At 44.0% G+C, this 144,179-nt stretch overlaps 1 protein-coding gene and 1 pseudogene across 2 annotated transcripts; one reads left to right on the plus strand and one right to left on the minus strand.

Moving 5' to 3' along the window:
- Positions 1-17,427: 17,427 nt before the first annotated feature.
- Positions 17,428-102,578, plus strand: olfm3a (olfactomedin 3a; the record flags this gene model as incomplete). Its single annotated transcript, XM_083653611.1, has 6 exons — positions 17,428-17,496; positions 93,537-93,680; positions 98,532-98,687; positions 99,208-99,427; positions 100,998-101,104; positions 101,901-102,578. 6 exons carry the CDS (start codon positions 17,428-17,430, stop codon positions 102,576-102,578), a joined length of 1,374 nt encoding a protein of 457 aa, XP_083509737.1.
- On the minus strand, positions 70,972-72,282 carry LOC310792461 (phosphatidylinositol glycan anchor biosynthesis class U protein pseudogene; annotated as a pseudogene). Its single transcript has one exon. The product of its transcript is annotated as a phosphatidylinositol glycan anchor biosynthesis class U protein pseudogene (transcript).
- Positions 102,579-144,179: the final 41,601 nt, after the last annotated feature.

Here is a 144,179-nt window from a genome sequence, read left to right on the forward strand (position 1 = left end):
TATTGAAACTGCAGTTAGATTGGTTTGAGAAGCATAATAATATGGAATAATAGCCTATAATGCAGACAGACAGACTGGATGAAGGGAGGGGGGGGGGGCAGAGCGTTTGGCTTTCGTCTGGTTTTGCGGGACCACTGGAATTGGAGCTAAAAAGGCAAGCGTGCGATTCGTTTATTGCAGTTATCCAATGAGCATGACGGTGCATAATTTTACGCTTAAAAGGCGTGGTTGTAATGCTTTAGGCTGCGTGTAGCGCCAGCACGACGATATCAAGTGCGCTGGTCCACACCCACTGATTTGCGCTGCGCCAGGCGCTCGGCCTAGAAACAGCGCCGATGCAACGATAGGGACCAAGGTGTATTGAAAAACAACTAACTGAACTGAAACCTGATATGAATAGATGGAGAAATAAGTTGAAAAAACAACTAACTGAACTAAACTGAAACCTGATATGATTCAGAATAGATAGAGAAATAAGTTGTACTGAAAAACAACTAACTGAACTAAACTGAAAGCTGATATGATTCAGAATAGATTGAGAAAGAAGTTGTATTGAAAAACGAACTAACTGAACTAAACTGAAACCTGATGTGAATAGCTGAAGAAATAAGTTGTACTGGGAAAAAAACAACTAACTGAACTATACTAAACCCTGATATGAATAGATTGAGAAATAAGTTGTACTGAAAAAAGAACCTAACTGAACTAAACTGAAACCTGATTTGAATAGGAGAAATTAGTTGTACTGAAAAACAACTAACTGTCATAAACCTGATTTGAATAGATGGAGAAATTAGTTAAACTGAAAAACTATAACTGAACACCAAAGTACCCTAATGAAAATCAAAAATGTCTTTCTGTTGCTACAAGGATGTCTGAGCTTCACTGTGCATAATGATGGCTGTGCAGATTTTGACACTAGAATGGTGTTACCACTGCTGATACTGGAAAGTTGTATTCAGTGAGTGATTGTTCTTTCGTAATTATGTTCTAGATAGCCAGGTTGTTTTGGATTTTGTTTATGAAGCAGAAGGAGGGGAAGTTATTTTAAGGATGTAAGGATTTGAACAAGAGTCCAATTTCATGGAAGGCCTTTTTTGTTTGAGATGCAGTTTCTCATCGTTCCTCTCACCGATTCACAATTTCACAACCTTAGACAGGGGGCCCTATTCTCCCACAAGCCTTCGGCGCTAAAACGGGCCTTAAACGAAAAAAAACGTGCCTTGCGCCTGTTTTGGGACGATATCAATATGGCTTTACGCTGCCAAATGCGCTTTAGGCCGAATGGGCGTGGCGCAGTCCCAGAATGGGCCAAAGTGGGCGTGTCGGCGCTAAATACCGGCGTACTGCTATCTTCCGACCTGCCATTAATTTAGCGCCTTGCGCCTTTGAAAAGCAGGCCTATTCAGTGGGCCAGTTGCGCGGAGCGCTCCCCTCTGGCTCTCTCCCTCCCCTCTGGCTCTCTCCTCTGTCGCCCTTCTCTGTGTCACTCTCTCCCTCTCTCCTCACAGTCTGACAGGCACAATACCGACTGTCTCTGACTCCCTCGCTCAGAGTCCCATAGAAAAAATAAGCTGTAACTTCACTGCAATGTGAATGTCCCAACATGCATTGTGTTTCTCCATTTCGCTACTAAATAGCAACCAAATGAGCCGAAAACCTATATTAAGGGAGGATCTAAATAATGTGTAATGGTAAGACAACCTCCAATTGTAGAACATTTCAATATTGGACCAAATAAAACATCGAAATGAAAACACCACCCTATTTGAAACATATATGTCCTACTGGGGCTATAAATATCCCTTGTCGATTTAACGTGATTTACCGGTAGATAAGGGACAGCGGAACGCGCTTCGGAAGCTTCTACTGTCATCTGCTATACTGTGATGTCCGCTCCAATAACTTGGCCCTACTCCACATTTAGTTTTACAATAAAAACACATTTATGCAATGACTTTACATAATGTAGGCTATATTTATGTGCATCATCCTTCCTGCAGCAGGCGAGAGAAAATGATATCTTTCTGGACAAACTTTCACCAATCTAATAGGCTATATTTTTCTAGCTGATGCGTTTAGAACATTATTTTCACTTTGATCTTGCTATAGTGTAGCGTTTTTACATGCTTGCAGTATTTCAACTGCAGTTATATTGGTTTGAGAAGCATCATAATATGGAATAATAGCCGATATATGGAGACAGACGGGATGAAGGGAGGTGGGGGGGGGGGGGGGGATCAGAGGCTTGGGTTTCGTCTGGTTTTGCTGGACCACTGGAATGGAGCTTAAAAGGCAAGCATGCGATTCGTTTATTGCACTTATCCAATGAACTGACGGTGCATAATTTTACGCTTAAAAGGCGTGGTTGTAATGGTTGAGGCTGCGTCTAGCGCCAAGACCAAGATATCAAGTGCGCTGGTCCACGCCCACTGATTTGCGCTGCGCCAGGCGCTCGGCCTAGAAACAGCGCCGATGCAACGATAGGGACCAGGATGTGCATCAGGGCATTCAATTCCTGAAATGTAACCTTTTCTAGTTGTATAAATATGTTTGCACGTTAAATAAATACTGTGACGACAAGTTACTGACATGGTGGTGAATGTGAAGTTGTTTAAAGGGGACCTACTATGCCTTTTACCTATTTCAGTTATTTATATATTGTGTTATGATGTCAGATATCTATGGCTAAACATAGTCAAAGTTCCAAAACTTGAGGTTAACATGCAGAAATGCTGCCTTTAAGTCAAAAGCCCTCACAGAAGGTGATTAACAGCTGAGCTGAAGGAGAAATTAGTTATACTGAAAAACAACTAAAACTAAAATTGAAGAACTGCAGTGTGTTAGGGAGTACACATACTGTGACAGAGGACTAAAGAGAGGATTTACTGTCTAAGGAAACCAGAAAATTTCACTTTTGAATAGCTGAAATCAGAGAATTAGGACATTTTCCTTAAAGAAATGTCTCTAAATGATTAATAGATCATCAAAATAGGCAATTCATTTAATATTTGGCAATTCATCTATGAATTGACTAATCGTTGCAGCTCTTTATAAGTTTTTATAAAATGTATTTTCATGTATTTTCAAAATACAAAATACGTATTTGTATCTCAAATACATTTTCAGACAGGTATTTTGTATTTGTATTGTGATACATTTTTTGAGCAAGTATTTGTAATTTGTATCAAAATACTTTATGATGTATTTTCGCCCATCTCTGCCTGTTCTGATGATGTAAAGATCACACTCTTTAGGGCTTACTGTACCCCTATCTATACTGCCCCCTTGTGGGCAAAGTTTAAGAAGGCAAGCATGCATAAACTTCAGGTTGCCTATAATGATTGCATGCGCATCTTGCTGAAAAAGCCCAGGTGGAGCAGTGCTAGTGACCTGTTCTGTAAGGCGGGGGTGGCCACTTTCCAGGCGCTCCTGAGAAATCTGAGGTACAGGTTCATCTGTAGATTGAACGTGTCTCAGAATGTTATTAAGTTGCTCACTGATCCTGGGCTAAGCACTGTGAGATACCAGTCACATATGTGGAAACTCTGGTATGACTCTCTTTTATAATGTACTTTTGTTCTTTTATTGTGCCCTTATGTGCTTTTTGTAATTGTGTATGTGTCATCTATGGACCAAGCGTCTGCCAATAAAGGTTTGATTGAATAGAACAGGCGCACTCAATTAAAATTCATAGAGGTCCAGTTAGAGAAAATGTCCTCAAGCAAAGGTCCGGAACATTGTAACATAGCTTGCGTTATGATTCATTGAACTTAGGCTACTTCAATGATAACAGTAGCTTAATTGTACAATGTCTGTATGTAGTCATTACGACTGACTGTTAAATCAAAATAAACAACAATGTTTATTTACAGTTTTCCTATTTAACTGGATTAATTATAAATAACTAGCCAAATGTGCATCTTAAAAGTGCTTTAATTTGTGGGAAAAAATCCCCTTTTCTTCCCTTTACTCCCTTTACTTACCTTTTCTATTGAGAGAAGTGAGCTCCCTATCTATCTATCTATCTGTCTGTATGTATGTATCTGTCTGTCTGTCTGTCTGTCTGTCTGTCTGTCTGTCTGTCTGTCTGTCTGTCTGTCTGTCTGTTTATCGATCGTTTGCAATGCAAACGTCACATGCCGTTGGGCAGTGAATGTGTGAGTGAGCCCTCAGTTTGGATTTGAGTGTGTTTGCTCATGTGGGGCTTTCATAGACAGGTCAGGATCGCATCGCACTTCACATGAGACATACTGCCTGGTTTTGAACTGCCCGTGAGAACAATGAATGAACATCTAAGAGTCTGCCTGCTCCGGATTAAAACTAAATCTTTGTTTTTGCGGCACGCCATGTGAAATTACTTCTATCTCTCCATTCTCTCACATTTCTCCGAGTCTCGCGCCTCTACTCCATCCGTGTGTCACTGACACGCTCTCGCCTGCAGCACGGGAACAGGCAGAATCGAATCGGATGTTTGATTGGCTGAGTAGCATCACGTGTGATGCTTTACAGCGCATGCATTGGTCTGTGAGCTTCCTGGCAGATAAACCAGTACTGTAAAGGCTAGAAAAGCATGTGCCAGTTAAAATAGAAAAGCTCCGTGAAATGTAACAATTCTCAATGATTTGTAGGTTATAGGGCTCGGTCCGGATAGGACGGCGTCTGGGTCCGAATGCGGACCGGAGTCCGGACTTTGAGGATCGCTGCAATAGAAGACTCACGCAATAACACTGTCAATCAATTCCTCATGCCAACAACGCACAGAAAAATGGGGTCCATTGTCTCTGTATGATGTCTAGTTCAAAAGTTGCCAATTTCAGTTTTTGTTGGAAATCAAAGATGGCCGCAAATATGGCCGCCAAGCAGACCCTTGGGACAATATTTCGAGTTGGGAACACAATTTGTAGACACCTTGAGGATTACAAAAAAGTAAGTTCGAAAAATATATCAATGGGGTGCATGGGGACCCATCTTCCTACCCGACTATACAGACTTTCAAAAGTCTTGGAGAATGAATACAGTTGTGATTTGTTAACAGTGGGCTTGCTGTCGACAAAAGCATAAGGAGAGAAGAGAAAGAACCGAGGGTCAAGAGGCAGGGGAAGAGAACGGGGAAAGATCTGGCAGAACAAAAATCCAAGACAGAAAGAGGAAGATATTAAAACTGGACGATGAAACAGTTTATTTTGGAGGACACAGGACATCGCCGGTATCTTCCTCCCACCCAGAGCAATGTATCACTCTAGTAGACCAGAGATTATCTCTCTGGTCGAGTAGACTATCTACTCCTGCAGAGTAGACCAGGAGATTATCAAGACCAGAGGCCTGTACCACGAAGCAAGATTAGTGACTTAGCGAGGTAACTTCAGGTTTAACCCTAGGTTTGCCGTACCACAACGCTATTTAACTTCTTACAGAGATAGATCACCATAGCAACTTATGCTCTACGGCTAACCTGCTTTGTAGCAGGTCAGCCTGCAGGTCAGGTTTAGAGGATAAGATCAAAACCCATGAAAGACCCACCTGCTTACCAACAGCTCTCTGGAAACAGCGAGTCGCCATTCATATGGTCCCCATATGAAAAATACATTGCATTCAAATTAAAAAGAAAAAAGAAAGAAAAAAACATATGGCTCCTGTTGAATTAATCGAGGACTGAAGCCTTGCACTTGTTGCAGGCTACATTTAAATTAAGCCCTACTTACCACTTTGGAATATGTTTTTATATATTCATTTTTGTGCTCTCAAGTAGGCTAGATACGTTTGACCCTGCCAATTGATTGCAGCTGAATGGTGAGTAGAGAAATATCACTAAACCGGCGTAAAAAGGTTACATAAACGTCTCCAAAGCGCACGGTGCCGTGTGCGCAACAGAGCTGAGGCTGTTGGGTTGGACGGTCATACATGCCAGAATAGCCTACTACATCTAAGCAATTTAATATGGGATCGCCTGCTCAGAGATTATTCATATCAGGCTACTCCTGCATTTTGCAGCTGCAACTGTGTTGCTTTTGGCCTGATGATGTGATTGAACTTCAGCCTTTTAATTGTATTATCATTATTTTTTATTGATAGCCTATTAGCCTATAGGAATTATTCCATCAGTGCGACCAAACACATCATGAGATCATTATTATTCATTGAGGCTAAATGGTCTAAATACGCCTATGGATTTTGGAAATTTAGACTGAGATAGATTACACATTACTTCCACTCGCAAAAAAGACATGCCGGTTTTATTGAGTTTATTGAGAGGGTGAATTGAGCTGCTGTAGGATAATACGTGGAGGCAGAAACCGCTCTTCAAAGAAATTACTGATGTGAATAAAAGTGGTAACTTTAGACAGTCATTCGGGAACAGACTAATAATATCCAATGCGGATTTTGATTCTGACATACATACGGTAGTAAATCTTCACGATTTGCGCTTTGAAATAGCTGGAGCAGTCCACATTGCATTGTGATTGGCTAGTTGTTAAAAACCACGCCTCTTTTGCGGGCACGAGCTCCTGTGCATGGGCATTTTCATGTGCACGCGCTCTCAACTTGATTAGAAAAACCTGGATCCACTTAACGAGTGGAGAACTACATTCGTAGTCTCGAGTTAGCATATGGCAATGATCTGGTTTAGCCAAACCAGATCAAGGGACAGATCCTGGATCTGCTTACCCAACATTTGTGGTACAGCCCTCAGGGCTGCTTCTCGTGGCATTTCCAGAGGAAGAATCGTCACACCCTGCGCTGGCATCTCATCTTCCCCCACTGCTGCTCCACTGATGTATAGTTTCATGAATATCTCAGGCGGGGGGATGTGAAGGTATGGTGGCAGATGCATGAGGCATCCACCCGTCGACCTTGTAAATAAAAACCTCTCAGCTTTAGCTCCGAATGAGAGTCGTAAAAAAAGAACCGGACAGCTTGGATTGCCTCTCTCTCTCTTTCTCTCTCCTCCGGGTTGGTTTTTGCTACTGTTGTTAAGCCTGTTTCATAACTGCAACAGCTACAACTTTTTCAGAATGACCTTCAAGACCAATACATTGGATAAAAACATCAAATGGATGAATGTCTATGGCTGAGATGTGGAGAATTTTCACATCCGGCAAGCATTCTTATTCTAGATCTCATAATCAGTGCAGCAACATGCATCATCTGCTCCCATACATCTACAATGAAATAGGTAACTGGTGGTTTACCTCAGGGATCTGTGTTATCTGTGTTTTGTTTTGCATTAGTAACAGGAGAGCAGTGTGCGTGTGTGTGTGTGTGTGTGTGTGTGTGTGTGTGTGTGTGTGTGTGTGTGTGTGTACACTGTGTGTGTGTGTGTGTGTGTGTGTGTGTGTGTGTGTGTGTGTGTGTGTGTGTGTAGGCATGTGTGTGTGTGTGTGTGTACTGTGTGTGTATGTGTGTACTGTGTGTTGAGTCATGTTGGAGAGGTGTAGTCATTATTTTCTTCTCCATTGCATTCTCACTCTCCTCATGTCCCTAGCCAACTATGAAGGTCCTCGATAATAAAGTACCGCAGGGGTGACGTATGTTTTCGGCTTACCCAGAATTCCCTGCACTTCCTGGTTTGTAGGTGTAAAAGGCAATGGGATTTTTGTCTGGCGATTTCGGTTAAATGCATGAAATAAGGTCTGTGGTTAACTCATTGAGTGCCAATGACGACTATAGTCGTCAATTTGAATAGTAATGTTGAGTGCCAATGACGACTAAAGTCGTCAATTGCGTTTTTTGACGGTGGGACGTGGATCAAAGCCAGATCCATCTCCTGTGAAAGTATGGTGGATGTTGAATGTGTAAAAGCTATTTTATGGACCCATTAGGTGGCAACAGTGCTCTCCAGATTAGAGAAAGGCGAGGAAAAAAGAGAGAAGAAGTCATGGGGAAACGGAAATCGCATCGGTATGCATCAATATGCATGAAGCATAACGTTAGCTGTGCCTGCAGCAGCCAATCTGCTGCCACAATTGAGCCCCTCCGTGTCCGCTGCGATAGCCCCATCCACATGATTAGTTGTGGAGTTGTTATTATTCTCAACTGGAAGCGCTGGAAGTCGGTGACAAATACACGCGGAACGCTGTAAAAAAGCTGGATGTAGCGCACTTTTCAGTGCAGAGCAAACTCAGCAGAGAGCCACCAGAGCCACCAGAGACACACCCACGGAGGAGGGGTTTGCAGTAGAGGGGGGTGGGGCACGCAGGGCAGCATACAACACAGACCCAGACAGCAGGCTCGATGGACAGATTGGCAAGCTAGAATATCTGATGCCCACCAGCAGTAAATCAAGACCAGCAAGGGCAGGGGCCAGCGCTGCTGGTTGCAGCTAAAAAATATTATTTTACCAAACAAAATTCCTTTGTTTTCGCTGTTTTATTGAAGGAAATAATTTTTGAGGTGTCACTATATCAGAAAATATTAGCTTCAGAGTCAGTGATGTGCTTGAAATGCTTCATTTCACAAAAGGCTGAACATCTCAGCTTCTAATTTGAAACGGCTGTTTTTGCTGAAAACAACCTATCTTCTCCGGCTGATAACTAAAGAACGGAAAATGATATCAATAAACTTTCTTTTGCTGATGATACAATAGAGTCTCACCGTTCTTTGGGCGTGTTCGGTGTTTACATAGTAATATCACACAATATTCTGTGGGCCTCGAGAAATCACTGAAAACGCTCTGAAACTCTGGCACTGGGAGCGTCCGTTCTCCAAAAGTGGCTGGCACTCAATGAGTTAACAAAAGTTTATGAAACGGTGAAGTTTGTCTTCAGCAAGTGCTACTACGACAGAGGGAGGTACTACAACTGTTAGAGCACCCCTCTGGGGCACGCAGCCAGACGGGGTCATGCTGCCTGTGTGGACTACGTGATCACCCAAGGAGCCCATAGACCTAGCTGATGACATAAACTACACACCTCTCTCCTGGACCATGGCCCACTATCACCTGGACTGCGTCCGGATGCTCCTGGAAGCTGCGGCTGAACCCACCAGAAGGGTATACCACCCATACACCCCGGTGGTCTGCCCAGGTGGGAAGGTTGGACATACTTCAGGAACTCATCAGGTTCCGTGCCGATGTTGACACTCCTCTCTACACCAGTGCCACCTCAACTGCTTCTGCCTGCTGCTCCAGGCCGCTGGTGTTCTGACCTGTCACATGGCTTCTCGCCTGCTGGATGAGGTGCTGTGGTTCAGATGCGACGCGGCCTTCGTCCAGCTGCTCCTGGACCACGGTGCCGACCCAGCCCTGGTGACCTTGGAGCAGGCACAGCTGGAAGAGAGGCTGGATCCCGAGGCCCTCCGGGTCTCTTTGGAGGCCAATATATGTTCTCGCAGTCTGTCCCACATGTGTCGGATCCACCAAGCACTTGCAGACATCGTCTGAACAAAGCCCACTCTCTACCACTAACACAAGTGATGACGGACTTCGTGCTCTACCAAAACTGGCTTGAAGGACTGTCACTTTCTGGCATTTGTGGCTTAATTTACATAAGACTGCATGGCAGACCTGGGACATTTATAATGAGGCTTCTGATGTTTTCACCAAACTCAGCCATTATCTACCAACAATAGATGATGCATTGCCAACATGAAGATCATGGAAAACTTTGTGGTCAAGATGTATGACAGGTCAGTACAGCTGCTGCTGTTGATGATACAAGGCTGGACATGTTTGCTCAGAAGCAGAGGCTATATGAAGCCATCCCTCCTAGTCAAGCTGCTCTACTCCAGCATGTTAAGTGTGCTACCTACCTGGCTGGATATGGGGTCAATCATTACTTTGTCAATCAAAAGCACAAAGTTTTTCCGATGGGTGATGGATCAAGAAAGGTGATATGTAGCAGATGTTGTGGACTGATCTTCCCCCTATTGCAGGTGAGTTGCCAACAACTGACCAAGTGTGGATGCAGATTTGAATGCCATGGCTTTGGTCTTCCTTGCACAGCACTGTGTAGCAGTGTGAAGATTAGGCTCCATTTCAACCCAGAGCATATATAGGTTAGATGATTATACATGCATATTTTCTAGAACATAGCTGTTGATTCTCGAATGGTCAGGTTATTAAGGTTACAGATGTCTTCAATGCATTGTATGCAATTTGTCCATCAGATTGCTGTGTCCCCTGCATGCCATCAGAAGATTTGGATGTGGTGGGGATGGACTACCTGCTGGTCAAACCAAGCGATTCAGATATATTTAGAATCAGGAGAGACCATATAACATTTCACTTGGGACCAAATATTAAAAACAAAATGGCAGATGTTTTAACTCATTGAGTGCCAATGACGACTATAGTCGTCAATTCAAATACTAACGTAGAGTGCCAATGACGACTAAAGTCGTCAATTGCGTTTTTTGACGGTGGGACGTGGATCAAAGCCAGATCCATCTCCTGTGAAAGTATGGTCGATGTTGAATGTGTTAAAGCTATTTTACGGACCCATTAGGTGGCGAGAGTGCTCTCCAGATTAGAGAAAGGCAAGGAAAAAAGAGAGAAGAAGTCATGGGGAAACGGAAATCGCATCGGTATGCATCGATATGCATGAAGCATAACGTTAGCTGTGCCTGCAGCAGCCAATCTGCTGCCACAATTGAGCCCCTCCGTGTCCGCTGCGATAGCCCATCCGCATGATTAGTTGTGGAGTTGTTATTATTCTCAACTGGAAGCGATGGGAGCGGGCGACAAATACACGCGGAACGCTGTAAAAAAGCTGGATGTAGCGCACTTTTCAGTGCAGAGCAAACTCAGCAGAGAGCCACCAGAGCCACCAGAGACACACCCACGGAGGAGGGGTTTGCAGTTGAGGGGTGGGGGGGTGGGGCACGCAGGGCAGCATACAACACCGACCCAGACAGACCCAGACAGCAGGCTCGATGGACAGATTGGCAAGCTAGAATATCTGATGCCCATCTGATCTCAAGACCAGCAAGAAGCTGCAACCAGCAGCGCACGCAGGGGCCAGCGCTGCTGCTTGCAGCTAAAAAATATTATTTTGCCAAACAAAATTCCTTTGTTTTCACTGTTTTATTGAAGGAAATTATTTTTGAGGTGTCACATCAGAAAATATTAGCTTCAGAGTCAGTCATGTGCTTGAAATGCTTCATTTCACAAAAGGCTAATTATCTCAGCTTCTAATTTGAAACGTCTCTTTTTGGTGAAATCAACCTATCTTCTCCGGCTCATAACTAAAGAACGGAAAATGATATGAATAAACTTTTTTTTGCTGATGATAGAAGAGAGTCTCATCGTTCTTTGGGCGTGTTCGGTGTTTACATAGTAATATCACACAATATTCTGTGGGCCTCGAGAAATCACTGAAAATGCTCTGAAACTCTGGCACTGGGAGCATCCGTTTTCCAAAAGTGGCTGGCACTCAATGAGTTAATACGCCCTCTCTTTTTTTGTTTTAGTACTTGTGAAATGTTATAATCTTTCCTGATTCTAAATATAGATGAATCGGTTGGGGTGACCAAGTAAAGCTATTTTTATCAGCATTTTATGAAACGTCTATGGAAACATGAATGGGGAATGAAATCACTTAAGTCCCATGCGGAACCCGGAAGAGGGGGTGACTTTGGCACTCTTTTAGTTGACATTCAACAATTCAACATGTTTGGCTTTCTCTGTAGATGTTTCAACAGATTATTCGTTGAGATTCAACAGATTTGTGCACTGCTTAGACTGTAACTCATATTTAATTTAAAGCCTATTTAACTTGGACTGTAAATTCATATTTTACGTTGTATTTATTGGACTGCACTTGCAATGTTGTGATTATCTTTTTGTTGTTTTCCTATTTCTTTATCTCTGAATATTGACATGACCACTATGCTGCATAATGACACTAAGACAAATTCCTCCTATGTAATCTTGCATACTGTAGCAATAAAAGTGATTGTGATTCTGTTTGCTTCCTGTTCCACACACCTGCACCTAGTGAAATATGTAGGTATGTTTATTGTCACACTCTATATAATCTGTTAAACATGGGTTAAACAGTTGAATTGTTGAATGTCAAATAATTAGTTGGGTCATCTCCAGCAATTCTGTGACCATGGAAAGCAAAGGTTCATTTCTCATTGGATTTGTCATCTATGAAGGTTAATAAAACAAATTTAGCTCCCATGCCTTTCGCGAAAATGCGGGCAACTTTTTTGAGAGCCCTAAATCCAAAATGGCTACCATCGGCCATGTTGGAAATTGCGTTTTTAATGGTTCGGCCTACAATGCTACCCAGTTTCTGGTCCAAGGAATTCCTAATTGGTGTCGTTTTGATGATTTGATCTATCTTTGACCTTCAAATCCGAGGTCTGCAACTTACAAGCCCAACACGTTAACCATCCGACCAAAGGGACAATCCCCTTTGGCCAAGGACCAACGTATTCGCTTTATCCACCCAGACCCCGGATCGCTACACTACCTCCACCTGTGGGAAGCACAGCCCCTGCCGCTTCAACGTCTCCACGCTCCCTCACGCTCCAGGGACTACGCCTCCAATGACTGCGCGGCCATCCCAACATCCCACTTCTGACACCAATAGAGAGCCCCAGGATGACGTATTTTTGTAGGCTGAATGCGGAAGTCCCGAACTTCCTGGTTCTTCACTGTTTCTGTCTATGGGATTTTTGAATGGGTTTTTGGCGCGATGCTTCAAATAATGTCTGTGGGCAACGCAAGTTTAATCAAACACGAACCAAGGTTCAGCGGGATAATCTTCACACATGAGGACCACTTTCATGAGTTTTGAAGCGTAACTGCGAGCCCTAGAGGTAAAAAGCTTGTGCTAAACTAATCCAGAACTACACACAGTGTCGCATAGGCGTCCACGCATTGATTGCGAGAGAAAGAATTTCCGCGTTCACTCGTGATGACGTATAATATCCGCGTCGACATTGTAGTCTCATTTAGCCGTTTGCTAGCTAGCCACCCTTTTAACGGTACATAAAAGCTTCAAAACTCATAAAAGTGGTCTTCATGTGTGAAGATGATGTTACTAAACACTGGTTCGCGTTTGATTAAGCCAGCGTTGCCCAGAGAGATTATTAGAAGCATCGCGCCAAAAACCCATTCAAAACTCCCATAGGCAAAAACTGTGAAGAACCAGGGCTGTTAGCATCGATGATTTCCGGACTCGTTCCTGGGGCTCTCTATGTAATGGCACAGGCGAGGCTGGTTTCGAACCCGAGGTCTCCAACTTATAAGCCCAAGACGTTAACCATCCGACCAAAGGGATGATGTAAGTACACAGAGGTAATCTCAGAGGTCAAAAAGTTCAATGTTTGTGGTTCATGAGAAACAAACCTTTGCTTTCTATGGTCACTAATGTATCTCTATGATCACTAATTTCTGAATGAAATCAATTGGATTGAATACCAATGGTGTTTATTGGAATACATTGACATACATTTGTACATCAATATCCACTTTATGACAGTAAAAGGTATTTAACAAACTATTTAACAAGGAATTTAAGAGTACATTTCTAATTAAATGAATAATTTAATTAAATAAACTAATTGTGCAACTTTACAATTAGGACATGGACTGCTACTCTTCATCTGAATCTGTTGATTCCTCACACTTACTCCTCTCATCATCGCTACTACTCTCATCTGAGCAGTCATGACCAACGGGAGAGGGACGCTCAAGCATATTGTAAATGAGCTGGCAATACGCAATATAGGTACATAGATAGGTATATAGATACAGGTCTGTAGAGGATGCTGTGTCCATGTGCCTCCACACCATCCTGCTACATCTAGAGGCCTCTGCCACTTACGCCAGAATTCTTTTTATTGATTTTAGTTCCGCGTTTAATGCGATTGTGCCTTTTAAATTATTTGAAAAACTTAAACTGCTAGGTATTGATGGCTCTCTGTGCCACCTGATCTTAGACTTTCTCTCAGACCGAGAACAGGTGGTTAAAATTGGCAACCTGCTCTCTAAGTCTCTGACCCTGAACACCGGGGCCCCCCAGGGCTGTGTTCTCTCTGCTTTCCTCTATCTTGTTTACACAAATGATTGCGTCTCCCACTCCGACTCTGTCCATTTCTTTAAATACGCTGACGACACAACAGTAGTGGGTCTAATCAAGAACGACGATGAATCAGCCTACAGAGCTGAAGTACACAGGCTTGTCGACTGGTGTAAAGAAAACGACCTGCTCCTAAACACTTTGAAAACAAAAGAAGTGATTGTAGATTTCCGGCGCGGTGAAGCAGGTCACCCTCCTCTGCTCATCAATGGCCAGCAGGTGGAGTGAGTGAACAGTTTTAAATTCCTCTGCACAACCATTTGTGAAAACTTAAAATGGGAGGCCAACACCGACCACATTATTAGCAAGGCCCACCAGAGGCTCCACTCACTGCGACAGCTCAGGAAGTTTGGAGTGTCCAAGGAGGGGAAGCTCAGCTTTTATAGAGCCACTGTTGAGAGTGTCCTCACTTTCTCAGTGTCTGTGTGGCACGGCAACACAAGCGAGCACGACAAGGCTCAGCTAGAGAGAATAGTGCGCAGTCTGCGCACGGCATCAAAGATAATCGGCTGCGACCTTCCTTCTGTGGCCTCCCTATACGCCACACCCATCAAGCGAAAGGGGGAGAAGGTGATGCGAGACCCCTCGCACCCCGCTTACTCCTTCTTCAAGCCCCTCCCCTCTGGTAGGAGGCTCCAGAGCATAAGGTGTAGGACATCTCGCTTCAAAAACAGTACATATCCTGAGGCTGTCCGACACCTCAACTCTAGCCCAAGAGCACAGGCACTTTGTGCTAGAAGGGTCAACACCAGCTAGGCTTTTTGCACTTTATGACCAAAAGCACTTTAAAAAATAGTTTAGCACTTTCTTTTTAAGTACTTTTTAAGCAGTTTTTATCAAGCATTTTTTTTAGCTCCCTGTGGCACTCTGCTTTTTTAACAGGTTCCATGAATTGTTTTTTAAAATGTTGTTATTATCCTTTTTATTACTTCCTTGTTTTTGTATGTATGGAACTCTCTGCATCTATGTCTCCTGTGATTCTATGTGATTCTATGTGAGCATTTCTGCACCAAGACAATTTCCAATCAACCATGTGTTGAAATGGCAAATAAAGTTATATTCTATTCTATTCTATTCTATTCTATTCTATTCTATTCTATTCTATAGTTTGTCTTTTCCACATGAAGATCCAACGAGTCGTCATCAGGTGGCAGACAGATTGCACTCTTTTTCTTCAGTTTGTGCCACTTGGAAGCTCTGGTCTTCTCGCAGTCTCAACACCAGAAAAGTCCAATGGCAGCACTCACAGGTAAAGTTTCAAAAATGATTTTAATCCGCACAGCAGCAGTACAAAGAACAGACGTGTTTTAGCCTGTGGCTTTCCTCAGTGTTGAAAACAGCCTGAAACGCGACTTTTCTTTGTACTGCTGCTGTGCGGATTAAAATCATTTTTGGAACTTTACCTGTGAGTGCTGCCAGTTCCACTGGACTTTTCATGTTTTGTTGGGCCGGCACCCAAAGTATTTAAGACTGAGTTGAGCGCACCAATTCTTGGACTTGAGTCTCAACACCAAACCCATGAGAGTTCTTACGCTGATACACATACGCATCCTACAGATCTGCGGAGCGCAGCGATTCAATGTAATTCGAGTCTGGGGAGAGACTATCCTGCAGCTAACAGACAAATCCACTGAGAAACGAACCTTTTGCTTTCCACAGTCATGCAATTCCTGGAGATGATCCAACTATAAAAGAGAGATAAGCTGTTGAAGTGTTACAAAATACTAGTAGACTCTGTAGGCCAGGGGTGTTAAACATGGGGTCCGCTCGCTATGCCGACCACCCACAGTGCCGACAGCCCACAATGCCGACAGCCCAACAGATTCTCACTCCCAACTCGTCAAGCGTCCGACGTTAGGTTTAGGGTTAGGTGTGGGAGAGGTTTAGGCATGGGAGGTGGGAGAGGTTAGGTTTAGGCGTGAGAGAGGTTAGGTTTAGGCGTGGGAGAGGTTAGGTTTAGGTGTGGGGTGGGAGAGCTTAGGTTTAGGCATGGGGGGTGGGATAGGTTAGGTTTAGGTGTGGGAGAGGTTAGGTTTAGGTGTGGGGGTTGGAGAGCTTAGGTTTAGGTGTGGGGGTGGGAGAGCTTAGGTTTAGGCGTGGGAGAGGTTAGGTTTAGGCATGGGGGTGGGGGAGGTTACGATTAGGCGTGGGGGGTGGGAGAGGTTAGGTGTGGGAGGTGGGAGAGGTTAGGTTTAGGCGTGGGGTGGGAGAGCTTAGGTTTAGGCATGGGAGACGTTAGGTTGAGGTATGGGGGTGGGGGAGGTTAGGTTTAGGCGTGGCAGGTGGGAGAGGTTAGGTTTAGGCGTGGGGGTTGGGAGAGGTTAGCTCCAGCTGGTCCACCGACACGCTGCACGCCGCCTCGCTCAGCTGGTTCTGCTTGTGGGCTATCAGCATTGCGGGGCTGTCTGCACTGCAGGCTGTCGGCACATAGACGCGGCACCGTTAAACATAGCCTACCGCCCGGGGGCCAGAACCAGCCCGCCAAAGGGTCAAATCAAATCCCGCCCACAGCATGACTTTGGAAACTGTGAAAATTGCACTGAGAAGTCCTTCAATCCAATGTGATGCACTTGTGAAGGCTAAGGAGCAAGTTAAATATTAAGTATAGGCTATATTCGTGTTTTCTCTATTCATCACAAATGGTATCTTGACTATAGAGAATTGCACACTTGCCATCAATTGTAATACACAGTTAGAGACAGTAATTTGATTTTGTTTGGTGGTAGCTGATAGCCCTACATGAAAATGTGTTCTTAAGATGTAGTCTACCTGTAATTATTTACACTAAAATAAACTGGAAAATGTTGAGGTTTTGTCATTTAAGCTATTGTTAATTGTCTTTGTCTGGTCCACAGACCAAATTGGGTCGCATGTGGCCTATGAACTAAAATGAGTTTGACATGACACCCCTGCTTAGGCGGACTATCCAAATTAAATAAATAAACAAACAAACAAACAAACAAACAAACAAATAAATAAATAGCCTACCTCCCAAAGCTCAGGACCCATCGAGTGATGTCACATCCTCGGCGGCGCGCCTCCCCTGCAGTGTGCGTGCGGAGCATAGGTTTCTCCACCGGCTCTAAACTTTTCCTCCCATCGGCCAGGGCACTGCCTCTCTCTCTGGAGCCTGTCCACTCGGAGCCTCCCTCCCCCCGGCCAGGGCACTGTCTCTCTGCAGCCTGTCCGCTCGGAGCCCTCCTCCCCCACGGCCAGGGCACTGCCTCTCTGCACCCTGTTCGCTCGGGGCCCCAGGGAGCGGAGCGGTGCGTCAGGTGTGATGTGCCGCCTCCGGAGCGCTCTCTCTGCGGTCACACAGCAGTGAGGACAGCGGCACAGAGGAGGTGCTGAACACGGTCTCGGACTAATTGGACTGCCTACCTCCCTTTCCAGCATGCGGGTCCTGTTGAGCGTCCTGTACCCCATACTTTCTCTCAACATCTTCGGATTATATCCCTCTATGGTGAGTTTCCTATCTTACTTTCTTTTTACGCACGGGTTTTTGTCTATATGACTGGAAAGCTATTTTGTTCCTGGCGTTCCTGGTGTTTGAGAGCAGTTTCTCTTCAGTAACCCCGATACCTGTCGTTCACTCACTGTAGCCAAATTCCGTTCAAGTTACTGTTTCATGCTGCCCCGCTTATCGGCAATGCTAGTAAATTAGGCGACGTTGTTCGGCACAGGGTCCAATATACAAAACAGCACTTTAAATATTTCAACTTTTGAGAATTGCTTCCCCGATTTCTCCTGTCAATGCTACCACTAAAATGCATAGTAAGTGGGCGGCATTAAGCAAACAATCCTAAAAATGTAGATTGTATTGGAATACAGTGCTGCAATTGGCACATGATCTATATGCCGAACGGACCAGTAGACTGTATTTAGGCTATGTGTGAAAGAATATTGGGATGTTTAACCAGGAACGTGTTTTAATCAATAAGCTGAGAAACTTTAAACTGAACTGACACATTTCTGAATGGAGTTTGTAGCTATGTTAGAGAGAACAGCACATATCTGGGCTATAATAATCCAACCAGTTTTTGTTATAATTTTTTTCACTGATAGCATTTAATTGTATAGCAAGCTGCATCAAACTAATTTATTTTCTAGTCATAATGGCTGAATCATGCTGATTCAGTGCTGATCTAATTTTCCTCAGGTACATTTTTTTTAACCAATATAAAATGTACTTTTCAGCGAAGCCACTAAATACCCACAAACTTTCATCTCCACATTCAAACCCCTTATCTGGAGTTGGGCCAGGGAGGTAGCAGATGACCCCAAACTTCCCTTTCCCTGGCAACATTAACCAACACTGACTTGGGGATCCCAAGGTGTTCCCAGGCCAGTGTGGATATAGTCACTCCACCTGGCCTCCTCCCTGCTGGATGTGCTTTGAAAACTTCCATGGGGAGGCGACCTCCCTGGTGAGGCAACCAGGGGGCATCCTTATAGATGCCCGAACCACCTGAACTGGCTCCTTACTGTAAATGTGAAGGAGCAGCGACTCTCTGAAGCCTCTTCTAAACATGAACTGTGGATCATAGCCATAGAATCAGGTCCGACTATCCCCCGCAGGTAGGCTAGACATGACTAAATAAACCACTTAATCACTTTCTAAACATATAATAATAATAATAATAATGATTGGATTTATATACTGTAGCGCCTTTCCAAGGCTCAAAGCGCTGACACAGCCAGGATCATTATTCGTTCACACCATTCGTACCGGTGGTTCAGAAGCGTGGCAGCACACATTGGCGCTCAACGGCCCCTCCGAACCACCATCATTCATGTCTACATTCATACCAATCATACCATTCATGTCTACATTCATACCAATCATACCAATCATACGAGGCAAGGAGGGTTAAGTGTCTTGCCCAAGGACACAACGACAGCAGCTGGGAGGGAGCGGGGGTCGAACCGCCAACCCTTGCGTCATTGGCCGACCCGCTCTACCTCCTGAGCTAAAGCCACCCTAAACATGGAGAGATATTGAGCGTGGTTTGGCCGAAGGGTGGCGCACAGCCGAGGAGAAGCGGCGGTGGTGTGGGGCATGGCGTATAAAGCCCTAAACGCACTGGGACCAGTCCACCCGTTGTTTTAAATGGCCAACGCACCAAGAGCCTTCTGACGTGCGTCAAACTGCCTTGACGCCCGTACTCTGAACCGGTTTCGATTTTGGAGCGTCAAATGAGGTTCCAGCAGCGACCAAAGCGCTCTGAGCTCCCCCCCTCTACCTGTAGTGTAAAGCATACAAACTTGTGATTGCCTGCATATAGATAGCGACCTTTTCCAAAAATACTGCTGGTTCTGTACTGTTGGTATTGGTATCTGATGCTCGCAGTGCGCTATAGGAGCATCAATTGACGCGCGTCAAATGAGGCGTGTCAATTGATGCTTTGTGTGCGTTTGGGGCTTAAATTGTGCTGCGGAAAGCCTGTCGCAGCCAGGAAGTGGAAAAATACAGCAAAGATGGCAGTGCCCGTGTTTCTGTTGTTTGCTGTGCTTCTGCAATATTTCCTTGCAGTACTCGGCAACGGAGACAAACTATGAAGAAACTGGAACTCTCATATGGCCCAATTCCACCGCAGCTAGTAGCGCGGTCCCGCTCCGCTCGACTCGATAAATGGTCTCATCCCACCGGTATAAACCGGCCCAGCCCGGTTTGATTTGAGGCTGAGTCGTGCTACTTTTGGTCCCTGCCTCGTCGGGGTTCTATTCTGCGAACCCGGGTTCATACGGTGACGTGAAAACATTGTAGACGACTGATTGGTCAGGCAGAATCGTGTTTACTCTCTATCCTACTGACTGTCAATGCAGCGCTGCATACCAGTTTAGTGGGGGCTTACCTTCTCTTCTATTATGTTATTTCCATTAGTCTTTTGTGTTGCTGCCTTCGGCGCTGGTGAAATAAAATCGATCTCCTTGCTCAGCTTTAACATGTGCTCCTCGGGAAGCCCTTTGTAGTTGGCTCCGCTAGGCCGCAGGCGAAGCCGCGGGTCTTGCCTGTTGAGCTGCCGCTGGGGTTCTCCTCGTAGCGCCTCTCCCGTCCCCGCGCAGTGCATGCATGTGAGTTTGAGTAACAACAAAGTGATATCCATTCTCCTAGCCGATTGTCACATTTGCCCATGTACACTGTAGGTCATTTAGAGGCACCAGTATTTCATAATCAGTTTAAAAGTTCCGTGTATTGATTTCATTTTAACGTTATACTTATAGCCTACTTCGGCAATGGGCGGAGGGCAGATATGCGGTCCCATTGACGACCAGGTGTGGGCGGAGGCAAGTAAACTTGCTATGGAAACAGAGTCTATATCAAGTAGAGCCGAGTAATACCAGATAGAGTGGAGCTGTACTGTGCTGTTATATGTGGTGGAAATGAGCCAATAGTAGCAACGTCATCAACAACATGCCCACTCGCTTAGCACGTCATCAACGCCCCCTCCCACCTGCCCCCATGGATGTATTAATTGACCTGCCCCTCCCCCCATGGTGCCCCCGGACCATAAACTGCGACTGCTAAACAAGAGCCACAGGCACAGCGATGCGGAGCTTAGACTAGGGCGTAGGTGGTTTATCCTCTGCAGTCGCGGGAGTGCGCTCAAAACAGAGACTTGGTTCTAAACATGAAGCACATTTGACTAAGGTGCGGTTATGAGTAGGAGTTCAGTGCATGTTTAGAAACAGCTTGAGTCTCTCACGGATGACCAAGCTTCTCACCCTATCCCTAAGAGACATGCCAGGCAGCCCACCCTCCTGAGGAAACCCATTTCCACAATCTCCTCCTTTTGGTCATGACCCATAGTTCTGGCTCAGCAGCTCTCTTTCTCGAACTTATGAAAGAAATAGAATTAAGATACATTTAATGTCTTTATATGTTGTAGTGTTTTTTTTATAAAATAGAGGAGCTTCTTGGATATTAGGATCACGTTTTTTTTCCCAACATTGTATTTATTATTTTCAATTAACACATTTAAACATCAATAGAAATTACAATACAAACATCCCATAGATATCCCACCTCCCTCCCCTCCCCACAATAGCACAACAGAAAATTAGGATCACGTTTTAATTTAGAAGTAATGTACAGGTGTACTACACAAGTTTACTAACAATGTACATCTTCAAGCAAAACCACGGGCAACAAAACGCAATGCGTTTCAACCTCGCTGGTCTTTGTCAGGCTGTATTACCTGGGTGTGGGCTGCCGCACCTGTATAAAAGAGCATACGTGGCACAGGTAAGGTGGCGTGTTTTTTATGGCATACTTTAAATCTTTCCTTACTGGTGCAAGTGCTACTATGGCTGTTTTTTGGTTTTCGGTGGCTTCATCCATCTCTTCACAGCAGCTGGAAAGAAGGCACAACACAAATTAATCGCCTATTCATCTTTCCAGAGCCTCTTCTGATGTTGGAGCATTTTTGGACTGTCAACGGTGGAGGCACCTCTTGTCTGCAATGTGGCCTGTTGGAAATTAAATCCCATGTAGCACCCCAGGCTAAAAGGCTATATGTCGACTTGGCTACACCAGCTCCATTTAGCTAGCAACATCAGCAGCTTACAGACTTGTGCCTCATCCTATCTATACGGGCTTTAGTCATGTCATTACAGACTTGTGCCTCATCCTATCTATACGGGCTTTAGTCATGTCATTACAGACTTGTGCCTCATCTTATCTATACAGGCTTTAGTCATGTTATCTATACGGGCTTTAGTCATGTTATCTATACAGGCTTTAGTCATGTTATCTATACGGGCTTTAGTCATCTTATCTATATGGGCTTTAGTCATGTTATCTATACGGGCTTTAGTCATGTTATCTATACGGGCTTTAGTCATGTTATCTATACGGGCTTTAGTCATGTTATCTATACGGGCTTTAGTCATCTTATCTATACGGGCTTTAGTCATGTTATCTATATGGGCTTTAGGGCTTTAGTCATGTTATCTATACGGGCTTTAGTCATGTTATCTATACGGGCTTTAGTCATGTTATCTATACGGGCTTTAGTCATGTTATCTATACGGGCTTTAGTCATGTTATCTATACGGGCTTTAGTCATCTTATCTATACGGGCTTTAGTCATGTTATCTATACGGGCTTTAGTCATCTTATCTATATGGGCTTTAGGGCTTTAGTCATGTTATCTATACGGGCTTTAGTCATCTTATCTATACGGGCTTTAGTCATGTTATCTATACGGGCTTTAGTCATCTTATCTATATGGGCTTTAGGGCTTTAGTCATGTTATCTATACGGGCTTTAGTCATGTTATCTATACGGGCTTTAGTCATGTTATCTATACGGGCTTTAGTCATGTTATCTATACGGGCTTTAGTCATGTTATCTATACGGGCTTTAGTCATGTTATCTATACGGGCTTTAGTCATGTTATCTATACGGGCTTTAGTCATGTCATATTGTGCCTCATCTTATCTATACGGGCTTTAGTCATGTCATATAGCGAACCATCCAGGTATCTCGTTAGTGAATTCAACACTTCAGTCTCTTTTTATTTCAGAAATGTGTTTTTGCAGCGCTGCCTCCAGTTATGTCTGATAACTCTTTCACTCCCTTCAGTTTTCCATATTTTTAAGAGGCTTGAAGGAATTGCCATCATAAAAAAATAATTCTGTTTATGATTAAATCAATCTGAATCCACCACATTGCTGGTGCAAGGGACAGGATGCAAATGGATACCACTGCCCCAAAGGCCTTTCTGCTTGACAGTTTTTTTTTACAATATATTTATTGATTTTTCCTTTTATACATAAAAGTGAGACAAAAATAATAATCAGACAATTAACATAAAATAACTAAATAAAGAGAATAAAAAGAAAAAATACATGAAACATTAATACCTTATACAATAATCTGATCCAGCGGTGCCTATAGGCATTTGTCTATACAATAGAGCTGTCATATGTCACATCAAAGTAGCTTTACACAGTTTATCTCCATAGATGAATACAGAATGTCGCACATCAATCGTTCCCCTCATTAGCCAATAAATCACAAACATGATTATGCCTAACAAAAAAAATCAAAAATGGCTCCCATACCTTTTCAAACAAATACAATTTCCCTTTAACTCATTGAGTGCCAAGGACGAGTATGTTTGTCAATTCAGATACTAACGTAGAGTGCCAAGGACGAGTATGTTCGTCAATTGCGCTTTTTTGACGGTGGGACATGGCTCAAAGCCTCAGGCATCTCCTGTACAAATATTGTAGCTATTGAAGGTGTATAACCTATTTTACGGACTCATTAGGTGGCGACAGTGCTCTCCAGATTAGAGAAAGGTCCGGAAAACAGCAGGAAAAAGCCCCGTGATGAAAGAGAAACCGCTCATGCTGCAGCCAGAGCCATATAGATTGCTCTGTCTGGAGCTGACGTTGGCTGCGAACAGCAGTCAATCCGCGCCCACAACTGAGCCCCTCTGCCTCTATCTGTCTGTCTGCATAGTTTCTCCACACGATTAGCCGCCAGAAAAGCAGCACCCGACGCCGAAGGGCCAAACCATTCTCAGCAGTGCGGTTTGGCTTTTCCGTGTCGCGCTGGGAGCCGGCGCACAAAAACGGAGCACTCCGAAAATAGACTGGGTGCGTGTTAGGCTGTGTGTTAGTGTGGGGAGGAGTTTGCAGTTGAGGGGGGGAGAGGGGGGTGGGGCACGCAGGGCACCACACAACTACACCACGTCACTACATCAGAAAATATTATCTTCAGAGTCAGTGAATGTGCTTGAAATGCTTCATTTCACAAAAGGCGGAATATCTCAGCTTCTAATTTGAAACGCATGTTTTTGCTCAAAACAACCTATCTTCTCCGGCTCATAACTAAAGAACGGAAAATGGTATCAATAAACTTTTTTTTGCTGATGATACAATAGAGTCAGCTCGTTCTTTGTGCGTGTTCGGTGTTTACATAGTAATATCACACAATATTCTGTGGGCCTCGAGAAATCACTGAAAACGCTCTGAAACTCTGGCACTGGTCCGTTCTCCAAAAGTGGCTGGCACTCAATGAGTTAACCAGATACGTGATCTTCATTTCCATTGTTAGACAAGATGACATTTCTTTAATCCATTGGCCAATATTAGGCCTGGTCACATTTTTCCAGGTAAGGGCAATAAAGCGTTTTGCTTGCAATAAACACATGTCGATGAAAACTCGTTCATTATTGTTTAAGGAAAGGGTAGGTGGATATAAGCCCAGGATAAACACTTTAGGATGAAAGGGTAGATTTACAAACATAATTTGAAGAATCATAAGGGATACCTCCTTCCAGAAGGCATACATTTTTTCACATTCCCACAAACAGTGGATTATAGAGTCCTTTTGTTTGCACTTAAAGCACAAATCTGCTTGACTGTTTAAAATTATTTGCAAAGCTAAACCTTTTATAGCGCTACACTAAGCTGGAGACAATTATTCACAAATACAGTATGAAGCTGTCGCTCAGACTGTCAGATCTTGTGCACAGACAGACAGGACTTAAAGCAATAAAACAAAAGAAAAAACATTGTGAGTCTGAGCAGTCAGCACACTGCTGCACCATCATACCACTTATTTCTCTCTCAAACTAGTCCAATAACAACAACAACAACAGTTGGCACATTTCTGTGCTCAATGAATGAATATTCAACACAGCATTATTAATCTATAAACCCTAGGCCTATAGTGCAATAAGGATAAATGTGGAACTCCCCAGGGGTCACCTGGTACAAAAAAAGAGAGAAAAATGCATAAATAAGTAAATGTTTTGTTACAATTTACTTCTCAACCATGCCCACAGATTAGTAAACCATGCACACAGATGTGTAATATCTACATTAATAATATCAAAGAGAGGGCATTCGGTAGTGTAGCGGTAGATTCCCTGTTTACCAGGTTTGCGCTCCTCCGTGTTACCTCTGGCTTGGTCAGGCGTCCATACAGGCAGGATTGGCTGTGTCTGCGGGTGGGAAGCTGGATTAAGGGTATGTGTCCTGGTCGCTGCACTAGCGCCTCCTCTGGTCGGTCGGGGCACCTGTTCGTGGTGGAAGGGAATTGGTGTGAATAGCGTGATCCTCCCACGTGCTAAGTCCTGCCGGAAGCAGCTGGCATCTGCGCATGTGACGGAGGAAGCATGGTGCTAGTCTACGGCTCTCCCCAGATTGGTAGAGGGTGGAGCAGCGACCGGGGCAGCAGGGGGAACAAAATAAGCCAAGTACAATTGGGGAGAAAATGGGGGGGAAATCTGAAAAAGAAAAAATCATCAAAGAGGGACTATAGACTCAGGTCTATAGCCATTAGGCACCTAGACCATTATGTGAACCATAACCAATAGCCTATCCCACTCCATTTGTGAGTGGATTTTGGACTTTCTGATGGGGAGGGAACAGGTGGCTAGAATAGGCAGCTTCACTTCACTTCACTGCACCCCAGGGGTGTGTACTCAGATCACTTCTATACTTACTCTTCACACATGACTGCTTTGCAAAACATGATATGAATTGCTTGATCAAATTTGCAGATTACACTAATGTTATATAAAGAATACAGAATAATGATGAATCTGCCTACAGACAAGAGGTTAGGGACCTGATAGAGTGGTGCACCAACAATAACCTTGATCTAAATATCACCAAGACAAAGGAAATCATTGTGGTCACTTTAAGTACAGGTATCCAGTGATACCTTATTTCCAGTCCATCAGCTCCAACACAGCTCCAACACACCCCTCCCCCTACCCTATCCAGAGACCTCAGATGATCACATAACTGTACAGGTATCCAGAGATCTCAGATGGTAATTTAACGTACATGTATGCAGAGACCTCAGATGGTCACTTAACTGATATCCAGAGACCTCAGATGGCCACTTAAATGTGTCAAAAAGGCACCGCATCGGCTTTATTATTATTTTAGATGTTTAAAGAAGGGTAGTGGAACCATACCAAGACACTCATTTTTACAGATCCACCATTGAAAGCCTCCTCACAGGATATATAACTGTTTGGTATAGAAAGCCTCCTCACAGGATATATAACTGTTTGGTATAGAAAGCCTCCTCACAAAATATATAACTGTGCCTCCTCTCTTTGCTTTCAGTGTGGCGTCTGTGCCTCCTCTCTTTGCTTTCAGTGTGCCGTCTGTGCCAGTCAAATTACTCAGCCACAGCCTGAGTATATCATCCCCATAAATGCTAATGCAAGTTTTCCACTTTAGTGAGAAACACCATCAGCTGTTGGCAGCCGCCCCCCTCCCACCCCACAGCTTTTAAAGTGGTGCAACCGCTTCGATGAGTGATGTGTGTCCGTCCGTTATGGCTGAGATGTGAGCACGGGATGTCAGTTTGAGGCGAGATTTCTGAAGCCTGTAGCCTAAGCCCCTCCCCCAGCTCCACATTGGCATGGGAGGAAAAAACAAAAATCTTTTTTTTCCCCCAGTAGCTGAATCTCTTGCTTTTTCCAAGTAAAAGGAGGATTTTAAGAAACAGGGAAATTAATGGAGAATTCACTTCTTCATGTTCCATGGGCAATCTCACGTGGCTTTCCATACCAAACAGTTACAGTATATATCCTGTGAGGAGGCTTTCCATACCAAACAGTTATATATCCTGTGAGGAGGCTTTCTATACCAAACAGTTATATATCCTGTGAGGAGGCTTTCTATACCAAACAGTTATATATCCTGTGAGGAGGCTTTCCATACCAAACAGTTATATATCCTGTGAGGAGGCTTTCCATACCAAACAGTTATATATCCTGTGAGGAGGCTTTCTATACCAAACAGTTATATATCCTGTGAGGAGGCTTTCCATACCAAACAGTTATATATCCTGTGAGGAGGCTTTCCATACCAAACAGTTATATATCCTGTGAGGAGGCTTTCTATACCAAACAGTTATATATCCTGTGAGGAGGCTTTCCATACCAAACAGTTATATATCCTGTGAGGAGGCTTTCTATACCAAACAGTTATATATCCTGTGAGGAGGCTTTCTATATCAAACAGTTATATATCCTGTGAGGAGGCTTTCTATATCAAACAGTTATATATCCTGTGAGGAGGCTTTCTATATCAAACAGTTATATATCCTGTGAGGAGGCTTTCTATACCAAACAGTTATATATCCTGTGAGGAGGCTTTCTATATCAAACAGTTATATATCCTGTGAGGAGGCTTTCTATACCAAACAGTTATATATCCTGTGAGGAGGCTTTCTATATCAAACAGTTATATATCCTGTGAGGAGGCTTTCTATACCAAACAGTTATATATCCTGTGAGGAGGCTTTCTATATCAAACAGTTATATATCCTGTGAGGAGGCACAGACATACATCGAGTTAGCGCTGGGGGCGGGGGGGGGGGGGGGGGGGACGAGGGCTACGATGGAGGTTTTATATCTCACATCACCATTTCCACTGGAGGCCAAATTAAAGATGGCATCTCAAACTATGTGTCAACACAAACAAAGCAGACTACCTAGCCACAAGAGTGCCAACAAAGTCATTAGTTGCGCCCTGCCTAGTTTTAAGCTCGGGGAGGGGGAGGGGTGTGTTGGAGCTGATGGACTGGAAATAAGGGAAGTAAGTTAAACTGATGATGGATGTGAAGCGTTTATGCCTGCGGCGCGGTAAATTGACGGCGCTTTCTACCAGGAGATGTACAGTAACATGGGTTGAACCTATGTCAGGCTGTAATGGCATTTCTGTCACTTTGAGTGTGTGATTTGGGACATCTCAATTGCTAGGTTGCGGGGTAGGTTGGCACTTTTAGGGAATAATTCAATTGAGTCTCTTTTTGTCAAGCAAATTAATTCATTCTATCGATTTGGATAAAATGACTAAGTACCATGCACCGCCAATCACAACAATTAAACAATTTATTTAATAGTGATGGGATGATACCCTTATCTCATTATGATATGGGCTTCACGATTCAATACCATGATGCGATGTAATAAATAAAATAAAAGTTCATTGCCAACAAAGGATTCTGTTTATTTCTGAGGTCCAAATCTTCCTAGCGATGGCATTGGTGCAAATAATATAATATTTGTAAGGATAGCTTGTGAAATTGTAACGGTCAAGTCATCTCATTTGTGATTACTACAGGAGAATCAAATGGATCTTGTAGATTCATTTTTCTGCCTTACATGTACGATGCATATCAACACATTTTTGCTTTGGGATATTGAATTCCAATATATCATCTCATCCCTACTTGTTATAGTTCTTATCATGTTACACACTTTATATGCCACCCATGTACCCTACTTTGTGTTTTCCAGTCCATACCATTTAATCTACACAGAGATATGACAAAAAAGTCTAGGACTGCACAATTAATCAAATAATAGGATCAGGACCTCCTTGTTGTGACTGGCGTCAACATAAACAACGTTGGGTGTATAATATAGTATAATTGAAACATTCTGGTAACACTGTTGAATGTTTATGCATTGCATCTGATGGGGAATTTTTTTAATCACATTAGCCTTTATTTGGACAATCACTAGTTAATAACATTTAAGTTACACATAGTTATTGTATAGACAGACGTCATATTCAGATAAGCTGTAGCGTACATGTGCAGCTCCTCACACTGTACCCTGTCACTGTGTCACTATGTCCTGTACAGAGTCAGAATACCTGATAGGTTGTCTGCAGATTAGCCTTCAAATGTGCGTCAAGACAGATGTAATCTGATGTGTGTCCTATAAGTATGTTTGACTTTCTGTTCATTGTATGTAAGCCTGTGTATCCATTCGTGAATATACAAGAGTGCATCTCTTGGCCAAGATCTATGTTAATACATCATTTAAGACGGCTTCTGACTCCTGGCTCCATCTTTTGATCACAAGTGGATTTCTTCAAGTGGTTTGCTGTTTACCTTTTGGCTGTACATTTCTATTCTATAACAGCATCTAGGGATGGGAATTGATAAGATTTTAGCGATTCCGATTCCATTTTCGATTCTGCTTATCGATCCGATTCCTTATCGATTCTCATCGATTCTCATTGGGCAAGGAAAAAAAAAAAGAGTACAAACGGGTTTATTAACATTAATTTTCTTTTATATTATTATCATTATAATTATGTATTCTTATTCAGCTCTGAGATCAGATTGCTCTTTTCTTATTCAGCTCTGAGATCAGATTGCTCTTTTCAATCCCATACCAAGCAGGGATCAGTGTCTGTTAAACTGGCTTTGTTTGGGGGTTTGTATTTTGGGTTGAGCATCTTTGTCATCTCCCTATAGAAAATATATAGTGGGAATGAATGAAACAGAACTAGTGGTTAGAATGACAACATGCAACTTTGACATTTTACTTTAGCTGGCATGTCAGACAAACTAGTCACTGCTCGGTGACATTCGTTTACCCTCGCCTCGGTCATTTTACTCTTCCCTGCCTGGGTGAATGGGGCTAGAAGTGCGCAGCACTCGCTGCAGCCTCTGAACCAGTCTGACTCTGAACGTCATCATCCTCTAAATTAAATGGATGGAAATGGAGTATTGGTGAAATCTGGTTTACGCAATGAAACAAATGGCACAAAAAATAAACACACAATAGACAGGGTCTGGAGGAGCGCTAACGTTAGCCGCGCTGCTGTTAGCCACGTTATCGTCACTCCGTAGCACATCAGAAACGTGACATTCCTCCAAAATTATTGCATGCTGTGTGGACAAATGTTTCTGCATATTGCTAGTATTTCCCCCCTTTGACGAAATAGAGGTTTTGCAAGCATTGCAAGTGGCACTGTGGTCATCGTTTTGCTTCTGCCTAGACGGTGGCTAGACCGGTGGCTGCGGTCTAAACAAAACAAGGCTGCGTTGCGTGCGTGTCGCAGCGTGTGACGTCATCGCGCATGGAATCGATAGTGGAATTGTTAAGGATTTTGGCTAACGATTCCAAGGAATTGATTCACTGGGACCCGGTTCTCAACAAGAACCGGTTCTCGATTCCCATCCCTAACAGCATCAGACACAATGTCAACAATACGGTGATGGCGAGCAATGATGTTTGTTGTTTTTATATGCACTACACCAGCCCACACACAGACCTTCAAATTAAAAGCCCATACCTTCAAAATAAAAACCGCAAACAGACACAGATCTTAAAAATAAAAGCCCAAAACATACACAGACCTTCAAAATAAAAGCTCAGACATAGACTTTCAAAATAAAAGCCCAAAACACGCGCACGCTCTCTCACACACACGCATGCACACACACACACACACACACACACACACACACACACACACACACACACACACACACACACACACACACACACACACACACCAGAGGAGGTTTTTCCAGTGAGGCATAGGAGGATGGTCCTCCTCTATTAGATTGGGGATTTTATATAAAAAAATTATAATTTTTTATTTTCATTTTTTATATATATTTTTTATAATAAAATATCAATCAAATGTGTTTTTTCTTATGTGCAGACGCTCATTGTTTCATTCATTATATTCTTAAAATGCTTCAACAACAGTGACCTGTAGGGCACTGATGGAAAGGAGAGCTCCATGCAGACGAGTCACTCTGGCCCTGGTCCCAGGCTGGAGTAGGAGGGTAAAAAAACATTCGCCCTGTGGGCGTTTATTTATTTGGTAATTTATCTAATGAAAAAATATGATTGGTTGAAAAACACTTGCAATTCACAGAGAACACGTGAGAGTGATGTGTTTTCGAACCAATCAGATTGAGCTGGAGCGGAACACGAAACCTAATTGGTTGTTGGTTGGATAGATTGCTAAGATGGTGGGAGTCATTGGTTTGTGCCTTTTGGGACATCGGCTGGGGCGATACCAGCGAGGACGGTTTGGTTTAGCGGAGTGGCTCGTAGGTATCCGGAGACAGTCCACAGGGTGCTGTTGAGGGAAACAACCAGCTTCTTGATGAGGGGACTATGGCACCAGACCAGAGCACAGTACTCATACCCCTTTTCCACCTACAGGAACCTGGAGCCTGGGCTGGAGCTTTGCTCAAAACTGGCGCTCAGTGGGAGCCTGGAGCCCCAGATTATGAACCCCTTTCTTGTTCCACCGCGAGAGCTTTGAACGAGAGCCACGTCATTACGTCATTGGATACGTCGGTAAAAAAAAAAAAAAAAGTCTCTGATTTCCCAGCAGCACTAGCGGCAGGTTCAGGGTTCATTCAACATGGCGGACCTGATGATAGATAGAGTACTTTATTATGAACGAAGTGTTATTGCTCCTGGTTTTTCGAGCCTTCATTGAAGCCCAAACAACGCTGGCACAACGCTTCTGTGCTGCTCGTCGTGGCTGCCTTGAACGGCGATTACGTTCGAGAAGACGGGTAATTAACGTTGCCTAATACGTTTTGATTCTTTGTAACACTGAATGGATGCTAATGCTAATGTTAGCTTGTTAGATAACAGTGCAGTCAGAGCTGAGTTCATGCTCACAGCAATTGTGTCTTAACTGACTAAACAGACATATGTTCCGGTTGCAGAAACTGCACTACTTTGTTTTATTTTCGGTCAGACTTCCATGATTTGATCCTTGTATTGAGGGTTGACAGACATCATTGACTTGTATTATCATGCAGTGAGTGTGTTTACACGTGAGTAAACAGGATACTGGAGAACAATAATTTCTCTGCTATGTAGACCTAAGGTTAACCAGGTTTCCAGCCTATGGTTAACTGTAGGCTTACATGGCAGAGAAATTGGTGTTCTCCAGTATCCTGTTTACTCACGTGGATGTAAACAATGATTTCTGTAAAACCTCTCATTTCTCAAAGAATCAGGATAAATGATGGTTTTTATATTTATCGCTCTCCACACAGCATAACATTGCAGACGCTTTCATCCAAAGCGACTTACAACATGCATCTTTACAATCACTACAATAATCTTATGACTGTTATTGAGTTCGGTAGTCTGTTTATTTCACTGAGCTAGGTGTGCTAAATGTTTTGGGATTAAAGTAGGCCTACAATTTGACATCAAGACGTAAGCTGAACTGTTTGTTTTGTATTGTACAGGACTGGACTGGGGAGCTGCAACCTGTTTGCCTGATTCTCATCATTGCCATCGGATGTTTTTCTTCACTTCGTTCTACCTAAATCCAAGTCCAATTTTACTTACATGCTGCTGGAATGTAGGAGTTCCTGTCTATCCCCATGTAGCCTAATGCTAGTTCCTTGGTCTCTGTTTTACCTTTTAATAGTAATTGCAATGGATTTCAATTTTTTTATAGTTACAATAAATACCATATTATTTCAATGTTTCAATGTTGTTGTTTTACCATTTTAATTGTGAATAACTGCAGGGACACAAACTCATGTTATGGAGAGTGAAAAATGTGACAGATACACAAAACCACCCAGAAATCAAGTTTATTGGCCTATTTTGGGGTCACCTATGCAAACTAGTCGCTATTTTACATGTGCAGGGGGAGGGCAGAGAGTAAATAATCTACCGTAAATGTCAGTTAGGGATTTCCTTTTTAATTTTATATCATATTTTACCCCACCTAAAAAAATTGAGTCCCTTAACTGTACACACAATGTTGATGTTCATGAGTGAAATATATCTTGCCAGTCTATACAATAAGCTTTTCTTAGTTATTTGCTTGCATGTGGATGTTTATGAGCACAGCCACACATTACAGTACATGAACAATTGAAAATACAAGGGGGGGGATCTAATGGCAGAGATTTTATTTGGGCACAATAAATTGCAAAGTTATTTATGTCTGTAAACACTCCCATCATTCAATATATTTTAGTAGCCTACTTGAAAAGCCATTACAAAAGTAAAAAAAAAAAGAAGGGTTTGAGCAGCATCATCATTGCTGCATGGCAGTGATGTCACTTGCTTATAGATGATTTATGACATGGTAAATGGACTGCATTTATATAGCGCTTTTATCCAAAGCGCTTTACAATGTGCCTACATTCACCCATTCACACACCGAAGGCGGCCAGCTGCCACGCAGGGTGCTGGCACAGCCATCGGGAGCAATTCGGGGTTCAGTGTCTTGCCCAAGGACACTTCGACATGCGGACTGGAGGAGCCGGGGATCGAACCACCAACCTTTTTTGATTCGTGGACAACCCGCTCTACCTCCTGAGCCACAGCCGTCCCATAAGATGATTCTGCTCTTATGGCATCACTGACATCATCAGTAGAGCTATTTTTAGAATGTAACAGAGCTGGTGTCATTCTTTAGGATGGCATGGACAAACGGTTATTCACAACCATATTGTGTTTCAAGCTTAATCTTTTCTCCTAAATGTGTAGCTGTGATCCATCACCTTGTTTTACTGCATCTATATGCCCTGTTTTTGCACTGTTATACTGTTATTTGCACTATGTTGTAACGGAGCCTACAGCACAAGAATTTCACACGTGATACTTGTACTACGGAGTGACAATAAAAATCTTGAATCTTGAATCATCAGTGCATCTTCATGGTTTGGTCACGCTGACAGTGGAACAGTTGTCTGGTCAGCCTCTGCATCGCTGTGTCTGTCATTTGCTAAAACATAAGAAGACAACCAGTTTAGCATAAAACATACCCAGACTATCTCACAAGTTAGTTAACACACCACGCTAATATCTCAAATGATTTTCAATAGCAACGCCTGTGGTGGTCATTCTAATCATATTGCATTGGTCTCAAATTTTACAAATGCCCTGTGCTATTTTATTATTAGTGATCAATATCACAGAGACATGGGAGGATTTAAGCCAGTTTGCTCGACCAGCTTTAGCAAAGCAGGCATAATGGAGGGTATACACAGTTTATTCACCTATTTTCAGATCAACTGTATCAATCAATGACTGAGTGAAACAAGGTGGGTAAACTACTCACATTGGATAGTTTACCCACCTCTGTATTTAATACCACTACACCCCTGTCACATAACGTTTTAGGACTTGCTCAGCTGACTACTATTACTGTAAACGCTACATAGCCAGCTGTGAGCTAGCTTACGTTAGCAACCAAAGTCACAGCATCTTGGTATTTAAGATTATGCTATGTGCTGTAGCTTGCTAACCCAGCTAGTTAGGTAGCTGTTGGTGGTGAGAGTAGAGTGAGCATGTCCAAAAAGATCGTTTTAATAAACGAGAGAGTGGAGTTTACAATCTGTGGTTAAACAAAGCTAACTAGCGTTAGCGGTCTCTACCTACGTTACGTCAGTGACGATGGCTAAAACCTATAAGCAACTTACATGTTGATGTCCTGATGAGACGTCGCCGTTTCTTATGTACTGGAAGCGTGGGCTGAAAGTGTGTTATCACTTTGTGGACATTAAAAGAGGATGACTGAAGGTGTTTATCAGTGTGTTCCGCCATTGTCAAGCCAGAGTTCGCCTCACGTTAGACTGCCCCCAGCCCCTGACGCAGCCTATGACGTAGCGGTGCTTTCATCTGATCCAGGACAGAAGTGGAGCCACTGAAGCACCCGTTTCCAGCGCCGAGAGCCAGAGTTTAGGCTGTCGAAACACAAAGAACTGGTTCAAAATTAGGCTCTGGCCCAGAACCGGCCCTGAAACTAGGTCGGTGGAAAAGGGGTATCAGTGGTGGAGAACACCAGGGCCTCGGTGGAGATGCGCAGTGTCTTTGTCATGGCTCCCCATGTGGTGCCGGCTAGACGGTGTATCAGTGTGGCACGAGCAGTTGTTTTTGCCTTGGCGCCTTCCAGGTGTTTGAATGTTAGAGGTACGTGGGGACGGACTGGAACCATGGCGTCCATCTCACGGGTCGCTTCCCTGTTGTTGAGGCCGCGTAGCGCCCTGATAATCTAGTAGGCCTAATATATAATTACAAATTACTTCACTGTCACTTGACAGAATGACAGTTTTGAGTCTTTAAAGTAACTTTCACTGTTTCTTTTGTTCTCTCTGGGTGAAAGCAGCTCAGCTAATAACATTGTAAGAGTAATTACAGGAGTTGAGACATGATGTTGAAATTACCAGGGGCATAATTACAGCCCTCTGCCCCTGCTCCTCTTGTAATTACTATAATTGCAGCCCAGGGGAGCGATGTGGTCCCTGTATCAGATGCATATCACTGCATGAATGCTGGAAGAGTGGACTTGAGGGGAGCAGAGGACAGTTTGGTGACTCTGAATAAATGTATACTGTACTCAATCAACTGCAGAGAGGATTATGGTGTATGCGTGTTAATTTCTAACTAGCCTGGATCAATTGTAATAGACTGTGTAAAAGGAACGCTGCTGATTTTCAAACAGCTGATTTTCAACCAGCTTTGTATCATTATAAAATCAGTAGTACTGTATATCCAAAAACTTTAAACAGTTTTGCAGACATTAATTTAGTTTGACAGTTATGAGAGTTGATTTCAGTGAAGTTGTGGACCAGTGATGGTATTCATGGACAAATGACATCACTGGTCCACAACTTAACTCAAACTCAACTCTCAACTAAATGATTGCCTGCAAAACTGTTTACAGTTTTTGGATATACTACTGATTTTGTAATGATACAAAGCTGGTTGAAAATCGGCAGAGTGTTCCTTCAATCATGTTAACACAGGTGGGTTTAGAGTGACGTCGGATTAACCCCAACCACTCCAGTGGAGCTGCTCAGTGGCCAACAGATCAGACAGTGGTTGTACTGGTCAGCTTCCAGGTGTGACTGTCTGTGTGAATGTGAACAGGGCACTCCTGAAAAAGAGAGCATGGCTCTAAGTGAGACTCCCCGTATATAAATAAACGTAAAAAAAAAAGGCTTTGAGTTAAGGGACAAATCCACCCTACAACAGTGTAACACGGTAAAAAAAGAAAGAAAGAAAAACGGCTAGCAGGCTACAGTAGCTGCATCTCACATTGTTGGCCAACATGGCTACAGTGAAGATTTCAGCTGAAAACATGGTGTAAATAACGTCTTTTCAAGTCAACTTGGCATCACAGGGCTTGTGGACACTTGGGCCATGTTCACATTACAGGCAAATCCGATTTGCTACTAAAGTCATTAATCATCATTATCTTGATTGGTTTCCCAAATCTGATTTGGGAGAGTGTCCGCACTGCCACAAATCTGATTTGGGCAAGTGTTCAAGTCGGATCTGTGTGTCCAGATCTCCATATGTGGTTTGGGACAAGTGACACAAATCAGACTTGGAGCGTCCAGACTCGTAAAACAAATCTGGATAGAATCATGAATAGGTCATTAACTCATTGAGTGCCAAGGACGTCTTTCGACGTCCAATTAAATAGTGACGTAGAGTGCCAAGGACGTCTTTCGACGTCCAATGCGTTTTTTGACGGTGGGACGTCGATCAAAGCCTTCTGCATCTCCTGTACAAATATTGTAGCTATTGGAGGTCTATAACCTATTTTACAGAACCCTTAGGTGGCGACAGTGCTCTCCAGATAACAGAAAGGCAGAGAAAAACAGAGAAGAAGTCGTTGGGGAAACGGAAATCGCATCGCATCCGTATGCATCGATATGCTGAAGCATAACGTTAGCTGTGCCTGCAGCAGCCAATCTGCTCCCACAATTGAGCTCCTCCGTGTCCGCTGCGACAGCCCATCCGCATGATCAGCCGTGGAGTTGTTATTATTTTCAACTGGAAGCATGGGAGCCGGTGACAAACACACGCGGAACGCTGTAAAAAAGCTGGATGTCGCGCACCCTTCACTGTGCACAGCAAACTCAGCAGAGAGCCACCAGAGACACTCCCATACGGAGGAGGAGTGTCAGTTGAGGGGTGGGAGGGGGGGGGGGGGCACGCAGAGCAGCACACAACACTGACCCAGACAACAGGACAGGATTGGCAAACGCAAGCCAGAATATCCGATGCCCACCAGCAGCAAATCAAGACCAGCAAGAAGCTGCAACCAGCAGCGCACGCAGGGGCCAGCGCTGCTGGTTGCAGCTAAAAAATATTATTCTGCCAAACAAAATTCCCTGGCCTTCACTGTTTTATTGAAGGAAATTATTTTTGAGGTGTGACTACATCAGAAAATTAGCTTCAGAGTCAGTGATGTGTTTGAAATGTTTAATTTCACAAAAGGGTCATTATCTCAGCTTCTAGAAAAAAACGTCTGTTTTTGGTTAAATCAAGCTATCTTCTCCGGCTGATAACTAAAGAACGGAAAATTATATCAATAAACCTGTTTTTGCTGATGATAGAAGAGAGTCTCATCGTTCTTTTTGCGTGTTCAGTGTTTACATAGTAATATCACACAATATTCTGTGGGCCTCGAGAAATCACTGAAAAAAGCTCTGAAACTCTGGCACTGGGAGCGTCCGTTCTCCAAAAGTGGCTGGCACTCAATGAGTTAAAGTTCACAAATCAGATTTGGCCTCCTAGTCTGAACATGGCCTTGGATTATGCCAGGTGAGCAGTTTTTTCTTTCATTTAACTTTTGAAGGTTGGTCACTAGTCACTTGAATTGTTTAGGAGAATTCTGCAACGGTGTTTTGCACTTATCCTTTAAAGTAATAGTTCACAAAAACGAAAATTCTGTCATCATCTACCCACCCTCATGCCAAATGAAACCCAGGTGAAGTCAGTTGGTCCATATAACACACAGGGAGGTTGCCAGCACAACTTCATACAGTGGGGCAGCCTTCTCCAAAACAACTGCAGTCAATGGGACAAATGGGCTGCTATGAATTTGTGTTGGCAACTTCCCTGTGTGTTATACTGTAATGGACAATCTTCACCTGTGTTTTAACTGGCATGAGGGTGAGTAGATGATGACAGCATTTTCCTTTTTGGGTGAACTATTCCTTCATTTCAGAACATTGTCCCTGCTGCTTAGTATTCTGCTCACGTAAGTATGTGTCATTCAGCGTGGCCTGGAGCTGTCTGCCATCTTTACCGCACCCATAATGTTTGATGACTGTTCAATCATGAGAGACTCGTAATATAATTTTAACAAACTTTATTGAATCAGAATAGACAGTTTGAGTATGGCGTATGACTCCATGATGTGACGCTCCTCTTGCTTATGAGAGAGGGGCGTCAGTGCTGTATGAGATAGGACATCCCCCCTAAGGGGATTTGTTTCCAACAGGAGTCATGACATTGGTGGTGATCTGGGGAGGTGGTGGGATGAAGCTTTTTGCTCTGGAGATGCTGGATGAATGCGTGATGCTGACACAAGGTGAGTGATGACTGCACAAGTGTGATTTAAGCTGTGGTGATGGGGCTTTATATAGTACCAGGAGAAGGGCATTTATGATGTCATAACTGATGTCATTTATGATGTCATAACTGATGTCATTTGGGAGAAGGGCATTTATGATGTCATAACTGATGTCATTTATGATGTCATTTATGATGTCATTTGGGTTATGACAGCATGGGGTGCTCTATTAATGCCTTATTTGGTCTTCCATGATTGAACTACAGTCTGCGACTACACTTCAATCATGAGAGACTCGTAATATAATTTTAACAAACTTTATTGAATCAGAATAGACAGTTTGAGTATGGCGTATGACTCCATGATGTGACGCTCCTCTTGCTTATGAGAGAGGGGCGTCAGTGCTGTATGAGATAGGACATCCCCCAAAGGAATTTAAAGTTATTTCAGGAACTGGGAGAGTGAAAACGGGGGTCATGGAGCTCGCCTGGGGTATGCTTTAGTCAGGTCGTGGGCTGACGGGGGGAGAATTTAGGCATGTCGGGAGATGAGGGGCTGACCGGGGTTTTTTAAGGCAAAGCGGGGTTGCAAGGGCGTGGATGTGGATAGCCCGGGCATGGGCGCATTGATGAGGAAAAGGAGAGTTTGATCACCACCAACGAAGTGCTTGTTGCCTCTTTAGTCATGGAAGGAGGGATCTTTGGGCTGATAATATGGTGTCTTGCTCTGGTCGAATGAAAGATGCATAGGCGGATGAGGACCAGCGCCCCAGTTGTTGAAGGGAGGCGGAGGACGCCCCCTGCATGGCTGCTGATGTGGCTGCTCCGATCCTGAAGGAGTGACTGGAATAGTTCTCTGCAGGGATGTTGCATTTCTGGAGTGTGGTCTTGAAGTGAAGGATGAACCAGGATCCTGTCATGTGATGATGGGGAGAGATGAGGAAAAGGGGGCCAAGGGCTGATTGAGGTTTATGCAAATGCCGGAATGATGGGTTATGCAGATTGTCGGACATTGGCTGATTTGTCAGGACGTGGGCTGACTGAAGTTTAAGCAGGATGCAGGGATAATGGGTTGAGCAAGTTGTCAGGATGTGGACTGACTTCTCGGGACGTGGGCTGACAGGTTTAAGCAGAATGCAGAGATAATGGGTTGAGCAAATTGTCAGGACGGGGGCTGACTTGTCAGGACATGGGCTGACTGATGTTTAAGCAGAATGCAGGGATGATGGGTTGTGCAAATTGTCAGGACGTGGGCTGACTGAGGTTAAGCAATGGCGAGGACACTTATGGGGTTATATGCAAATTGCCCGGGCATGGGCACCAAACGGGGATTGGGAGAGAAGACCGCCACCAACGAAATGCATTAATACTTCCTACCAATCATGGAAGGAGGCATCTTTGGGCTGATGATATAGCAGCTTGCTCTGGATGGATGTAGGACGCATGGCTGATGAGGACAGCAGCCCAGTTGTTGAAGGGAGGACCCCCCCGGGAGGGGACCACCCCCCCCAAAAGAAAAAGGTCAGCGATGACCTGCATTTTTTAAGGTCAGTAATGACCAAGGTCGCAACAACCTGCATGAGCATAGCCAGCAATGGCTTAAAGATGCAATATTTAACCTTTAGCATTATATTATTATGGCATGAAAATGTCTAAAAATGAGTAGACATAATGTTATATTCTTTAGTTGTGCACTTACTTTATCCCAAATTGTATGAGGCAAAGATAGGCTTGATATTTTTCTCATAGTTTTCCTATCTATCCGTTCTATTCCTAATAGATGCACGTTCTGATTTGTGCATTTTGACATTTGGAATATTAAAGGTGGGCTGACCATTGTTAATAAGTACGTTTTCCCCTTGGATTTGACTTTAAGTTGCGTGTCTACAGTATGTCTGTTATGGGCCTTTTTCATTTGTTTTGACAGTCGTGTACTGTCACTTCGGGAGAGTTGCACCCGCACCCTCGGCTGAGCTGTTGTACGGTGGACTTAGTTCAGTTGAGGCAGAGACTGGCTGTGGAGACACGCGGTTTTCGTGCCATGACCTTTTTGATTAGTTTTGACGTCCAGCGGGAGGGGGAGCAGTGAATGTGCTGCATCTGTAGAAAGTTTTAAGTCGTCGGCAGACGAGACGATTTCGTCGTAGAAAAATGAGATTCCGTTCCAATTTTCTAAGAGGTGTGCCCAGGGGGTATACTTTTGCTGAAGCCACTGTGCTGTGCCCGGCTATATGCTTTGCTGGAGCCACTGTGCTGTGACCAGGGAGGAGCTCTGCTGAAGCCACTGTGCTGTGACCGGGGATATGCTTTGCTGAAGCCACTGTGCTGTGACCAGGGAGGAGCTCTGCTGAAACCACTGTGCTGTGACCAGGGATATGCTTTGCTGAAGCCACTGTGCTGTGACCGGGGAGGAGCTCTGCTGAAGCCACTGAGCTGTGCCCAGGGATATGCTCTGCTGAGCCACTGCTGTGACCGGGATACAGTGTTGCCAGATGGCAAATGTTGAATTATCGTACCAGAGGGTCAAAATTATCGTTTTTGGAGTGAAATTATCGTACGCCCCCTCCCCAGCGCGCGTGCCTTCGGCGCGCCTATGTCGGGGGGCTGCGCTAATCACAGGCTACTTTTTGGACTTGGCATGATTTTTCAACACTGTGGTCTCAGCCTGCGTTGCAACAACAACAAAACACCCTGCACGTATTAGCTGCAAATATGTTTGTTTGAAGAGATGATTGTATAAACAGATAGAGTGATAGACGTAGGATTCGTCTAAGTGTCACGAAATGATGAGATTCTCGTACGTTTGGGGGATTTGGGGATTATTGATCGTACATCGTACAGAGGTCAAAATTATCGTACAGGTACGATAATTATCGTACGTCTGGCAACGCTGCCGGGATATGCTCTGCTGTAGCCACTGTGCTGTGACCAGGGATGTGCTCTGCTGAATCTACTGCGCCGTGACCGGGGAATGAGCTCTGCTGACCTGACGAGTTATGCATAACGGAAAGCCGGGTGATGCTGCACTGCACATTAAAGCCGTGGTGGACTGGGAGGAGCACCTTTTGTTTATGATCGAGACTGAAGCTTCGTATGCATTTGCAATACCAGAGTAAATCTCGTAGAGGAAGATCGATTCCCTACTGGGAGAAAGTAGGGAACTCATGGTGCCTCTTTTCTGCAACCATTCACCTCTAGAACTTAATTCAAGCATATGCTGAAGCCAGAACCACCCGCAAGCATTTTTCGGTTGAAAAGACGTTTAAATTTGAAAGTGAAAGTTTTTTCACCCGCTATTTGCAGACGTTTATTGAACTTCAGATTTAGACCATATTTCACCAGGATCTTAAATTAAAATATCAGCGCGCACACGGGATTCGAACCCCGCTTTCCCACATTCAAGCCAGTCCGCTCTAGCGCTGAGCTATACATTTTCTTATATTTGAAGGACGGCAACAGCAGAACTGATGATTATCGCCATTTTGCCTGAAGCATGCGACGGGAGACGATAGTGTCGCATCTTGCATTTGCAATGCGCATCTTTGGCAACGCTAGACCAGCCACGCGCATGCGCAGTATAGCATGGAAGGCCGGTGGCTAGCCAGGTAGCTAGCGCGCTACTCAGCATGGCCGGAAAAGTTTACAAGGGTTATACTTTATCTAAATGACTGGGATTGGATCGATGGATTGGATGCGTAAGAGAGGAACCATGCTATGAAAAAGAAAAGGTTGACTGGAAACTGGGACTAGAGGCATGTTGTTAAAACCCGAATGGACACGGGAGAGGGAAGCGGCCGTATGCCGTATGCCGTATGCTAAGGGATTGGCACCCGGCCTGAAATGAGTGCAGCAGCAATGCCGCAACGTTGACTGAAACCAGGGACTAAATGCATGTTTGATAATACCCGACCGGACGCGGGAGAGGGAAGCGGCCGTATGCAACAGGGCAGAGTTGCTCGGGGATTGGCACCCGGCCTGCAATGAGTGCGGCCGCCGGAAGAGATGCCGGCTGAAAAGGGGGGATACGACCTGAAACCTGGGGCAGGGCTGTTTGGGCTGCTGCCGTGGGGAGCGTGGGGCTCGCGAGCTGGAGCCTTGGCGCGTCCGCCGAGGAGCCGGCAGTCGTGGTGCGCTTCGCTGGGCCTTTCTTGGAGGTGGACTTCTGGGCTCTTTTGCTGCGGCCACGGCCTCCGGAGTGCTGTGCGGACTGAGATCCGGGGGAGGTGGACTTCTGGGCTCTTTTGCCGCGGCCGCGGCCTCCGGAGTGCTGTGCGGACTGAGATCCAGGCGAGACGAGGACCTCCTTGACGTTGGATCTTCTTTTGCGGCCGCGGCCCCTGGTGAGGGGAGCGTCCCATGAGACGCCTGTGACGCCCGGAGATGGAGCCTGGGGATTGGGGATTTGCCCGAGGCTGGCCGGGGCGTTGAATGTGCTCTGGAGGAAAGCGTCCACGGTGGAGCTGAAACTTTGCTGCTCGTTTTCGGACTCGGACATGGTGCTGGACTGAATGAAGCTTTTTGCTCTGGAGATGCTGGATGAATGCGTGATGCTGACACAAGGTGAGTGATGACTGCACAAGTGTGATTTAAGCTGTGGTGATGGGGCTTTATATAGTACCAGGAGAAGGGCATTTATGATGTCATAACTGATGTCATTTATGATGTCATAACTGATGTCATTTGGGAGAAGGGCATTTATGATGTCATAACTGATGTCATTTATGATGTCATTTATGATGTCATTTGGGTTATGACAGCATGGGGTGCTCTATTAATGCCTTATTTGGTCTTCCATGATTGAACTACAGTCTGCGACTACACTTTCATTATCATGGGGCTTATGAGTGACATGTCCTCGTGTTCAGTCAGAAGACTTATTCAAGCACATGCCAGAGGGGGAGGACAAGGGTGTGAACCACATAATGATGTAGCCTTTCCAGAGAATGTCTGGGGCAGAATGTGCCCAGCTCCTGCCAAATGATCTATTCTCTTCTCTTCTCCCGGGTCAGAAAAGGCAAGAAGGTGGCACGCCCCTAGGAAATTAATCTCCCTGCACGCCTTTCATCACAGCCACATCTGTGTGACAAGATGACTCTCTTTCACTGCATCCCCATTTTGTCCGCCCTCTTTCAGTCTGTAACTGTTCGGCAGCCTCTCTCTCACCCCGTTTACATCTGTAAGGCCATGTGATCTCCGCAATGCAGAAAACGCAGATGGAATCATGGAATTTGGTAATAGAAATTGAATCAACTGTAAAACATGGAATATTGCAGAACTTTCCATTTTGGCTGAAGTTGTTACCCCAAAAAAAATCAAAAATAGGCCTAATTATTGTAGCAACCTATTTCAGAATTGTAAAATAGTCCTAGAGAAATATTGTTTCTCACCTGAGGAAGAGGGCGCCTAGAGAGAGAGGCGACCGGCTGTGGAGCTCCGTGAACTTCGTAGAGAAATAGGTCTTTTTTTAGAGTAATTTCGTTTTGTTTATAATTTCGTCACTTCTATTCGCTTTGTAAATATCTAGTGTATATATCAGTGTCTTTTATACAGTGTACATAGTAGCGTAAGTGCACTTTTTTAGCAAAGGGAAAACAACAACAGCTTGAATTACAGCGTGGATTACCGCCGGGCGATCGCGCTATTGTTCCCACTGCGCCTCCCCCCCCAAAGGGACCACCAGCAATGGAGGACAACGACAACAGCGACAACAGCAACTTCAACAACAACGACGGCACCAACAGTACCACCGTACGTAGGTACAACAGGGGAGCGCTGCTAGACATCAGAAATGCGCAAAAACACCCCAAACAAAACTGGACGGCTCCCGACCTCTCTGAATACCCTGAACTTAAACGGCAAAAGAGAGGAAATAGAGGGGGTCTTCTTGCACGACAGAGAAGGAGAGCGCATAAGCCACCTCTGCCCAGCATTCTGCTGGCTAATGTCCAATCACTGGAAAATAAGTTATGTGAACTGAGAGCACGGGCACAGTTTCAAAAGGACATAGCGAGATGCAACGTTATATGTTTGACTGAGACCTGGCTTTCAGCCGACACTACGGATCAGGCCATCGCTATCCCAGGCTTCAGTATACACAGAGCGGATAGAGACCAAGAGCGCTCCGGGAAAGCGAGAGGCGGCGGGGTCTGTCTGATGATAAACAATAACTGGTGCACGAATACCACTAACATTGAAACGCACTGCACAGCGGACCTGGAATACATTATGCTCCAATGTGTCCCGCATTATAGTCCCCGTGAATTCACGTCAGTCACTCTTGCTGCAGTATATATTCCCCCCCAGGCCAGCGCGATAAACGCAGCCAAAGAACTCCACCGCGCGATCAGCGCACAGGAGCTGAAACAACCGGAAACAGCAATGATCCTGGCAGGCGACTTCAACAGAGTCAACCTGAGGAAGCGCATGCCTTCACTCCATCAGCACATCAACTTCCACACAAGGGGAGAACGCACACTAGACCAGTGTTACACGAACATCAAACACTGCTACAAGGCGACCCCCCGCCCCCCCTTTGGCAGATCGGACCACGCCTCCATCCTGCTCGTTCCCAGGTATCAACAACAGCTCAAGCGACACCCCCCGGCCTTCCGAACCACCCACTGCTGGTCAGACCAATCAGAGGACATTCTGAGAGACTGCTTCGACCAAACAGCATGGGAAGAGTTCAAGGCTGCAGGAGACCTGGACGAGTATGCAGACACAGTAACAGGCTTCATTCAAAAATGCACAGAGGACATAATCCCCCAAAAAATAATCAAAATAATGCCAAACCAGAAGCCCTGGATCAATAGTGACGTCCGGGCAGCCCTACACGCCAGGACCACCGCCTTCAACTCCGGAACACCAGAGGAATACAAACAAACAAGATATGCCCTCCGAAGCACTTTAAAAAGAGCACGGAGAGAATATGGCAGGCAGCTGGAAGCAAAACTGGACTCAAACAACCCCAAACACCTGTGGAGAGGCCTCCACGCTGCCACTGACTTCAAAGGGGCAAAACAGCAAAACAACAACGAGTCACCCACCCTGCCAGACGAACTCAACGCGTTCTACGCCAGGTTCGACCCCTCTGCCAGAGCGCCTCCCCTCCTCCTCTTCCACCCCTCTCCTCCTCTCCTCCCCCCCATCACCCCCCCCACCACCCCCCCTCCCTCCTCCTCTCCTCCCAACCCTCCCCCCCTCCTCTCCTCCCCCCCCTGCCACCTCCTCTTCTCCCCCCCCTGCCACCTCCTCTCCTCCCCCCCCTGCCACCTCTCTCCCCCCACCACCCCTCCCCCCCTCTCCCCCCACCACCACTCCCCCCCTCCGCCCCTCCGCCCCCCCACCACCCCTCCTCTCCCCCCCCCCCACTGCCCTCCTCTCCCCGCGCCCTCCTCTCCCCGCCACCACCCCTCCTCTCCCCCCCCCCCACTGCCCTCCTCTCCCCGCCACCTCTCCCCCCCACCTCCCCTCCCCCCCCCTCCCCCCCAGCCCTCAGCACCCCCTCCCATCCCCACCTAACCACCAACCCCCCCCACCTCCCCCCCCCCACAGACCCAGACCGCCCTCTCACCATCACTGAGGAGGAGGTGCGCCGGTCGTTCCTGCGTATCAACCCTCGCAAGGCGGCCGGCCCGGACGGCATCCCCGGGCGGGTCCTCAAGGCCTGCGCCCACCAGCTGGCAGGCGTATACACAGACATTTTCAACCAGTCTCTCTCCCTCCGACGAGTCCCCTCCTGCTTCAAAGCAGCGACAATCATCCCCATTCCCAAGCAGCAGAAAGCGACCAGCCTCAACGACTGGCGCCCAATAGCCCTCACACCAATAGCCAGCAAGTGCTTTGAAAAGCTGGTCATATCAAAGATCCGCCCCACACTCCCCCCGGACCACGACCCGCTACAATTCGCATACCGGCCCAACAGGAGCACAGCGGATGCAGTAGCACACGTGCTCCACACCGCCCTGTCCCACCTGGAGGGGAAGGACACCTACGTAAGAATGCTGTTCGTGGACTACAGCTCAGCATTCAACACCATAGTACCCTCCAGGCTGGTATGCAAGCTCAAGGACCTGGGACTTAACACAGCAATGTGCGACTGGATCCTGGATTTCCTGACAGACCGCCGCCAGGTGGTGAGGGTGGGCAACCTCACCTCCTCCCCACTGACCATCAGCATAGGAGCGCCCCAGGGGTGCGTCTCCAGCCCCTTCTGGTATGACCTCTACACCCACGACTGCGTGGCGACTCAAACCTCTAACACCATCGTGAAGTTTGCAGACGACACAGCAGTCGTGGGGCTGATCTCGGGGAGCGACGAGACGGCCTACAGAGAGGAGGTGGGGGCCCTGGAACAATGGTGCCAGGACAACCACCTCTCTCTGAACGTCTCCAAGACCAAGGAGATCATTGTAGACTACAGGAGGGGGGGGGGCGCACACCCCCCAATCACCATCAACGGCACAGTGGTGGAAAGGGTGGACAGCTTCAAGTACCTGGGAGTCAATATCCACCAGGACCTGACATGGGCCGGCCACACCGCCACTGTCGTCAAAAAGGCCCAACAGCGAATACACGGACTCAAGCGCCTGAAGAAATTTGGGCTAAGGAAAGAAATCCTCAGGGACTTCTACAGAGGCACCATTGAAAGCCTGCTGACTGGCGGCTTCACCACCTGGTACGGGAACTGTACCACCATGGACCGCAGGGCGCTACGGAGAGTGAGACGCGCGGCACAGCACGTAACAGAATGTGAGTTGCCAGATCTGCATGAACTGTATAAACAGCGGTGCCTCAGGAGGTCCCTGAAGATCATCAAAGACACAAACCATCCCCACAACAGCCTGTTCTCCCTGCTACCCTCAGGGAGAAGATACAGGGTTCCGAAAGCACGCACAAATCGCTTGAGGAACAGTTTCTTCCCGCAGGCCACGAGACTCCTTAACATACACAAATAGTGTAGTAGCCGCACTGTACCGTACTGTAGCTGCTACCATTACGTATGTCTAACGTTTAATTGTATGTTTAATAAGGAATATGCTATTTGCACCTGTATGTCAAATACGCCGAATTTAAAATGCCGAGTTTAATTGTATGTTTAATAAGGAATATGTTATTTGCACCTGTATGTCAAATACGCAGAATTTAAAATGTTTAAGCACGTCTAAAGTATGCACCCGACACGTGCACCTATGTGCAGTGAATATGCCACTGTCTCTGACTTGTCTTATCACTATACTGCCTTATGCTTGTTGTGTCTCTTGTGTTTTTGCACCCATATGCCCTGTTATATTTGTTATATTTGTACTATTTGCACTATGTTGTAAACGGAGTCCACAGCACAAGAATTTCACACGTGATACTTGTACCATGGAGTGACAATAAAAATCTTGAATCTTGAATCTTGAATCTTGTTTGGGTTTTGAGAGGGGGTCGGTTTGGCATGGGACCTTTACGTCACCTCACAACTTGGTTGTCACTTTGAGAAACATGTCTGAGATGGCCATGTCATTAAAAAATAAACTAAAATAATAATAATCTTAATAATAATAATAATAATAACAACAACAACAATGACAACGACCATAACCCCAAAATTAAAATTAAAATGGGGAAAAAATGGGGGGGGGGGGGAATAAATAAAACTGATTTCATATGGTCCTATACCTGGTATTAAAATGCAATCTGTATCCAGATAAGTTATCTGCAGAGGCTCAAGCGGATCTCTGTACTCCAGAGCAAAACCTGTTCTGTATGTGAGTAGTTTGAGACTGCACACAACTCCTGCAACTGCCTGATCAATGCACTACTTTTGTGTACTTTGTAGTGACTACAAAGATGATTAAGGGGGACTGAAGAGGTGTCACTCCAGTCAAAATAAATAGGCTAAGAGGAGATGTGTTGAATCCTGCCCAAAGCAGACCTAAAAAAGAAATATCCTGTATGTCAAATGTTATATGTTAAAAAGTTTAATAAACCTTACTGAGATGTGATGACATGCTTGTGAGATGTCACAAGCATGAAAATGCTTGTGACATCTTTGACAATTGGCTTCTTTGGCTTTGACTTACAACTTCCACGGGGGGGGGGGGGGGTTACTTTAGGTGCTGAGGCCTGCTTATTTTTCCCCACTGATGATGGCGTAAGTAGATAGTCAGTGAACTGTTTCCTATCTCTGTACATTAATCTTATCTTTGAAAAGATAGCTATTGCAGACATTGACCCCTTTGACTCCCGAATTTCCCTTGATTCTCTGAACATCCTGTAGGTTCAAAGTTAGACGTAGATAGATGCCAACACGTTGTACCGATTGTGTTGTGTTTACACCTAGCTAAGATCTGAAGAGAATGTGAGCCAGACTACCTCCAGCTGTGGTTAGGCAGATCCAATCACATTCCGATCACAGCACATTGATGATACACATTTATTAAGTTAAGATTATTCATAAGTTTATTCATTAAGAAAAATGAACATGCAATACAAGCAAAATTAGCAAACAAAAATGAAATCAAGTAAGTTACAATAATAGGAAGGGCAAAACAATAATCAACAATTTGACAAACACTACATTTACACCTTGCATTAACATGCGTTTTTCCTTATCTGGATAACGTGTCTGGACAGATGGCATTTTAATACCAGATGTAAATGAGGTCTCTGTGTTTCACCAGATCATCTCTGGTGTGAGGCTTTGGTTCTTGTTTTTGCCGAGGCTGCTGTTTGTTGTTGCTGGGTTTGGGGCTGTCACCATTTGTCATTGCTGACTTAAGATGTCTGCATCAATCCGCTTCCAGAGACGGGTGCACATGCAAGTTCATCTTCCCTTGCCATTAGAGCAGAAATGTTAACTCATTTAAGGAGTATGATCATCAGTTACAGCGCTGACATGCACATTCCACTCCGCTTGCCTCCAATACCCTGGTGGCTTTTTGTTTGGACAGTTTGATAGATGACTGGAGAGATATCATCTGTTTAAGTCTCTGTCTCGTGGCAGGGGGGATGGCAGCACTATTGAGGCATAGAGTTAGCTGTGTTGACATAACTATTAGCACCTGGAGTTATTCTACAACTTATAGACAGGCTTGATGTGTGCCTTTCATTCTGATCCATATATATCGATATTATATATATCGATATTATATCGATATCATGATATGAGACTAGATATCATCTGATTCATCTTAGATTTTGGATATCGTGATATAAGTGTCTTTTCCTGGTTTTAAAGGCTGCATTACAGTAAAGTGATGTTATTTTCTCAACTTGCCAGACTGTTCTTGCTGTTCTATTATTTGCATTTGCCCACCTAGTCCACATTACTGATGATTATTTATGAAAAAATCTCATTGTGAATATTTTGTGAAAGCACCAATAGGCAGGGAAGGAAACCCCATCTGCGTTTTATTTTGATCAGTCTTTTTTCTTTTTTTTCCTATCTGGAGGAAACCCTAGGGGAGCACGGGGAGAACATGCAAACTCCACACAGAAAGGCCCTTTTTGATGACCCCACCTGTGCCGTAGGCACTGAGGACATGGGAATTGGGACACACCCTCAGCGCCCACCACGTCCCAGGCGGGAATCGAACCCAGGACCTTCTTGCTGTGAGGGCTATCAGCGCTACCACTGTGCCACTATGCCCCACAGTCTTGTTTTGATGAAAATGCTTGTGACATCTCACATGTGGCTTTGACTTACAACTCCCACTTCATAGAAAATACCGAGATATGCCTTTTGGTCCATATCGCCCAGGCCCTAGTTTCACACCATGTTGACACGGAGCAGGGTGGATTTTGTTTACTCCTGCTGGTATATGCAAAGCTAATCATCAAAGTAGTGCAGATGACTTAATTGCTGCCCATTTCCTGCTACTTTCTGATGTTCATCGATATGCAGAATGTCAACATTTGGTTTGAAAGGCATCTGTGACTTTGAGAGATACAACATGATCATGTCTACCAGCCAAACCTGTTCTGAACTCCCTGCCTGATGTCTGGGGAGAGGGAAGTGCCACACTGCTAAGTGAGACTACTCATTGTATAGTCACAGCTCCATGTGTTACGCTCCAATGGCAAAACAACAATGATGTCTACGAAAAATAAACCAAATACAGCACAGAGTTCTCTGTGCTTCCGACTATAGAGGGAGTTGCTTACCTCTCACACTCTTTATATAAAAAAAAACAGTTGCCACCTACTGTAGATTACTACAAAGCCAAGTCAGCCAACATTGTGGTGACCAGCTGAACACAAAACAAGGATGATCAAATTGCTAATAATGGTTTACTACCACAACTAACATTACTACTAACATACACTTAGAGTACCTATGTTATGTTACGGTATGTTGTTGTAATGTAAACCCAGTTACAATGAAGTCCAAACAATATGCAAAACCTAAATCAAACAATCTAATGTAAAATGTATCAGTAAACCAGAGAATTGAAATAGCTGTTATACTAGCTAGACCAGGGTTTTTCAGACATATGCCCTATTCCTGATATTGCCGTTTGACATACTTTAGAGTCTGGATTTCAGACTACACCAAAATACATGAAAAGGTCTGTCTGAAGGCATTTATTAGTTTCTTACTTTGGGAAAGTGGGAAAAACAGTAAAAATCCACAAAACTACTGTATCTCTGAACTATCTCTTTAACCAAATCACACACATTTAGGCTATTCTATCTATGTGATGTAATATCTGTTCACTTCCATTCACTGAGTCTCCCCTGAAACTGCTTGGAGCTCCCCTTTGAAAACCTCTGAGCTAGACAAGCAATTTTGAATTGTACTGAAATGTGAAATGGAAAAAGCAATCTTCCAATGCAACTGCAGTACAGTGAAAACAGTGTCAGCTGGGACAACTGTATAGGGCCATCATCAGCTGGACTGTAAAGGTTACTATCACAGGCATTGCAGACATGCAGTTCAACAAGGACCCTAAAAGCTGACGGTTGACTTCAGCCAAATTATGTGTAGGGGGAAAAAACTCACAAAGGACAACAAGCTTTCGTCTGCTAGAATGCCATTAGGGTTTTGGTACTGCAAATTGTTTTAAGAACTTCTGTTAAATAGCTTTTGATGCCATTTTTGCATTTGGTGCTATCAGTTCTTCTGAGGTGCCATTTAACAGATTAGCTACTTAACATATTGTTTTTAAATTGTTACTTCCTAGACACACCATAAAAATACATCAATCTAACCATGTCACTGAGGCATGAAACATTGAGGCATAATTCTCACATCCATGAGGTTGCCATAAAAGAGTCACACAGTAATAGCTGAGAAGATTGACCTTGGGTTTAGCAATAAAAGTGATGAAGTGATCATCATTCATTATTACTGGTTACTGGGCTATCTTATTATAATATATTGTTAGAATCAAAAGGTTTGCAAATAACCGTCTCACCATGTCCACGGCTTGAAAGACCTGTCATTGTAGAATATTTAGGGTCATATAAATGATAGCCATCATTGTAGAATATTTAGGGTCATATAAATGATAGCCATCATTGTAGAATATTTAGGGTCATATGAATGATAGAAGGAATTTGACAGAATCAGATGGAATGGGCTGTACTCTGGTAGAGATGTGGAGCAGATCTTTGTGTGTATCTTTGTTTCTACAATTCTAGAGCACAAAATAAAAAAGTAATAGCTTCCTAAAAAAAGCCAGGGGCAGGTGGCCCCATGATAAATGGCTCTACTACAATGAAGTACTATGATTCCCAATGGTTTTCACGTAAAAATGAATACAAAATTATAATGTATGTTGTTGTTTTTATGGTGATACATGTATGTTATAAGAGAAAACAACCCGAGGGCCCTCCGAGAGGCGGGATGGAAGATGGGCCCACCAGGACAGAACAAACGGAAACGACTGGAACGAATAACGACAACGAGAAAATCCTCCGAAAGTGTACTTGCGGATGGGAGAAGGTTACGTCACGCAGGGGGCTACACATCCATCAGGGGAAGATGAAGTGCAGAAGGCAGACAGATCAGCGACCTCGCTCTGCGCAAGCAGGTCAGACGATAGGGACCCAAAGCCGGGATTGCAACCACAGTGCAGCAGGACCCAATGTTGCTGAGACGTCTGATGCAGTAGAAGGAAACCCTGCGATGGAAAGAACACCCAGCAGAAACGAGGACACAACCCCGCCAGAGGTACACCCCCAAAAGCCAATGACAAAGCAGCCAGGAAGGCCCAACAAGATCAAGTGGCCTAAAGCAAGTGACCGAGTAGCGTGGCAGAAGCTTGACTCCGACTTGAGCCAACTATTGGAGCTGGCATTGCGAGGAAGTGTTGAAAACAAGCTCAACATCTTTGGGACCATCATCTTTGAGGAGTGCAGGGAGAAGTTTGGCGAGGTCAGGAGGAACGAGCCCACAGCCCCAAGGAAAGGAAGGAGAGAGAAAGAGATAGAGCAGCTGGTCAGAGCCAGGCGCCAGCTCCGCCGAAACTGGAGGAAAGCTACACCTTATGAGAAAGTCGGCTTGAAGGAACTGTGGGATGAGATCAAACAAAGCCTTGCCAAGCTGCGGAGAGTGGAGAGAATCAGAAGGAGGAGGAAGAAAAGAGAGAAGGAGAGAACCAGCTTCTTTAAAGATCCCTTCAAGCACGCCCGACAGCTACTGGATGAGAAGAGGAGCGGAAAGTTGGACATTACAAAGGAAGAGCTGGAACAACACATCAAGAGTCAGTACAGCGATAACAGACGAACTGCACCACTCGGCTCCCCTGGCCACGTACCACGCCCAGCCCCACCGACCTTGCCGTTTGATACCTCCCCACCTAAGCTGCGAGAAGTAGAGGAGGTCATCAAGAAGGCAAGATCAGCGTCAGCCCCTGGGCCAAACGGGCTTCCATATAAACTCTACAAGAACTGCCCCCAGGTGGTGAAGGTACTGTGGAAGCTCATGAAAACAACTTGGAAGAAGCAGCAAGTTCCGGCAGAATGGCAGCAAGCCATTGGTGTGTTCATTCCCAAAGAGCAGAACTCCCATACCATCAGCCAGTTCAGAAGCATCGCCTTGCTGAATGTGGAGGGAAAGATTTTCTTCTCTATCTTGGCAAGGAGAATGACCAACTTCCTCATGGCGAATGGATACATCGATACAAGCTGCCAGAAGGCTGGAATCCCAGGCTTTCCCGGATGCATTGAGCACTCCTCTATGATTTGGGACCAAATCCAGCGCGCAAAGAGGGAGAAGAGTGACCTGCATGTGGTGTGGTTAGATCTAGCCAACGCATACGGCTCAGTGCCGCACAAGTTGGTAGATTTCGCCTTGGAATTCTTTCATGTCCCGGACTGTATGCAGAACATCATCGCCAGATACTTCAGCAACCTGCACATGTGCTTTGCTCTGGAAGGCTACACGACAGGATGGCAACAGCTGGAATGTGGAATCGCCATGGGATGCGCCATCTCCCCCATCCTATTCGTGATAGCCTTCGAGATAATCCTCAGAGGGGCCAGGCAGGTAGTTGGAGGTATCAAGTTACCATCAGGCGAGAGGCTTCCTCCACTGAGGAGCTACATGGATGACGTAACAAGCATCCTTCGGACGGCCCCGTGTACGACCAGGCTCCTCAAGCGCTTTGATGAGCTGCTTACTTGGGCAAGAATGAAGATCAATGCCGCAAAATCAAGAAGTCTCTCGATAAGGAAAGGTGTGCCACAAGTCAGGACTGTCTTCGTTGCGGGAGGGGAGCCCATTCCACTGTTGGCTGAAAAACCACTGAGAAGCTTGGGGAGGCAGTACACCGCCGAACTGTCTGATAGGCAAATGGGAAAGCTTGCAAAACAACAACTCGCAGAGGGTCTAGCGAGGATCGAGCAAAGCCAACTGCCTGGGAAACACAAGGTGTGGTGCTACCAACACACGCTATACCATCGGGTGATGTGGCCTCTAAAGATCTGTGAAATCCCTACATCAGAGGTTAGCAGGATGGACAGTCTAGCTAACAGCTACATCCGAAAGTGGTTGGGCTTGCCCCGCTGCTTCTCGGACACAGGTCTTTTTGGCCGGAACATGCTAGAGCTCCCCTTCAAACCCATCAGCCTAGGGTACAAGCAAGAGAAGGCACGCCTTGTACTGGAGCTGAAGGAGTCATCTGACCCACTCATAAGGAGTGCAAAAGTCCCCATCCGCACAGGCCGCAAGTGGAAGGCGCAAACCGAAGTAGATCATGCCATCTCTAATCTGCAACATCGGGAGGTGATGGGGTCAGTCCAGACCGGTCGCGCTGGCCTAGGCTGGGGAGCACCACAGCAGTTCTGGTCTAAAGCCACCAAGAAGCAGCAAAAGACCATGGTGGTGGACGAGGTCACCAGGCTGGAGCAGGAGCGTTTCCACGTAAAGGCGATATCCCAGGCCAGCCAAGGAGCCTGGACGCGATGGGACGCAACTGTCAACAGGCGCATCACATGGGCAGACATCTGGAGGACGCCACAATCCAGGCTCAGCTTCCTGTTAAGGGCGGCTTATGACACCCTCCCATGCCCACGGAATCTCACTCTGTGGTTTGGAGATGAGAAAAGCTGCCCCCTGTGTGATCACATCAAGGCAAGCCTCCAGCACATTCTATCGGGGTGCAAAGTGGCGCTGACCCAGGGACGCTTCAGGTGGCGCCATGACCAAGTCTTAACCAAACTGGCAGAGGTCCTCGAAAGCTGTAGGATAGCGGCAAACCACACACCAGCAACAGCAAACCCTGCCTTCTTTGTAAAACCTGGCAGCGCCCTCCAACCTCCTGCTCAGAAGAGGAACACCTTGCTCACGCCCGACAAAGAGTGGCAGATGGTGGCAGACCTCAAAAAACAGCTTGTCTTCCCAAGAGAGATCATAACAACGACTCTCCGGCCAGACATCGTCATGTGGTCGACAGCTGAGAAAAGGGTCCTCTTAATTGAGCTTACCATCCCCTGGGAGGAGGGCATGACTGCAGCCCACGAAAGGAAACGTCTCAAGTACACCGAGCTGGCAGCGGAGTGCCTAGAGGCTGGCTGGAAAGCCAGGGTTTTCCCTGTGGAGGTAGGGTGCCGAGGTTTCGTCAGCAAAACAACAGTCAAGCTGCTCCATGGTGCCGGAATGACGGGGGCAAAACTGAGGAAAGCTGTGAAGGAGCTAGGAGAGGAGGCAGAGAAGGCGAGCTACTGGCTATGGCTCCGGAGGAAGGATAACGGTTGGGGGCTAACACCCCAGTAAAGGCAGCTGCAGGGGGTGGCGGGGAGACGTCCCCTATACATGCCACTGCCCCCCCGCCGGGAGATGTACTGGCATAGGGGGCGAAACATCAGTGAACGGCGGCCTCCAGCTGACGACCCTGCAGCTGTCCTAATGGCACCGGCGGAGGTGCGACAGGCAGAAATGCCGAAGCAGGAAACAACACCTCACCTGTACAACAATATGTTAATTTTGGAAAACATTTGGTCAAAGAGGGGACTTCTGTTTGCCAGTTAGCAAATGTTTTGTGAGTTGGGAAAACAACTGCTACAAGTTGAAAATGTTGCCTTCATAGAAATGTCACCTAAATAGAAATGCCACCTAAATAGGAAGCTTCCTTGACAGAGACAGAGCCAATGTTTTACAAGATGAAAAACCCAGGCAGTAAAGACAAATTACATTGGTTACTAATGTAATGGTTAAAACATTTTACTAATGATTAGTAAATGCTTTAACCATTTCAGTTGGAAATCCTTTAAATATTTTAATGTGGTAGAGCATTTTCATTTGTCAGTATGTAAACCTCCAGGCCCAGTCAACCTTAAAGCTTCTGGCATACTCTTTGCGCCCAGCCAAGCGCATAGGGCGCGCGGCGATTATGACGTAATTGCACGGGGCGTGTCGGGGGGTGAGGCCTGAGCGCAGCGCGGCGCGTCCATGGATTTTTCTATCAGCGCATTGGGTTTTGCTGCCTGTGCCTGTGAGATCTCCGTGGTAGGCTATCAGCGGATATCTGCTGTGATTGAGTCCTCACCGTCGTAAAGTCGCCTTCAAAGCATGATGTTCGATTATAACGAACTAGTTGTGTGGCTTAGCCTTCCCAAATGTTGAGGGTCGTTTTTTAGAATTTAATACATAGAATTGGGAACGTTACATTCAATTTCATTCAGACTGCCTGGAGGAGCGAGCTGAGCACTGAGTATGTTCTGTTTTGGCCTGCGCAGAGTGCGTGCGCCCTCCTCGGAGCTAAGATGGGGATCGGCTGTCGTCACCAGCATTCAGACATTTTCCTTTTAGTTCTCAATAGAGTACCACAGGGATGACGTATTTTTGTCGGCTTACCCAGAAGTTCCTGCGCCGCTGGTTCGTTAGGGGAAAAGGCAATGGGATTTTTGTATGGGAATTTCTGTTAAATACATGAAATAAGGTATGTGGTTAACAAACGTTTATGAAACAGTGACGTTTGTGTTCAGCAAGATAATCTTCACAAACGAAGACCACTTTCATGACTTTTGAAGCATAAATGCATTTTTTTTTTTTTTTTTTTTTTTATATATTTTATTTTAGACAAAAAATCAGGGAAGCAGTTCAAACAGTATAATTTCATGACAGTGGTACAGAAACATCTGTAGTCTCAATACTCCCCTAATATTCATTTTTTTTTTTAAACAAGACAATCAAAGCAAAACAACAAAAACAACACTCAACACATCCTAAAAAACAAAACAAGACAAACAAACAAAAAAAAAAAAAAAAAAAAGAAGAAAAAAGAAAAAAGGTCCTTCCTGTCCCCCCAGCCCTAAGATCATTTCTAACTGCTTAGATTCATATTATACAATCACATTCATACAGCAGAGATAATACAATGTATGCAACTGCTTAGATTCATATTGTACAATCACCTTCATACCGCAGATAGTATAGTGTATACCACCAAGTCCATGTTGGTTCATAATGGAATCCCTTTTACACCACTTGATGTCATAAATCCCTGATAAGCACCGGCAAAGAAAAAAAAACAAAATCAAAAAAATCGAAGATGCACAAACATGGTTTTCTTCTCAACTGGACTGGTATGGAACAGGGTATGTCCCATGTGTTCGCCCCGAAGGCCCCAAAATTAACTGTCTCCCTGCATAAGAGCGAGGAGATCGTCTGGCAGGTAATTGGTCAAAGGATTCCATATCTTGTTAAAGATCTTTAGGTCACCCTTGGCCCTAGCACAAAGTCTCTCCATTGGTAAAACCTTAAATATTTGTTGGTACCACTGGGTGACTGTGGGAGGCTTGTCCGTGATCCAGTTGAAAAGAATACACTTTTTAGCCAAGAAAACAAGCTTTTGGAAGAGCAGTAAATTAGAAGCCGTAAGTGGCATGTTCTTATCAGGCAGATTAAGCAGAAACAAACCAGGTATTTTTTCAATTCTGGTTACAAAAATCAAATTTAATTCCTTTGTCACTAATGACCAGAAGTTACAAATGGTGGGGCATTGCCACATACAATGCAGGTACGTACCAATCTCTGTTTTGCACTTATTACAAAAAGGGGATCTATCAGGATCAAATTTGTTAAGAATGTGCGGTGTTCTGTGCTGTCTATGTAAGATTTTATATTGGGTTTCCTTAAATTTATTACAGACAAATGTTTTATGACAAGCAGAAATGCACTCAGCCCAGTCATCTGTTTCATACTTAATCCCCAGATCTCTCTCCCATACTGACTGAACATGCTCAATATTATGTTTGTTCCATGAATCCAACGCTTGATAAAAATAAGAAATGAAACCTTTGGTTCCTGAAAACCCTGTTAGACATGTGTCCAGGGGACTAACCAATGTACCCTCAGAGGGTAATGAGATGTCTGTTTGTACAAAGTGGCGAACCTGCAGAAAGGCAAAAAAATGTGTGCCTGGTATACCAAACCTAGTTTTAATCTGTGTAAATGACATTAAAGTGTCTTCTGAAAATAAATCACCAACAACTCTAATCCCTTTCTTATGCCATAGATCGAATATGCTGTTGCCGATACCTGGGGGAAAGGTCTTATTACCAATTATAGGAGTCAGAGCAGATGAAAACCCCTTCCTCCCTGTATAGGTCACCATCTCTCTCCAGACCTTGATTGTGTTGTATATCACTGGGTTATATCTGATGTTGGTTGAAATCTGCTTTTTATCACCGGTTAATAGACTAAGGAGGTTTGAGGGTGCACAACACCATTCATCCATATGGGCTTTATCCCCCTTAAAATAGCTTTGAATCCAGTCAGATATAATACGAGCATGACAGGCCCAATTATAAAACAACACATTAGGAAGTCCTAACCCCCCCCTCTCTATAGGAAGTTCCAATGTCTTCATTTTTAACCTTGGTCTTTTACCATGCCATATGAACTTTGTGAGATCTCTCTGTAGGCCCTTAACCATCTGCCTCGTGATCCATAAAGGAAGCATTTGCATTGGGTGTAATAAACGGGGAAGAACATTCATTTTAATCAGATTGACTCTGCCAATCCATGAGATCGGGAGATCCATCCATCTAATAATATCGTTTTGAATTTTTTTTAAGACAGGGGCAAAGTTCAGCTTAAACATGTCCTTCAAGTTGGTAGAGACCGTTATCCCTAGGTAGGTCAGTCCTGTTGTGGACCATCGAAAGGGGAAATTTATAGTAGTAGGTGGTTCAGTAGTGCTCCCTAGGGGCATTGCTACTGACTTGTCAAGGTTAACTTTGTATCCTGATCCCCGTCCAAATGTTTCAATTATTGACAAAACAGCGGGTACAGATCTTTCCGTATTTGAAATAAAAAGTAAGACATCATCAGCATACAAAACTATTTTAAAGGTATTCTCCCCTATTTTAATACCCGATATGTTAGGGCTGTTTCTAATCGCCTCTGCAAGCGGTTCAATAGCCGCGGCGAATAATAAAGGTGAAAGCGGATCCCCCTGGCGGGTCGATCTACCCAGCTGAAAAGACGGAGAGCGGGTACCGTTGACCACCACACTAGCCTCAGGTGACTTATATATTAGTTTGACCCATTCAGTGAATGTTTCCCCCATACCAAATTTTCCCAGGACTTTGAATAAATAAGGCCACTCTATTCTGTCGAACGCCTTTTCGGCGTCGAGCGATATAACTAATCCTTCGCTCCTAGTCTCATTTGTATACTGGATGACGTTTAACAATTTCCGCATATTTGCATATGATAATCTACTTCTTATAAATCCGGTCTGATCTGAATTCATTATTTTAGGCAACAACATCTCCAACCTTCTTGCAAGAAGCTTGGAGAGTAATTTACTGTCCACATTTATTAAACTAATTGGTCTGTATGAACCGCATAAGTCAGCAGGTCTACCTTTCTTAAGAATAAGAGAAATATTAGCAGAATATAAGGTTGGGGGGAGAAATCCCCTCTCAAAGGATTCTCTATACATACGAAGTAGTGGATCTGCTACCAATTTACTAAATTTTTTATAAAATTCTGGGCCGTAGCCATCAGGTCCCGCAGCTTTACCACTCTGTAAAGATTGAATAGTTTCAAGTAGTTCCCCTTTAGTTATTGGCCTACAGAGTACATCCCTATCTTCCTGTTTCAATGAAGCCAGTTTCACTCCTTCTAAGAATTTGTCTATCTCCTCTGAAGAGGCATCAGACTCTGATGTATACAATTTTTTATAAAATTCCAACATAATATTACAAAGTTTTTTAGTTTCAAATTGTTTACTGCCGGTGGCATCGACCAAGGAGGAGATAGCGTTCAGTTCTTGTTTCCCTGCAGCAAGACGTGCCAGTAGGCGGCCTGGCTTGTCCCCCATTTCATAAAGCCTGTGTCTCGCAAAAAACATTAACGATTCAGCTTTTTGTGTTAGAAGCTCATCCAAAGCTGATCTGGCAGCATCGACTCTCCCAGAAAGGTCTCTAGAAGGATGTTGTTTAAGTTCGGCTTCCAGATTAGCCAGCACTTTTTCCAGCCTCAGTTGTTCCTTTAAAGTATTTCTTTTTTTAGCTGCGCAATATGAGATTATTACACCTCTTAAGTAAGCCTTGGCGGCTTCCCATAAGGTTGATGGGCTTATGTCCTCAACATCGTTGGTCACCATATAGGCTTCGAATTGCTCATTAATGTATTTTATGAAAGGGGGGCTGCTCAGGAGAGAAGGATTAAGACGCCACTGGTAAGAGCTCGCCTCACGGAAGGGTGGAGAAAGAGTTATATGAATGGGAGAGTGATCAGATAAGGTACGAATTCCTATACCACCTTCCTCCAGTCTATCTAATACCTGTCTAGAAGTAAAAAAATAATCTATACGTGAGAAGCTTTGGTGGGGATTTGAAAAAAAAGTAAAGTCTCTTTCCTTCGGATATAACACCCTCCAGGCATCAAACAAACTTAAATCTGTACACAGTTCCCTAGTAAATACTGCCCTTTTAGAGGGTGGCGACTTTAGGGATGGTTTATGGTCCATCTCTGGGTTTAACACACAGTTAAAATCTCCTCCTAAGATAGTAATAGGGGTTGACAAAGAAGAGACATCAGCTGTAATTTTAGAATAAAATGAACTCGTAAATACATTTGGTGCATAAACACAGCCGATCATAATGTGCTCCCCATACAAGGTGCCCCTTATCAGCACATATCGGCCCTCTGCATCTTTCACACATTTTTCAAGGTTAAAGGGGGTGTTCTTATTTATGAGTATAGCAACCCCTCTCCGACTGGAGCAAAAAGAGGAAAAATAAATTTGACCCACCCATTCTCTTTTAAGTTTCTCATGTTCCGCATCAGTCAAGTGAGTCTCTTGCAGCAATGCGATATGAGTCTTTTCTTTTTTTAGCCATGTTAAGATTTTCTTGCGCTTTATAACATGATTGACCCCTTTTACATTAATTGAAATTATTTTAGTTGTACTCATAACTTTATGTAACAATCAAATAAGTAATACTGAGTCTGCTGATGAAATATAGTTTGCCGGGCATACTGTAGTTTATAAGAGCAGCGGTGGAGAGACAGTCTGAGAACCAAAACAAAACAAAACACACTAACTGAAATACCATACACAGGTGCCCTCTAAACAGAGCTCCCCTCAACACATAAACTCTAAAAGGAAAAAAAAAACACCTCATTCCCCCTAAACTAAGGCACGTGATGCTGAGTGGACGAAGTCAATGCATTTTTTTTTAATAGCATTAATTCTAGGGTGGAGACTCTGGAGACGATGCGCAACATGTTTTGGGATTTATATATGATGATGTCACAGATGATGTCACGATCTGCATCACAAATCACTGATGATGTCACTGTGGTTCTCAACCTGGGGGTCGCAAGATTATTTTGGGGGGAAGTCAGGCGCACGCACGCAGGGAGACTCAGAGATGGGTGGAAACACAAGCAATCTGTCTAAACACTTAGCGAAAGTGCAAACAGAGAAATGCATAGTTTTTGACAAGCTATGTTAGCAACCTAGCACCCACACACGGAGTTAACTAAATTATGCAAACATGGTTAACACATTGAGTGCCAAGGACGTCTGTGGACGTCCTAAAAAAAAGTAACGTTCAGTGCCAAGGACGTCTGTGGACGTCCTAAAATCATAATTCATATTATTCCATAATTCTACTGTTTAAGGTCGTACCTAGCCAGTGAGCATGAATCCCTTCAAGGGATCACACGGCGCCACCTTAAAAATCACATCGCAGCTGCGCAGTGCAGCCACGTTAAAACCTTGCGGTGCTCAGAGCCTCCTTGTAGAGTAGGTGTGGTTAGTAGCAGTAGCAATAGCAGTATCAGTAGCAGAGAATAGATTTATAGCATTTAGTAGCATTTAGTAGAATTTAGTAACATAGCGATTAGTAGATTAGTTTGTGAGATTGTGTAGTGAGTGGATTCGAGTGCTTGGTGTGAGGTGAGTGCGTGGGTGGGTTGTGTCGGGTGTGTGAGTGTGCTAGCGAGTGTGCCTGTGTTAGATTTAGCTAGCATTTAGTATTTAGCGTTAGGTCAGGGTAGATAGGATCTGTGTAAAAAAAAACAAAAAAAAACAAAAAAAAAGTGTCTGTGTGTCTCTGTCTGTCTGTCTGTCTTGTGTGTCTGTTTTGTTAGACTATCGTTAGTGTTAGACTAGCGTTAGACTAGCGTTAGTCAGCGTTAGTGTACAGTTAGACTAGCGTTAGTTAGCTGTTAGCTGTTAGTTAGCTGGCATGCCTAAGGCCAAATGCAAACGTGGTGGGCCGCGCCCAGGGCCTGGGCAGCTCACACTGCAACAGGCTCTCAGTCGTGCTGTTCGGGAGAGAGATCTCCCGGAAACCGACACCGATGAGCCGGAGGAGACCGCTTCATCATCTCCTGACGACGCCAGAGATGAGGAATGGCAGCCCCCTGGCCCTGGACCTAAGAGGCGAACCTTCTTGGACGAGGCGGCTTCCAGAGGTTAGAACCTACATAGATAGCCTACTTTATTGATCCTTTACAGGAAACTATTACTACTAAAGCTGTAAATGCCAGACGATTGTATGCATAGATGACTTCTCGATTGTTGACAAAAATGTGATATTGTAAGTTCTGATATTGTAAGTCGATTTGAATAAAAGCGTCTGCCAAATGCCGTAATGTAATGTAATGTAATGTCTAATAATAAAAAGAAGCAGGAGAAAAATAATAATAATAATAATCATGAGTGCAAAAAGTATTCATAAAAGTGACTTACAGTGTATATACATAGGAACAGGCATCACTGGCCAGCAAGTAAAAAAAACAATGGAGGTAGAAATGTAAAAAATAAAATAAACACACACCCACACACCTTTTATTATTCATCAATTTATTTTCGTCAACACCAAGCTTGGTAAGAATAACGATCCTGCAATTAGTTAGCATACTAATAATACCATGTAAAATATTCAATTTCAGAGTTGGAGCACAGCTCGGAGGAAGATGACGACGAAGAGGAAGGGGCTCCCCCCAGCGTCACACGTCGTGCGCGCTTGACCTCCAGTGATGGTGAGATGAAGGCCATTTTAGAATTACAATTATTCATCTGATATTGAAAACAAACTTTTTTCCTTCAAGAAATGTCAATATATTTTTATAAACTCACTTTTACTATACAGAAGAGTCGGAGGAGGAGGAGGAGGAGGAGGAGGAGGAGGAGGAGGAGGAGGAGGAGGAAGAGCAGCATCTGCCGGCATCTTCAAGCAAAAGAGGTGAGAAGATTATTGGATTTTGTCAAAAAGACAGCTTGTTTACATATCACAATTGTCTGAAGAAAAACCTTTTATTTCATTGTTTTAGCGGGCAAGTCTCGTCCCTCCCTGGATCCTCCGAGCTGGCGGGATATGGCAGACTGGAGCCCCAAAACGCTGCCATTCACCGCAGTGCCAGGTCCCAGTGCGGCAGCATCACTGCAGTCCGACAAGCCTGTCGACTTTGTGGAACTGTTCCTGTGTGACGAGCTCATGTTGCTGATTGTTGATCAGACCAACAAGTACGCGGAACAGTGTATTGCTGTCATAGATGAGCTGCGTCTGCCATACTCCAGGGTAAACGCCTGGCAACCGCTGACCCTGGTGGAGCTGAAGCGGTTTCTGGGATTGCTTTTCCTTACTGGCATCGTCAAGAAGCCGAGTTGGGCAGAGTATTGGTCTGTTGATGTGGCGCTTGAAACACCATACTTCGGGAGCACAATGCCACGCAACAGGTTCCAGCTCATTTGGCGGTTTCTCCACTTCAGCGACAATCGGGAGGTCGATGGCAGCGACCGGCTCCACAAGGTTCGTCTTGTCCTTGATCTGCTCCTCTCCAAATTCAAGGAGCTGTACCAGCCGTCACAAAACATCTCGGTGGATGAAGGGATGCTGCACTTTCGAGGACGACTACGTTTCCGTGTATACAATCCTGCCAAACCCACCAAGTATGGAATCAAGAGCTACATACTGTGTGATTCAGCCAATGGTTACTGCTACGCCATGAAGCCATACTGTGGAACTCACAGTACCCTGCAGGACACTGTGCGCTTCCTCATTGCCGGCCTTGAGGGTTTTGGCTATCGCTTGTGGATGGACAACTTCTATAACAGCGAGTCAATGTGTCGTCTTCTCCTCGGCCTCCAGATCCACTCAGCTGGCACACTCCGTGTGAACAGGGGAGAACCGCCGTCCATCCGCGAGGTAACCACGTCTGACCTGGCAGTAGGTGAACAACGCGCTCGTCACAATGACACAGTGATGGTCCTGGCATGGCGAGACAAACGCATCGTCCGGATGATTTCTACGTTCCACCAGGATGAGATGACAACTGTGGCGGTGAGACAAAAAGGAAACAGTGAGAGAGTCCCCCAGAGGAAGCCAGCATGCGTGGTGGAGTACAACCAGTACATGAGTGGTGTGGATCGCCTGGACCAGAAGATCTCCTATTACCCCTTCATCAGGAAGACTGCAAAATGGAGCTCTAAGTTTGTCATGTACCTGATGCAGATCGCAATGAGCAATGCGTTCATTGTGTACAGGGCACGCAACCCAACGACCAGCTGCAGAACCCTGAAAGACTTCATCCTGTCTGTGGTCAAATCCTGGACCGCAGATCCCCCTCCTCCTCCGGCCCCTCCCCAACCTCCTCTTCCAGGAAGAACACCAGTCCACCCACGCAAAAGGTCTGCTTCAGCGAGGCTGGATGTGGACTTCGCGGGGCATGTGCCACTGCCAGTGGCAGACCCAGCCACCAAAACAAAAACAATCTATCGAAAATGTGCGCACTGCGCAGCCAAGGGACTCCGAAAAGAGACCAAGTACGTTTGCCCTGGCTGTGACCACGTACCTCTCTGCCTGTACCCGTGCTACTTTGAGTATCACTCACAGTGATACTTTCCCCGACCCACCCCACCCCCCCCCCCCCACCCCCCCACCCCCGCTTCAGCCAGTGATGCAGTGTTTAGTTTAGTTTAGTTAGTGTCAACGAGTGTGTGGGCAGTCCATCAAGCTTTAGTATGTTTATTTGCTTTGACAGTTGAAAAGTAGAGACACTGGAGAGAAAGCTGTAGCGGGATTCAGTCCTTCAAGACTACAGTAACGTTACCTCCAAACACAAACTGCCTGCTGTCTGACTGTTGTCAAGCCGTCCAATAGCAGTGTCATTACTGTAACAAGAATAGTAGCAGTTGTAACACAGTAATAGCATCAGTCATGTGTATGCCTTTTTTTCATAAAATGTGTTGGTTCTTTTGAAAAAAAAAAAAAAAAAAAAACTGTAATCAAATATTTGTAGAAAATAAATGGAAGATTCTTTTCACATACTTTTTGTTATTGACTTGAGTTGAGTTTCCAACCTTTCGTTTGAGGTATTGCATTTTGTTCAACTCTAAGCAGAATTCATTCTGTGGGCTATTATGAAAATACTATGCATAAAAATGTGTTTTATTTGGAAACTACTTTGAAGGTTTTTTTGAAGAAAAGAATACACTGCATGAAATGTTGTGGTGGAATATTTGATTGTTACACACCAAATGAAAGCTTAGGAAGTGTACTTTCATCATAAAAAAAGAAGAAGTTGATATCATGTTTCTTTATGGAGAGATGGCCTGCAACATACACCTTGATGCCATAAAAAGCAGCGTCTTGAAGTTGGACTAAGCTGTGTTCAAATATTTGTAAAAAATAAATGAAACATTCTTTTTACATACTTTTTCCCCCAAGGTAAAGTAGACATTCCAACCTTTCATTTAGGTATAGCATTTTATCAAGCAGAATTCATTCTGTGGGCTATTATGAAAATACTATGCATAAAAATGTGTTTTATTTGGAAACTACTTTGAAGGTTTTTTTGAAGAAAATAATACACTGCATGAAATGTTGTGGTGGAATATTTGATTGTTACACACCAAATGAAAGCTTAGGAAGTGTACTTTCATCATCAAAAAAAAAGAAGTTGATATCATGTTTCTTTATGGAGAGATGGCCTGCAACATACACCTTGATGCCATAAAAAGCAGCGTCTTGAAGTTGGACTAAGCTGTGTTCAAATATTTGTAAAAAATAAATGAAACATTCTTTTTACATACTTTTTCCCCCAAGGTAAAGTAGACATTCCAACCTTTCATTTAGGTATAGCATTTTATCACACTTGAAGCAGAATTCATTCTGTTACCTTTGTTTACATAAAAGTGTGTTTATCTCGAAAAGTAAAAAAACCCAGCAGAAAACCCTTGAAAGTGCTCTTCCTTCACAGGCTGTCATTTCATAATGGAACTGTCTAGAAACAAAATTTCTTCTTTGAGAGAAGCAGGAGTGTCCAATGTTTCATTAGAGTCCAGCCCTCTCAATATAGCCCTAAGAGAAAAAATTCTATAGCTGTTTTCAACTGAATGGAAGTGAACCTGGCACAGGCTCCAGACAATTTTACTGAAGCGCTGTGGCACTCAATGTGTTAAGAGTAAACACATTATCCAGCTGATTGGGTGTGAATCATGAATCCAATCTGAAATAAATCGTCAGAACATCATCTCCGCTGTCCATCAGACATAAATCTTTACTTTCAGAGCGGGATGGGGGTGGGTTAGTGATTTTGGGGCGAGTGCAGCAGGCAAACAGTGTCTTGTTTTATTTGTACATTTGTATTCAGGGTCATATTGTTAGATAAACAGTTTACCCACGTCTTTGAAATGAGGCAGAGAGTTTACTCCCCTACAGATCAACTGTATTAATCAATGAGGGAGAGACAAGGTGGGTAAACTATTCACTTTGGATAAGTTACCCACCTGTGTTAACGCTACACCCCTGTTTGTATTATATGCTTTCTCTAACTGAATGTTGTATTGGCATTGGTAGAAGGATATTTAAATTCTTATATAATGCTGGATATAATGAATAATAAAAACACACCCATTAAAAAAAATTGTTAGAGCAGCCTGCTACAATGAACCTAACCCAGTCAGTCCGCTGCCCGCTGACCTCGTCTCTGTCAGGGATTGGCTGTTTACAGCATAGCCCTCCTGGTCATACCAGGTCCTCAGTTGAAACGCCTCAGGTATATGTCTGGGACTGTTGAGCTGTACAAAGCAGAGAGATCAGCCCCCAAAATTAGACAGGCGAGAAACTCAGCAGCAAACTTGCTTGAGTGACATCGCTGATGACATCATCACTGATGTAATAATCACTGATGACATCACTCACTGATTTCACCACACTTATTGAGTGACATCGCTTGATGACTTCACTATAGATACAGTCGGGTCTGTGTGGGAACACCCACAAAACGTTACCTCCGTTTTTATCAGTAGGACGAATGGTGGGACGGTGGGGGGAAAAAACCCATATATCTCAATGGGTTGACTCACCAAAGGAAGGTGCTGTGGCTCTACACTACAGATTGGGGATTCTAGAGCAGGTACATCTGTTCAGATCTGCGTTTACTTTTTTTTTATGACCAAAATTTTTATTTTCGTATATTTCAATAACATGACGTCACAAACATTACAAAGACAATACATAAAGTAAAACAAGCATTTACTGATACACAGTAATAAAAGTAGAAAAAATTAAAACAACAAAAACAAAAGAAAAAAACAAAAAAAATTGAAATAAAAAGATTGTGTACAGTATACATGACTCAGCTATGTTAGAAGTATTCAGGCAGTTATTGTTCACAGTTTTACATGTCAGCAACATATTACAGTTTACAGGGGAACAAAACCTACATCACTATTGTATAGTGGTTACAACTCTTAGACCTTATATAGGGTATCTTTTAGAGAGGGCATGAAACATACAAGCATAAGTCCAATTTAAACAAATGATCTAGAGCCATTCGATCAGATGCTCCGTGTCCTCTCCAATAATTATAGTTCTGTGATAAGGTTAATGTAGTTTCCCCATATTGCATAATACAAGTGTAGCCTATTTATCATCCTATATGACAGCTCTTCATATGCTGCCACTGCGCTTAGTTGAGTAAACCATAGACTAGATGGGGGGAGGTCCACCGTCTTCCATTCTCTAACAAGGGTTTTTCGGCCCAGCATAATGGCTGTGAGGACCCACCTTATCTGTGGCTCTGGCATCCCCTTTAAGGGGGCAGTCTCCCAATATATATAAGCTAGGTGAAAATGGCATGTCAGGGCCCGTTACCAGTTTGATGTTTTCATGGATTGCCGTCCACCAGCTCTGAGCCTTAGGACAGGACCACAGCATATGAACAAGCGTGCCCGGGGCCTCCTCACATCTCCAACAAGTTGGATCCTCCCTTAACCCCACCCTATGCAGTTTTGCAGGGGTCCAGTAGACTCTATTTAGAATCTTGAATTGTATTAATCTGGTCTTAATCTCACGGGAAGATTTTTTCAAGTTTTGCAGAATAGCATTCCATTCTGTATCTGTAAAAGTCTTATTAAGATCTACCTCCCATGTCTTTTTAAGACCGCTTCTCTGTTCCCCTGGCCTGTCCATCAGAGCAGAGTAGTATTTTGATGCTTCTTTGCCCTTTCCAGACACTGCGAGAATTTCGTCAAGGGTATCGGGTCCAGATAAAATCTTTCGAGGGTTTGGAACCACCTGTTTGAGTAAGTGATTAATTTGGAGGTACCTCCAAAATTGCTTCTGAGGTATATCATATTGCTCCCTCAGCCTAGTAAAAGATTTAATCACAGACCCTTCGTACATGTCCTTTAAGGTCACAACACCTTTTTGAGCCCATATCGTCCAATAAAATGATTTTTTATCAATACAAAGCTTTGGGTTGAGCCATAGCCAAGTTGAGGGGAACAAGTAGGGGTCTGACTTATATAATGCACACACTTTTTTCCAAATGTCCTGCAAATGTAAAATACTGTAATAGGGTGAGTTTTAGCTCTCTGAGGTAAATGGGCAAAAATTAAATTTAAGGGGGGCAAAGTGTCCAGTAGGGAGCTCTCCATCGCCACCCAGGGTGGCGCCCTTTCCGGCGGAAGCGACCAGTGGATCAAATGTCTAAGGCTAAAGGCATAGTAAAATAATAAATTTGGAAAACCTATGCCACCTCTATCAACTGGCCTCTGTAGCTTCTTCATGTTAAGTCTGGGGCGGCGGTTTCCCCATAAGAATTTTTTGCATAGCTCATCAAATTGTTTGAAATATCTCAATGGGATATCTAGTGGGAGGGCCTGAAGCAGGTATTGGAATTTAGGAACACTAATCATTTTGATAACATTCGCCTTCCCCCACAGAGAGAGATAGAGAGGCGTCCATCTGTCGATATCTGCTTTGAGTCTTATAAAACAAGGTTCAAAGTTTGCGTTTACTGCGGGGGTTGAATAACCGATCCTGTCTGCCTGGGCTGGTCTAGCAGCTAAAATGCTAACTATGCTGAATGGGGAGAACAGGAGAGACATCATCGGTGACATCATCAGTGGGAAGCAGGGAAGGGATGCTGATGATGTCACAATGGCTCTGAGTGTGAAGGCCTAAAAACGTACTGTGGGCGGATTTATTTTGTTTTCATTACTTACTGTGGCTATTAAAATTGTCTTGAATCTTGAATCTTCCAAATAAAAGCCCTCCAGAGGGAAGATGAGGCAAAAGTGGGGATTTGCAAGTAAAATCCATCAGAAAGACGTGAGAAGGATTATGATGAAAAATAAAAGCCCTCTAGGAAGCTGCAGGGTGAATGGGGCTTCAAAATGAAAAGTCCTTCAAGGAGCAGCTGGCAGGAGGGAGGGGGGCTTCAAAATAAAAGCCCTCCGGGAGTAAGTAAGTCAAGTTTATTTGTATAGCACCTTTCACAGATACAAGATCACAAAGTGCTTCAAAATATTAAAATATCAAAGACAACAGGCAACAGTGCCATAAAAGATTAAAAAACAGTAAAACATGAATGTCGCGAATCTAAGGAACGCAGAGCTAAAGGGAGGGCATTCCATATAGGTGCGACTGACTGAAAGGCACACTCACCACGGATTTTTAAACCGGTACGAGGGACGACCAGTAATCCTAGTTCTGACGACTGCTGGTGTAAGGGTGGAGGAGGTCCACAATGTATAGTGAGGTGCTTGACCATGCTAAAGGTTAAAACTAGAACTTTAAAATTTATGTGAAATTTAATAGGAAGCCAGTGCAGAGCACATAAAATTGGCGTAATATGGGCTTGCTTGTTTGTACCTGTTAAAAGCTGCGCACCTGCATTTTGGACAGTTTGTAGTCAGTCCAAAGAGGCTTTATTGAAACAAGTAAAAAGAGCGTTGCAGTAGTCTACGGTGGTGGTCACAGACAGTGATCCGTCAGAAAATGGACAGAATTATAAAAGGATGGATGTATGTCCATTGCGTTGTTTTTGAGATGACCTGGGAAGCACAGCACACGGCACTATAGTCAGGAGGACGTGGGGTCAGAGCTGGAACATAAACATAGCTGTTAGCTATAGCTGTTAGCTGTGAGCTAACATTAGTTGCGTGGCAATAAAACACAGTTTGAGTCATGCTCTTTCCATAAAGCCCACCAGCTTTGATATCTGTTGGCTAGTTATTTATAACAATATTGTGGCTCTAAAATATCGTTTTTATCGATATGGGGAGACTGTCATGGTGGTGACTTCCGCTCCTCCATTTCCGCTCTGGGAACAGACCGTCCAACCAATCGGCCCATCCAGAAAAAGTTCAGCCCCCTTGAACTTTCTGTCCATCAAAACGGATGCAAATTTGCTGGAGACGTATGCTTCATCAGTGCTCCACGGACAGACGGACAGCTGTCTTTGAAAATGAATGGAAGTGAACAGAGAAATGAACGCAGAGCCTACACCTGCATGTGTCTGCGTTGGTATTGGTGTGACATGTGGGTCTGTATATACAGTATACATACAAGGCATTATTGGGCACACTTTCTGTGTGTGTGTGTGTGTGTGTGTGTGTAAATGTGTTGAAGGGTGCGTTCTACTTCAGTACTAGCGTAGCCTCGGAGCCATCTTTCCTCTTCAGGTACAGTCCGTGGGTGAGATGGTGCTCTATCCTCAGGTAGCCGTAGAAATAGCAGGACACCAGCCGGATCTGTGCCACATTGAACAGCAGTGTGATTGCGTAGTAGAAGTTGGCGTTGGCGCTGCCGGCGTAGATCCAGAGGTGCCAGAACACCGGGAACAGAGCAAAGCAGGCCAGCAGTACACACCACAGCAGGAAGATGTTCGTCTTGCGGAATCTGTCGATGTGACTCCAGGCAGGCAGGAAGGCCAGGTAGAGAGCAATGTCTCCCACTGTGGGGTACGACTTAAAGATGGAGATCACCGCTAACTGCAGGAAGATAAGAAACACTGGGTGCTCCTTGAGTTTGATGGACAGAGGGATGGTGTAGAAGAAGACATTGATCTGGAAGACGCAGAGAAAGAAGAGGCGGAAGTGTTCAAACATCTCAACGAAGAAATACCAGAAGAGGCCGATGTTTGGGGTTAGGTCCGTCACAGAAAGAATGACGCCGTAGACAGAGGGCACGAAGTCCCAGGAGCCCAGCAGGAAGGAGGAGAGGTAGAGGATGATGGAAAGGCATCCCAGGTACATGACGGCAAACTGCAGCGTGAACAGCCAGAAGCTGCACCACCGCCAGTTCATCGGGATGTACCGGCGCTGCAGCAAATGTAGCAGTGCTGGAGCGAAGAGAGTCAATGGATAGATGGATTGATATGTAGCCAAGGCCAGGAACATGACACTCAACAAGGCACTTCCTTTAATAGTAGAGAGGATGAAAAGGGCCATGACAGCATTGTTCAGTCCACAGGTTGACTTGGCAATGCAGGATAGTATGCTGAATGGGTTCAACAGGTAAAAAAATGCTACTTTTAGAGGGATGGAGTACATTTCTTTGGGGCATCCGATGAGCTCCAGACAGTCCAGGGGGTAGCGGTTTGCCTCCAAGACATATTTCTGCTTTCTGAAGACTTGTTTGTTGTAGTCCTTCACTGCAATGTACAGAGCCAATGCAGTGATCATATCTGCTATTATGAAGGTTACCTCTGCGTAATCCACCACAAAGTGAAAGAGGTAGATGATGAGGGGGGTCTCATGGAACACATCTCCTGAGTAGGGTGAGATTCCCAGGTCCAGCAAAGCCAGTCCTTCCACCACTCTCTTCCAGGCGTTTAACGGAGAGACCACTTCGACTCTCTCTGCAATTAAGTCCGCTAAACTCGATCTAAAAAGTGCTGCGCGGATTGTAACGGCTACAATTAAAAGTTGAGTCAAGTGAGACACCATCTTGACAAGGAAGCTCTCCACTCTGCTGATGTCACAAGAGTTCTAGACGGTTCGGCCTGGCCACTAGTATAGTGATGTTATATATCACCGATGATGTCATAACAATGTCATAATGTGGGGGCGTATATTCTACATTCACATGCAAGCAATTGTGATGTCACCAGTGATGTCACTCGAGCAATTGTGATGTCACCAGTGATGTCACTCGAGCAAATTAGGATGTCATTAGTCATAGTTATATCCTGGCGATGATGTCAGTGATGATGTCATCAGTGATGTCATGCGAGCAATTGTGATGTCATCAGTGAGAAATGTGATCAGTGATGATGTCATCAGTCTTGACATTGTGACATCATCGATGCACAACTAGCATACTGTCGCTGTCGCGGCAGAACCCCGAATATCAAATTTTTCAGATTTTTATTTTTTGTCATGAATCAATGCCATTGGTCACCCTTCACGTCTCTGTGTGGGTTTTACCAAATGCAACCAATGGAAAAGCATTAAAACGAGCTTGTGAGTAATTCTCGTAACGCCATTCGCCCTCAATCTGTCAGTCAAACCTCGAAATTCATCCCCTACCTCCGTCTGTACCGCCCCACTCAGGACACTAAACCCGGAAAAGACACACGGCAGACGTGCTGTGTATTTCTGATATCGTTTTGTTTAATCCTGGCTTCCTCTGACGTGAATAGATCAATAAAATGTTTTCCAGTTATTCCTAGGCTGCAAACTTGTTTTAACATGCAAATCGGAGTGGTTTCTGACGAGAATAAAGTAACGTTAACGTTACGTTATGTCAGACTGTTCTCATCCCCATGGCAAAGCCTTTGCCTCGGCCATGAGAGGCTGAGGAGCACTGCTGCACGGCTGCGCGCGCCCCCTCGGCCCAGAGCTTGCGGCTCGTGCATGTGCATATTGTAGCGATGTGGGTTTGGTGAGTAAACATGGGTTTGTCTGGTTGTCATGTTAGTCTGGGGTTGACATGTCTGTGGGGATTTACGGGGTTACGTAAAGGCAGCATACCAGCCAGTGGGTGTGGTGGGAGAGAGGGGTTCACCTGTGATTGGCTGGGGGAAGCGGGGATCTGAACGGGAGAGCGACAGCTCAGGGTTGTTGATGTGGGAAGCCTGAGTGAGAAGGCTGTGTGTGTTGGGAGCTGCGAAGCTAGAGGAAGCTAGCGGGGTTTGGGAGTGTGTTGTGGGGTTTGGTTTAGCGTGGACCACGGCTGACAGTGGTCCCCGGAATAGCGTTCCACAATAAAGTGCGGTAACAAGATCCTGACTCTTCGACTGCTTTGTGGGAACGTTACAATATAGAGGAGAGGCGGCCATCAGCGCCTGACTGGCTGGGAGAGAGTGCTTCCAAGTCGGACTGATAATATAAACAACATCATTTGAGCTTAACCAGGTAAGATATTAATAAAGTAATGACACATTCAGCGGGAAACTACGGTAACTATAATTAAGACATGTGCCAACTTTGACGACGTTTGGTTCAGTATTTTAAGAGCAAACGGTTTTTTTAACTTCCTGAAAAGTTGCTGTTTTGGAGATTCGAGGTCCTGCCATGACAGCGACGATACTCAGCCCCAGTGACATCACTGAGGATGTCGCAGCAGTGGGATGTCCCCACAAAATTTGATCAGTGTCTGAGACATGATGCGTGACATCACACAAATAGACTCGCATACAAAGACGATCATTGGGTAACAACATCATTATAAATTATTTGGCAAATACTGCATGTGCATGTAAATGTTAAATGGTAAATGGCCTGCATTTATATAGCGCTTTTATCCAAAGCGCTTTACAATCAGTAGATAGTCTACATTCACCCATTCATACACCGATGGCGGCAGGCTGCCACGCAGGGTGCCTACACACCATCGGGAGCAAGGAGGGTTAGGTGTCTTGCCCAAGGACACGGCGACAGCAGCTGGGAGGGAGCCGGGATCGAGCCGCCAACCCTTGCGTCATTGGCCGACCCGCTCTACCTCCTGAGCTAAAGCCGCCCCACGTGCATGTGTGGGGGAACAATACTATAAGCTTGTTTAATTTTGCTTTTAGAAGTATAAATGAGATAGGGTGTTTGCGCTCTTGCTACAAGTCCAAAGAAACACTCACATCAGGTGCGTAGGCCAAAAAATTGTCAAGAAGGAACCAGGAGAAGCTCGCACACTGATAGAAAAAATGGAATGTCCACTCCAAAGGTTCACGGATGTGAAGATGCCATATGTTTAATATAAATGTTTAATATAAATGAATATACAAAACAATACAAAGGTGCTACCATGTGAAACAAAAGAAAGAAAACTGAACAGAAATGTTTCGGCTACAAAGCCATCTTCAGTCTGCCTAAAGGGCAAATCACACACCTGTGCTCTATTTATAGATATAGGCAGAGTCAATCTGTAGGGTTAGGGTTACAGGGCTATGTCAAGACATTTAAAGGATGTATGATATCTAAAGCTATTTACAAAAGCTAGTTACAAAAACAGCGTACTCTGAGGTTAACAGAGAAGAAGCCTGATTTACTCCAGATTAATAGTAATTATTTAAAGCAGTGGTTCTCAACTGGTGTAGCCTCAGGACCCACTATTTTCCTTGTCATGAAGTCGCGACCCAAATTTCAGATTTTTTTTTAAACCACTCAAAAATTATTGCACAAAAAATAGCGCATTAATTTAATACACAATGCCTTCATGCACTGTTATAAACCTCAAATGAACAAAAAAGTGCAACAGAAGTGCAACTAGGGCTAAAAACCAATTGAAATGAGGCAGACTTGAATTACAGGCCTATATGTTTTTAAATTAAGTCAAACTGGTCATGCTCAGAAAGTCTTATTTGAACTGTATGAAATATGAAATAAAAGGCAGTCTTATCTTGAATTACATGCCTACCGTAAAATACCAATTATTAGCCCGGGCGTTAATTGACAAAATATGTAGCCAGACCCCGCGTCAATATGGGACCTGCGGCAGTTTGGGACCTGCTTTAATTATTTTTGTACAAAAATATTGCTCAGCAAAGATTGTAAATAGTATGAAATTGTTTATTTAAACCATTTATTTTAATGAGTTGGCTACAGCCCCCCACACGATTGCTTGTCTATGGGGAGAGCCGCGCCTCCCTCTCAGCGCAGCAGAGCACATTGCATGCCAGTTCTGGCCTGTACATGAAATCAAATAAAATTTGAGCTGAACTGTGACCTACCGGTATTTACCACTAAACTTTCTCCGCTGAAGGTGAGAGAACATGATCATCATGTGAGCAGATTATTTGTTGCATGCGCTGCCTCCTCCGCTGGCTGCATGCGCTGCCTCCTCCGCTGCAGTGTGCGGTGAAATACCAATTAGAAGCCGACTTCTATGCCCGCTGGCAGGGAAACATACCATAGGCACATTTCTCAAAATAATTATTACACCAGAGATGTCGGTTTTAGTGTATAAAAATCTTCAGGAAATGCCTACACAATTTTCAGAATCATCAGATGTTGACGGAAAACGAATTTTGATCAGCAAGTTTCGGGCATGTGTTTTTTTTCCTCGTTGTTCCCGTTTCCTCGTTGTTCGTCTTCTTCATCCGATTTTTCTTCTTCGTTGTGTTTGGGAGATGCATTCAACAGGATGTCGCAAAGGTAAAAAGAAAACATTGAAAAAACTAACCGGGCGTCAAATTGGGACCTGCTTTTATGTACAAAATATGTATCCAGACCCCGCTTATATATGGGACCCGCGGCAATTTGGAAGTCGGCTTCTAATTGGTATTTTACGGTATATGTTTTTAAACAAGTTAATAATAATAATAAAACAAGTTAACCTGGTCATGCTAATCCAGTTTCAATAGTCTGAATTTAACTAATATGAAATAAAAAGGCAGACTTTTCTTGAATCACAGGCAGGCTATATGCTTTTTAGTTAAACTGGTCATAACTTTTAATTAAACTGGGGCCATGCTAATCCAGTTTCAATCATCTGAATTGAACTAAAATTAAATATGAAATGAAAAGGCAGACTTCTCTTGAATTACAGGCAGAGCATATGCTTCAGCTTGTTAAACAAGTAAAACTGGTCAGGCTAATCCAGTTTCAATAATCTGAATTGAACTCAAATGAAAAAAAAAAAAAAAAAAAAAAAAAAAAAAAGGGGGGGGGGGGGGGGGGGGGGTTTTGGGCCAATGTCCGCGACCCAATCAAAACGGCCCCGCGACCCACCTTTGGGTTGCGACCCACCAGTTGAGAAACGCTGATTTAAAGTACATTGACAATTTTAAAAATACTACAATATAAAGTCCAAAGACAGAGAAAGAAACAAGCTATACATCTGATTATGGCAGACACACATATACTAGCCCAATGTTCTAGATCAGTGGTGCCCAATTTGGGGCCCGCGGGCCAAACTTAGCCCGCGGGCCCCAAATTGCTCTTTTTTTTTGGGCCCGCCACGGATTTGGGGGTGAATTTTTTTTTTTTTTTTTTTTTTTGCAGGCCAGGCCACCGGGCAGTTCCCCGACGTGCCCGATTATGCAGTCCGCGCCTGAATGGAGATGTCGGGACTCTTCTATCTACAATTAACGTTAATTTTGTACAGCTGATATTCTCTCTCCCCGACTCTATCACACGGGTGTGAGGCATTGCTATCTGAGGATTGATTGCTCCTGATTGGTTGGCTGAATCACCTGGTTGGGGGGTGAGCTCTGATATTTGATCCCTCCCCAGTCACTGGCTTTACACCAGCTCAGCAAGATGGAGAGATCATCATCACGGCAGTGGCACACTGACAAAAGAAAGTTTAGGACGGAGTGGCAAGACGAGTATTTTTTTACCGAAGTAAATTCAACAGCGGTTTGTCTCATTTGCAGACAGAGAGTGGCTGTTTTGAAAGAGTACAATATACGTCGCCACTACGAAACTGATTTTCAAAGTACCTTGAGGATTTTTCAAGTTGTGAATTAAGTCAAATTTCTCTCTTGATTACAAAGGTGGAAAATACAACCGTTTTTAACTGGGTGTTTACTGATTAAATGTTTAAGCTCCACACAAATGCAGATGTTTTTTTAAATATATATAACCAATTGCAAATTATTACAATTACCAAACAGATAAAAAGTAGATTATTATATTGAAATGTTATTTTAGATTTAGAATGTTAATTTTCTATAAAACACAATACATTTTAATGTAATTCCACGTTTATTTTTGGCCCTCGGCCGTCCACCCAGATTGAGTTTTGGCCCTTCATGGGAAATAATTTGGGCACCCCTGTTCTAGATGAAACAATTTAGTGACATCTCTTCATTAAGACCTTTTGGATGCAGAGTTTGGAGATAGAATATCCATTTGCACTCTGCCTGAAGAAGAAGACATTCCATATTCCCTCCCCTACGTGGTGCTTTTAACTGCTGAATACCACAGAACGTGAGAGAGGAAATAGGATGGTTAGCATCTCTGAAATGACGGGCAATAGAGGATTTTTCGTCTCCTCTCCTAATTGCACTTTTGTGTTCAATAATCCTTGTTTTTATTTGTCGTATCGTTTTTCCAACATATTGAAGTCCACATGGACATGATATTAGATATATCACATTGCTAGTACTGCATGTGGAAAACTGTCTTATATCATATTTTTACTACTTACTTACGCTTACATGAATCTCTGCACGCTGTACAAGAACGACAAGGAAAAAAGCCTGTCATTTCAGTGAACCGTCCAGATGCTGAGGGGGCTGTATATGGAAATCCCTGATGTTTCTGGGTCTGTAATGACAAAACAGAGGTGGTCGAGCAAAACGTTTTTGACAAACATGATCAGAGGTTAACACATGCCAATGTTTTTTGATAATTTCCTTCATTTCCTGACTCGTAGAGGTATATGTGGTAGCACACTTAATTGAATGCTGTTTTTGTTTATCTCTGGCATGTCCTGGTGGATTGTCATCGACATGACGTACCTTATTAAGGGCTGCATCCAACCATGACTTTGGATATGCACGAAGGAGGAAACGATCATACATTTCCTTGGCCCTGTTCAAAATCAAACTTATTTGAACAAATGCGTTTTAATCTTAAGAATTGTGAATATGGGAGGCCCCTTTTTAGAGGAATAGGATGTGAGCTAGATGCATGTAGAAGGCTATTACGGTCAGTTGGTTTAGTGTATAGAGTGGAGGATATGCAACCTGCATTTAGTGTTATTCTGGTGTCAAGGAATGCTACGTCAGTCTTGCTCACCTCTGCATTAAATTTGATAGAAGGTACTAGTGTATTGATATACTCTAGAAAGTGATTAAATGTTTCCAGTGGAGCCTTCCATATTAAGAATATGTCATCGAGATAACAGCGCCAGAACACAACATGATCAGAAAATTGATTATTTTTCCAAATGTGCTTTTCCTCTAGAAAACCCATAAATAAGTTAGCATAGTCAGGAGAGAAAATCGAACCCATAGCTGCAGCTGCACTGCTTTTAGAAGTATTGAATTTTACATGTAAAACCCATTCTGAACTAGGGGTCGGACAAAAGATCGATACTGGAATATATTGTGATACTTAAGCCTAATTTATACTTATTAGAAAGTGTCGCTCAACACATGGTCGCCGACAATAAATAATGTGTCGCTCATGTTGCTGCATTTATGCTTCTCTCCTCGGCTCAACGGTCACGTGACACTCGAACGCTATAGACAGAGAACTAGTGCAGATAGCCAAGAGAGGGAATGCTGTCAGTGAAACCACGTCTGAGGCAAGATGTACAGTAATGTACTTGGCTGCAGCCGCATATAACAACACACAACCACACAACTCACCTCCTCTCTCTGGGAAGTTTGTCATGGTGTTCTTTGTGATTTTCACGAAGTCATACGTCAAGGACATGCTGATGTTAAAAAATACATACTACCGCATGCGCTGGGACGCGTCATCAGTGATGTTAACTGGGGTCGCAAGGTGTTTCGGGTCTGTCGAACATCATACACCCTCGCCCAGTAGACCCAGCCGAGGCCGATTAAGACCCCGACTCGCATCCCAGAAGCAGCCGCTCACGGATCAGCCCTCCTACTCTGTCTGCAACGTTGCCCGCGGAAGGGCCGATCACACCCAATCCGCTGCAATAGAGCCAGTGCTACACCGCAGCATTGCAAGACCTCCTCCTTCGTCTCACCAGACCCTCCCGGGGCAAAGGCATCCAGAGGCAGAGAGGATGCCTTCAAGAAGGCCTGTGCGTTGCACGTCATTCGCCTGCGCCGAGCACCTCGCTCTAGCCTGAAGGACCCCAGGCCGCGCCGATCTATACACAGATTTTCAGGAGGCTAATCCGTAGCGTTTGTGGATTTCTCCCTCACGAGAGAGCCAGTGATAAAAATAGCAGGGACCACATTCATTCATTTCATTTCAGCGAAAACCAAAACAAGGAAGTCATGCGCGCGTGCCGTCTATATAGCCAATCACACTTGCGTGACACTGTGACGTAGTCAGCAACACTAGAAATTTCTCTAGGTAGCAGACACCTCTCGCCGACACTTGAAAGTATGGACTCAAGTCCTCATTTCTGTCAGCGACGGTTTCAAAAGTGTCGACAGACAAAGCATAAATTGGGCTTTACTCTTGCACCAAATATCAACATTTTTATTTACATAAAAACAACATTGTAAGCACTGAAATGTGTCCATGTTTACATAAAACAAGCATGTTAAGTACTTATGTGTGTGTGCGAGTGCGTGCATGCATTTTCTGTAAACTGAATCAGATTTTAGTGAGTGTGTGTGTCACGGAAACGTCGATCAGGAGCCTTGCCATTCACACCGCGCCTCGCTCTGTTTTGCCCCGCGCCGGTCACAACTTGTATTTACTTCATGCTTGTATGCACGCGGCCGCTTCAGTCATGCTACATGCAGACTGCAGCGACGTTTGTCGGGTATAGATGCCGGCTGTCGCTGCTGCCCATTCATTTTGTATTGGATCACGTCACCAGGTATCCCAGCATGCTTTGCAAGGCGATGAGCGGCGTACGGCAGCGACGAGAGGAGGGGCCAGTTTAAAATCGACCAATTGAAGACGGAAATACAGCAAAACAGCAAATCAAGCTGCAGCACCAAGCGACCAACGTGCGACAAACGCTGCAGTCTGTCCATGGTGTCATGCGTCAAAAATAGACCCGACGCCGAAACTTTCGCTGCAGCGTCGCGGCCGGCGTGATCGGTCTCTCCAGTTACAAGGACGCCGAAATGAATTTGCCTCCGCGAGGCGTCGCTTCTGCGTCGGATATGCGTCTGGTGTGTTTGTATAAGACTCTATGCACTTTGTTACCTCCACCAACAGAGTTGGCTGGGTGGCCAGGAGGTTATTTTTTCGCCCCTGTTTGTCTTTGTCTGTCTGTCCGTTTGTCTTTGTGTCTGGTTGTCTCTCTGTCAGTCTATCTGTCTCTCTGTCTGTCCGTCTTTTTGTCTGCAGTATATCTCAAAAAGTTATTTACAGATTTGCATGAAACTTGGCAGAAAAGCAGGTCATGGATCAACTTCAAACTGATTCACTTTCCATGCTCACTAGCCAAAAGGGGGGGTGGCAATGGGTGTGTCCAATCATTCACAAAAAGGCATATAACTTTTAAATGGATTCACGTAACACCACAAAACTTCATAGAAAGGCTGGTCATGGGCCAAGGAAGAACTGACTAACTTTCTACGCCCACTGGCCAAAAGGGAGCGTGGTCATGGGCATAGCCAACACAAAAATGTGCCTAAGTTCCAAATGGATTCAAATAACACCACAAAACATTGTTGAAAGTTTGGCAGAGGTATGCACTCTAACGAGTGCCCTCTAGTTGTACATTGTGTCATCTCAGTTGTCAACTTCTGTTAAACTGACACCACAATACAGTGAATAGATATAGTTCCTGCTTTTTGCCTTTGTAGGGATATTCTTTCTTCTTCAGTTACACATACAGTATATCATGATATATTGTAGATTAATTGTGTTGCAAATTGAATATCGCATAATCGCTGTCTTGTCACACCATGATTATCGTGATAGTAAAGTAAAGTCTAAAGTCCCACTATGTGTGAAATTTGTTCTCCGCATTTGACCCATCCCCTGGGGGAGCGGTGAGCGGCAGCAGTGCTGCGCTCGGGAATCATATGGTGATCTATCCCCCCAATTCCAACCCTTTGATGCTGAGTGCCAAGCAGGGAGGCAATGGGTCCCATTTTTATAGTCTTTGGTATGACTCGGCCAGGGATCGAACTCACAACCTCCCAGTCTCAGGGCGGACACTCAGACCACAAGGCCACTGAGCTGGTTAAGTATCATTCCTATCGTGGGTTACTCTTTGATTCCCATGCCTACCTTGAACGTGTTCAGTTAGGGCCTAGCGTCTTTTCATCAGCCCCGGCATCTTTTTTCAGTTGTTTCCAATGAGGAGCAAGTGTATGCGGGCGCACACGGACGGACGTCTAGAGAAAGTGCGCTGCGCCCAGCGTCTAATTCACAGCACCCCGGCGTTTTTGTGCGCCTCCCAGCTGAAAATATTTTAACTTTTCAGAAAGACGCTGGTGTCGGGTGCGCCTTTTCTGGCAACTAATCATATGGAGAAACTATCGCAACAGAGACAGAAAGGCTCAATTGTGGGAGTAGATTGGCTAGACACTTAATATTTCTGGTGAGTGTTGAGCTAAATCACTGTGTGTTGTTAGCTAATGTTAGCTGTCAGCTATCAAACTAGCTACCGCACTGAACTAACGTTACTTTTCGACTGCTTCCTTGCATATTGTGCGCTGAGATCAGCGCCCCCCAGCATACTTCCAGCGTTTAACGGTCAGAAAAAGACGCTAGATGGACACACGGCCTTAGTTGGTGAGGTGCAGCTTTACTCTGTCTTCAATATTTTCCAGCGCTCCCTAACTTAGATAGAGGAGGCTCAGGCTGCAAGGCTACAATGCTTTCACACAGCTGCATGCTAAAGTCTAGTCATTAAAAACCCTCACAAAACAGCATCCACTAGCTGGAAGCTCTCCCCAGCCAGCCGACTGGAAGAGTTCTGCTCTCTGCACAGGCACACACACACACAAGCAAACACACGCACACACGCATGCAAGTGGTCACATTCACTTTTGCATGCACACACACACACACACACACTGCAATTTGCACATTTATTAATTGTGTACTTCTAATTTTCTTCCTCTCCCAAGTCTCTCAAATTGTCTTTACAAGAGTTAGACAGATGTTTTTTTTAAAGGCTGATACAGGTACTGATATTTTATGTCGATATTCATTATTTTAGATTTTTTTTTTTATTGTTTTCATGGTGGGGGGATGTTAGCATTTGGTGTCTCCAAACTGAATTGTATTTGCCTGCGTCCAGACCTTGGAATCCGCCCACTCCACGGAGTTGAGTTTGGCTAGTCTTGGTCTGGCATCGTTGTATGGAAATGCCTTTTCTCCGGTTTCACCAGCAATTCACCAATCAGCGCCGAGGGGGACTAGCGATTGGCCAATTAGCATCAATAAATAGCCCAATGGTTGGGACTAAGTCATTGTGAAGCGGTTTGAACACGCCACAAACATGACAGCCGATGGGTAACTGGCACGTACGTTACAGTAGGCTATATGCGCCTGCGTGAGACTCCTGAAACATTAAGTAGAAAGTAACGTTTGTCTACCATTTCACTCAGTAAAACGGCTTCATAAGATAGCTACTTCCAATCGAGAATATGTCTGATAAAAAGTTGCAAAGGGCCCTTGTCTGGTCTTTTGCTGAAAGGAAGAGGCGGAGGCAGAAAAATAAGGAGAAACAGCACTGCATGGGGCTGGAGGGACTTTCCCAAAGGCACATAGAGCTCAACAGACATGTGACTTTTCGTGATGTAATTTGCCCCGGAAGTAAGTTCCGCGTCTATTTTCTCCATAGACATTTCGATAAATCCAAATATAACGAGTTTTAAGGCTCGAACAAGGCTAAATATTATTCCAGAGAACCGTGAGTGACCATAAAACATTCTGACGTTTTATGGTCACTCAAGATTCTCTGGAAGACTTTTTGGCCGCCAAAGCAGACTACAGCCAACGGTGCAGGATGCACCGCAAATACTAGAGCGACAGACGCCCAACATGTCTGACCGCGACGAATCAGCTTGCTGTGTCATGAGCTTTACAACAATGGCTGTCGAAGCTGTTTTAAATTGATTACAAGTAGCGATTACTTTGAAATCCAAATGGCACACTGGTTGGAGGGCTTTTATTCAAAGGGGATAACGTAAGTAACTAACGATTCAGGCCGATATACGTTGGACTTGGTCTCTAGTGATTGGTTCTGTTGGGGGATCCCGTCATAGAAATAACACAGTGTTATTATTATTATGAGTGCAATCTCAGATTAGAAGATGGAAATGAGTGTAACAAGTTGACAATTCAGTCTGATATCAGGCCAGAATTGGATTCTTGTCAGAGTGGAAAATCCTTTCAAGGCAATGGAAATGGTGTGCTCAACTCAGCCTTAAAATGCATCGGGTGCCGGCCCAACACTGTTGCAGTTTTATGTAGGTCAATTGGCATCAGACCAGTGATTGACAGGCCACGAAGGAGGAGCATCTGCCAGTCATACCACTGATTGCTTCAAATTCCCCCACCTGTGCGGTGGTGGAGATTCAGCCAGACAGCACAGAGACTCAGAGCAAGCAGCTGACATTGTATGCTTACATTGTTCCAAATCCACTTTCCCTCTTTTTAGTATGTATTTTAAATAGGTAATAAAGTTAATATTTTTTTACTTGAAAACCCAAGTCCGCCTATCTGTATTCGCACCACAAACACAGCATGAAGACTCAGGTGAAAATGGCAGCACTCACAGATAAAGTTTCAAAAAAGTTTAAATCTGCACAGCAGCAGTTCAACAGGCGCGTTTAAGCCTTCGACTTTCCTCAGTGTTAATGTAGTCTGGAGCCGTTTCCACCGCTTCTGGACCTGGGGGCGTAAACCAAGGAGATGGAAACAGTCTACCGGAAACATGTGCGCCAAAATAATCTTCTGTGTAGCTAACGTTACTTAGAGCCTGATAACAAGAACTAAACAACACAACTAAAAAGTTGTATAGTACATAAAACAAAACGTTTATGCAATACGAGGGATCAGCCGAGCAGCATTTTTGTAAACAAACCGCTTCACTGGGTGGCAACGGCAATGGAACCCTATGGATCACAAGTGGCCCAAGGTGTGAGTGTCTGACTCTAGCCAGTTAACTCTGTTTTTTTTTTAACTGCGACAGTTCACACAACTTTAACATGACATGCATATATTATACATCAAACTCTTGAGCTACTTCTGCTCTCACTCAGAATGTCAAAATATAAGCGATGTGATGTATAGTTTTTGAGTTATTAACGTTTGTTTGGCGCAACTCATACTATTAACTGCCGCGGGGTTCCGCATTTCTGGGTGGCAAGTGACATCACGCTGATTCGTCCTATATGGCACCGTCGCCTGATTATAATTTTTTTGTATTTTCGTATTCTTGTATTATCCTGTTTCCAGTGTTGTTTCCGGTCTAGGGCGGGGTCTAGGCTGGAAACAGCCGAGAGGTGTAAATCGAGTATAGACGGTTTTCACCAGAGCGCAACCCCACAGCACTTCCTTTTTCTCAGCATTCGGCAAACTGCAGAAATATTCACTCGACATCGTTACTTTTGTTTTCGCTGCTCAGCTGTATAGACGGTTTGCATGGAATGGTCAGTCCTGCACTTGAATGTTTTTTTTTCTTTTATGTCCATAGCAAACACTGCAACAGGAAGTGAGCGGGGGTTCAATTTAGAATGTTTTTGTTGTCAAGTTAAAACCGTCTATAATCGAACCAGGCTCTTCTCCTCAGGAAGAGCCTGGTGATGCGAGGTTAGTGTTGTAAAAGGAATGCAGCATAGTTGATAATAGTTTATGTAAAATAGTTAACTCATTGAGTGCCAGCCACTTTTGGAGAACGGATGCTCCCAGTGCCAGAGTTTCAGAGCGTTTTCAGTGATTTCTCGAGGCCCACAGAATATTGTGTGATATTACTATGTAAACACTGAACACGCACAAAGAACGATGAGACTCTATTCTATCATCTGCAAAAAAAAGTTTATTGATCCCATTTTCCGTTCTTTAGTTATGAGCCGGAGAAGATAGCTTGATTCATCCAAAAACAGCAACTTTTTTCTAGAAGCTGAGATAATTGGCCTTTTGTGAAATTAAACATTTCAAGCACATCACTGACTCTGAAGCTAATCTTTTCTAATGTAGTCACACCTCAAAAATAATTTCCTTCAATAAAACAGTGAAGGCCAGGGAATTCTGTTTGGCAGAATAATATTTTTTAGCTACAACCAGCAGCGCTGGCCCCTGCGTGCGCTGCTGGTTGCAGCTTCTTGCTGGTCTTGATTTGCTGCTGGTGGGCATCGGATATTCTGGCTTGCGTTTGTCAATCCTGTCCTGCTGCCTGGGTCTGTCTGGGTGTTGTGTGCTGCTCTGCGTGCCCCCCCCCCGCCCCGCCCCGCCTCGCCTCGCCTCAACTGCACACTCCTCCTCCTGTCTGTGGTGGCTCTCTGCTGAGTTTGCTGTGCGCACAGTGAAGGGTGCTCGACATCCTGCTTTTTTACAGCGTTCCGCGTGTGTTTGTCACCGGCAACGATGCTTCCAGTTGAGAATAATAACAACTCCACGGTGTGGATGTGCGGATGTGCTGTCGCAACCGACACGGAGCGGCTCAATTGTGGGAGCAGATTGGCTGCTGCAGGCACAGCTGCAGTAACGTGCTTCAGCATATCGATGCATACGGATGCGATGCGATTTCCGTTTCCATAACGACTTCTTCTTTGTTTTTTCCTTGCCTTTCTGTTATGTGGAGAGCACTGTCGCCACCTAAGGGTTCTGTAAAATAGGTTATAGACCTCCAATAGCTACTATAGTTGTACAGGAGCTGCGGAAGGCTTTGATCGACGTCCCACCGTCAAAAAACGCATTGGACGTCGAAGGACGTCCGTGGCACTCTACGTCACTATTTAATTGGACGTCGAAGGACGTCCATGGCACTCAATGAGTTAATGTAAAATTGTTAGAGTTTACGCCCCGCCCCTCCCGTCATTGTTTACAGTACGACGACGTCTCATATGCAGCTATTTATTATTATTATTATTAGCCGAAATGTTGTCTGGACGTTAAACACCTATAATCGATCAGCTCCAACTTCATTCTCACGTCAATTGGGCTGTAAACAATAAGCGCGGCGAACAGAAGTGGAAGTCTTGGTGCGGACATCCACTATACAGCGGAGCGGACACCCCAAAATATCGGCCACCTGTCCCAGAGTTTTCTTAGTCGTCAGACTGATAGACTCTGGGTGCCCAGATTCCCCAAATAAACATAATAATAATAAACATGCTCATACAATTTTGTTTGGAATCTGCTCTAAATGTCTCAATAGAAATAGTAGAGGTGGATGGCTTCCCATGCACGTTGTTGCCCTCTCTGTATATCTGCCGTCCATCTCTTCATCCTATGCTTGCTTTCTGAGTGTATCTTGGCAGTTTGCCTGCCTCCATGCCTCTTCATCTCCATCTATCGCTTCTTCTCTCCCTGGCAGTCAAACTGTCTCTCTCTCCCCTTCTCTGTCAGCGTTATCTTTTCTTTTAATTGATTTTACTCCTTTTTTGCTGTCATTTCAGCTACGGCTTACCTTCCTAACCTCCTCTTTATATCTTCTTTCTGTCCCTACACCTCTTCCAACATTCCCTCTTTTTCTAGTGACATGTTATTAGGATGATATGTGATGATACTAAGGTTTACCAGGCACAGTGCTAGTGACATGTTATTAGGATGATATGTGATGATACTAAGGTTTACCAGGCACAGTGCTAGTGACATGTCATTAGGATTATATGTGATGATACTAAGGTTTACCAGGCACAGTGCTAGTGACATGTCATTAGGATTATATGTGATGATACTAAGGTTTACCAGGCACAGTGCTAGTGACATGTCATTAGGATGATATGTGATGATACTAAGGTTTACCAGGCACAGTGCTAGTGACATGTCATTAGGATTATATGTGATGATACTAAGGTTTCAAAGAGAGGAAATCTCTGCACAACCGTGTACGTCAGGTGCGTTGGGGAAGCAGGATCAGTTGAGTTCAGTCTCATATCAAAGAGAAGCGTCATATCATGGTGTAAAGCTGTGACTTAGGACCCAGGTGCAGAGATGACAGACACAAGGAGCAGTTTTACATCTTTTACTTAGACTTTCAGGCATCAAAACAAACAAGGAATTTAGTGAAAATTGAATAACAAAACTAGCCTAAACTGTGTCGGTAAGACCGACGGATAAACTCAATAATTCCACAAGGCGCCAGGAACAGGAACTGTCCAAGGAATCTCTCCGCATCAGACGAGAGCAAGGAGAGGCACAGCATCAGTAGTGTTAGGATCAGCAACGGGTTCTGAAAGCAGAAATGATTATATAGTGTGCCAACCAGGTGCAGGCAATCACAGTGGAATTAGCAGGGTTATGTCATTGTTCACTCATAGGCTGCCTTCTCCCCCTCCTGTCAGTGGCACGGGAAGGCTGCCTAGCACCAAGGACAGCGTCGGCTTGGCCTCCGCGCGCTCTGGCCGGTTCAGCGCCACGGACAGCTCCTTCACCACAACTCGTAGCGGAGCCACTAGGCCGGACTCCCACGGGTGTGTCATTACCCCCCTCCCTAGGGACGCCACCTGGCGACCCCACGGCTTGACCACGTCGCTGGAAATCCTGGATAAGGGTGCGGTCCATGATATGTCCATCCGGCACCCAGCACCGCTCCTCCGGCCCGTAGCCCTCCCAATCGACCAAGTACTGCATGCTGCGGCGCACATGGCATCAATCCATGATCCTCCGGACCGTGTACACAGGTCCTCCATCAACCCAGCGAGGAGGAGGGGGAGGTGGGACAGGGGAGGACAAAGGACTGGATACCACAGGTTTTAATAGGGACACATGAAATACAGGATGGATTTTCATGGAAGCAGGCAGTACTAACCGGTACGATACTGGACCAACCTGCGATGCCACTTCAAACGGGCCCACGAAGCGTGGGGCCAATTTCTTGTTCTCCACCCTTAGTGGAAGGTCTCTGGAGGACAGCCAGACTTTATCCCCTGGCCGAAAAGGGATTGACGGCCGTCACCGCTGATTCGCCTGCTGGGAATACCTGGTCCTTGCTCATAACAGAGCTGCTCTGGCTGTTCTCCAGGTTCGTGCACATCGCCTCATAAAGTCTGTCGCCGCCGGGACCCCCACCTCAGGTTCTTGATCTGGAAACAGGGGCGGCTGATAGCCCCGCTGGCACTCAAACGGGGTCATGCCTGTGGAGGAGGACTTCAGAGAGTTATGTGCATATTCTGCCCACATGAGATGCAAACTCCATGATGAGGGATCGGAAGCGGCCAGGCAGCGTAACGTAGTCTCCAACTCCTGATTCACCCTCTCAGTCTGTCCGTTTGACTGAGGGTGGAAGCCTGAGGAGAGACTGGCAGTGGCACCAAGGAGTGTGCAGAAGGCTTTCCAAAACTGCGTGGAGAACTGAGGACCCCGGTCAGACACTACATCACGTGAGATGCCGTGCACACGGAACACGTGATCCATTACTAACACTGCAGTCTCCCTCGCTGAGGGGAGCTTGGCCAGGGCGATGAACCGTGCGGCTTTAGAAAAACGGTCCACCACTACCAAAATGGCCGTTTTTCCCCCCGAGCGAGGGAGACCCGTGACAAAGTCAAGAGAAATGTGAGACCAGGGGCATCGTGGAATGAGCAACGGACATAGCAAACCTGCTGGACGCTGACGTGGACTCTTGTGTTGTGCACAGTTGACACAGGCTGCCACAAATGACAGCACGTCCCCGCGGATAGTGGTCCACCAGAATCTCCGGGCGATAAAGTCCAGGGTGCCCCTCCCCCCTGGATGCCCCACCAGCCGAGACGAGTGCCCCCACTCCAACACACGGGTCCGTACCCCCGGAGGGACATACAGGCGGCTGCGTGGACAGTCCTCCGGCCCTGGGTCAGCGTGCTGCACCAATTTCACCTCCGTCTCAATCCCCCACAGTACTGGGGCGACCATAGGCGATTATAGACCTTCCAAACAGGGGTTGCACCACCCAGAAGTCAATATTACTCCGGTAGGGGGGGATAAAGAAATTTTGTACATTTTAAAATAAAATGCATTAATCTGGGGCACTCTGAGAGCAAAATGAAGAGGCTAGTAGATATGAAGAACTACACACATCACATTAATATCTTCTTCACTATGCTGTGGCTTTACAGTGATGAAAAAATAATTGTCTCCTTATATAGCCTATTCTATCTGCATGATAGTGTTTCCCAACCACTGAACCGTGGCCCACTGGTGGGCCTCTGAGCAGGGATCATGTCTATGTTCCCCGGGTTCTATGTTCCCCGGGTTCTATATTCCCCGTTTTTCACTAACCCTAAACCTAACCTCCCCCAGACCCTAACCCAAAACCTAACCTCTCCCACCCCCCACGCCTAAACCTAACCTTCCCCAGACCCTAACCCAAAACCTAACCTCTCCCAGGGAACATAGCGGGGAACATAGGACCCTATTTGGGAAAAGCGGGGAACATAGGACCCGGGGAACATAGGGATGACCCCTCTGAGCACCATGTAGTGGGCTGCTAAAGCAGGTGTTTGAAGTCAACTACTTGAAATTAATATGTGGCAGTCAAAATCTATTTGTGGTGCTCAAAATCTATTGTGGTGTACCTCTACAAATAGATAACTGTATAGGAGACACTGAATGCTATAGTAGGATATGACAACACATTCTCCAACAACATATCACAATATGCTGAATGACACCTACAGTAGATGCAACTTTACCCAAGCTGCAGTCAGGTGATGTCTCGATCTGTTCTCACACTACTGTCTGGAGAAATGACAGTTCAATCTAAGCAGAGGTGGAGCTTTCAAACTGCCACATTGTGACAGGCGCAGCCTGCGTGGTTGTCACTATCACCGGTGGTCCACCGCCGCTTCCCCCCTCTTCTTCGCCGTCCGAACTGAGAACAATGTTGCTGCTGCCGCCGGCTGCTGCTGAGGTGACCGGCATGGTGTTATTATTGCAGTCATGTTTCTCTGTATCAGTCCTAGTTTTCTTAGAGAAAAATCGGTCGAGAGTTTGGTTTACCCTTTTAGCTATGTTAAATATCTCTGTCTCGTCTGTCTCGGTATGTTTCCTTTGTTGACACGGTGTCGCTGACGTCTGACGCAAGCACGTAGTAGCACCACGACCAGTGTGCATCACGTGAGCTGAGTTGAGAGGTCAAGTACAGATTTATTTTCTTCAGAAACACAATGAATCGAGAAATTGCATTGAATAATGTCGAATACAACGACATATAGATATCTACAACACATGATATATATAATATATTCGATTAGATTTGGTTTAAATCGTTTATGTGGCAGTGGTGGCCCAACGGTTAGAGAAGCGAGCTTGTGACCAGAAGGTCGTCGGTTCAATCCCCGGGACCGGCAGGATAAATCTGGGTGGGGAAAGTGAAAAGGCAGCGCTTGCCCCTCCCTCATTACCACCACTGAGGTGCCCTTGAGCAAGGCCTTTAACCCCAACCGCTCCAGTGGAGCTGCTCAGTGGCCAACAGATCAGACTGTGGTTATACTGGTCAGCTTCCAGGTATGAATGTGTGTGTGAATGTGAACAGGGCACTCCTGAAAAAATAAAAGGTTTAAAAAAAAAAAAAAAAAAAAAAATCTGGCCACTAGGGGTTGCACGTGCAGCCAGTGCACCAACGTATAATCGCCCATGGGGGCGACGATCCGAGATGGTGCCAGGATGGGCTCCGGCTCAGCACACTTATTGGCAGAATTATACTGGCGGGACAGTGCGTCTGCCTTGGTGTTTTTATACCCAGGCCAATATGACAGAATAAATTCAAATCGATTAAAGAAGAGGGCCCACCTGGCTTGGCGAGAGTTCAGGCGTCTGGCACTTTGGATATAGGCCAGATTCTTGTGGTCGGTCCACACCACAAACGGATGCTCAGCGCCTTCCAGCCAATGCCTCCATTGCTCCAATGCCTCCTTGACAGCTAGAAGCTCCCGGTTGCCCACGTCATAGTTTCTCTCTGCCGGATCAAGCCTTCTTGAAAAAAAAGCACATGGATGCAGCTTGTTATCAGCAGGGGAACGTTGTGACAGAATGGCGCCCAAACCCACCTCTGATGCATCCACCTCTACTACAAAAGGCAGGGCTTGGTTTGGGTGGATGAGGACGGGGCCTGTGGTAAAAAGCTGTTTAAGTTTGGCGAATGCTTCAGCTGCTTGGGGAGTCCAGCTAAACCGGACGGGCACCTTCTTAGTGAGAACATTCATGGGGGCTGCGATGGAATTGAACCCTCGGATAAATCTGTGATAGAAGTTTGCAAACCCCATGAAACGTTGCACCTGTTTTATGGAGGCAGGCTGGGGCCACTCCAGTACTGCACGCACCTTTCCAGGATCCATGGATGTTCCAGAGGGGGAGAGGATGTAGCCCAGAAAAGGAACCGTGGTCAGATGGAAGTCACATTTCTCCGGCTTGGCGTACAGATGGTGTTGTAGCAGCCTCTTTAGGACACGGCGCACATGTTGTACATGTTCCTGACGGGTCTGGGAAAAAACAAGTATATCATCGAGATATGCATATACAAATTTATTCAACATGTCCCGGAGAACGTCATTGATGAACGTTTGGAAAACAGCAGGTGCATTTGACAGTCCGAAAGGCATTACCAAGTACTCGTAATGACCAGTGGGCGTGATGAATCCTGTTTTCCATTCATCCCCCTCTCGGATCCGTATCAGGTTGTATGCATTCCGTGAGTCAATCTTGGTGAAGATGCAGGCCCCCCGCAAGTGTTCAAAGGCTGATGCTAACAGGGGGAGAGGATACCGGTTTTTTAACAGTAATGTCATTTTACCGACCTATAATCTATGAAGGGACGGAGTGAGCCATCTTTTTTCCCCACAAAGAAAAACCCAGCTGAGTCAAGGGATGTGGAGGACCGGATGAAACCTAACTCCAGTGCCTCCTTTACATAACTCTCCATGGCTGCAGTCTCTGGTGCCGAAAGAGAATATAAGTGTCCCCTGGGTGGACTTGTCCCTCTTAAGAGTTTTATTTCGCAGTCATAAGACCGGTGGGGGGGGAGAATAGTGGCCCGTCTTTTACTGAATACTTCTTTGAGATCGAAGTATTCAGAGGGAACATTGGTTACAACTATAGGCTCACTTTCTTTCACTACCACGCCCCGAGCTGCTTCTTCTGGGGTTTTTAGACATGAAAACTGACACAATGGACCCCATTTTAGTTATCTTCCTACTTCTTATCTCTCTATATTGATGTGACCATTACGCTGCATACAGACACTCAGAAAAAATCCTTGTATGTAACTTGCATACTGTGGCAATAAAAGTGATTCTGATTCTGATAATGGTGAATTACAATGCATGATGATGAAGCTCTCACCACAGATAAACGTTAACAGTCTAATGAACGTTACTCTAACGTTCTCATTTGGTTAGTATTAATGAAATATTAATTCACTAATTTGCGGTGGACAACATGTCCCAGGCTATCAGTCTGACTGTTTATATTCCGCTTAATTAATTATTATTTGGGTAGTGTTGTTTCAATATGAAATCAAGTCAGCGAGTTTTCATAATGCTTAATTTGGCAACGGTACATACATTTCACCATGCTTTTCACTGATTGGACACAGATAGTGTACACGTCATTTTCTGCAACACTATTTTGGCTAGTGTGGGGTTTAAGGACTACTAGTTAAGATGTACCTTACGTCTCTGTGGTGCGTGCAACTAAACAAAGACGCAACTTTAGTGTCAAACTAACTAGTTTCAACGTAGTATTTAGTGTGGACTTTTACACCCTAACTTAAGAGAGAACTTATGTTCAGCTGGTGCAACAGGCTGCTTGTCATTAGGATTATGTGATGATACTAAGGTTTACCAGGCACTATGCTTGTCATTAGGATTAAGACTGGCTCCGAGATCCGTTCAACCCCCTCTCATCAGCATCAGCCACTAGTTAGTTTTTACAAAAATACGTCATCTCTGCGGTACTCTATGTCACTAGATATATCCCTGTAACGCTGTTGTGTGTGTGTGTGTGTGTGTCTGCGTGTGCGTGTGTGCACGCGTGTATCTCTGCAGACCATTGGTCCTAAAGAGGGCTGGCAGGTGTACAGTTCGGCCCAGGATGCTGATGGACGCTGTATCTGCACTGTGGTGGCACCGGAACAGAGTCTGTGCTCCAGAGACGCCAAGAGCAGACAACTCCGCCAGCTACTGGAGAAGGTCAACATAAACACCCCCATGCAGCATAAATGCCATGCCCGCACACATGCATGGGCATATGAACACACTGTTTCACAAAAGATAGGAATGATGAGGGAGAAAACAAAGATAAAACCGGCACTCACAAATCAAAAGTCTTCTTATTTATTTTAAGGCAAAATAAACTCGGATTTCAGCCATAAGCCATCGCTGATGATGAATGAATGATTTTCATAATACTATACTATACTATACTATACTATACTATACTATACTATACTTACTATACTTACTATACTTACTATACTATACTATACTATACTATACTTAAGCAATATATCACGAGAGCAAGTGTGTTGTGGCCTGCGGCCTCGTGGGATAACAGCTTATCAGCGGGATATATTCCACAACACCACGCAGCTCGAGTGCTATATTGCTTTTATAAAACGGTTTCCAAGTATAATAATATAATAATAATAATACTATAAGTCCGACTGGCATTTTATTCTGATAGAGTCAGTTGAAACACTACTGTAAGGCGGGACCTCTAGCAAGAAGATAGACGTGCGGGTGATTTGATTGGATCGTTCTGGAGACTGAAGTCGACATTGGCCAATCCTGGCGCTTACTGAGAGGTTTTGCATAGCCCGACACCAGAGCCATATGCCGACACCAAGTAACGTTACGTCTTATTTAGAAATGCGGGGTTAAGAGTGAGGGCGCGCGAGAGAGGGGTTAAGACATTAGCCCGCGTCTATTCTTGTACAAAACATCATTTTCTGCGAAGTATTAGTAAAGTTATAAGCGAAGATCGATTCACAAGGATCTGAAAGTTGTCTCCGCCATTTTGTTTTTGAGGTAACCAAAGCCTAAGAGAGTTGCGCCATCATGCGTCTGGCTGCAAGCGAGTAGCTTTTTGTTTTGACACTACTGTAAGGCGGGACCTCTAGCAAGAAGATAGACGTGCGGGTGATTTGATTGGATCGTTCTGGAGACTGAAGTTGACATTGGCCAATCCTGGCGCTTGCTGAGAAGCTGAGAGCTTTCTGGAAAGCCCAACACGGAGCTCGAGCCTTTTAGTAAGAGAGTTGCCATGGCAACCAATAACCCATGGCCATGGGTTATTGAACTCGGTTACTGGAATTATACAATGGCTGTGAACCAATCAGATTGCTTGATTTGAGAGAGCCGTTTTATAATATACTATATATGCCTTTTTATCAATTCTTTATTGATTTAAATTGTAACATACAGAAAGAGAAACATAACCACAAACATCTACAAAAAACACAAAATACAAAATACATACATAAACACAAAACAAATTCACTCAGAAACATAACCCCCCTCCCTGCAGGACCCCCATCCATCAACCCACACATATTGGCTCACAATAGCAAAGAAAAGACCAAATGGAACCTAGCTATCATGGAGATGCCCAAGGCCTCCATGCACAGCTTCAATAAATTAATTCCACGTAATATTTTCTACTTTTAATAGCGCCATGCATACTGGCCACCGACATCTCAATGACAGCCAGGTCCACAACTGAAGATACCCATTGTTCCAAAGGCAGAGTATGAGGAGCCATCCATCTCTGTGTATGCCATTAATGTTTCCCCTGTTTTGAAATTCACTATGCTATATTGCACTATAGTATAGCATTCACTTCCCGCATTAGAATCCGGCCACCGTCCTTTGCTACATGTCCTCCCCATTATCTCTCCCATGCATTCCTCTCTCTCTACCTCTGTCCAATAAAACATAAAAAACCCAAATTTTACAAAAAATATTCTTATTTTTTTTCAAACTGGCAAACTTATGTACAATCTTGCGACTTATGTCAGAACCACCAACACTTCAATAAGTGTGTCCTTGTCACAGGTCGAATAAAGGAGAACTTCACTGAAAAACAATGCTGATTTATTTTGCACATAATCTCACATACTGTATATCCAAAAATTGTAAACAGTTTTGCAGGCATTCACTTATTCATGCGCAAATGACATCACTGTTCCACGACCAGCCCCGGCGCCACGGGGGGGCGCTGGGGGGCAGTGCCCGCTCGCTTCTCCACTGTGCCCGCCCACTTCCATGAGAGGGAATTCTCACATTTCCCCCAGCATGCTTTTGTAGCAAGCTAAGTGTTTAGCAGTGGCAGAAATTTAGGCAGAGAAATTATCTCAGTTCAAGTAACAAATCCTGTGCCTCAATACACTGCACGACTACAGGAAATGTCCTTTTATTCACTTTAGAACAGTGGTTCTCAACTGGTGTAGCCTCAGGACCCACTATTTTCCTTGTCATGAAGTCGCGACCCAAATTTCAGATTTTTTTTTAAACCACTCAAATTTATTGCACAAAAAATAGCGCATTAATTTAATACACAATGCCTTCATGCACTGTTATAAACCTCAAATTAACAAAAAAGTGCAACAGAAGTGCAACTAGGGCTAAAAACCAATTGAAATAAGGCAGACTTGAATTACAGGCCTATATGTTTTTAAATTTAAACAAGTCAAACTGGTCATGCTCAGAAAGTCTTATTTGAACTGTATGAAATATGAAATAAAAGGCAGTCTTATCTTGAATTACATGCCTACCGGTATATGTTTTTAAACAAGTTAATAATAATAATAAAACAAGTTAACCTGGTCATGCTAATCCAGTTTCAATAGTCTGAATTTAACTAATATGAAATAAAAAGGAATCACAGGCAGGCTATATGCTTTTTAGTTAAACTGGTCATAAATTTTAATTAAACTGGGGCCATGCTAATCCAGTTTCAATCATCTGAATTGAACTAAAATTAAATATGAAATGAAAAGGCAGACTTCTCTTGAATTACAGGCAGAGCATATGCTTCAGATTGTTAAACAAGTAAAACTGGTCAGGCTAATCCAGTTTCAATAATCTGAATTTAACTCAAATGAAATATGGAAAAAAAAAAAAAAAATTGGCCAATGTCCGCGACCCAATCAAAACGGCCCCGCGACCCACCTTTGGGTCGCGACCCACCAGTTGAGAAACGCTGCTTTAGAACACGCTCACTCAAACACGGAAACTCAGAGGGGGTCAATAAACTATACCCCCGTCTCACTTATGGTGTCAACATTTAACATTGTAAAGCAATGTAGTTAGCATGCAAAACAACTTTACTAGTCATCACATAACATTGCAGATAACTAATAACACATATATAGAGAACAGGAAGGTTTAATTAATCTCCAAAACACATTGTTGAAACACACTACCCTAGAGCATGCTGGGAAACTCCGCCCACTTTCTTCAGCATGCTACACTTTGTTGCTTCCAAACTTTTGACATGAAAGTAACTAACCAAATTAAATGAGTGGTGGGTGGAAATAATCATTAGCCTATTCTTAGTTAAACATGCAGTTTTGAAACATTCAATAAACACAAATTAAAAATAGACTATGACTCGACACCCTAAGTGATACACACATGTTATGAGAGTGGTATATATACCCATTACATCAATATCCATGTTAGTGTAGAGTGGTTAGTTCCTTGCTCTGCTCTTCCCTAGGAGCGATGGCTCTGCAGTAATGTTTCGGGCAGTAAAGCTCTGTTTTCTTATTTCTTTACATCAATTTATTGGGGGGGGCACATTTTATCAGTGCCCCCCTGCTTAAGGCTCGTGCCCCCTCTGGTCTGGTCTGGCGCCGGGGCTGTCCACGACTTAAATCAACTCTCAATAACTGTCAAACTTTTCCTTTAGGGCAAGTCATGTAGGATACGCTTTTGAGACTTTAGGACATTTGGCATATTGTCAATATCAAAACTAGAACTGTACATGGCACTGCACACAGCGCATGTGCTGTACTGATGACTGCGGACAGCGCATGCTCAGCTCATGGCAAACGAGGAAGTAACTTCGGTTATACTCTGTTACTTCAGTCACTCTTTCGGTGTGTGGATTTACTACGAAAATTACCGTTTCACATAACTTTGGATTATTTCATCGCGTGGTGAGTACACGAGTCACAACATGTACATGTGAGTGTTTCTGGCACTGTTGGAATGTGCATTTTGGACGACTGAACGGGAGTAGGCAGTTGTACCGTTCACTAAGCTAAGTAGCAGCGACGGCTGTACCGCTGTTTGTAGGGCACGCAGATGGAAAATAAAGCTGTGTACATTCTAGTTTTGATATCGACAATATGACAAATGGCCTAAACTCTCAAAATGTTGGCGTATCCCTTTAAATAATGTTGGCAATGGAGCTGAAAATTGTTGCAGAAATATTTCACCTAATCACAGCAGGATGTCTCACCACATTTACAGCCCAAACACACCAGACACGTATCCAACACTGAACGCCTCCCGGGGGCACTTTCATTTTGGCGTGCTTGTTAACAGGGAAGAACCGATCACACCGGCCACAGCACGTTGCCTCGCCGAAGCGATGCTGCACGTGTGCTGCAGCAATAGTTTTTGCGTCTGGTCTATTTTTCACGCGAGCCGCGAGCAGTACGCAACCAGCCAGGCATGAAGTCAATGCAAGTTGTGACCGGCGCGGGGCAAAACAGAGCGAGGCGTGGAGGAAAACAGAGTGCATCTGGTGTGAATGGCAAGGCTCCTGCTCGACGCTGCTCGATGCTTTCGTGACACGCTGCTTCTGAGATGCTTTTTGTATGAACCAAGCATTAGTCTTTTACACACACACACACACACACACACACACACACACACACACACACACACACACACACACCCCCACACACACACACACACACACACACACACACACACACACACAGCTTGGAAGCAACCTCATATGTCCAGGACTTGTTGAATGGGGCATGGTAACCCTGCGGTGACCATTTCTCATGGCTTGGTATATTGTAGGTCCAGAACATGTCTCAGTCCATTGAGGTGTTGAACCTGCGGACCCAGAGGGACTTCCAGTATGTCATGAAGATGGAGAACCAGATGAAGGGCCTGAGGACCAAGTTCAGACAGATTGAGGATGACAGGAAATCCATCATAGCTAGAAACTTCCAGGTATTTTACAGCCTGATTCAAACCGATGTTCAATAGACCCTTATTTTAAAAATGTTATGCCTCATACACCTCAAGTTGAGTATAGCCTTATTTGTACGCACATTTTTGTTTGCCAGCAAAGTCTCACATTGTGTGTTTGGATAATTTATTTATGTGGTTGCTTATAAGTGGCTGTGCACGTATTGACTATTCTTCAGTGGCTTAAATAAGCCACTTGCAAATTATTTACACTTGCAAACTAGATTTTCTGGCATGACAGAGATTAACTCAGACAAGCTCATGATATGCAAGTTAAGCAACTTTTTGGCATTCATCAGTATTATTTTATATTACGTGTGTGCGTTGAGAACTACATTTAAGAGTGCTCGGGGACCACTGTTATTTCAGCATGAACAAGGGTAGAATCGTTTTTAAAATGATTATGAAAACATACATTTTTTCACCCTCTTTTTTTATTATTATTATTATTTTTCCTCCCAATTGTACTTGCGCTCTCCCTCTGTCACCGCCTCCTCTCCAGGAGCTTCAGGATAAGATGGATGAGCTGAAGCCGTTGATCCCTGTCCTGGAGCAGTACAAGATGGATGCCGTGCTCATCTCCCAGTTCAAGGAGGAGATCCGGAACCTGTCGGCGGTGCTGACGGGCATCCAGGACGAGCTTGGGGCCTACGACTACGACGCACTCTATCAGAGAGTCCTGCGACTGGACAGCAGGCTGCGCAACTGCATGGGCAAGCTAAGTGAGTGGCCATCACTGAAGCTAGATGTTAGCATGAATCACAACTGCATGGGCAAGCTAAGTGAGTGGCCATCACTGAAGCTAGATGTTAGCATGAATCACATCAATTACATAGCCATGTTCAACTGATGTTCAACTAGTACCTTGGATTGGTAGCTTCCTGGCCATGATATGACCCCCAAATTGGCACGTACTGTATCTGTTGGTTTTCAGTGATAGGACTATTATTTTAATATAGGCTATATATATTGTCAGAATCTATGTGGTTCATGTTAATTTATTTGTTAGAAATGTGATAATAGGTTTGGGTTTGACACGCGTTCATTCAATCCTGTGAAATGTGTTTATAAAGTTGTTTAATCATTAGAACCTGTGCCAAAACTGGTTTGCCCTCAAATGTGTTCCCCTGGTGGTGTCTTCGGCTCAATTTCACACCAGGGAAGAAAATAACAAAATCATCTAAGTTTTTTCTGGATTCCCTAACGCTGGCTTTTGAAGTTTGATCAGCTTAGCAAATCTTTGATAGCAAATCTCAACTGCAGTGCTACCAAAGTCATGTTACTGCATGAAAATCAAGAACAAATGAAAGGAAACAAATGCATAAAAAGATTGTGCAGGTAGAGAGACAATAAACTCTAATGGGCTTATACTAGGTCAACAATATCAACAATTTTGTATATCCAGATTTTGCAAATACTATGAAAAGGTAATAGGCGAATGACATTGCTGGAGATAGGCCTTCAGTCTGAATTGCTAAATTTAATATTAATGTAATCTGCCAAAAAACTCATTCTGAAGGATTGGAAGTCCTCCTCTTCACCTTCCTTCTAACTGTGGTTGGGCGGACATGACCTCTGTTATACGGATGGAGAGGCTTAGGTTCCTGAGGCTGAGGACCAATACACTTAAAAAGTTTTCAACCATTTGGGACACGTTTCTAGCCGACCTTGATGAGGTTAGGGGTGACGGGTGACTCGCCTGGCTGGTTTCTCATGGACCCCTTGCATGGGATCCCAGGCACAATATCTTTCACAAGCACATAAGCACGTTATGCGGCTGGTAGTCACGTTGTAATGTTGAATGCCGATGATATATGTATTTATTTTATTTTATTTTATTTTCCTGTGTCTGAGCGTGTTTGTTTGTCCTGTCTGTGCATTGTTCTGAAAAATTGAAAATAAAATATAAAAAATATATATAAGCGAAATGTTCTTTGCTAGTTATGCTCCAGCTATATCTATTGTAAGTTAAACGATCGAGTCATAACTCTAAAGAGATGATGATTTTTGTAGGGATATTCGAAATAATGCATTAAGGTAACTCAAATACATCAAATATGACTGTTGAGCTTTTAGTGCATTACTTAATACAAGTTCTTCAGGAAATAACATGGGCTAAACATGAGAAAGCTGTGTTGTCATTAGCTATGCTTCCTGACATTGGTATCTTAGTATGCACAGAGGGCAAACTCTCTGGTGGCGCAGGCATGAAATTGGCTTGAGAAATCGAGTTAGAGGAAGAAAAAAGCCCACACCACAGCACATCTTATCACTGCATTTCTTTATTAACAGCGTGTGGGAAATTAATGAAAATCGCTGGACCCGTTACAATAAAGACATCTGGAACCCGGTTTGGGGCATGGATGACTGATCCCCAAGCATCGACGAGGAACAACAGGGTGAGTTACAGGACCAGGAGAGTCACTGTGCTCTCTGAGGTCAGTGTGGTGTGTGTTGTGTTTTATCATAAGACTGCCCCCACTCATATCATGCTGCAGCAGCTTCTTATTGATAGTCAGTGTATTACCTACAGTAGATACCGCTCAGCATGCTCCCGGTTTGGAGAAGCACAGAAGCAAAGCAGTAAAGCTGCTGTGAATGGTGCCAGCAGCAAACTGTATTTTAGCCACCTAAACAAATCAATCTCAATTTAAGTGTATGCTATATTAACAACATTTTCAGCATTTTACCTTGCTGTCAAACAGCCCTTTCCTTTGGCACTACATCTTCTCAACCATAGACCTCCCATATTCCTACGCATGGCACGCATGGTATTACTCCACAACAGCACGTTTATGACCCAAACAACATTCTGTGGAGTAATATTGTCAAATAATCTGATAGATTGTCGCATGTGGGGTCGATATCATGTCTCTTGATTTAGAATATTCTAAGTGCAGTGGATTGTTTATCTAATCATATAATATGTATATGTAAAAGCTGATATTTCTTTAAACAGGGTTCCTTTACTAAAAACAGAAAGACAATCCAGGCATTCCAAATTGAAAAATAACAGGAAGGAAATACTTTTAAAAGCCTTTATTGTAGTGGCTAAATAATTAAAAACACCAATATGTTTCGACCTCTATAGGTGTTCTTCAGCACTTAAAACCTTTACTGGTTTTAATGGTGACGGTTGAAATGTTTATCGACTTCCGCTAATTCTCACCATTATCTTCATCCTCTCTGATGTAGGTTTGGTATATGGACAGTTACACCAACAGCAAGATTGTGCGCGAGTACAAGACAATGGCGGACTTTGTCGCCGGGGTGGTCTCTCGAACCTACAGCCTCCCGTTCAAATGGGAGGGAACCAACCACATGGTCTACAACGGATCGCTTTACTACAACAAGTACCAGAGCAACATAATCGTCAAGTACAGCTTCGAGTCGGGCAGCGTACTGGCCCAGCGGGCGCTGGAGTTCGCCGGGTTCCACAACATGTACCCGTACACGTGGGGCGGGTTCTCGGACATCGACGTCATGGCCGACGAGCTGGGCATGTGGGCGGTGTACGCGACCAATCAGAACGCCGGGAATATCGTCATCTCGCAGATCGACCCCGACACGCTGCACGTGCTGGGGACGTGGAACACGGAGTATTCCAAGAGGAACGCGGGCGAGTCGTTTATGATCTGCGGTACGCTCTACATCACCAACTCTCACCTGTCAGGGGCCAAGGTGTACTATGCGTATTCGACCAAGACCTCCACATATGAGTACACGGACATTCCCTTCCACAACCAGTACTTTCACATCTCCATGCTAGACTACAACGCCAGAGAAAGGGCGCTGTATGCCTGGAATAACGGACACCAGGTAATATTCAACGTCACCCTCTTCCATGTCATAAAAACCGATGACGACTCTTAGACAAAACATAACACACGACAAACAAAGCACCATCATTTGTGATACAAGGACTTCACAATTAGTTTTCTTTTGTCAAAAGTGGACTATGGTATCTTCACTTGCCATTACTTGAACTTTTGTCATTTGTGGCTCTGGATACTTGGCTGAATTGAGCATGGACACAAATGACTTGCCAACCTAATGTCATACTTTTTTTTTTTTTTTATTCATTCATTCATTTACTTACTTATTTATTTACTAGCTTTTTCATTGCTCCTGTTCAGACTGGTATGCCTTATTTGCTCTGTGTTGGTTCTGCCAGCCGAAGATAGCTTTTGCATGAATATCTACATTTTGTCTAGAGTGATTTCCTATATAGCTGTTTCTGTTGCAAAACCTGCTCTGCTCAGTGTTTGTATTTATGTCTATTTGGAAGTATTTAAATCTCTTAACAGCCACCTCTCCTGCATATTTGCCACAATGTAATGCTAGTTGATTACGAAATATAGTAGCCATTCTTTGAAAGATGGATGTGTAAAATAATATTGCTGTTATGTATGTCTCTGTGTAAGAAGTACATTTGTATTTTCTTTAATAAAAAAAACAATAAGAGGATATCTGTGCACATTTGAAATAAAAAGTCAAGTCAAGTCAAGTTTATTTATATAGCCCTAATTCACAAGCATGTCTCAGAGGGCTTCACAGAAAGTATGTCTAGCTGATTCTAGCTAACACAACAGTAACAAGAATATACAGAATAAAGATAACATTTGAACAATTGATAATATAGAAAATATAGAAATGAAGAGAGAGCAGAGGAGAGAGCAGGAGAAGGGGGAAGAGCAGGGGGAATGTGAGAGAGTGATGGGGTGGGGAGGGAATGGGAGATGTTGGAGGGTATAGGAGGTGGGGAAGGAGCAAGAGGAGAGAGCAGGAGAGGGGAAGGGGGGGGTGTGGGGGAGAAGAGAGCAGGGGGACCCACATGGAAAGAATCTATATGTACCCTATATGTTTTAATATAGGGCCACATATAGTTTCCCCATATATGGTGCATACATAAAATTGGCCGTTTTCCTATATTATATGTACATATATGTACCTATATGTATAGGTACATATATGTACCTATATGTACATATAATATAGGAAATCGGCCAATTTTATGTATGCACCATATATGGGAAACCTATATGTACATATATGTACCTATATGTAGGATTTAAAAAAAAAAAAAATAGCAACACACACAGGATTCGAACCCCGTTCTCCAAGGTTCAAGCCGTGCGCTCTAGTGCTGAGCTATACATTTTCTTATACTAACCAGAGAGCCGGGCACATTATATACTCTCTCGCACACAACGTAGACCACAATTGTCAGCGATCGGGAAGTTATTTTATGTGATGCGTACGATCGTAACAGACTAAAATGATGTTGTGTGTGTGTGTGCATCTATAGTCTGTAGGCTGTACGGCTTCAGAGGTTAACTTCATTTAACACCAGAGACTCAGGAGGTAGGCCTACACAGAGCCTCGTATAGTCTGTTACAATAACATAGTGTGCCCAGAGCACCTCGTTCCGCACTTGGTGCAGACCGGTGCAGACTTGCTTTGGTCTAGTCAGTCACAGCTAGTAAGTACTTGCGCATGCTCGTTGCTGCAGGAACTGAATTCATTATTTTATAGTATTGCGCTAAACTATTAACCATAGTTGTGTCCTGGAAGCTTTTTGCTGGCACCACATAGCCTATAGTCCCATATTTATGATATTTCATGTGACATAAAATGCGTTGAAATGTAGTTTTCGTGTAGATCAGATTTCAACTCTCAGTTACACAATAAAAGACAATAAAATGCCAATTCACACACTATCAATATTGTCTCTATTCCAAACTACAACAAATGTTTTAACAATATGATGAACCAAATTGTGTTTTTTTACACGTTTACGTTGTAACCGCATTTTAGCCGGTTGAAAAGAGGGTGAAATTAGGTCTTAGACGTTCAAACCCAATATCACCCAGATTTAAACTAAAAATCAACGTTGAAAAAACGTTTTGTGCTCGCTGGGTATATATGGATTATGACACAGTGTATACAAACAGATTTGTAAATGACCTATATAGGAGGCATATACCTTGTATTGTGTACATATATGGCCTATATGTGGATATAAAGAAGTGAGACCTATATGACCTGTATTATGAACATATAGGGCCTTTATGTGTATATAAAGAAGCTATATAGGAGACATATATGCCCTGTATGTGCACATATAGTACCTATATGTGGATATAAAGAAGCTATAGGAGACCTATATGCCCGGTATATGCACTTATATGCACCTGAATCTGGCCTATATGCAACCTATATGCGGCATAAATGTGGCCTATATGCGCATATATGCACCTAAATCTGGCCTATATGCAACCTATATGCGGCATATATATGGCCTATATGCTCCTATATGCGCATATATGCACCTAAATCTGGCCTATATGCAACCTATATGCGGCATATATATGGCCTATATGCTCCTATATGCGCATATATGCACCTAAATCTGGCCTATATGCAACCTATATGCGGCATATATATGGCCTATATGCTCCTATATGCGCATATATGCACCTAAATCTGGCCTATATGCAACCTATATGCGGCATATATATGGCCTATATGCTCATATATGCTGCATATAGGTTGCATATAGGTTGCATATAGTTGCATATATGTTCATATAGATTCTTTCCATGTGGGGAGGGAGGAGGTCGGGAGAGAATGAGAAATATAGACGCACATCTTGCAAACGGACATATGTCAATTTCTAAGCAACCAAACTATGCCTAATTTAGTTGGCTGCAAGCCTTTAGTAGTGAGTCCTTTTGCCAAATAAGCACATGTTCACATATAGAGCTTATGGGTGCCTTGCTTTAGGGAAGAGTGGGTGCCATGCTTTGAATAGTGGCGAAATACTAAGAGCATGGGTGCCATGCTTTAAATAGTGGCGGAATATTGCCATGCTATGCCATGCTTTAAATAGTGGCGGAATATTGGAGGGGATAGAGTGGGTGCCATGCTTTGGAGTAAAATGTGTACTATGCTTTAGAGTAGTGGGGGAAGGAAAAAAGGTTTTGGACTAGTAAGCAAAAAAAGGTTTTGGACTAGTAGCATTGACATCTGCTGTGATGAGGAAAAAGTCACCTCATTAGCACTCATTTCTCTTGGGGTCCGTTCTATTTACGCACTAAAATATAAATCTTTTTCATTTAATCTATGACATACAGTATGCAGCACATGTCTACATAATATGAAAATCCTGCATTTGTTATAATTTGCTATATAACAACATTAGTAACATGAATTTGTGGGTGGTGCTGAATACTAGTACAAGAAGTGATGATGATAGCAGCTCACAGAGAGACCAGAATGTTCCTGCACTCAGCATGCGGCTCTCTCAATGCTCCACAGTCGGCATTTCAATCAGCAGGAAGCAGGGAAGAGCTGGGCTGATTCAAGGTGCTCATTATCATCTCCTACCCAAACAGCCTCTCTCCTCAACACTATCATCTCCTCCTCCCCAAACAACATCTCTCCTCAACACTATCATCTCCTCCTCCCCAAACAGCCTCTCTCCTCAACACTGTCATCTTCTCCTCCCCAAACAGCCTCTCTCCTCAACACTGTCATCTTCTCCTCCCCAAACAGCCTCTCTCCTCAACACTATCATCTCCTCCTCCCCAAACAGCCTCTCTCCTCAACACTATCATCTCCTCCTCCCCAAACAGCCTCTCTCCTCAACACTATCATCTTCTCCTCCCCAACAGCCTCTCTCATCAACACTGTCATCTTCTCCTCCCCAAACAGCCTCTCTCCTCAACACTATCATCTCCTCCTCCCCAAACAGCCTCTCTCCTCAACACTATCATCTCCTCCTCCCCAAACAGCCTCTCTCCTCAACACTATCATCTTCTCCTCCCCAACAGCCTCTCTCATCAACACTATCATCTTCTCCTCCCCAAACAGCCTCTCTCCTCAACACTACCATCTTCTCCTCCTCCCCAAACAGCCTCTCTCCCATAGACTGTATAATAATAACCTGGACAATGTTGTGCTCGTTATTTGGGTGAATTTAGTTAGGTAAAATAAAATATTAATAATCCGAAAATTATTAATATTTCATAAAATTATTAAAATATTACTATATGTAATCCTGGATAAGGATTAACCTAGGGGCACCACCTGCAGTGTTGCAGGACCTAATCTGAATCACCTTTAGTCTAATCTGAAGTGGGAGAGTTCCTAAACCTTAGGCAATAGTTCACCACAATCCTCACAAAGTCACTCTGAAACAGTTGAATTCTAATAAAAGTTGACAATATTTATTATATATAAAATAAAGAAGAGGTATTGGCAATACAGTCAATGCATTTCAGTTATAACTAAGTTATATTCTAAAACACTTCGCTGCAATGGTGAGAGAAGCGTGAGGGGATTATATTCATCTGCATGGAAAGTGTAAGGCACCGGATGGACACTAGAGGGAGGCAGAGTGTGTGTGTGTGTGTGTGTGTGGGTGAGTGGTCAGCTGGCTTCGCTTCAAAATGGCCGACCCGGAAGGACCGGCCGGACACAAAATGGAGGACAAAGGGGTGTGTGTTTGACCCAAGATGGAGGGCAGCCTATGTGTGTGTGTGTGGTTGGGAAACTATACCGATCTCGACCTAAAATGGCCGACCTGGAGTGGTAGGCCGACACAAGATGGATGACAAAGGGGTGTGTGTTTGACCCAAGATGGAGGGCAGCCTATGTGTGTGTTTTTATAGGGAAAGGGTTCGTGTACGCGCTTACGCACGTGCCCGTGGGGGAGAAAATACGCTGTCTAGATAAAACGGGGCCGCGAGGCGCTTGCTTCACCACGGTTAGTTTTAACCGGCTTTGAACTGGCGAAGTAAGCTCCTCTCGGCTCGTTGGCTATCTTAGATCCCCTCCGGGGATCGGTGAAGAATTAAATGGCTAGCTTTTAAACACTCGGGTTCAGTAATGCAGGTATATGCACAATTACAGTCAGACACAGTCACAGATTCATTTACAGTATCATATCAGTCAATCATGTATATCTATGGATATATATCATCTAACTCTAAACAATTCTAAGCCCGGACTTGAGTGATCAATTCAGTCTTACTTGGCTTGTTCGCTCAGCTCTGCACGCGCGGATGCAGTGGTTTGTTATGGTCGGTCTCGCAAGGTTCCTCCGGCGGAGAGGGGGGATGCTCGTGTAGCGGGCGTCCGCTGTCCCGGGAAGGAGGAGCGGAGGGTTGAGAGCCGGCAGTCGAACTCAGCTGGCCACGCTGGGTTTCTGGATCTGCTGTCGTCTCAGTGGAGAAAAGGGGAATCTCACAGCTCGCTTCTTTGGGTGGAGGGCACTCGCCTGGTCCAGGCGATGCGGGTCGTTTTCAGGATATCACAGCCAGCTTAGCTCTGATGCAGGGGTCGTCAGGCCTGGTTGCGGCCTTTGCTGCTCGGGTTGAGGAGGGGGGAAGGGCGGTTTGTCTCGAGCTAACCGCACGTCCTGTTGCGACGATTTGTCACTTAGAACTTCTCAGGAGGAGGACCTGTCTGTAGCTAGGCTACGTAGGAACTGAAGATTTGGGGCTCCAAACCTGTATATACTGTGAGGTGCAGGGCGTGTCTTTGTGTTGGTGAGGCACTCTGATTGGCTCACCTTATCTCACTTACAGACAGGAGTCCTTTTGTCAATCTTCGAAACAAAGGAATGGCTCCCTTCCCTGCTGTTTTATCATAGGTGTGGTATTCAAATTGGCCAAATGGCCAGGTAGGTGGGGGTTGTGTGCTCACTGTCTCCACATGGACCAGCTAGTATTCAAACAACATGTTTTTCATTCAATGTCAGTGTTCGTTCAACATGTTGTTCATTCAATATCAATATTCATTCAATATCAGTGTTCATTCAATATCAATATTCATTCAATATCAATGTTCCTTCAATATCAATGTTCCTTCAATATGTCTGGCCCAACAACAATGTGAGCGTGACGTCACCCATTGGGTTTTGATACCAGAAAATGAGGCTTGAATCTCCTGCTTCCTGGTAATATTTGATTGGATTAATGGATTCTGCTACACAGAAGTACGGGGAGAGGGGGCGGGGGAGTAGTGACGTTGACGCCACGTGAGGCTGTCGGGGGAGTGTCCGAATTTGTCTCACAGGCTTGAACTGACTGCCATCTTGTTGTTCGCTTCTGGCTGCTAGCTTGCTAGCTGGCTGCAATGGTGAAATGTTCCAGAAAAACAAAATATATAATAACTTTTAGCCCGAAGGTATGGCCGAGTAGCAGTCCAGCCAGCCGACCACCGTCTTGTCCAGGGCCTGGCCAAGAGACCAGGTGTGGTGTGAGCCTCCAGCCTGCTAGCTGCTGCTAAGCCTCCACAAAGTAAACTGCTATTACTTATATATTATATCTATAGGTAAACTCCAAACTTTATAACTGAGGTGGATTTGATCGCGCACTTGGTGCTCTGCTATGTTGGACTGTTTGAGTGATGCTCATGTTTGTAACCTAACGCTAGCTCGATTAGCATCGTGTGCTACTGTAAACATGCGAGCAAGGTGGCACCGTTGCTATGACTGTAACCTAAATTTAGAGATGTGGCGTTAACGTAATACAGTGATTAATATAACACGGTGTCTTTGTTTCTTCAAGGGATGACCGCCGGAGTACCATGGAGCAGGAGCAGCAAAACACAATAAAGGGACATTGCCCCAATCCCCAAAGGATTTGTGAAAATTAAGCTACGTTTTAAATGTTGTAACAGTAATACCCATGTGCATGGATCATTATTTAATTTTCTGCTCTCCTGAGATTATAATGGTAACATTAACATATTACTATAAGAATATTGCTGATCATCAGTTTAACACGTTCACTGCCATTGACGAGATATCTCGGCTTACAAAATCCAACGGTTGACTGCCAATGACGAGATATCTCGGCTTAAAAAAAAAAAAAAAAAAATTGACGGTGGGACGTGGATCCAACCCTTTTACGTCTCCTATACAAATATTGGAGGTATTGAATGTGTATAATCTATTTTACCGACCCACTGAGTGGCGACATGTCTCTCCAGAGTAGAAAGAGGCGAGCCAAAACTGTAGGGAAAAGCGCGAGGAAGCCGTTCTCATACTGTAAAATGGATGGCGAAAACGCTTTCGCTTTCGCACTGACGCACAGCGGTGGCAACGGTGGGGGGTTCCAAGAATAGACTGGGTGCACACTTTGAAACACGCAGCATAAATAAGCGCAGAATCGCAAGAGCTTCATCAGAGCTCTCAACCGAAACGCCAAGAAACGAGCGAGCCCCATCCAGCGAGCCCCATCCAGACTGCCAGGCAGCAGCCAGGCAGCAGCAACTCGTTTGTGACAGACCCGCTGCAGAGCCAAGGAGGGCGGAGGAGAACGCCCACGGAGGGAGGAGTTTGAAGCAGAGGGGGGTTTCCTGCTGTTATGGAGGAAATTACTGTTCAAAACTATTGTTTAGATGTCTGCCGTCTTACTGATGCCAAAAATGAATGGTTAAAGTGACTGTTCTATCAAATTTCACAAAAAGCCGTTTATCTCAGAATAAATTTTCAGACGCTGAAACCATGCTGTATTCAACTGCTAATGCTTACATAACTACTAACTCTACAAACTAACTCTTTTAGACAGAGAAAGCACACATTCTATTAGTTCTTTTGAGATATTGTGTGTTCACAAAATCCTAACAGAAACGAATCCTCGGCTCTTGAAAGATGAGCCAGAATCCTCAAAAAAAAACCTTGGCAGAAGCTAACTACAGTATTGAAAAATGGCTGGCAGTGAATGTGTTAACTATGTCCATTAGCCCATTAGTTGTCTGGTCAGAGCAGGCAGGTTGGATAATAAGATGTGATATAAAGATTGTTGTCGAGTGAACCAGCTTGGACCAGATGACGAGAGGAAGAAGAGTCAGAGTCAGAGTCAGAGTCAGTTTATTTACCATTTGCAGTCGAAACTACATTGGAATTGGGGTGCAAGAGCTTAAAACATAGACACAAATATGACAAGTCATGACAACATAACATAGCATATAAATAGACAGACAGTAAAAAGGTTTAAAAAGTAAATAAGATAAAATAAGAGAATAAAACAATAAAATAATAAAAGGAGACAGGTACATCTGTGGATAAAGGCCCGAGTCATCCAGCTCACTTATTAAAGTGCAGGAGCAGACAAAGTGCACAGTCAGACATAAAGTGCACAGTAGTAAAGTGCCTAAGCAAGGATTAATTGCATGAGAAGACCAGTATAAGACATCTTATACAAAAGAAAATAACAGAAAAAATAAAGGTCTAGGTGTGTCTAGGTGGTCTAGACAACAGAGATCTACCGTTTAGATTTGTGATCGTTCAAACTACGCACAGCACTCGGGTAAAAGCTTCTCGCAAAGCGAGTGGTGGAGCATTTAATGGAGCGGTAGCGTCTACCCAAAGGGAGTAACTCAAAAAGACTGGCGGCCGGGTGACCTGCAGGGTCCCTGATAATGCTGGAGGCCCGGGACAGAAGTCTGGAGCTATAGAGCTCTTCTAGTGCCGGCAGGTTGACACCAGTTATCTTGCGGGCAAGGCACTACCCTATTTAAAGATTTTCGCTCCTTAACAGTAAGGTTACCAAACCATACAGTGAAGGAACTAGTGAGAATGCTCTCAATAATACAGCGATAAAAGTTGACAAGGATCTGGCTGTTGTGGGTGAACTCCTTAAGTCTTCTTAAGAAGAAAAGACGTTGCTGAGACTTTTTAACAATCGCTTTGGTATTTGAGTGCCAGCTAAGATCATCCGAGATAGTGACACCTAGAAATTTGATACTTTTTACCATCTCAACCTCTGTACCATTGATTATTATAGGATGGTGAGGTGCCTTTTTACGGCGGAAGTCAATGACAAGCTCTTTTGTCTTGGAGGCATTGAGAATTAGGTTGTTGGCCTCGCTCCACCTGACAAGTTCTTCTACCTCAGATCTGTAGTTAGACTCGTCATTTGAGCTAATGAGCCCAATGACAGTGGTGTCATCCGCGTATTTAACTATGAGATTGTTGAGGTAGTGAGCGATACAGTCGTGGGTAAAAAGAGTAAACAAGAAGGAGCTAAGAATGCATCCTTGCGGTGAGCCAGTGCTCACCTCTTCAGTGAAGAACGTGATGATGGAGAACCAACCAACTGCTTCAAATCAATGAATGCTTTATATGTATTGAAATATGGTTATCTGTAACAATTCGGCATACATTACATAGGCAACACCATGCAACATATACTTCGATATAATTCAAACTTTAAGAATGGTTCCTTTCCCACCATGGGGGGCTGGACTGCTGTGAAATGGTTATATTTGTGTCAAGTGTTGCATGGTGGATTATCTATATACTGTATGCCTAATTTACCAGAATTCAATCATGAGAGACTCTTAATATAATTTTAACAAACTTTATTGAATCAGAATAGTATGGCGTATGACTCCATGATGTGACGCTCCTCTTGCTTATGAGAGAGGGCGTCGGTGCTGTAAGAGACCATGATGTGACGCTCCTCTTGCTTATGAGAGAGGGCGTCGGTGCTGTAAGAGATAGGACATCCCCCCTGAGGGGATCTGTTTCCAACGGGAGTCATAACATTGGTGGTGATCTGGGGGAGGTGGTGGGATGAAGCTTCTTGCCTGGAGATGCTGGATGGATGCGTGATGCTGACACAAGGTGAGTGATGACTGCACGAGTGTGATTTAAGCTGTGGTGATGGGGGCCTTATATAGTACTGGGAGAAGGGCATTTATGATGTCATAACTGACGTCATTTGGGCAACTGACGTCACGCTGCAAAGGTGACGTCATAGAGAAGGTGACGTCGGAGATGGTGACGTCATTTAGTGACGTCATTTGGGCTGAGGGTTATGACAGCATGGGGTGCTCTATTAATGCCTTATTTGGTCTTCCATGATTGAACTTCAGTCTGCGACTACACTACATATTCGTGCAAGATCTTAGGCTATGTTGAGTTCTATCGATCCGATAACGTATGTTTTCAAATAATCATGAGACATTAAATTGCTGAGCTTGGCGGATGCCTCAAGACAAGTGTGTATCAGTTTTAAATGTCCAATAACATACCAGGCCCAGGGGCCCGTCATGTCTTAATTCATCAATGAGGGGGACATGAGTGGTGGGAGGGGCAGTAAGGGGGGGGGGGTTGAAGTAAATGGTGACATGGGCTTAAAGGTTTTTGCTTGTTTCAGAACCGGAACGCACATTCCGTGGGCAAATTCACTCTAAGAATGGCATATTCTGGCCATAAACTGTAGAAAAATGCTGTTTAATCCATCTCACTAAGCGACAACTGACTGACTCACTGACTGAATGCATGACCTGAATTTGCTGTATGATGCCCTCGGCTGCTCTGTGGGAAAAACAGTGTAGTCTATGTAACAATTATGAATCCTTATTGATTTCCCATGTAGAGACCAAGGAAGTGACTCTATGTGCAAGCACATGCATCCCCACTGTCTCTCCCCCAGCTCCAACCTCCAAAACTCCCCCAAAATCTCTTCACATCAGCAAGGCTATATCAGAAATAGCTCTTGCAGAGAAGTTGATTAGCATTGATCTTTGCATCCTGCCTCCCCTCACGTGGCCCTTGGCTTGCTGGCTGGCTGGGTGGCTTGGTGGCTGGATGGGTGGCTTGGTGGCTGGCCGGTTGGAGGCAGGACTCTTGTTTTGCAGAGATACGAGCATTAGATCAAAGTCTGCTTGTCTGACCACACACGTCTTTATCTGTGCTCACCGGCTGTCACTGGATAAACTGGGCATGCTCCAGTGGATGCTATATCAAAAGAGACTATTGATTTAAGATGGAGAGACCCGACTTTGGATTGACTTTGCTTTGGGGGATGATCAAGAGAATCTACTTCATACCATTCAATTGAGGCTAGTTGACCCACGTGTGATGCGTTTTGATTGGGCTAATTTGGTTTGTATTGAGTTCAAAAAATGAAAAATACGAGGTGGAAACCTTCAACCACGGAAACCAATAAGTTATAAATCAATGATGAATCAGCTACTCACTCGTGCATCCCAATTTCCCCAATTAAAATGGGGAGAGTCCACCCAACTGACAAACTTTGGGTTTCACCTGCCATGAAGCACCTGATTGGATTGCAAAAGAAGGCTTTTTCCAACCAAAGCGCAAAACTGTGGAAACACTACAAAAACAAAATGCAATGGGCCCTTGCCTCTGCTAGAAAGACCTGGGTTCATACGATTTCTCTTAATTGCATCCACGTTTGCCTCACTTCTGTCTTAGTGCCTCTCACCGAGGAAACCTGCAAGGAAAGAGGAAAGGAGGAAATATGTATTTAGAGAAATGAAACGTATTTTCCTCTTAAGTGTCACATGTCTGATGACGGTGGCAGCAGATCACAGCTAAAAAATGTTTCGTGTTTTTTGCACAGCTAAAACGGATTGTGGATTAACTAATTTAGGTTCCCCATGTTCTTTCATTAAAATTACATCAGTATCAGTATAAAGTATATATGGCAGAGATGTACTGTATATAGCCTAGTGTGCTGTTCCTCTGCAATCTTGTTCATATGAGTTTCTTCACATTATATAGGGGCGGAGTAATTAACGTGCGTAGAATCTATGGGCCCGGAGGTTAGGAGTCGAATTAACTTTTTTGGCACACGCGCTGGGTGCGTTCTTACGTTCAAATGAATGGGCAGCCATCTGTCAATACCGTATCCAGTTCTCTTTATACATCTATGAGCAGGAATAAGATGGAGGGCCAGAACAGGATCTGTCTGTTGATCTGCAAATATAAACAAACAATTTTCTGAGATATCATGTGCTTTGGCAATACTCAATACCACCCAGCTCCCATCCTTTCTTTCTCCCCTCTCCTCAGCTCACCATCCCAGTATGGGATGTCTACAAACGTCTCCAGGCTGTCAAACTCAGCAAAGCACCCGTCCCTGATTTTACCCCCCAGACAATCGTGAATGTTTGCTTGTGAGATCAGTGTTCCTCTTTGTCATGTTCTAAACTCCGCCTTTAACACTTTCCCAGCCATTGACGTGATATCATGTCAATCTGTGTTTTCACTGTCATGTGATAGTTTGCTCTCTTGGTCACCTTATGAAATGCTACTGCACTTCCAGAGTTGCAAAAAAGCAACGGTTATTGTCCACCAAAACCAGCAAGCAGAGAAAAGCAACAATCTCCCTCCAGGAAAAAGCTCCATAAAACAGCTCCAGCCTGGTGCCTCAAAACGCTGCAACGAGCAGCTTTACCCGAGCTCGACACGCTGTCAGAAGGACTCATGACAGTCACTCAAAGCTCAAGGATTTTTTTCACCAGACGCTGGTAAACATATACAAGTCACTTTTCTGTCAGGTAGATTAGTAATCCGGTTTGTGAGCCCTCACACCGTGTAAATTTTAGATATGCCCCCAGACCTCCAGACATCGACCACCAGAAGCCTCCGCCCCCCAGGCAAGACGAGAGTGTGACCCACACGTCCCCTCTCTGAGCACTCCGCTGGTACAAAAATTCATTTTTCTCTGCTTTCTGGGACAGACCGGCATTTTCGGTGAACATTCAAGTGTCGATAACTAAAGAACGGATGAAGGCAGAATCTAACTTTTTTCTATGAAAGGAGAGGCTCTCTTCTTTCTTTTACTGTACATAGTCATAGAAATTAATATTCTGTGGGTCTTGGAAGATGAGTGAAAATGGTCAGAAACCCTGGAAAGTGTTAATAATTGATTGGATTTATATAGCGCCTTTCTAGACACTCAAAGCGCTTCACATATCAGGGGAGGGAGGGGGAGGGAACTCATGGTGAACTCATGGTGATGCACGTCATCCAGTTTGCACCAGAACGCTCACCACACATCAGCTATCACGGTGGAGAGTTGAGGACTGAATGTGCCAATTAAGTAACGAGGGATGATTAGGTGGCCATGATTGAAGGAAGGCCTGTTTTGGGAATTTAGCCAGGGCACCGGGATTACACCCCTACTCTTGCGAAGAGTGCCGATGGGATCTTTAATGACCACAGAGAGTCAGGACCTCGGTTTTAACGTCTCATCCGAAGGACGGTGCTCACTCACAGGACAGAGTCCCCGTCTCTGCCCTGGGGCATTGGGGAGATTATTAATCAGATCAGATTATTCTTCAGACCATTCGGACCAGAGGGGAAGAGCACCTCCTACTGGTCCTCCAACACCACTTCCAGCACCAGTCTCCCATCCAAGGAGTATGCTAGGCCAGGTCTGCTTAGCTTCCCAAGGAAAGCCAGTAATGTAATGCAGGAGCCGTCCCTAAACAGTGGCCTTTTATCGGTCACAATGGACACAATAAAAAGCCACTCTCTAAAATGTGCTGTTTTATCTGGAAGGTGGGGGGGGGGGGGATACATTTATTTGGCACTGAACTATGGATCTCGCATGACTAGGGCTACCAATATGCATTTTCCTCTTAAGCATCTTGATATGTCACCCCTGTCAGGTGGATGGAGTATCATGGCACAGGAGAAGTGCTCACTAACACGGATTTGTGTGAACAAAATTTGAGAGAAATTCAACTCGTGAAAAATGGGAGCAAAAGCAAAACTGTTGTTTCTATTTTTGTTCAGTAATAGATTGTTACTACTTTCACAATGATTGAAAATGTATTTTATCTGATGTTCTGATATAGGCTACTACAGTACTGTATGTAAATTGGTGTGTCATTTCAGTCTGTGGGAAGCACTAATAAAAAGCTACTACTACATGTACATCCACAGCACATATGGAAAAATAAATAAATCAGTGTCACACATCCACGACATTACATGTCATATTAATTTCCCCCATGTACCATATTCCTAACACACACAATTTCCCCAAGTACAGAGTACATTAGGCTTGCATTGACCTTACATTTCCTCAAGAGAACTGTTGACAGTGAATTCACATTTATTAAATGTATTCTCCCGCTCATGGCGTAGCGGCAGATTCGTGCAGACCTAATCGAACGCACTTTTATACCATACAGTAACAGTGCCTGTTGATGTGCTTCAGCAGAGAGAATCAACTGGGATGTTTCTGTCTTGGTGTGCGTGTTCCATTCCAGCTAAATTAATGGAAGTCCCAGAGAAAAAATGCCATTTTGTTCACATGTTGCATCTGTCAATAATCCTACTGCGCTCCTAACTCACCCCAAATGCACCTCATCCTGCATTAGGCCTAGACTATAAAGTCTAATAATCTCCCCAAAGACCTAATCGAATGTGTTTTATTACTGCAGGAGAGCCTAGATCAGGGGTGGCCAAACTTTTTTGGTTGTGGGCCGCATACAGAAAAATATAAGGAGTCGCGGGCCAAACAATATTAAGCGCTGCAGTTTTCGCAGCAAAAGAATTTGACCAGAAAACCCTTGTGCCATCAAAAATTTTATTTCTACCTAAATAAATATATGACACATAGTTTATTGATGTGCTGACATATTACAACAGGTATTTCTGTATGTTTAAAAAAAAATCCTGTGCCAACAGGTTAAGACAGAGATAATTTAACATAACATTAGTATTAAACATTCATTCAGTATTAAAAATGTTTAAAAATAAATAGACCAGGTCAGGGTACTCAAGTATAAATGAAGTTATAATACCATTATAACTAAAGTTCGGGAACAAGGCCATGCCACAACTAACTACTCAGTCAATCATTCAATCAGTCAATCCCTTGCTCCGCCGGATTCAATCAGGCGCTCCTCCTATATATACGCCCCAAACCAAGATCCTTTCTCTCGTCTCAAAACCAAACTCATCCCTCCCACCCAACACCTTAATCTTCTATCTCAGCCTAGGAACCACCAGGGATAAGATGGAGCCATCAAGACCATGAAGATTCCATCGCCGAGGCAGTTCCCCCATCCAGAGTCTCACTCCCTGGTTCCTCGAGACATCTACTCATACTTCCTCCAAGTCATCTATTCATTCCTCATCCCCTCACCCCCTCATCCCTTCATCCCTCATCCCTTCATCCCTCATCCCATCCCCTCATCCCATCACCCCCTCCCCCCATCCCTTCCCCCCTCATCCCTCATCCCTTCATCCCTCATCCCATCACCCCCATCCCAACCCCTCATCCCATCACCCCCTCCCCCCATCCCTTCCCCCATCCCTTCATCCCCGTTCCTCCCCCTAATAAACTATCCATAATTGTGGCTTGGTCATAGTTAGTGAACCCATTTTCAATGGTTTTAAATTGAAAAAACGAAATGGGGGGGAATCCGTTTTTTTGTTTTTGTTTTTCAGTTTCTTTTTCTTTATTTTTTTGTTTTTCCGTTTCCCCCCCGTTTTCATTTTTTCGTTTTTGTTTTCCGTTTTAAACGGAAAAACGTTTTTAGCTATTTTTGTTTGTTTGTGCTAAATTCATGGCGGGCCACTTAAAAACGGGCAGTGGGCCGCAGTTGGCCAGCGGGCCGTAGTTTGGCCACCCCTGGTAGATAAACGTCTACAACCGCTTCAGCAGAGCCAGAGTTTAGCCGGTATAGAGAGATATCCACAACCGCTCCTACACCTACTTTCTACAAGCCAGTGTTTTAATTTTTCTTTTTTCTTTTTCAACTTCACACAATTATAATTGTGTTTACATTTTTCAAATGATGGTTTAGACCAGTGATTCTTTTCATATCACATCAAGGACCTAATACACATTTGGGCCAAATCTGAGGATATTTTTTATTATCAGATATTATTTTGTCCAGAATTCCAAGACTATCTAAGGGCCGCTGGAAGTCATTTGAAGCAGGGGGTGCTGGGAGGAAGGGACAAAATTTGGAAGTTTTTTTTTTATCATTTTTTTGCTATATTTAGAGGAATCTCTCATTTTAAATTAACATTAGGATACTGTTGTGATGTAATTATTCAGTATTTTCTCCTTTTCTCACTCATTCAGAGCAAAGAGGGAGATATATAGCATGATGATAATGCTCTATATCTCCCTATTTGCTCTGAATACACTAGTATTGCCACACATGACACAGACTTAACATGATAGAAATATTATCAGCAAACTTAATGACTAGACTAATTATTCTGATCTGAATGGCATATATCAAGAAACATTGACTCCTCTCTTTGCTGTATAGTGGGAGGTGCATTTTTGAGTAGGTGATTAAAATAGCATGTCAAGTTCACATTTCTTTATTGCCAGATTAAACAATTCGTATTGGTTGTTGGTTGGTTCAACACAACATGTGCGTGCATGCGCGCTTCTTCTTCTTCTCTAGCCTACAAGCATGTAACTTCCTTGATTGTTATTGTTGATAATTCTATTTAAATAGGCTACATTTTCATTTCCCAAAACATTCTTAAACAAGAAAGGAACATAGTGCACTGCAAAATATTTTTAATTACATTTGTAAAAAAAAAAAAAAAAAAAAAAATTGGGGGGGGGGGGGGGGGAATCTTGGGGGCAGCACCCCTACTTCCCGCGGGCCTGTCTGTAGGCTACTGTAGGTACAGATAGTTGTACTGTAGGTAGAGATAACAGTGAAAATATGGTCAAAGCAGTCAATCTTCTACATTATTTAATTGTGTTCACTTCTCAATTTGCTGGGGACCCTCTCAAGGACCCCTGGTAGTCCCCAGACAAGTTGAGAGCCACTGCTTTAGACCAACCAAAATCCACTGGATGTTCTAGTCTCAAGCTGTGTTTACCTGTATTGAACATAATATAGCATATGTGATGGTCTTGACAGACACATTTATGAAATAGGACAGTCCCCTTAATAATCAGGATGCTCCAGTATTCCATTCTAGAGTTGCAGCATGTACATATTTCCTGTTCACAAGATAAGCTTTTATGCAATTCTGTTTCTGTAGTAATATGCAATAGTATGTTTATTCATGGACTGCATAGGATAATATGAAGATGAATACTATGACCTTTAACTGGGACATGAGCTATTACGTTCATGTAAAATCCCTTATAATGATCTAAAAATCCCTTATAATGATCTAATGAGTGGAGTCCCATAGGGATGATTTACTGTATAACGTCTCACGGGGCATATCCAAGTTTGCATTGGCCTTGAGAGTACAGCCACAATGTTGTCTGTGATGAGTCAGTTGGCTCTTATTTTATTATCTCTTACCCTGAAGATTAAATGAACAAGCTTGTTTTGAACAAGGAATGGCAAAGTTGAGTTGAATGCCATTACTCTTTTCAGGCACATTTGGTTCTGGATGCCAAGTGCCATTTAAAAGCTCAATCATGCAAAAAACATGTTTTCTTTTTTTGTTTTCTTTTTTAGATAAACTGCACTCTTATGAAGCCTAAGCCCTTGTTCACACAGGATGCCGAACGTAAGCAGAACTGAAGCTTGAAGCAGGCACAAGCTGAACTGACGCCTTGTCGTTCACACAAGAAGCCTTCTCTTTTCCTCTCAGCGCCTACTCTTGCACCTTGAACCCGCCCACAACTCCCATTGACTTCATACCTGGCTTGACAGATCAATGCTCGGCTTCAGCACGCGTCACGCTTGGAATAGGCGTGAATCCTGAACGATCGCTTGAGCAAGGCGTGAGCATGGCATGCGTGCGGGTGGTGTGAACGGCTTCGCCTGTTAACAAGGGCGCTTAAATGAAACTTGTGGGTTCAGCGTAGGTAGAGCTTAGGTTGAGAGTTGCTTCGGCGTCCTGTGTGAACGGGGGCTAAACCCCGTAGTCTGAGCAAAATTGAATCTTTCATTTAGGCCTCTATTAGGACTCTTGACAAAATGAAATAATTTCCCTCTTCCTGGTCTGTAGAGAGTTTACAAGTGTGATATAGTCACACACAACCAAAACAATAGAAACCTCATATCAGCACCAAGTTGTATTTTTCTTTCAGGTCAAAATGTCTGCAGTCTATGATTTCTATATAAATCATAGGCGGATCTCGTTATTTTGGCTCTCTGTTTGGCCTATTGAAAAGTTGGCAGTGTTATTCATATTTTACCTGTCATCGCTTGTACCTTATGGGTTGCATTCCTTTTCATATCAAATAATGTTCCCTACCAGCACAGATGGGAAGAAGAAAATATTTGTCAAGAAAGGTTGAAATAACAGACTAACTGTCCAGACTAAGATAAAATATATTATATATAAATTGTATAAATATATATATTTATATATTATATAAAACATATATGTAGTGAAGACTTCGAAGGAATTTAATAAAATGTTAGGGTATATTTTTGGTGAAATGGAAGTTATCAACATATTGACAGTGAAAAATAATAATTTCCAGTGAGAAACATGCTGTCTTCACTTACAGTAGAGACTTTTTTTTTTTTACAGAGGAGTACCAAGGAGGACTGATAGATTGCTTAGTCACATGGTACAAATTGACAATCACCTGAAGCTCAATATCAGCAAAACCAATCATTCCATTCCCCCCAGTTCTCTTCCTCACTGAACAGGAGCCCCGACCGACCAGAAGAGGCGCTAGTGCAGCGACCAGGACTCATACCCCACTGGCTTTCCACCCGCAGACACAGCCAATTGTGTCTGAACGTCTGACCAAGCCGGTGAGACCTCAAACTCGTTTTGTCTTCATGTATCTGCATCAACATGATCAACACGTTCTCACTCCGAGCACGTAGCATATTGGCGCTTTGTCCCGTCCCTTGTGCGTCGCTTGTTACTAACATGGTACCCTTGAGCGACACATGAAACGAGGTCTGGAGGGAGGTTAGGTTTAGGCGTGGGGGGTGGGAGAAGTTAGGTTTAGGGTTAGGGTCTGGGGGAGGTTAGGTTTAGGCATGGGGGGTGGGAGAGGTTAGGTTTAGGGTTAGGGTCTGGGAGAGGTTAGCTCCTCCAGACCCTAATGAGGGAGCAGTTGACTAATGGGGGAGCAGTTAGGCTAATAGGGGAGCAGTTGCCATAAGCGTCAAAGATGACTTCCATGGGTTTGCATTGAGTTTAGTCGGAAAGCCCAAGTCGTTTCATGGGTCGCTCAAGGGTACCATGTTAGTAACAAGCGACGCACAAGGGACGGGACAAAGCGTCAATATGGTACGCGCTCGGAGTGAGAACGGGTTGACATGATACAACAGGGAGGTCAAATGTTTCAAACAATGAAATCAGAAAGCAAAACTGACATCTCAGTTCATTTTTACAGGTCATTTAACAAGGAAATGGCCGGAAGTAGCAAATCGCCGCCATGCTGGCTCGTAAGGGGAAAAGGCAATGGGTTTTAGAGTCAGACACTCAACCCTCCCAAAGCTCACGCTCCATAAGGTGCCATTGCCATTGCCACCCAGTGACGTGGTTTGGGGGGGGGGGGGGGGGTCCAGCAACATAGTGACCGAGTAGACTGTCTCTTACCAACATGAATCCTTAATCTGAGTGAGGCATTGCCCTTTAAATCTGGCCACTGTCACGCAACCTTGCCAGTGTAATCCACTAACAACACTTCCGGAGACTTTAGCGGAAACCAACCACCCCGATGCAATTGACAGTTTAGCGTGCTGTTTTATTAGCTGCCGTGGGCTCGCCCGGAAGAGTGTTGTGCTGTTGTATCGCCCTGACCGGGTGATGAATGGGCTTTGACATGTCAGGGAGGTGGTAATGCAAATACAGGTGAGAGGATTTACAACACGCCAGAGTCGAAGGAAGGCAAGCAATTAACAGAAGAAGAGAAAACATGGACACAAATCACGGTGACTCCATATCCAGTCACTCTCAGAGAGATTTAAGCAGGCTTTCTTCACTTTCTTCATTGATTTAGGTGAACATGTGTGTCACACTTGGGAAAAACCCAGTGCCAGCAATTTTGCACATCCTCTTGCAACACTTTCAGCGTCATATTTCTCAACAATAAGTTCTGCAGCATTAATCAAAATGATCGGTATGGACTGAAGATGGAATCGTTCTGTACACAATTCAGCTCCTCTATGTAAAAAGCAGGAAGGACTGGGATGTTTGAATCATTTAGTGTACTGCTTAAAGAAATATGAAAGAAGACAGGGCTTAATGAGCTGTATCTATGGATTGAAAACGGTCACGGCAGTATTATTTTTGCTACAAATGCAATCTCATAAAAGATGAGAGCCTGCCATTGCCGCCGTTGATTTATGTCCCACAGGTGCGCATCTGTTTCAGTGCCAGTGCTTTTTTCCACGGCAAGCTGCGAGAGATTATTCAGCGCATCAAAATGCTTTATATAGAGACATCCTCATCGGATTTCTCTTAATTTGCTGTCTCAGTCAGCAGTGGATTCACTTTTCGCTGGATTCATTTCTGCTGGATTCATGGGAGGGCAAACCTACAACAGTGCATGTCACCGTCTCTTAGCGTCACTTTGTCACGCGGGGAGGTAGCCTCGTCCAGAGGGAATTACAACTACAGGGTAATAACAAGGGTGATTTAAATATGTGCTCCTCTGTCCATTTATTCATAACCACATATGTTTTTTGTTTTTTTATGTTGATGCCTATTACAGATGCAGTTGTGCAGATTGGTCAGATGCTCTTAAATGCAACCCGGGTAAAATGTGTTCATCTTGGGGACCGATTCAATTTTAGGCCTATATGTTATAGTGTGGGAGTTAGGAAACAGTGAGACAGTAGACGTAGGTTGGTCGAGGTAGTTTACTTCTCTCCACATAAAATTTTTACATTCACCGCGGTTAGCAACCAGACATAACAAACTTAACCCGGAACCGGAAGTCGGGAACATTAACCCCCCGCTCTTAAAGACACAAGCCTCCTTTGGTGAATGTCTCTCCTAGTGTCTCGATGTGGGTCACCACAATAGGATGAATCAGCGTAACAACAACTACAAATCTCCCAGAAATGTGGAAGCCCACAGCTATGAGTGCCAAACAAACGTTAATATCTCAAAAACTATAGGCTACATGACATCGCTTATATTTTGACATTCTGAGTGAGAGCAGAAGTAGCACTCAAGAGTTTGATGTGCATGTCGTGTTAAAGTTGTGTGAACTGTCGCAGTTTTTAAAATGTACACCGCAACCGGGGCTAGAGTGAGCACTCAAGACTGGCTCCATACGAGGGATCAGCCGAGCAGCATTTTGGTAAACAAACCGCGTCACTGGGTGGCAGGGTTCAATGGAACCCCATGGAGCCCAAGTGGCGCGATATCGTCAGTGTCTGACTCTAGCCAGTTAACTCGGTTTACATTTTAAAAACTGCGACAGTTCACACAACTTTAACACGACATGCATATATTATAGCCTACATCAAACTCTTGAATAACTTCTGCTCTCACTCACAAAGTCAAAATATAAGCGATGTGAAGTATAGTTTTTGAGATATTAACGTTTGTTTGGCACAACTCATACTATTAACTGCTGCAGGGTTCCGCATTTCTGCGTGTAAAGTGACATCATGCTGATTCGTCCTATAGGGTCCCATTGCCGTTTCCCCCCGGAAACGTGGTTTGTTTACCAAAATGCTGCTGATCCCTCGTATTGATACAGAATGAATTAAAGTAAGTTCTTGAGTCAGAGATTCAGCTCACTCTTCTTTTTCCAACAATATAGGCTACATTTTTCAATTAGCACATTCATACACAAACCAAATAACAATTACAATACAAACAACCAAAATATAAACCACCGCCATCCCCTCCCCACAACAACACAACAAAAACAAAGTACATCTTGTCCAATGTACAGAAAAAAGAACTCTGTGTAACATCACCATGCAGGCACCTCCATCATATCTGCCACATCTGTCCTCTACAAATGGAAGGACCCCAAATTTTATCAAATAGGGACTGTTTAGCCCTGATGGCATATGTAATTTTCTCTAAGGGCAGAGTTGTGGTTAATTCAGAAATCCATCTACTTATACCCGGCCTACCAAACTGTTTCCATGATACAGCAATAACTATTTTGGCTAATAGTAAACCTATGTCTAAAACACTTTTTTTTCTCCCTCTGATGTTGTAATTAATTGGGTATACTCCTACTCTCAAAAGATTTGGGTCTAGAGGTATTTGTATGGACTCTTAATATGTCCTGTCTTACTCTTTTTTGTTTGCTACACTGCCTAGATTCGGCTCACTTTAATATATTTAATATGATTTTAAGGTCCCATGAGAGGAAGAGATTGTCACTACCACAATGGGCAGGGTCCACATTTTCTTCTAAGAGAAAGAGATGGTTACAGTGTTTTATAAGGTGCAATGATGCATACAGAGATCTGACATCATAGATACGTTGATACAGAGGCATAATTACAGTACAGTACAGTAAGTTGTGGCAGTCAGAGTTTACATTGCGTGGGATGAAAATGTCAGAGATAGCGTGGAGACACAGTGGTATTGCTTGCTGATGAGGACAGGACATGATAGATTAGGATTTCTGTGACTAAATGTGTGTGAATGTTGAGGAGAGTACAGTATGTGTTTGAGGATACATATTATGTGTGTATGAATTTAAATTCATAACTGAAAACTTTAAGGGGCGGATCTGAGTGTGTGAGTCTGATAAAATGTTCTCTAACAGTTATGCATTATGTGTTGGGGGTTTATTGAAATGTTATTGGATAGTTTAAGATAGGCCTATTGATGCATAATGAATTATGACATGTGGCGTTAAAAGGAGAATTTGGGTTTTTTACAACCTGGACCTTATTTCCAGCTTTAATAATGATTTTTAACTCACCCTGATTTATTTATTTTTTAATTGATCCACTGACTACAATGTTATAATATGCCGAGCAGCGGCCTGGAACAGAGGAAATAGGGGCATGTGTAATGTGTGTATTTACGTCCTGTAAATAGCTTATTTTCTGACACGCAGCGGCTCATATCCTTATTATATTATACTTATTGACATAAATGTAACCCGCTCTATTTACCTCTGCCAGCCATGGGCGTCGTTAGGCCTGGGCTTTCGGGGCTATAGCCCCGGATCTTTTATGAAAAGCCCCGGATCTTAAATATGGCACTTTTTCTTTTTTCTTTTTTCTTTTTTTACAAAAATAAGAATAGCTGGCCCCCCTCTATTCATCTCTCATCCATGCTTTAAAGCCCTAAATAATAATAATGGTATTGGTGATCAGAAACGCATGCTACATACTACGCTACAACCTTTATTTTTAAAATACGGTTAGGTCTAGAGGAAGTTACACGTCTACACTCCCGAAAAATATTGATCGTCCAGGAAAGAACAAGGAAGTGTTGTATTTCTCCCTGGGAGCATCAGTCTGACAAATACAGAGACCACCAGCGAGCCAATGTAGGTGAAGTCTCTTTTCTATAGTGATTAAGGTGTTAAACACCATGATCATTGAGTTGGTTGAAAAACTAAGTCTTTATTTTAAGTTACATTTTGTAAATGAACTTGTTCATTAGTCAACCAGAGTTTACTATGGAAGTGAATGGGGGCAACATCATGCGCCCTGCATCTAATGTATTGTGTAGTGTAGTGGGTACCATCATTGTAGGGGGCTACTGAGCTGAGGTGTAAACTACTTGATATGCAAATGTACGCTACCATAATGCTAAGTGGCTAGCCATTTAGGTAATGTGTTATGTGTTAAATGGTAGCCTATGTTTAGAATAGCCACTGATATGCCTGTTGCAGTGTTGCTTGCTATGTGTGAAGGTTAGCTTTATTCATGGTTGGCATACAGTTTATAAAGTTAATGGACTCTATCTTCCACCTGGCTTTAAATTAGCTTTTATGGCCTGGCGCAGCGCTATTAGTGGGCGTGGTCAGGCGCATTCCCTAATTTTTCCTCTGCGCTAAAGCCGGTGCTAACCATTTAACCACACCTTTTTAAGCGTAGAATTATTCACAACTGTGGCTATTGGTGATCTGCAGTAAAGCAATCTTATTCTTCCTTTCCAAGCTCCGATCCACTCGATCCAGTCCGGTTGCGGCCGGCTGCATGCTGTCATCTCTTCATGCCAATTTGGATATCTCAGCGCATCACAGATCATAGCCTGAATAAAATGATTCAACATCCAGGCAAATACAGATCTGTTCAACAGGGCTGATGGTCTCCCTGTACAATATGGAACGTTAACTATCTGTAACATTCCTGATACCATCCACTTCCATTATCTTTATATGTTGTAAACACATAACTTTCACAATAGTGAACAAGCACCCCCACTCGGCTCATTCAGGGCAGGCTTAGTTTTATAACTTGTAGGCTACCTGCTGCTCCTGCACATCACAGCACAGGCTAATGATGCGACATAAATATACATTTTGTAAAGTCATGGCATAAATGTGTTTTTGTTGAAAAAGCACGTGTCAAGTAAGCTAAGTCTTGTTGGAGCGGACATCACAGTACAACCATGTTACGGTTGTCACTCGACTATAACACGTATTTGTGACGGATATATATACAACCTGGATTACATGTATGTTTCACATAGGGTTGTGTTTTGATTTTTATGTTTTATTTTGTCCAATATTGAAATGTTCTAGAATTGCATGTTGTGTTAACATAAATATTATTTCTATCTACTGTACCGCTTAGCCTACTTAGGCTGATTTGGTTGCTTTTTCTTGTCAAAATGTATTAAGCCTCAATGCATGCTGGGAGAGATGCACATGTGTGTCTGTGTGTGGCGTTTGGTAGGGGAGCCGGCTCACTGAATAAGGCCTGGTTTTGAAAAGCGCTAACCGCAAAATTAACGCCAGTTGGGAAGATCGCTTTAGGCTGGTATTTAAGGCTGAAACGCCTATTCTGGCACTGCGCCACGCCTCTTCAGCATAAAGCGCATTTCGGGGCGTAAAAACATGACGCTATCTTCCCGAGTCACGGGTAGGCAGGCGCAAAGTGTGTTTTTTTGTGTTTAACGCCAGTTTAGCGCCTAAGGCCACAGGGAGAATAGAGCCCAATTACTTTAACTTTAACCTCAAGTCACTCTTAGATTATTGTTTTATTTACTTTGAATTCATTACTGACTTATTTGTCAAGATGTCTACTGTTACTTAAGCACAGGCTTAACATTCAGGGTAATTACCATGAAAGAAACAGTAACACCATCTATGTATAGGTCTCTGATGGAAACCAACCCCTTCTCACTCCATACATGCAGTAGGCGGCGCGGTAGCATGTATCAAACACAAGAAATGTGATAGGAAACAGCTTTAGCTATGAGGCAGTCAAAATAGTGGTCGCACCGTCGTCAATCACTGTGGGTGATTTATTTTACAAGTGGCAACTAGTCATATCTGACTAGTTTTAAATGTATTTCTCCCCACAAAAGTTTGATAGCCTATGTTTCCTAAATAAACGTTTTGAATCCATTTATTTCTCTATAGTCCATTCTTTATAGCCTCTATAGTCGTAGTCGATCTTATTTATTCCAGTGTTGTCATTAAGAGGCCGATTTCGCAGCAAGAATATTGAATTGGTCGGCACGTCGTTCTCGGTAAAGGACGCTTTCGTTATTGAAACAGACAACATGCATGCATGCTCCTACTGTAGCCTATCTATCTGCATTTGCAGAAACTCATGAACCCATATCTTCTGGACATTGCCTTGATGAAATAACAACGTAGCGTTAGCTAAAAGTAATAAGTGCGACAACTTGAATCTCCCACAAACGTTAGTCTTTTTCTGACATGGGAGCAAGCAAGCAGCGCAGCAGCATCCCTCCTGATGCACTGGACCTGGCTGCCTGCAACTGCAGTCAAGCCAGCCCTCACCTCGGAAAGCACGGTCATTCTAGCCCCCACTTAACAATTCAAGCCGTTTTTGCAACACTTGAGGAAACCGTGAGTTTGCTCGTTGATATAAGCGATTGCCCGAACGATTCATTAATTAATAAACTAGCGAACGTGAAGTGAGTCACGAAGAGCCACACCTGCCCACTACGGATATGCGGATAATAACCTGCCAGCTGTTTAACATGAGCTGCGATTGCGTGGAAGCGGATTTTATACCGGCGGTCGAGGTAGATCAGATACGGAGTCGCGGGAGTGCGCGTAGGCCGGCTAATTGTTGTTTAACATGCAGGCCAACCGGCTAGGTGCAGGTTATAATACGGATTCCACTGCATGTTAAGAAGTGGCTATAGAGAGTTGCCCCTCTCCTTCCCCCCGAACACCCCCTCCCTCCCCCCGGGCCCCCCTGCTTTCTTCAGGTTCACTCTGGGTATTGTGCTGACGTGTTGGCTTAGCAGAGGTGCCCAAATTCTTTCCTATGAAGGGCCTAAATTAATCTGGATGGATGGCCGTGGGCCAAAAATAAATGTTGATGTTATGTGGAATTACATTAAATTATATTATTTTATAGTCAATTTACATTCTAAATATAAAATAGGTCTTCTACTTTCATATGGTAAAAGTATCATCAAGCTAGCTTTAAAAAAATGAGCCTGCCACAGCCTCTGAAAGAATGGCCAAGTTTGGCCCGCGGGCCCAAAATGTGTCAGCCATAGCTTAGAAGCTCCCGCGGTCACAGCGTGAGGATTTCTAGCTATCGGTGACCAGGAGAAGGGCATTTATGATGTCATTTATGATGTCATTTATGATGTCATAACTGAGGGTGACGTCATAGAGAAGGTGACGTCGGAGATGGTGACGTCTTCTAGTGACGTCATTTGGGCTGAGGGGTATGATAGCATGGGGTGTCTACCTATGCCTTTTGGTCTTCCATGATTGAAATTCAGTCTAAGACTACACTTGTTTTTGTAGCGGACAGTGCAGGGGGTAAAACAAAGAACGTAGCCTACTACTTTGAGCTCGGTACACAGCAAGCAAGCGAGTATCCACTGTTAGCCAGGTCAGATAACGTTATCATCGACAATGACGAGCACTTTCTTGTAAAACATACCTGGACTCCAACAAAGAAAGCTTCAGATGGTTTTCTCTCCTCCGAGCGCAGCTCGAGCCACTTACGTCTATAAGACCCGCACACTTTAACGTAATTCCCTGGAATGCGTTTGCTTTTATTTGGTATGTTACATACAATTGGCTAAATTATTAGTTAATTCAGAGTTAGATTATATTGGAGCAGCCAGCCATTTTCTTTTTCTTTTTTTGCCGGAAGTCGTCACACGACCACACAACCGGGTCAAATGGGCGTGGCTACATAAGGTGAATACGTTGCTCTCAATGTACTTACACCTTGTCTGCACCTTGTTTGCAGTACATTGCGTATTGATAGAATGTGTCGGCGGCACTTTGTTGGACTCTTTTTCGTCCTGCCAACATTTTGTTTGGGTCTACCTGTTTGCCCCTGTTGCAGATGTTACAACTGCGTTAATAAAAACGGAAGCTGGTTAAAAGATTGTGTGCCCTATCGTCTGCACGACGCTATTTGCATTTGCGCCTGCGAGCCGACTTGCGCCCGTCATGTTGTATCGTCCCCCGCGCGCAGCTGCCAATCTGGTGCTACGGGGCCGTCCCGAAAGATAGCTGGTGCAGTAGCCTCACTTCTCCCCCAGCTGCTGCCGCACCTGGCTACAGTGAAGATTTCAGCTAAAAACAGGGTGTAACTGACATCTTTTCAAGTCAACTTGGCATCTCAGGGCTTGTGGAGACGATTATGCCAGGTGAGCAGTATGGAAGCATTTTATGTATTTCTTCTGTTGTTTTTTACGTTTTTGCTCATGGCCCCCTTCACACTTAGCAGCCAGCTCTACTTGCCTGACGCAGCCGGTCTCCATTTATCCAAACTGGGACCATGCCGGCTGCATTCTACTGCATGTAGTACACTGACTGTATGCAAGAACCTCATACAACCCCACATAAAAAAATCCTAACTATCCCTTTAAGGTTTTTATTGTATAGCCGCTTTCAGACATGCCTTGGAACTCGGGAGTTATCTAGAGGGCATCCGGTATGTATGAACAGAGCTCAGTGAAGTGGCCAGCTCATGAGGCGGGGGAGAGAGACAGAAAGCCAGCGTGACAGATTATTATTATATAAATAGTCTATGTGAATGAGCGAGCGAAAAAAAACCATGCAGTTTCAGTTTTTCCAAATGAAGCTCGAACCTGCTCCGTGTGCGTCAGCCAATAGGCTACATGTTGCTGGATTTAAACGCTCATGGCTTTGATCTTATTTCATTTCTGCATAGCTTCGCACTAGGGCTGGGCGATATGACGATATTTCGTCTGGACGATAGAAATTGTATTTCGTTTAATATGAAGCTCTATCGTTTATATCGCCGTGTCGCAAATCACACTCTTTCTTTACAGCAATATTATCCGTCATTTGGATGACGCTGTGCTTTCCTCATTCTGTTTTCTTTTATGTCCACACACGCACCCCGACTGTGTCAACAAGCCCCTTGCATCCCTTTATAAGTGGCACAAATCAGCCGGTGAGTACGATTTCGATTTCACGATTTCAGACGGACAAGCCCGTCTTTATTGTCACACGATTACAATCAACACATGCACGGAGGGCCACAACACACACATGCTGACGGTGGCCGGTGAAATTTGTCCTCTGCATTTAACCCATCCTGGCTTTGTCCTTTCCTCCGGGGGGCAGGCCAGGAGCAGTGGTCGCTTTCTCGTACAGCGCCCGGGGACCGACTTCGGATGTTGTAGTCACTGGTCGGATGACGATGACGATCTCATCTTCTGCATGTTTTTAATGGGGGGGGGTTATATATACGGAGGAACCCCCCTGGGGGAGCACGGGGAGAACATGCAAACTCCACACAGACAGAAAGGCCCTTACGACGAGATACCCCACCTGGGCAGTAGGCACTGAAGATATGGGGGGGAACACAACCACAGCGCCCACAGTGTCCCAGGCGAGAATCGAACTCAGGACCTTCTGACTGCGAGGCGACAGCTCTACCACTGAGCACGGTGTAGGCTAAAGAGCAGGGAGATGTTACCCACTCCGTCCGCCTAGTCTACCCAGGCATTTGCGCTGTGTTAAGTCCGCGTTTGATCCATATTTGCGTGTGTCTTCCTAACGTTAAACCTGGCAAAACGTCTCTTCCCATCCTCTCATCATCCCAAGGAAATCCATTGAGGAGCCGACAACAAAACGTCTATCGTTAGCTTTAGCTTATAGCTTTCCCTGGGTTTAAGAGTTGTGTTGGATAACCGTGAAATCCCGGAGTGGAGTATTTTTGTTGAGTGAACTGAACTAGTAACATGGAAATCCCGAAGTAGAGCATTTTTGTTCCTTTATAAACAAACAGAACTGGACTGTATAGGCTAAATAACTTTTATTCTACCCGTTTTGCTCTAATGTAATCTTTGAAAATCGAACTGGTGGTGTGGTTCAGTTATGTTCATTCTACTGCCCTGCAACTAGGCTAATTATTATTATTTGTGTTGTAAATAATAGCCATGCTTATCTGTATTCTGAATGCATGTATCCTTGGTGAGGTTTGACACCATTTTAACTGGTTTAACTGCTACATAAATAAATGGCCATGTGGTAATTTCATATAAACTATAAATTGAATTTACAGAAAATATATCGTGATGTATATCGTTATCGGGATATGAAATGACCTATATCGGGATATGAGATTTTGGTCATATCGCCAGCCTTACTTCGCACAGCACACACATTTAAAATAGAGCATTTTTGGACGCGAGGGTCGTCCTGCTTCCCAGTATTGGACATCGCTAGGTAGGGTATCTGGATCTGGTTGCGTTCATGCCGGTTCATGCATTTGATTTCACGTTTATTATACACAGCATTTGTGAACAATACATGCAGCAGAACCGCAAAATGAAATCCAAGCAGTGTCAAGTCAGTCAGTATAAAACGGAAACTTCTGGGTAGGCTACAACCTTCGCAACAATGACAATTAAATAAAGTAAATGCACATGTAATGTTTTTGTGTGTGTGATCCGAAAGATACTGAGCAGAGATAAACTGGAAGAATATGCTGCCTTCTAAAAGTAAATTTTTACCCGTAGTCAGTCGACTGTTATGTTTTTTTGTTTACCAAGTAATAAATAATTGCTTTTATTTTTGAAGGTAAAAACATCTAGCTTCCTGTATTCTGTATATTTCTAGCAGGATTGATGCATTTTAGGACTGAACTCTCGCCACATCAGACTTGAGGAAATCGATGCATCTGGGCGTGAGTTGTAGGGTTGTTTAATTAATTAGTGTTATGCGCAAACGATTATATGCGCGAACGTTAGTGGGCAATTATCGCCTATTATGTAGGCTATTTTAGCAACATGTTGATTAAGGCTGTAGCCTAGCCCTAGACTGCTGCCTGTCTCCCATGCGTGCAGCTGTGTGGTCAGTCGTCATGCCCGTCATAGTATTATTTTATGTATGGAAGTGTTTTAACGTTTAAGTTCTGCGATTTAATTGGCACCTCTATTTGTCTCTTCCATACCTGTAGCTTGGACCCACAGAGAATATTCACCAGGGGCGTCATGCAAGTCAACAATCTGAGGGGACAAACTCTGGCCTTTTTTTTGGCGGCACACAAACTGCGGTGGCAAACATTTTTTGGGGGGTTGGAAGCCAGATTTAGAGGAATATCTATGAACAGACTGAGCAGGTGTAACCATAAGGCTATTTTCCAAACTGCTCAGCCTCCTGGAAAGATCCATAATCACCAGACTAAGTACATTGCCACTGCCCAGGCTCAATGGACTTGACAAAAAAGGGAGACCACACGTTTCAAAGCAATGTAACACAATGTTTATTTTGGCTGGTATGCCTTTTCAGAAGGTAGAAATCTTTTCTCTTTTTCTCTTCCATTAGTCTCATCTAGTGTCCTCTAGAGCAGGGGTTCCCAACCTTTTTTGTGCCAAGGACCGGTAGATAGGCTACATAGAAAAAAAAGTCACGGACCGGTTGTCAATTTTAATGGTTTTAGTTACATATATTTACTCACCAGGTGGCGACAAAGGGTAAATAACAGCCTTTTGTGTATACAGTATTTATGTTCTTGTTTTAACTACAAACATAAATAAACGTCAACTTGAAACTATGTTTCAACTACCATACACAGCCTATAATATTATAGCCTATGTTTATTAAAAAAAAGAAAATCCTCTCAAAAATCAATGGGCATGACGCTTCTGATATTGACGCCACAGTCAGCTGTGGGCTGAAGTTCCATTGCTTGTCCTCTTGCTGCTAAGAATGAGACCAAATGGTATATGTCAAATACCAAATGAGCTCAACAGATTATATGACGTGCAGCGTGCAGGCCTGTGTCTCTAGGCGTCCCCCCTGCCGCCCGGGAGGATGCAGACCTGGTGAGACGAAGGAGAGGCTCGGCCGGGAGAACCACAGTGCCTCGACTCTCCATGCACTGATGTTCCGGTCCCTGCGGAGTAGTTCCACAGCAGCAGATTGGGGTTTCTTGGACCCGTCCGCTAGCAACATTGCAGAGGAAGATTAAGTAGTCAGATCCGTGAGTGGCTGCTGCTGGGATACAAGCCAAGGCATAATTAGCCTCGGCTGGGTCACCTGGGCGAGTGCATGATGTTGTGAGACCCGAAACACCCAACGACCCCAGGTTACATCACTGATGATGTATCCCAGTTGCATTTAGAAGATGTAGTGTGCAATATGTCGGGTTAGGGCATATTGCACAGTGAAGCCTGGCCTCCCCTTTGCCAGGCACATCTATCAGATGTATGATTGCACTATGTGGTTTGAATGCCAAGCACCCCAACACCTCCTTGCCCTTCCTCCTACCAGACTCTGTGGATGATGCAGATACCTCTGGCTGCTACGCTAGGATCCTAGGATCCTTGGTGGACAGTTCAGCATTCCACACATACCACCCTCACTGACAGACTGGCTGAACTCTCTCTCTCTCTCTCTCTCTCTTATTGATTTCCATTGGCAACCAACGAACTGAACAACATTGACAGCTCTCTGGTGGCCTGTACTGTAATTGACCAAAATAAAGTCACATTTCCACAACAGAACAGAAATGTCTAGTGAATGGGTCATTTATCACCATCCAAATACTGCTTTGTCATTTAGCTTTTTGGCTTGACCACGAAATGTGTCGCAAGGCCAGTCGCTCTGTTGCAGCGCTGCAGCTGAAAATGCCTGCGTTTTCAAACACCCAGTAGGCTACGAGCCAGGAAGGGAATTTTGAAAGCCAGAAACCTCAGCACGTGGCCAAGTAATTGTTATTGATCAACGCTGGCAGATATATGATGTTAATGTTGTGCTGAGGAACAGTAAAATGCACCTTTAATCTGTACATGGAGGAGAAAATCTATTCAGTGCAACCAATCAACCGTATTTGCATATCAGTGACTGCACAACGACAGTGTCCGGTCCTTGTCACTTGTCTGCCTCCATACAGCACAGGAGTTTCAATATTGCCTAACTGTCCTCTAACGTGTCAGCGATTAACTGAGTTAAATTGCTTGTGCGCCCTTTGCACTTGGCAAACAAAAGTGATTCTGACTCCAATGTGGGGTGTGCGCAGCTCACCTTGAACACGGCAACATGAGTTTGATAGTGTTAACACTACATCACTGCAGAAAATGATGATGGTGATGATAATCACAGAACTGTGCAACTTTACACCAAGAAACTAAACAAGAGAGCTGTATGAATGGCTTGTATTTAAAGGTTGGAACCAATTCAGGGTTTTTCCTGGCTCAAATTCAGGTGAGGATGGTACTAGAGCCCAACCATGGGATTTTTTTTAGATGGATTTAGTGGGGGAAAACTCACCGCTTACCGTTAGGCAGCTGATATAAAAAATGTTTTAGTTGGAATGAAAATATATGTTTTCTATGTCGATTGTGCAAAGGTACTCAGAAGGTTGCTTTTTTTAAACAAATAACTTTATTAAAGAATATTTAACATTAAATTGTTAACACATTGGCGTAATTTTGCAATTACAAATGACAGAAATCCACAGAGTGCAAAGCTTGTTAGAAAAGAGTGTTTTCCATGAAGACACCTGCCACTAGTCTGGGGGCAAAAGCACCACGTCATCCGGCGCAGTGTTCCAGCGGAACACGGCGGGAACGCCCCAAAAAAACAATTCTGCTCTGAAAACCGCTTAAGGGATGAAAAACCCTTTCAGAGTACAACACAAACTGTCTATTTTGCTGCAACTCGACAGTGCTGCTTTTTTTACTCAAGAGTTCCAGGACCTTACTTCCTGGAAAAAAAAACGGTCCATTGGAGTGAATGGAGATGTCGGGACACTTCTATCTACACGGCTCTGGGAAAAACCCTGCAATTACTGAAAAGCTATAGCTTTTCAATATATAGCCCTATATTCCAGCTTATTACCCACCAGGGGCGGTTTTAGACCCACCCTGAGATAGTCTCAGCCCACCCTGGAAGATAGAGGGTATTTATTTTATTTTTATTTTTTTACAAAAATAAGAATAGCTGGCCCTGCTCTATTCATCTCTCATTCATGCTTTAAAGCCATACAAACAATAATAATAATAATAATGGTATTGGTGTATGCAACATACAACCTAATATTATTTATTTTGAAAATATGGTTAGGTCTAGAGGAAGTTACTTATCTACACTCCTGGAAAATTGATCACCCAGGAAATAAGGAAGTGTTCTATTTCTCCTTGAGAGCCTCAGACTGACAACAGAGACCACCAGCAAGCCAATGTAGATTAAGTCTCTTTTCTATAGTGAGTAAGGTGTTAAACACCATGATCATTGAGTTGGTTGAAAAACGAAGTCTTTATTTTAAGTTATATTTTGTAAATGAACTTCTTCATTAGTCAACCAAAGTTTACTATGAAGTGAATGGGGGCAACATCATGCATCTAATGTATTGGGTACCTGTGATCATCATTGTGGGGCTACTGAGCTGAGGTGTAAACTAGGCTACTAGTGCTAAGCTGTTTGTTAACACATTGACTGCCAGCCGTTTTTTTTTGCTGTAGGTAGCTTCTGCCAAGCCGTTTTTTGAGGATTCTGGCTCATTTTACAAGAGCCGAGGATTCGTTTCAGCTTGGACTTTGTGAACATACAATATCTCAAAAGTACTAATAGAATGTGTACTTTCTCTGTCTAAAAGAGTTAGTTTGTAGAGTTAGTAGTTATGTAAGCATTAGCAGTTGAATACAGCATGGTTTTAGCGTCAGAAAAAATATTCAGAGATAAACGGCTTTTTGTGAAATTGGATAGAACAGTCACTTTAACCATTCATTTTTGGCTCTCTCTCTCTCTCTCTCCCTCCCCCTCTCGCTCTCTCTCTCTCTCTCCCTCCCTCTCGCTCTCCCTCCCTCTCTCTCTCTCTCTCTCTCTCTCTCTCTCTCCCTCCCTCTCGCTCTCCCTCCCTCTCTCTCTCTCTCCCTCCCTCTCGGGAGGGAGACGCACTAGGTTTAATCCTAGTGAGAGGGGGAGAGGGAGAGAGAGAGAGAGAGAGAGAGAGGGAGGGAGGGAGAGAGAGAGAGCGAGAGAGAGAGAGAGAGAGAGGGAGAGAGCGAGAGGGAGAGTTGCTTCAACTCCTCCCTCCGTGGGCGTTCTTCTTGGCTGCAGCGCCATGTAACAAGCACTTTCCTACCTGTGCAAATTCACTTTCTCATACTCTCGACCTCTCAAATAAATTTCTGAATAGAAATTAAATTACTCTAAATTAGAGCGAAAAAGAAACAAAAAAGAATGGGTTGAAAATCCCATTCTAAAAGCCTTTTATGGCTGTTTCCAATTTGGTGCTATTTTGCAAGGCAAAATGGCCTGCTGCTTGTCACCAGCCTCACTGCCCCGCTGCCGCTGTGCCTGGCTGTGCCTGTCTGCGTGGCCGCTCCCCGAGGAAGCCCGGCTGGACTCGCCCGCCTCCCGGAGCCCTGGCCGAGAGCTCCGATGAAGCCCCTGCGACTCTGGTCATATTTACGCTGCGTGCCTCAAAGTGTGCTCCATCCGCAATCCACGATGCAAGTTTGCAATCCCGCACCGCCAGCAATCAACGCGAAAACGAAAGCGCCTCCGCCAATCCATTTTCATGAGAATGGAAATGGATCACACTGCTTTTTGCTTGCCTTCCTACTTCCTTGTCGCCACTTAGTGGGTCGGTGGAATGGGTTGTACACGTTGTACACGTCCAATACTTATATAAGATATGTAAAAGGGTTAGATGCACAACCCCCCGTTAAAAAAAAAAAATCGATGCCAAGGACGTGTTTACACGTTGTTGGCAGTCAACAGCTGGATTCTGAAAACGTGTTTACACGTTGTTGGCAGTGAATGTGTTAATGAGTCTGTTGATATGCAAATGCACACTAGCATAATGCTAAGTGGCCAGCCATTTTGGTAATGTGTTCAATCGTAGCCTATGTTTAGAATAGCCACTGATATGCCTGTTGCAGTGTTGCTTGCTATGTGTGAAGTTTAGCTTTATTCATGGTTGCCATACAGTTTATAAAGTGAAACCCTTTAACTTCTTTGGTACCTCATTAACCTCAAGTCACTCTTAGATTATTGTTTTATTGATTTTGTGTGGAGGTGGAGAACAGAGGAACTGTGAGAAGAAGCTGTATCTGCTAAGAAGTACACACACACAGAAGAAGAAGAAGAAGAAGAAGAAGAAGAAGAAGAAGAAGAAGAAGAAGAAGAAGAAGAAGAAGAAGAAGAAGAAGAAGAAGAGTGAATCTGATAAATTGATTAAGCTTTCTTCATAGATCTAGTCTCTTCATTTTGATCTCAAAGTGCACCAGATTGATCAATTTTTACTTTGAAATGTACAAAATCTTCTCCCGGGGGGGGGGCATGCCCCCGGACCCCCATAGGGGGTCTGCGGTCCACCATATACATTCTTTGGGGGCTGAGCCCACCCAAAGATGTCATCCTAAAACCGCCCCTGGTGATTTCTATATAGCGTTTAGAAATGCCTCTGCTGAGGGTATCACATAGCGTAAATCAAACAGCGGGGGAGGCTCGCTGACTTATTTGACCATGGAGAGAGCACCATCTACTGAGACCTACAGTATTTTTGTTAAAAGAGAGTAGAACCATTTAATGATGAAGGGATTTACTTTCATATAATTTAACTCTGGACAAGCAGGTGAGGTCGGAGTGTATCAAAAGCAGAACTAAATCAGCAAACAAAACACGTGCATAAGCCTTAGGGTCTTCTAAGTGCTTATTAATTAAGTGTGACACACTGACAACAGCATCCTCTGTACTGCGCCCCGCTCTGAAGGGCCGATGGTGCACAATTGCTCAAGTGTGATGTCATGGTCACTCGCTCTCCACCCTAGAAATCGAGTGCGAGATTTCTAGTACTACTATAATAGGGCAGCATTCTGAGCATGCTCAGTTGAGCAATTGTGATGTCATCAGTGAGTGATGTCACAAGTGTTGGAATGGGAATTAAAGGAAAGCTTTACTGGTAACCAACCCACTTTGTATCATATAATCTAGGTAAAATAAAGCACATGGCCAGTGTTTTGCCTTCTCTCTCTGTTTACCTCATGGTGAATTTGCTCCATGCTCCTGTCTGCAGAAACTCCGCCCCCACCAGCTGCAAGTCATTAGGGCTTGTTCTCCATGGATGTGCGCATACTTAAAAAATAAAAATAAACAACAACAGCCGCCCTCGGAGCAGATTCTGCCTCTCCAGCACAACTTTCATTACGTGTCACAATGCAGGCTTTGGCAGAGGAGGAAATGGGAGATCTCCGTGAGGAAAACACAGAGAGAGGTAAACACTGCACATGTGCTTATAATACAGAGATTATTAATGATACAAAGTGCGTTGATTACTGGTAAAGCCATCCTTTAATTGACTGTATAGGCTGTATATTCCCTGTTAAGCTGCTATTGCCTGTGCTTATACAGTATGCTTTCTTTGCGTGTGTTACGACATTAATTTGTATATTTTTGGTCAGTAATGGAAGGTTTGTATACGTTTGGTGGATGTAACGTAACATTGGGTGTCATGTAGTAGGGTCATCTGTGGCACTTCCGTGACCGTGGAGAGCGAAGGTCCGTTTCTCAATGGATTTGTCATCTAGGAGGGTTAATAAACAAATTTAGCCGGGGTGTATTTTTAAAAAAGGCGGGGAAAATATTTGAGAGACCAAAATCCAAAATGTCTGCCGTGGAAATGAACTTTTTAATGCTTTGACCTACAATGATGCACAATACATGGTTTCAGAGCTTATTCTGGTCAAGTAATACATATTTGGTGTTTATATAATGATTTGACTTATTTTTTACCTTCAAATCCAAGATGGCTGCCAATTTTGAGCTCTAAAAGGCAGTTTTTTCAAAATCGTCATAGAGCCTTCATATTAGGCTTGAATGACAGGTCTTCTCATGATGAGTTGAATAATATACAGTATAAGTACACATAAGTAATCTCTGAGGTCAATAAAGTCAATGTTTGTGTGTAAACAACAGTTGCTGATTTGCGGTTTCCCATTAAATAGGGTAGGCTACTGAGAATATGGTGTCCAGTTCATCCCATCACATTTTCATAATGAACCAAAAACAATTTTGCACTATAGCCTAACATAAAATAGTTTTCTGTATGCAAAGCTAGCAAGGTTAGTTGCTTGAGCTGAATTTAAAGGTCAACTCAAAACAAACAATGAAATTAACTTTGAAATTAAAACTGAATCCTAGGCTACTAAATTTCATCAGCACACAGTAAAGGAAACTTGTCTTTGAACTCAGCTGACTGTCTAGTCCTAATCCCTGTTGTGCAATGTCCCTTTTCAGTGAAGTTTTAGTTTTTGTTAAGAGTATGGACTTTTAATCTTGACCTTGTTGGTAGGCAACGGCCCTTTTTCAGTCAAGCATTTTCAGTTTAGCTCAGTCAGTCTGTGAAGCAGTCAGTGTCAGCACTTGCGCGAGCTCGCTTTTTCTCTAACTAATGTTAACATTACACACTTTAAGACACTTTGTTTGAGGATATAAAAGGAGGTACGGTGGTGAAGTGGTAAGCACTATCGCCTCACAGCTCGAAGGTCGTGGGTTCGATTCCCACCTGGGACGATGTGAACGCTGAAGGAATGCGTGCCCGTCCGCATGTCTCGGGCACGCCTGCGGCCTCGTGGGATAACAGCTTATCAGCGGGATATATGCCACAACACCACGCAGCTCGAGTGCTATATTGCTTTTATAAAACGGTTTCCAAGTATAATAATATAATAATAATAATACTATAAGTCCGACTGGCATGGTATTCTGATAGAGTCAGTTGAAACACTACTGTAAGGCGGGACCGCAAGAACGTGCGGGTGATTTGATTGGATCGTTCTGGAGACTGAAGTTGACATTGGCCAATCCTGGCGCTTGCTGAGAAGCTGAGAGCTTTCTGGAAAGCCGACAGGCAGCTCGAGCGCAGCGCTGCATTCTCAGCGCTTGCTGAGAAGCTGAGTGCTTTCTGCAAAGCCCGACACCAACTAACGTTACGGGGTTAAATGCGGGGTTAACAGCCTTTTTTTTGCAAAGAAGACATTAGCCCGCATTTATTCTTGTACAAAACATAATTTTCTGCGAAGTATTAGTAAAGTTATAAGCGAAGATCGATTCACAAGGATCTGACAGCTGTCTCCATTTGTTTTTTTTGAGGTAACCAAAGGCTTTTAGTAAGAGAGTTGCCATGGCAACCAATAACCCATGGCCATGGGTTATTGGAGTGGGTTATTTGATTTATACAATGGCTGTGAACCAATCAGATTGCTTGATTTGAGAGAGCCGTTTTATAATTCTATTTAATCTTCAGTTATGCTTAAGCAAGCCAGGCTGTTTATTTTCAAAAGCAAATGCATATGTCAGTTGACAGAAGTGTGGAGACAGATAACATTAACTTTAGCTAAAAATAATAACGTTACCTAACGTTAGCTAACACCAAATATCAATGATGACTTCTGCAAATAAAAATTGTTTTTGCATTTGTTTTATATGTTCTTGATGGTAGAACTATCTTTAGACTAGTGAATAACGTTGATATCCTCAAACAAAGTGTCTTAAAGTGTGTAATGTTAACATTAGTTAGAGAAAAAGCGAGCTCACGCAAGTGCTGACACTGACTGCTTCACAGACTGACTGAGCTAATCTGAAAATGCTTGACTGGAAAAGGGCCGTTGCCTACCAACAAGGTCAAGATTAAAAGTCCATACTCTTAACAAAAACAAAAACTTCACTGAAAAGGGACATTGCACAACAGGGATTAGGACTAGACAGTCAGCTGAGTTCAAAGACAAGTTTCCTTTACTGTGTGCTGATGAAATTTAGTAGCCTAGGATTCAGTTTTAATTTCAAAGTTAATTTCATTGTTTGTTTTGAGTTGACCTTTAAATTCAGCTCAAGCAACTAACCTTGCTAGCTTTGCATACAGAATACTATTTTATGTTAGGCTATAGTGCAAAATTGTTTTTGGTTCATTATGAAAATGTGATGGGATGAACTGGACACCATATTCTCAGTAGCCTACCCTTTTTAATGGGAAACCGCAAATCCGCAACTGTTGTTTACACACAAACATTGACTTTATTGACCTCCGAGATTACTTCTGTGTACTTATACTGTATATTATTCAACTCATCATGAGAAGACCTGTCATTCAAGCCTAATATGAAGGCTATATGACGATTTTGAAAACACTGCCTCAAAATTGGCAGCCATCTTGGATTTGAAGGTCAAAAATAGGTCAAATCATTATATAAACACCAAATATGTATTCCTTGACCAGAATAAGCTCTGAAACCATGTATTGTGCATCATTGTAGGTCAAAGCATTAAAAAGTTCATTTCCACGGCAGACATTTTGGATTTTGGTCTCTCAAATATTTTCCCCGCCTTTTTTAAAAATACACCCCGGCTAAATTTGTTTATTAACCCTCCTAGATGACAAATCCATTGAGAAACGGACCTTCGCTCTCCACGGTCACGGAAGTGCCACAGATGACCCTACTAATGTCTGTGCCTGGTAGCCCGGCTGCCTGTCATGTGTGATGACGTAGTATCCCCTGGGATAAACAGAGCAGAGAAGTGTGTTTGCAGATTTTTATGCCTCCGCCGGCGATAGCCAGGCCGGAGGCATTATGGATCCGGGTTGTCTGTCCGTACGTACGTCCGTCCGTACGGCTGTCCGTCCGTCCGTCCGATGTTTGTAACGCGATATCTGAGGAACGCCTGGACGGAATTTCATCAAATTTGCCTCAAACATCGACTTAGACTCAAGGATGATCTGATTAGATTTTGGTGGTCAAAGGTCAAAGGTCAAGGTCACTGTGACCTCTCGAACGCCATTTTCAAGCTTGTTAACGCGATATCTGAGGAACGCCTGGACGGAATTTCATCAAATTTGCCTCAAACATCGACTTAGACTCAAGGATGATCTGATTAGATTTTGGTGGTCAAAGGTCAAGGTCACTTTGACCTCTCGAACGCCATTTTCAAGCTTGTTAACGCGATATCTGAGGAACGCCTGGACGGAATTTCATCAAATTTGCCTCAAACATCAACTTAGACTCAAGGACAGACCTGGGCAAAAGGCGGCCCGCGGGCCACATGCGGCCCGCGAGCGCCCCCTGTGTGGCCCGCGCTGGAATTGAAAAAAAAAAAAAAAAAAAAAAGTTTTTTTTTTTTTTTTTTTTTTTTTTTTTTACAGTGCACCTGAATGCAACATGCAAGGTACCCGCTGAATAAGTGTCCAAATGTTCATGTCATTCTGGCCAATAGCCTACTCCACTTCTGTTATAACATTTCAGTCTGGTATGGAATATCTTTCAATAATCTTTATGACTAAAAGGCTAAAAGTAATCTCATGTGTAAGAAATGACTGTTCTACATTGAAGTAAAAATGGAAATAATTAACTTGTTGGTTTTGGATTTATTTAGCTTCAAGAGTGCATTTTTGTTCGTGTGACCCTCAACACAGGCTTTGAGAATCCCGGGCCACTTACTGATACTTATGCTTAAATTAACACACTCATATTCTGGTTTATTTAAAGAAAAACATTTTGGCTAGTGGAAATTCTAATTGGCTGGTAACTTTAAAATATAGCAGCCATATTGGCAGGTGGTCAAAAAAGTTAATGACATAGGAGTGAGTGAGAAAAGGATCAAATATTGGTGTTTAAGACTGAATAATGACATCACAACTGTTAATTTAAAATGAGGTATTCCTCTAAACCTGACTTCAAATGCCCCCCAAAAATTTGCGCTGGCGCCGTTCGGCCCCCAACGCTCAGCAAAATCTGGCGCTTTGGTAGCGAGGACATTTTTTTGTGGTCCTCTCTATCATCAAAGTTCCTGGGTTACGGCATGACAATATTTGTTCGGCCCCCAGCAACAATCTGGGTTTCTCATGTGGCCCCCCATGAAAAATAATTGCCCACCCCTGCTCAAGGATGATCTGATTAGATTTTGGTGGTCAAAGATCAAAGGTCAAGGTCACTGTGACCTCTCGAACGCCATTTTCAAGCTTGTTAACGCGATATCTTAGGAACGCCTGGACGGAATTTCATCAAATTTGCCTCAAACATCGACTTAGACTCAAGGATGATCTGATTAGATTTTGGTGGTCAAAGGTCAAGGTCACTGTGACCTCTCGAACGCCATTTTCAAGCTTGTTAACGCGATATCTCAGGAATGCCTTGACGGAATTTAATCAAACTTGTCTCAAACATCGACTTGGAGTCAAGGA

The sequence above is a fragment of the Poromitra crassiceps genome (assembly GCF_964638095.1).
Source record: "Poromitra crassiceps genome assembly, chromosome: 2".
Classification (NCBI taxonomy): domain Eukaryota; kingdom Metazoa; phylum Chordata; class Actinopteri; order Beryciformes; family Melamphaidae; genus Poromitra; species Poromitra crassiceps.